The 144,179-nt window shown below is 38.9% G+C and overlaps 2 protein-coding genes, 1 non-coding gene and 2 pseudogenes across 4 annotated transcripts; 4 read left to right on the top strand and 1 right to left on the bottom strand.

The window, feature by feature from the left end:
• Positions 1-267: 267 nt before the first annotated feature.
• LOC147823710 (17-beta-hydroxysteroid dehydrogenase type 6-like) lies at positions 268-22,267 on the top strand (the record flags this gene model as incomplete). Its single annotated transcript, XM_087192300.1, has 6 exons — positions 268-579; positions 7,422-7,631; positions 7,800-7,995; positions 10,409-10,592; positions 20,275-20,351; positions 22,050-22,267. Coding segments are annotated over 6 exons (1,197 nt in total), but the record flags the coding sequence as incomplete, so codon positions are not given.
• Positions 22,268-35,686: 13,419 nt separating this feature from the next.
• Positions 35,687-36,352, top strand: LOC101718066 (chromobox protein homolog 1 pseudogene; annotated as a pseudogene).
• A 3,988-nt stretch (positions 36,353-40,340) lies between these two features.
• On the top strand, positions 40,341-77,926 carry LOC101699287 (17-beta-hydroxysteroid dehydrogenase type 6). Of its 2 annotated transcripts, none has more exons than XM_004861272.4 (5): positions 40,341-40,546; positions 41,083-41,415; positions 60,030-60,288; positions 70,774-70,937; positions 73,566-77,926. In XM_004861272.4, exons 2-5 carry the CDS (start codon positions 41,103-41,105, stop codon positions 73,781-73,783), a joined length of 954 nt encoding a protein of 317 aa, XP_004861329.1. In that variant the 5' UTR covers positions 40,341-40,546; positions 41,083-41,102; the 3' UTR covers positions 73,784-77,926. The 2 variants fall into 2 exon arrangements, with proteins under 2 accessions (XP_004861329.1, XP_087048292.1); XM_087192166.1 differs by lacking the exon at positions 40,341-40,546 and adding an exon at positions 40,635-40,652.
• Positions 77,927-99,874: 21,948 nt separating this feature from the next.
• On the bottom strand, positions 99,875-99,977 carry LOC147823711 (U6 spliceosomal RNA). Its single transcript, XR_015443428.1, has one exon. It is a non-coding gene; the product is annotated as a U6 spliceosomal RNA (small nuclear RNA).
• A 22,317-nt stretch (positions 99,978-122,294) lies between these two features.
• LOC101717723 (zinc finger MYM-type protein 1 pseudogene) lies at positions 122,295-127,096 on the top strand (annotated as a pseudogene).
• Positions 127,097-144,179: the final 17,083 nt, after the last annotated feature.

The following is a 144,179-nucleotide window of genomic DNA, read 5'->3' on the forward strand; positions in this document are numbered from 1 at the left end:
CACTGCTTCTATGAAGCATTTCCAACTTTGCCAGCCTATGGCTCATCATTCCTTTGCAGCCTCATTAGACTGTGTTTGTACTTCTGCTCTGGCCCTTGTCATACTGCATTGCATGTTTAGTTACCTCCCCGAGTCCTCCTCTAGACAGTGGTTCCTTCACTGTCAGACTAAGTATAAGTGAACAGAGTCCTCTTGAGAAAAAGAAAGGAGTAAAATGACAGCTGTTGTGTTTCTGTTGAAAGAGAAGGACACACCCTCACCATCTGACTCTACCCATTAGTCCTCTTGGGCCTAGACCACCTCGTGTGCTGGTACCAGGAGAGGCAGGTGGTGAGCCACCTCCAAGACAAGTATGTGTTCATCACGGGCTGTGACTCGGGCTTCGGGAACCTGCTGGCCAGACAGCTGGACATGCGAGGCTTGAGGGTGCTGGCTGCATGTCTGACAGAGAAGGGGGCTGAGCAGCTGAGGAAGCAGACGTCAGAATGGCTGGAGACAGTGATCCTGGATATCACCCAGACAGAGAGCATCGCTGCAGCCACTGAGTGGGTGAAGGAGCATGTGGGGCACAGAGGTATGGTAGATTATTTTTTATTTACTTAGATATGATGATGCAAAGGTTACATATAGTTTAAAAGGCAGCCTCTGTCACTTGAAGACTTCTTGTATATCATTTTTTATACAGTGTTTACTTTGGAAAATGAGTTCTGCAGGGAGCAATGGCACATGACTATAATCCCAGCATTTAGGAGGCTGCAGCAGGAAGATCACTGCAAGTACAAGGCCACCCTGGACTATGTAGTGAGTTCAAGACCAGTCTGGCATACCTAAAGAGACCCTGTCCCAAAACAAACAAACAAATGAAAAACAATCTATAGATTCAACACTGTTATGTCATCCTGCAGGTACAGTATTTACAGACCTAATTGTTTATGTTTGAAGAATTTTTTACTGGGTGTGGTAGCACACACCTATAACCTGAGCACTTCAGAGGCTGAAGCAGGAGGATCCCTGCAAGTTTGAGTCCAGCCTGTGCTACATAGTGAATTCAAGGCCAATCTGAAGTACATAATGACACCCTGTCTCAAACCCCACTCCCCCCAAAACAAAACAAAAAAGGATTTTCAAGATGTTTCTAAGAAACTGATTTTTCTTCCCATGGTGGCTACTTAAAATATAGGCATTCCTTGAGACAGCATCTTACTGTGTAGTCCAAGCCAGACTTGAACTTGTTATGTAGCCCAGGTTGCCTTCAAACTTATGATCTTCTTTCCTCCGCTTTCCTTATAGGTGTGTGCTACCATGCCCAGATAAAACTTTTTCATTTTATTTTTTATTTATGTTTTTACTTTTATTTGCATTTATTTTATGCCTAATTTATTCCCATGCCGTAAGTTTTTGTTTCTTCAGTTTCTTCTGGGATATCTTTTTCTTCTGTGCAACTTCTTCCTCTGGTTTAGGAACAATTTGTTCCTTTTCAGTAAGAATCATCTCAATGTGGCAGGGGGAGCTCATGTATGGGTTAATCCGGCCATGAGCTCTGTAAGTCCGGCAGCGCATCTTGGGTGCTTTGTTTACCTGGATATGTTCAATGACCAGAGAATCTACAGCTAAACCCTTAAGCTCAGCATTACTCTCTGGATTTTTAAGCATGTGCAGCAAAAATTCAGCACTCTTTTTGGGCCACTGGCCCTGTGTCCAGCCCCACTGTTTGGCCTGGGCACACCTACCAACTCCACCATTGTCATGCCTGAATGACACACATTGCTTCTTTAATGTGACATCCTTCAGATACTTGGTGGCCTTTCAGATATGTGTACCCTGGATGGCCTGGGCAGTTTCACGGGCGTTCTTAAAGTGAACACAAAGATTTGAGCCTCTTGATTTGCATGATTTTGTGGGGTTTTCTGGGTCAAGAGAGTATCGCACCATTTTCACAGGTCACCTCTGGCTGCTTACAGGAAGAGGAACATTTTATTTTTCTTTAATCAATGCACGTTATATTTCTTAGAGCAATTTTGGGTTTACACAAAATTGGATAGAATGTAAAGAGTTTCTATACACATTCTTTCTTCACTTTTCCTTACTATTAACATTTTACATTGATGCTGTACGTTTGTTACAGCTGATAAACCAATATCTGTATGTTATTGTTAACTAAGGTCCATATATACCTTAGCGTTCATTGTGTTGTACAGTTCTGTGGTTTTGAGGAATGTATAGGCATGTATATACTACGGTAGTGTCATATAGGAGAGTTTCAGTCATATAAAATCCCTGTGTCCCACATATCTATTACCACCCCTGACATCCCCTGGAAGCTGTTCTTGTGGCTGTCCCTATAGCTCTGCCTCTTGTAGAATGTTATAGAGTTGGAATTATATTATGTGTAATCTCAGACTGGCCTCTTTCACTCTATGAATTTAAGTTTCTTCCATGTCATTTTGTGGCTTGATAGCTTGTTTCATTTGCTTGCGACGTAATATTCCATTTACATTGTGTAGATACATACATTGTATTATCCATCACATATTGAAGGCTGCCTTGGTTGTTTCAGTTCTTTTTTTAATTAAAGGTATAAAATGCAATTACCAGATAGCCTCTTTAATAAATGGTGCTGGAAAAATTGGGTTTCAACTTGCCAAAGATTAAAACTAGACCTATATCTCTCACCATGCACTAAACTAAAATTGAAATGGATTAAAGATCTAAATATTAAAATAAAAATGCTGAACAGGCTGGAACAGAGGTTGGGTAGAACTCTTAAAGACATTGGTGTAGGAAAGGATTTTATGAACAAAACCTCAGTTGCCCGTGAACTAGCACAATCAACAAGTGGGATCTCTTTTTACTAAAAAGCTTCTGCACAGCAAGAGAAACCACCAACAGAGTGAAGAGACAACCCACAATGTGGGAAAAATTTTCACCTGCTGTTCCTCAGACAAAGGACGACTATCTAGAATCTGTAAAGAATTTAAAAAGATCAGACCTCCCAAATTTAAAGACCCAATCCAAAAATGGGCATCTGAAATGAACAGACATTTCTTAGACAAAGAAGTAGAAATAGCAAATAAACATATGAAAAAATGTTCTACATCACTGGTCATTTGAGAGATGCAAATGAGAACAACACTGAGATTCCACCTCACCCCAGAAAGAATGGCTGCTACCATGAAATCAACCAATAACAAATGCTGGTGGGGCTGTGGGGAAAGAGGAACCCTGCTCCACTGCTGGTGGGAGTGTAGACCGGTGCAACCACTGTGGAAATCAGTATGGAGATACCTCAAGGAATTAAGACTGGAAGTCCCATTTGACCCCGCTATTCTCCTGCTGGGTATCTTCCCCAAAGAATTAATAGAATCATACCACAGTGATATATGTGTGCCCATGTTCATAGCAGCACAGTTTGTCATAGCTAAGACTTGGAAACAGCCCAAATGCCCATCACCTGGAGATTGGATAAAGAAAATGTGGTTTATTTATAAAAAGGAGTACTATTCAGCCATAAAAAATGAGAAATTAGAGAGATTTATAGTTAAATGGATGCACACTGAAGTGATACTATTAAGTGAAATAAATAGAACACACATGTGTAAATACCAAATAGTTTCTCTAGTGTGAGAAACTGAAAGTGTAAATAAGGACTAAATGGTATAATAGGTAATGTGAAATAGGAAGAAAAGGGGCAAAGGGGAAGGGGAAGTGGGAGGGGTAGGGGAAAGGAAAGAAGGGAATGGAATTAATATGAGAAAATGAAAAACTGGAAACGAAGTCTTTGTAAATAGGAAGGGATGGAGGGGTTGAAGGGAGGGCAGGGGAAGGGGGAAAAGCTAAGAAACAAGAGAAATTATGTAAAGGTGCAAATTTCCAATGGTGAATGTCATTATATTGTATACTTAAAATGTACCAATAAAGTAAAATTTTAAAAAATCCCAATTACTTTATTGATTTTTATAATCAACTACTGGCAGCTAGCATTACTTCCACTCATGCATCATTAAAAACAAAGAATACTGCCGGGGATTTAGCTCAGTGGCACCACTGCCTGCCTTGTGAGTGCAAGGTCCTGAGTTTGATCCCCAGTACCACCCCCCCCCAAAACAAAAAAAACCCAAAGAATACTTCTTTGGTATTTTCAAATGATGAATATATAACAAACAGAACTTAAAATGCACTCTGATTAATTATGTAAACTGGTAATTTTACAAAAAAAGCATAACTAATAATTTTGTTCCTTTTGTCATAAAATGGAAATTTAAATATTTCTTCTGATAGTCTTGAGGTTATCATTATGTTATGGGTAGTGTGAAGTGTGGCACATATAGTTTCATCTAGAGAAGTGTGCATCTTACATACCTTATTTAAACAAAATGTGGATAACAAAATGCATTCAGTCAATGGATGATAGACAGGATGTTTCAAATACAAGACAGCCCCTTAGGCTACCATATTATTTAGGTTTTGTATTGTCATTTATGGCATTACAGATTAATTACATATAACATACTTTTATTATTTTTTTTTTGGTACTGGGTTTGAACTCGGGTCCTTGCGCTTGCGAGGCAGGCGGCAGAACCACTGAGCTAGATTCCCGGCCCCACATAACATACTTTTATACATTTAAACTCTGAAGATACAAAAAATAATTTTCTCAAAAATATTATTCTAGGTGGCCATTTAGTTTGTATCAGGAGAAAACCAACCTCCCAGTTGTGTCTGTCAAGTCAGAATCATTAGCTGTGCCAGTGAATCAGATCCCTGGTGGCTTCACAGTGACTGTTCCCATGTCCTGGCAGTGCCTGTCTCCCCACAGGAAGCCAAATGATGACAATTCTGGGATGGACCCCTTGTATATGGTTTTCCCTTTTTTTCTTCTCTGAATTAACTGTTACTGAATTATTTCCTCTTCTGACCTCTCTGGTAACTTTCCATTTTAATCACTCACAAATCCCTTCGGAATATCCTCAGAGAGCTCTATAGGTGGAAGTTTTAGAGATAAAAAATCCAAGGGAGGAAGATTGGGTATTGGAATATCCTGGCTTCCTGGTATTTGCTGTAAACTTCTGCCAGGTTGAAGAGGCTGTAGTATTTTCTGAATGTGGTGGTAAGCTCCATTAGTCTGATTTTTCTACAAAATCAGCATCCACATCCAGCTCCTTTTCTACTGAATCTTTTAGAAGACTGGCCTTTTTGGCCCTTTGCTGTTTATTTTCTTCCTTAATGATTCATTCTCAACCACAGTGAATTCCATGCATCTCTTCAAATCTGAAGTCTTTTGGTGATCTTCCTTGTGGATGCCACCATGCCCATCTGCATTTAATTTTTTAAAAAGAATTTACTAGAGCCACAGGAACCTAATAACCCCAATCAATGTAAACACTATAGGCCATAACATGAGCTAAGACAAATAATATAAACAAGTATGAAATAGGGGAACTGAAGGAGGAGGGATGAGGGGGAGGAATGGGGAAGATGATAAAAAAGAAACAACCTGTAATGTGTACATTTAACCACTCCCCAAGATGATTATAAGCTGCATGAATTGAAAACATGTAGTAATAAAATAAAAAAAAAATTAAAAAAAAGAATTTATGAAAACAAAGCATGGTGGGGCCCACCTGTAATCCCAGGACTGGGGAGGATGAGGCAGGAGAACCTCTGAGAGTTGAAGGCTAACGTGTGCTACATAGTGAGTTCAAGGCCAGCCTGAACTACGTAGCAGAACTCTGACTCAAAAAACAAAACAAACAGACCAAACCAAACCAAAATAAAACAAGAAAGAATTTGCTTTAAATTTGAAAGTTGACTTTAAATTTTACTTTAAAATATTATTTCCCACCTGAGGATGTTGCTGACTTCCATAGGCATAGCTAGAAGTTATGGGATTAGTGAGATTCTCTGCTGTCTCTGCTCTCACTTATTCAAATTGTATTATTCTTGTTTTCCTGCGTGTTGGTCTGGGAGCTCCTTGAGGGTATGGGCCTGTCTTACCCATCATTGTATTTCCAGTTTCTGGGACATTGCCTGATGGTGTGTTAAGGGCCCAATAAACACTGAATGGATCCAATCTATTGCTTCTTTTATTTATTACTTTTATGCCCTTGACTCTGTGAGACCAAGATGAACCTAAGAAACACCATCTTGGCCTGAAGATGAACTTCCCTCATACCCCTCCTCTTACAGAGTGCATTTTTTTAACTGCTTGTTCTGCTTCTGTAAACTTGCTTCATCGTTTCTCGAAAAGGGATGGTGCCCAGTGCCTCCCTTTCTCGTGAATTGCCCTAACCTGACAAGGCAGCAAGATAGCTGAGTGTTGAAAAATATTTTGCAACTAGTCAAAAGACATGTTAACCTCCCCTTGAACTTCTCTTCTTTAAATAACAACTATAAAAGCTATGCTGTTATAATACCCTAAAAAAACTGTGCTGTTCCTGGACTGAGGGCTTCACTTCACTTAGGGAGTGGAGTCCACACACATGAATAAATTCCTTTCAGTTTAACTTTGTCATTGGTCCCAGTGTTTGATGATTTATTGGCTCACTTGGCACAACAATTTTGGAGGCCCCAGCAAGATCACCATCACTCGGTGACTTCTGTTTGACAGATGGCCCCTGTCTCAGGCCGCTGTGGTCCAGGAGCCCCAGGGAGGCCACCCTGACCATTTGATCAGGGCCCTGGGGGCTTGGGTCTCCAGCGAATTCGTGTCAGTCCAGCTGAGGGGAGTTTATCTGGAAAATCTCCAGAGGTCAGGTAAGAATCTTATGATTCTCAGTCAGTGGATCCAAAAGAGGGCAAAAGGGAAGTTGGACTTGACAGTAATTCCCCTGCCCAGGGCTTCATCGTGATGATGGGAAGCCTTCTGGTCAGTTTACCCCGGGGTCTGGTTTGTCTAAATATTTGTGGGTATAGTTTGTCTAAATATTTGTGCGTCTGTTTTCTGTTGTTTGTCAGCTTGCTCTGTGTGCCTTTTTGCCTCCACTTGTCAACAGATCATGGGATCTGGACAATCTACCCCCTCAAACCCCCTTAAGTGTATTTTACAACATTTCTCTCAAATTTATACTTTGCAGAAAGCAGATGAATTTGGCATCAAGTTCTCAAAAGAAAAACTCCAGACCCTGTGCCAATCAGAGTGGCCAGCGTTAGGGGTGGGATGGCCAAGTGTGGGAAATTTTAACATTCAGACTACCCGACAGGTTTGGAATTGGGTTACAGGAAAGGGATGGCCCCATCACCCTGATCAGTTCCCTTATATTGATATGTAAATGGACCTGGTAAAAGACCCCCCTTTCCTCACCTGTCCAAGAATTAGGTCATCTAGGTTTAGTAAAGATAAGGTCCGTTGTCATTTCCTCCGATGGCAGACTTCCCGAGACTCGACAAATGTTTTTGACACTAAGCCCCTTTCAAAACGTAAGGTTTTCCAGGCTCTGCGGGATGAGGACGACTTCCGACCTCATCCACCCCCATATCGGGCCCAGGATGAAAAACCTGAAAAAGATCCTGACTCTCCTTCTGCTTCTGCCCCCACTAATCCCTCTGCCTCACCAGTACCATCTGACCCCCTGTCTCCCCCCTCCATACCCGATTGGGACAAACTTATGAGTCACAAGGGACAAACCAGTCAGGTAACGTCCACGGTCCTTCCTTTAAAACAGGTCGAGCCAGGTGGTGGATTCGTGTACGTTCCCTTTACTACTAGTGACCTTTATAATTAAAAAAATCAAGTTGCTCCTTTTTCAGAAAAACCCCAAGCTTTAATTCATCTTCTAGAGTCTGTTTTCCATACTCATCAGCCCACCTGGGACGACTGCCAACAGCTGCTCCACACCCTCTTCATTACGGAGAAGCTGGACCAGATTTTCCAAGAGGCTGTTAAAGCAGCCCTGGGACTAAACCCAGACCTCAGTCCTGGCACTCTGGCTTATCTGCAGAGAGCAGAGGCTGAGGTGCCAACCCACCAACCGGACTGGGACCCCAACACTGATGCAGGTAGGAGAGACCTGGCCAGTTACCACCAGCACCTTTTGGAGGGACTCTGCCAAGTGGCTAGGAAGCCGACTAATCTGACTAAGGTGAGTGAGGTAAAACAAAATAAGATGGAGACCCCCCACGGCTTTCCTGGAGTGCCTTCTAGAGGCATATCGGGTCTACACACCCATTAATCCTGATGCTCCAGAAAACGCAGCCGTGATAAATCTGGCTTTTGTGTCACAGTTGGCCCCAGGTATTAGAAAGAAACGTCAGAGATTGGAAGGATGTGAGGGAAAAAACAGGTCCGAGCTCCTGAGTATAGCTCAAAAGGTTTTTGATAACTGGGACTCCCTGGAAGAGGCAGTCCCCAAGTGGCTAGGAAAAGTAACTATTGCTGCTCTTAAAAACTATGAGACAAGCAAGCAGACCGGGAGATCTAAGTCAGAGAGACTCCCCACAGCCTAAGCTCAGAAGGGACCAATGTGCCTATTGCAAACAGACTGGACATTGGAAAAATATGTGCCCCCTCAAGAAGGAAAAAGAGGGACAGAACCAGAAAAAGGTGCAGGAGGTCCTGACCTTCAAAGAAATAGAATAGGGAAGTCAGGGCTCGTTCAAACTGAGGCCCTGCAAGCCCATGGTAAAATTAAAAGTCGGGGGCACTCCAACCAGTTTCGAGGTAGATACCAGGGCAGCCCATTTGGTACTAACAAAACCTTTAGGAAAACTGACAACATGAAAGACTTTGGTACAGGGGGCTACCGGCAAGGGTGCTCAAGTTTATAAATGGACAACTGCATGAACAGTAGACTTGGGTCACAGGCAAGTGACCCACTCCTTTTTGGTGATTCCAGAGTGTCCACACCCCTTGCTTGGTAGGGACCTGATAAGAAAATTGAGTGCAACAATTACCTTTACGGAGAAAAAGGCAGACCTAAAACTAGGCATCCCACAGGGGACTGTCAAAGTTATGGTGACTCGCCCATTGGCTTCTGAATACCCGATACTCCCGGAGCCAGAGGACAAGTCAGCTGGGCAGATTAGTGGTCTACAGACAGAGTTTCCCCTTGTGTGGGCTGAAACAAATTCCCCTGGATTAGCAAGTCATCAAGTTCCTATAGTGGTCAGTCTAAGTCCAATGCCCAGCCCATTTCTATTCGACAGTATCCCATCAAAAAGGAAGGAAGAGAAAGGATTTGGATACACATCAACCGACTCCTAGATGCTGGAATCCTAAAGCCGTGCCAATCGCCATGGAACACCCTGCTCCTGCCTGTCCAAAAGCCTGGTACTTCTGACTACAGGCCTGTCCAAGACCTCTGAGAGGTAAACAAAAGAACTGAGACCGTACACCCCACTGTGCCAAATCCCTACACCCTGCTGAGCCTCTTGCCCCTGCAATGACAAGTCTACACTGTGCTGGACCTCAAAGATGCCTTCTTCAGTCTGCCATTGGCCAAGGTGAGTCAGCCCTTTTTTGCCTTCGAATGGGTGGATCCAAAGGAGGGTACTCGGGACAGCTGACCTGGACAAGATTGCCACAAGGGTTCAAAAATGCTCCCACCCTGTTTGATGAGGCTCTAAATAAGGACTTGGCTCCATTCAGAGTGTCTCATCCTGAAGTGACCCTTCTCCAGTATGTAGATGACCTCCTAGTAGCAGCTGATGATCAGGACACCTGTATGGCAGGTACTAAGGACTTGTTGGGATTGTTACAAAAATTGAGTGTCAGCCAAAAAGGCCCAGATCTGTGCCTCCCAGGTCACTTACCTTGGGTATGAGATTGACAGGGGCACCTGACGACTGTCTCGGAGATGGAAACAAACTGTATTACAGATCCCAACACCCACCACAAAGAGACAGGTGCGAGAGTTTTTGGGAACTGCTGGTTACTGCTGACTCTGGATTATAGGGTTTGCAGAGATTGCAAAGCCCCTATATGCAGCCACAGCCAGAGGAAACACACCCTTCCTGTGGACAGATACCAAACAGAGGGCGTTTGAGACCCTGAAACAAGCCCTTGTTCAGGCACCAGCTTTGGCCCTCCCAGACATTGGAAAACCTTTCCCATTGTTCATGGCTGAGAAAGATGGAGTGGCAAAAGGGGTCCTTACTCAAACTTTAGGACCCTGGAAAAGACCCGTGGCTTATTTGTCCAAAAGGCTTGATCCTGTGGCTGCTGGCTGGCCACACTGCCTCAGAGCCATTGCAGCAACAGCCCTGCTCATTAAGGAGGCAGACAAGCCAAGCTTGGGACAGGGGCTCACAATCAGCATGCCGCATGCAGTCTCCTCCATGCTGCGAGGAGGCTCTGAGCAATAGATGTCAAATGCCAGACTGACTCAGTACCAGGCGCTCCTGATTGACAAGCCCTGGATCAAGTTCACAGAGGCCACTACCTTAAACCCCGCAACCCTGCTGTCTGCCTCAGACCTGATGACCCCACTACATGACTGCCAGGAGACCCTCCAGGACATAACCGTGACCAGACCTGATTTGTGGGATGTGCCCCTAAAAGACCCTGAGGAGACATTCTTCATGGATGAAAACAGCTTCATCAAGCAAGCAGTCAGGTATGCAGGAACGGCGGTGGTGGATGGCCAGGGAGTGACAAGGTAGGCTGCTGCTCTGGGATCTGGAACTTCAGCCCAACAAGCAGAGCTGATGGCTTTCACTCAGGCCTTAAACCTCGGTGAAGGGAAGGTTGTTAATATCTATACTGATAGTCGGTATGCCTTTGAAACTGTGCATATTCATGGAGAAATATATAAACAACGGGGCCCGCTCACATCAGGAGGTAAAGACATCAAAATTAACATGAGATCCTAGCTTTACTAGAAGCCATATGGAAGCCTAAATCAGTGGCTATAATGCACTGCAAGGGCCATCAGAGGTCTGACACACTGGAGGCCATAGGAAATCAAAAGTTTGATCTAGCTGCTAAACTGGCTGCCAGAAAACCAGTGGGGATGGCCCCCACCCTGCCTCTTAAGGCTTTTTCTGAGCTGCCAGCTAAGCCACATTATTCATCAGAGGAGAAAAAACAAAATGCCCGGGTGGGAGCTGTACAAGATAAAGTTGGATGGTGGAGCCATCCTGATGGCCGAGTTTGCTTGCCTCAGGCTCTTGGCAGACAGCTAATTCAACAGATACACCAGTTTACTCACCTATAAAAAAAGAAATTCAGACAATTGATAAGTTCCAGATTCTTAACCCCTAAGCTGGCTTCCATGGTCCAGGATGTTTGTGCTCAGTGCCAGACATGCACCCAGGTAAATGCCAAGAAAATGCTCGGAGGCAATGGAACCCAGTGCCAAGGTGAGCATCCCAGGGAATTTTGGGAATTGGATTTTACTGAAGTCAAGCCCAGCCATGGATATAGGTACCTGTTGGTTTGGGTAGATTCTTACTCTGGATGGGTAGAAGCCTACCCGACTAAAGGAGAGACAGCTACAATAGTTAGTAAAAAGTTGTTACAGGAGCTCATCTCCCGATTTGGCCTCCCTCATGCTCTGGGGTCTGACAATGGCCCAGCCTTCAAGGTCAAGGTGTCCCAATTGGTTGCCAAGGCCCTTAACATTGATTGGAAACTTCATTGTGCCTATAGGCCACAAAGTTCAGCGCAAGTGGAAAGGATGAATCATACCTTAAAAGAGACACTAACTAAGTTTGTTTTAGAAACTGGAGGAAGCCGGCCAGACCTCCTCCTGCTGGCCCTCTTGTGGGCTAGGTGCACTCCTTATATAGAAAAATTAACTCCTTATGAAATCGTGTTCAGGAGACCACTTCCCTTATTGCCCAGGGTAAATTTGGAAAATGTATCAGAATATGAAAATCATACTTTGTTAAACTCTTTAAAGACCCTCCAGGTAATCCAACAGGAGCTGCGGAATCAAGTTTGGGAGGCCAGACCGGCCCTTCAACCTGATGTTACCTGTCATAAATTTCAGCCTGGAGATCTGGTACTGGTAAAGAGACAGTCATCTAAGGCCTTGGAGCCACATTGGGAAGGGCCTTTCCAAGTGATCTTGACGACATCATCTGCCGTGAAGGTCGCGGGAAAGACACCATGGTTACATCACTGCCATATTAAAGCGGCTCCTGAAGACACCCGGGAGGTCAAATGAAAGATCATCAGTTGACCAGGTGACAAAAAGCTAAGACTAAAAAGGGACAAATGATGTTTGCTGTATTGACCCATAATTCAACATTTGTTATGATTATTATATTTAAGTCGTTATTTTTTAAAACATTGGCAATATTACCCCAAAGACAATTAGACTTTGTTGGTAATGTTTAGATTCAGCTGACACAATCACTTAATCTGTCTGAGTTTTGTTTAGTCATAATTGTGGTTGTGCATTTGTTATCGTGTTGCTGCATACTAAAGGTCATAACCAGGTATGTGTCTAAGCAGATAGACAATGTAAAGATCATGTAATTAAGCCAGATGTATAAACCAGTGCCTAAAAAAAAAGTATGACAGAGATGATGAATCAAAGGTTTGATTCTGTACAAAAACCAGTGGGGAATGTGAGACCAAGATGAACCTAAGAAACACCATCTTGGCCTGAAGATGAACTTCCCTCAGACCCCTCCTCTTACAGAGTGCATTTTTGTAACTGCTTGTTCTGCTTCTGTAAACTTGCTTCATCGCTTCTCGGAAAGGGATGGTGTCCGGTGCCTCCCTTTCCCATGAATTACCCTAACCTGACAAGGCAGCAAGATAGCTGAGTGTTGAAAAATATTTTGCAACTAGTCAAAAGACATGTTAACCTCCCCTTGAACTTCTCTTCTTTAAAATACACCTATAAAAGCTATGCTGTTATAATACCCTAAAAAAACTGTGCTGTTCCTGGACTGAGGGCTTCACTTCACTTAGGGAGTGGAGTCCACACACATGAATAAATTCCTTTCAGTTTAACTTTGTCATTGGTCCCAGTGTTTGGTGATTTATCAGCTCGCTTGGCACAACAGACTCTCTCACTGGGTGAGTAAGAGAGTTGAATTCTCTACTGCTTGGTGGATTTCTCCATCTGGATGCTTTGTTGGTTCCTCAAACTTACCATATCTGAAGGAGGTGCTTTACTTTCCTATGCCCTTGTGAGCAATTCTGCTTTTTCTGTCAGAGTATGGGGTTATTGCCTCTTCAGATACAAAGGCTCATTACTTTAGAGCTTTCCTGTGTTCTCATAGTTTCAACCTTTTTGTATCTCTGTTTTATATGAATCTCTTGTAAGAAGCATATAACTGATATACAAAAGAATTTGGCCTGACAATCACTGCTACTTTTTTTTAAATTTTAAAAAATTTTTTTATTTTTATTTTTTGGTAAATTACTGTTATTTTTTAAAAACAATGCTGGAGATAGTCCCAAGGGCTTTATGCCTGCCAAACAAATGCTCTACCATTGAGCTATGCCTCAGCCCAGCTGACAATTTTTTTTTTTTTGTCTTGAGGTGCTGGGGACAATTTTTGTGTTTTTAAAAGCTTGAAAATGCCATCAATTTGTACTTATTTAATTATTGATATGTATGCATTTATTTCTTAATTTTACTTATCTCATTTTTCTCCCTTCCTTTTCTCTTTTAAATTGACTGATTTGTGTGAGTGTGTGTATGTGCACATTCGTATTGAGGATTGAACCCAGGATCTTGCACATGCTAAGCACATGTACCAATGAGTTGCATCCTCCACCCTGGGCTGAATTTTTTTTTTCAGTACTGGAATTGAACCTAGGGGTTCTGTACTACTGAGTTACATCCCCAGCCCTTTAATTTTTTTTTTGTTTTGAGAAAGGGTCAAATTAGTTACCCAGGCATGACTCCAATTTATGACCCTCTTGTCTCAACCTGAGTGCTAGGATTATAGGTGCCTAGTCATATTGAATATTTTTATTCCACTTTTTCTATTACTATTTTGAAAATGCTATATGCTATTTTCATTTCTTTAGTAGCTCCTTTAGAATTTGTAATGTGAATCACTTATCGTGTGGAAAAAGTAGTATCTTTGTCCTTCTGAGTAATACATGACCTTCAGAACAATTGAATTTCTATCATCCTTTCTGAAATATATGCTATGGCTGTTGTGTATTTTATTTCCTTGTTTTGGACCTATAATATGTAATATTTCTATAGATTTATCTCCTATATTACTTTGTTCTGCTTATTATTCCTTCTTTTTTGTGGGGACAGAATGTATATTGGGATTGAACTCAGGTTCTCCTGCGTGGTAGGCAAGAATTCTACCTCTCAGCCACATCCCCAGCTCTTTTTCCCCCCTTATTTTGAGACAGAGTGTTGCTAAGTTGCCCAAGATGGCTTTGATCTTGTGATCCTCCTTGAATCTTCTATCTAAAATCACTTTCTTCCTGAATGAATTTAGAAGATATTGGGACAAAATTTCTTTGCCATTTTTTATTACTACCACTACTGCTACTATTATTATTTTGTAGTCCTGGGGCTTGAACACAGGGCCTTCATACTCAGCCTCTTTTTAAATTTTGAGATAGAGTCTTACTAAACTGCTCAGTTGCACAGGCTGGGCTAAGACTTCTGGTCTTCCTGCCTCAGTCTCCTAAATTGCTAGGAATACAGGTGTGATTGTGGATTGTTGATTTTCATCAGTTCTGGAAAATTCTCAGTCATTATTACTTCAAATAGTAATTTTTTTCTACTTTCTTTTTTCCCCTTCTGGATCTGATTAATTCATTTTAGATGTTTTTTCTTTGCTCTTGCTTCCTTTTTCTTTGATGTTTTTCATCTATTGTTTTTGAAATTTAAAGAAAAAAATGTATTGAAGATCTAAAAAACAATTCCTAAAAGATTGATTTTTCCAGAAAACTGTAGCTACACAATGCATTGCATCTATCATGTTAAAACGTGCCTTAGACACAAATACAAAAACCATTAAATAATTCACCATTCTTCAATCATTTGAGCAAAGATAAAATGCTTATGGAACAACATGGATAGCTTGCAAAGAATGGGCTCTTTAAGCACCATTAAAAAGAAGCACAAATGGATGAGTGTGTTTAGTTATATACACTGAGTTGGACCTAGGAATCAGGACATTTTGTCATATAGCATTAACACATATTATAAAAGTGTGTGGTGTCAAAGGAATAAAACCACCAGTATTCAAAAGCAGCTTTGTCAGCTGGGCAATAAAACACTTGACACCACATCTCTGTGTTGTCCGTCATTGAATACACTGCTAGCAACTTTGAAATGAAAAGAAAAAAAGAGTTATAACCCCTTTTATTTTCTCTGTTTAAAATCGGATAAAACAAACATCAACTCTGTTACACACTAACATCTTCAAAGTACATCATTTGTACAAGAGAAGGACTAGGAGCAAAAACAAAATCTCTGTTGACAGAGATTCAAACACATGTAAGAGCGCCTCACACTGCTTTCTGATGGTGCTCAGGAGGGGCCACTTCATAATCACTGGCACTAAATAAAGTTGCTGAATACTTCACCAGATACTTGAGGAAATCATGAAGATAATTCAGTAATAAAGCAAGGCTCTTCTCATCCAGAGGTGTATAGGCCAACATCGTTCCAATTTGTACAAATAATCTCAGTAGATGTGGTAGTAGCAGCTAGTGGTAGTAGTGTAGTAGTAGTAGCTCTGTACACCTGGGACATGGGCACATCAGGGTAATTGGCAAGGATCTCAGCATACTGTGATCTCTCAAATTTGTAGAGGAGCTGAATGTTCAGCTCCATATTGAAGTAATCTTTTATCCCTGCTACAACCTCATTAACAGAGTACTCCTTATTATTCATGTTTCCTAGAGATTTCTTATAATTTTCACAGTCCTCTAGAATGGAATCCAGATTCTTTTTGGCAGGAAGATAAAAGAGCTGTTTCTGTAAGTCCCAGTCATCAACAAGCCACAGTTTTAGCTCTTCAGGGATCTTTAACTTCAACTCTGTTCATAAATGTTTCTTTATTTCCAACAGTAGGATCCACCAGGCCCTCTTCTGAGAGGCTGAGATGTCTCACAGGTACTGCCACCATCTGCTGCAGACCAGATGTCTTCTTTCCTGGAGCAGCCCCTCTCATCTTTCCCTCTGCATATTGTTCCTGATTGACTTTTTGAAGTTCTCACTGTTTCTATAGATTGGTGTCCACATATGTGAGTACTGTGCTCTCTGGAACCCACTCATCCCAATTTTTATTCCAACCACTGTAATGTATAAAGTATTTTACTTGTTTGTCCTTTATGTTAACCTTTACATACTTTGCTTCATAAAGATGAGGCTCATGAAAGCACAGTACTCGTTCACCCTCATGGAACTTGGGCTTCGGGTTCTGCTTAGGTGCCATTTATAAGTGATTTGCCACCTCTTTCTCCCATCACCCCCGACTATCACCCGCTGCTCGGTGCCCTACCCAAGCTCACAGGAACAGCCACTCTACATCCTCCATCTCTATTTTTTAAACTTTGTGTGCGTTCTACAAATTTTCCATCTTCTGTCTTCAGTTTATTACATTTTGTTTTCTACTGTGTCTATATGCTCAAGATATAAGCTTATATGTTAAGCTTGTCCATCAAATTTTATAATTTCAGTTGTCCATACTTTTTTTCTAGAAGTTCTATGTGGTTCATTTCCAAATCTGCATGATCCAATTTATAGTATTTTGTCTTTAATGATATTTTCATTCCTGTCTTTTCCAATTATAGTTAATACACTTATCTCTTTTTTTCAGGAGGCATAAGGAGATTTAGTAGGCAGAATTTTATTTTATTTTTATTTTTTGCTCAAATTATTTTACTGGTACATTTTAGGTATACAATATGTTTACATTCATCATTGGGTGCTTGTACCTGTACATGATGTATCTTGGTTCTTATTTTTTCCCCATTCCCTGTGCTCCCTTCACCCCCTCCACCTTTCCCTATTTATAAAGACTTTGTTTCCATTTTTTCCTTTTCTCATACTTTTTCCTTTCCCTTCTTTCCTTTCCCCTGCCCCTCCCACTTCCCCTACCCCTTTGGACCTTTTCTTCCTATTTCAAATTATCAATTATTCATTTTAATCATTTTAATCCTTATTTAGACTTTCAGTTTCCCATACTAGAGAAACTATTTGGTATTTACACATGTGTTTCCTATTTATTTCACTTAAGAGAATGTCCTCAATATGCATCCATTTAGCTATAAATGTCTCTAGTCTCTCTTTATGGCTGAATAGTACTCCATTTTATAAAAAAACCACATCTTTATCCAGTTCCCAGTTTATGGGCACTTGGACTGTTTCCCAGCTTAGCTATTACAAACTGTGAGTAGGCAGAATTTTAAAAGAATACACTCAAAGAAAAAGAATATGGGCCCTCAAAATGGAAAGAGGAGCATTATAGTCTAGAGCTGGGAATATTTATGTGTTTTTGTCAGTTGAATTTGTGAATCTTTAGAAAGTTTGGGCTTGGTTTACAGGAGAAAATTGATGACCCACCCCCAGATAGAAAGATAGTGACTCATTTTTTTTTTCTCGAGAAGGTATTTTACTTCTACAAAAGGGTGCAAGCATGAGGTAGCAGGACTTGGGACAAAGGAAGGTTAGTCCTTTTATCCCTATTGCAGGAGAAGTAGCTGACCTTTTCCTCATTGGCTAGGTTGAAGGTTCACAGTCTATCCTGATTGGCTAGTTTAATCATGAGAGGAAAGGATCTGAAGAGTAGCTGAAGAGAAGGAGAGGCAGGAGAGAGGGTTTGGGGAACAGAGAGTCCTTAGCTATTGATATCTTTTGGTCTGCAGCTATGTTCCCAGAATTTATGTGTTTCCCGATAGTGACTCATTTTATGGGTGAATGTATGGCACATTTTACAGGAGAAAGACAAGGGTGCAGGCTATTGTATTTTTTTTTAAGATTCATGATCTAAGATGTTTTGCCTAAAAACATTCTTTGAAACCTTTGAATCTTTTTCTCTTAAGGTCTAGTTTTTGCCCTTTCCCTTATTGACTAAGAAAATTTATAGATCTATAGTGTTTTAAAGAGATTTTGGGGGTAATGGACCTGGAAGAAAAAAAAATAAGCATAGGGAGTACAGGCATGGATAACCTTGGGGAACTTTGATTGTGTCCTGAAGTTGCATTCTTCTTCTTTTTCTTCTTTTTTTTGGTACTGGGGATGGAACTTGGGACCTTGTGCTTGCGAGGCAGGCAGTGGGACCCCTGAGCTAAATCCCAGGCCCAGCTGCATTCTTCTTAAAAGTACAATTTATAAACTGGGGATAGTGGTGCACACCTATAATCTCAGCACTTGGGAAGCTGAGGCAGGAGGCTTCTCATGAGTTCAAGGCCAGCCTGAACTACATAGAGTTTAAGGCCAGCTTGAACTATGTAGGGAGACCCTGTCTCAAAAAAAGGTATAATTTATAAATTATGATTTCCCTTGTGTTCTTACTACTATCTTTATTTTTCCTATCCTACCACATATGCCCCCTTAAGATTTTTTTTTTGGTACCAGGGATCGAACTCAGGACCTTGTGCTTTGCCCCCTTAAGATTTTGATCCCTTAGTCTCTGCATCTTATGCAGAGAGGCTGAAGGTCCATCTTTTATTATTATTATTATTATTATTTTTAAATTTTACTTTATTGGTACATTTTAGGTACATAAGGTTCATCTTTTTATGGGTGCTCTGGGCTGGGAGATTCACAGATGTTGCTGGTATGTGTCTGTATCTCACTGGGGAATGGTATCCTTTTTCTTCACATCAGAGTCCACAATGTGCTGAAATTGAGGAGAGCAGCTTTCTGTTCCATTGCACACAAAAGCCCTATGGTGGACAACAGCAGCCCTGTCACTGGCTTTGGGTGATATTGCAGTCTAGAGAAAGGTGAAGGGGAATGTGTAAATAGAAGATTCCTGACCTAGACCCCGTCTTCTGGTTGTACTAGGCCTAAGGGGTCACCCTCAATAGAGGAGAAAGACGTTGGATCAGAGAAAGCTGACCAGACTGTCCCTGAGGCTCTTAGAACTCATAAAACATTGTTCCTAACATGTCAGGGACCTGGCCATTGTTATAAGCTCCCATTGTCTCTGGTTCCCTCATAGCCAGGGAACTTTTTTCCTGTGGATACTAGAATATTGACAATAGAAATCAGCAGGAAACTAGAATTGTCTGTGAAAAGACTCTACATAAACAGTGGGATATATGTATTTTGTAATTTGAAAGGAGCTTTGTCCATGGATCAGATTAATTTAAATCACTGCTATTCAATAGCACATGGAATCTTAAATTTTCTACTGGCAACATTAAAAGAAGGAAATGGAGGGATGGAATTGTAGCTAATAGTAGAGCACTCCCTAGAATTTAGGCCTTATTTTGATTTTTCAGCATGGGGACAAAAAGAGGGAGGGGAGGGGGAGATGAAGTGAAAGGGGAAGAGTAAGAGAAAAGCAAAACTTATTTTAACAATATATTTTATTTTATCCAACATATCCAAAATATTATTTATATAAACCTTAATTTTCAGTATAAATCTATGAGTTAGTTTACATTTTTTTTCTTAGTTTTTTTGTTTCTGTTTTTGTTTTTGAGTCAGGGTCTCACTATGTAGCCCAGGAGGGCCTCAAACTTATGGCAATCCTTCTGCCTCATGCCTCAGCCTCCCAAGGGCTGGGATTACAGGTGTGTGCCACCCTGCCTGGCCATTTCTCTTAGTTTTTGAAAAGTAGCATTTATTTTACACTTTCAGCACCTATGAACTTTGATGCTGAATTTTCCTAGGAGATACTACATTTTTATTAGTTAGATTTTATAAAATGTAAAGGTTACTGTGGTGACAAAAGGATTAAAATTTTTCAACATCCAAATCTCTCAGATATGAACCTGCCTAGCAAGTACCAGGCGGTCATGAAGCACTGTGCTAAATAAAGCTGACCAGAAAGAGCACAAGAAGTGAATACAAAACCCATTCTTTTCTTCCAATGAGCTAATATCCCATCTTTCCCCAAAAGGTTAACACATGAAGATGTCCTTATCTAAGTCTGAAGGGCCTTTTATGAGGCCTAAGTGAGAGGCCTTGAAGTTTATACCTTTATTGTACAGCTTTTAACACAGTAAAGACATTCCTAAAGGGTCATCAGAAACCAGGTACCACACAGAAACATTCCTGAGATATCTAGATTTGTTGAGACCCATTCCCATTTCTTTAATCCCTTACAAAAATCCCAATCTCTCATTCTGATTGTGGGATTCCTCTCTTGGAAACTTACCTGCTGTCCCTCTTATCAATATTCTCTGATATAAATAAACTCCTGTCTTTTTTATATTCCTAGACTGTTGGTAAATTCTTTTATTGCCTATGTCACTGGCCTTCCATACACTGGCTTGGCAGTCATTAACACCATTATCAGTAATAGCCCAGATATATCTGGGTGTGGTGGCACATGCCTGTAATCCCAACACTTGGGGAGGTTGAGGTAGAAAGATCAGAAGTTAAAGTTCCAACTGAGCAATTTAGTAAGATTCTACCTCAAAAGAAAAAAAAGACTAAGAATGTAGTTTAATGATAGGGCAATTCTGGATTCAATGCCTAGTACAGCAAAAGAAAAAATAAAGAAAACATAATAGCCCAAAGTGTTCCCAATCTAAGCATCCATCGATGAACAGGTAAACAAAATTCTGGTATAGTCATACAAGGGAATGTCATTTGGCAATGAAAATGAATGAAATACTGAAAATATGCTACAACATTGGTGAACCTTGAAAATATTTTGCTCAGAAAAAGATGCTGGTCATGAAATGTAGCAGATATCTCCACCCAGTATTAGCAGACTCAGGTTAATTGCAACCCAGACTCAGCACCCTTTGATCTCTCCTAGCAAGACAAGCAGTTGTTCTCCCTTCATATCTCTGTTTGCCTACCAGCTATTGCTGACTGCATATCAGATATTTCTGCTTTCGTTTCAGTCATCACCAGATGCTTCCAGCCAGATGCTTCTGGATGCTTCATACTGTGCTGCTAAATGTCTTCAAAGCATATCTTTCTTACCTTCCCATGCTTGTAGTCAATAAAATACTGGGTGCCCTTGGCACCACTTGTCTTTGGTGCCTGGAGCAGCACTGATCGGCCCCAACTCTCTCTCTCTTTCTTTTTTGTACCAGGATTGAACTCAGGACCTTGTGCTTGTGAGCCAGGCATGGTACCATTGAGCTAAATTCCCAGCCCTCTCTAAGTCTCACTTTTTGTTTTTATTCCAGCTTGTATTGTAGTGTCTCACAGGAGACTGTAGACTTACTGCAGGAGTCTATAGTAACATCCCCATTCCCATTCCCTAAAATGAAAGATCACAATATGATTCCATTTATAAGGAATGTCCAGAAAAGGCAAATCCATAGAGACAGAAATTAGATCAGTAGTCTCCTTAGTTTGGATACGATGATGGGAAAAGTGAGTGACTGCTAATGGGTACAGGTCCCCGCCCCCCCCCCCTTTTGTGTTGGGAATTGAACCTAGTGCTATGTGTATTAAGGCAAGCACTCTATTACTGAACTACATCTCCAACCTTCTGGGTTTCTTTTGGGATGATGAATGTTCTAAACTTGGATTATGGTGGTGGTTGCACAGCTCCGAATATATTAAAAATCATTGATTTATATATTGTAAATATAATGATATGTGAACTATAACTCAATAAAAATGTTAGACAATTTCTGTTGAAAAAGTAGAATCACATACTTACATTGGTCAAAATATACTCAAAAGTTTTTTAGGGCTGGTGATTTAGCCCAGTGGTTCTGTCGCCTGCCTTGCAAGCCCAAGGACTGGAGTTTGATCCCTGGTACCAAAAAAAAAGTATTTTAGTAACAGAATCAAGTTTTAAAATTAAAATTAAGTAAAATTGAAAATTCAGCTCAGGTGAGACTAGTTATATTTGAAGTGCTCAATAGCTACTTTTGTCTAGTAGCTACCATAGTGAGAAGCACAGGCCTAGATCATTCTAATCTTTGTGGATTAATGCGGTATAGTTCTGTCTGCATAGCAACAAGATCTTAAAACAGCAATATAAGGAAAAATATTGCTGACCCTCTTTACTCTTTTTGTATATAGATTATAGCATTGTGAAGCAAGGGCTGTCAAATTGTAGCACAAACCTGAACCTGGTCTCTGACTGCATGGAACATGCTCTGATCCCTGTGCAGCCACATCCTTTATATTCAGGTGGCTGGCATGATCAGTTTTTCTTCATCCCTCTATCTTATTTACCTACATCACTGGCAGACTACATATTGACCAGATCTCATCCCAAACCAGCCCAGGAAGCTTAAAGAAACTGGTTTAATGGTGGTTGGAATGAACAACACAAGTCTGAAATTGGTTGTTTTGTTTTTCTGGTACCGGGGATCGAACTCAGGACCTTGCAATTTCAAGGCAGGCGACAGAACCACTGAGCCAAATCCTTGGGCCTGAAATTGGTTGTTAATTGTTTTAGTAACCCTATTCAGAATGCAGGCTGTTTGTAACAATAAACTTTCTTGCCTAAATTAATGAGTTTGGGCTAATCTGACATCATCAGATACATAACATATGCATGTAACATATATTCGAAGTTTATTACTTTTGGTGATGAAACATTCCTTTTTTTTTTTCCGGTACTGGGGATCGAACGCAGGACCCTGTGCCTGCAAGCCAGGCATGGTGTCACAAAACATTCCTATTTTAACCATGCTTTGATGAGAATATTTCCAAAATGAATTAGTCTTTCTTGCCTTGTTAAACTTAGCCAAGTGAAACAATTTAACCTGTCCTGATGTCATTTTAAAATGTATATGAATTGTTCTTCTGTGCTTGATCAACTTTTGTTCAGACTACGGAGAATAATGTAGGTCTGTTTATCCTGTAGGTCTGCATTTTTCTTTCTCTTCCTTTTTTCACTAGCTGTCATTTTCTCTCTCTCTCTCTCTTTTTTTTTTGAGACAGAATCTTGCTATATAGTTCATCATGCCCTGGAACTCTCTATGTAGCCCCAGCTGGCCTTGAACTTGTGATCCTTCTTCCTAAGCCTCCTGAATGCTGGGATTACAGGCATGCACCACCCTGCCCAGCTCTTCCTTCTTTCTTACAGGGTCTTACTGTGTAGTCTAGGTTGGCCTCAAATGTGCTACGCAGCCCAGGCTGGGCTTGAACTTGTGGTCCTCCTACCTCAGCCTCCTGAGTACTGAATCTGATTTTCTATGTTCCTGTTTTAGTGGATGTTGTTTGGAATTTTCTGTGGTCAAATACTATTTTAAAGAATTTGTTCAAGTAAATCATTAAAAGATATGTCTATCATGTCAAATGGCTTAAGTAAAGCATAGAATGTGGAGAAAGCATTAGCATTATGAAGTAGTGTAGTCCTTGGGAAGGAGGTAAGTCAATAAATGTAATTTTTCATCTCCAAGATCTTGCACCTAACAGACTTTCAATAAATACTTGCATAATGAGACAAGTGCACGAACATAATACTAGGTGTAGCATCCTTTCAGAGGAAGGTGTTCTTGGTAAGTTAAAACTGTAGGAAAAGAATCAGAATTTAAATTTCTGGTCAGAGCTCAACAGAGTGTAAGACCGAGGGCCTTACCAAATGCTCCAAGGAGCTGACTATAGTGAAGCACACCCAGGAATCCCAGCGGTGCCTTCAGAATGTAAGACCAAGAGCCTTACCAAATGCTCCAAGGAGCTGACTACAGCGAAGAACACCCGGGAAGGAACACACCGGACAAGTTGGGAAACAGACCTTTATTAGTCTGGCCAGACGGCACTCCCGAAGCAAAATAGCTTAGAGAGGCAACTGGCTCAGAATCCGAGGCTGTTTTTATAGGGGGTTGAGGGGGAAGTTAACATATTAAAGAAAGGGGGACAAAGGTTAGTGGTCGACTGTCACATATTGATGGTTAGCAGACATCTGCAACTTGTTCTAACAATTGTGGTGCCTGGAATATCAGTTCCAGATAAACAAAGAGTTGAGTAGTTTACTCTGGGACTCTAGGTCTGTTACAGATCCCTATCTAGCGTCCCTAGACTAACAAGCATCTCCATCCATTAACTCACATTTTAATCACAATGGGGCTGGAGAAAAAGGAACAAAGGTTATGCAGTCCCACAAGAGGGAGCTACCTTTCTATGCACGTCTATGAAACTTTGACCTTTCTGTTGCTGAATTACAGCCATCAAAATTTCTAAGTCATTAACTTTTTATCTACAAGGAAAACTGTGTCTAAGATACATGACTAAATAAAAAAATATGAGGTAGCATATATAGTATGAAACTTCTGTAAAAACAGACATCTATATACAGATGCATGCATGCATGCACACACATGTGAGAGAAATCATCCCAATTAATGCTCAGATAGGGTTAGACCTATACTTGCTGTATTGTATTTTTGTCATTTTAAAAATTTCCTAAAGCTTGTATTATGTATAAGATGGGGTATATTTGTACTGAACACACTCCTGGCAGGTGGAAAATCATACTGCTAATCAGTGTGGTGGGGTTTTGTTCTTAGAGGGTAGAGGAAAGACCTTGATTATGAGGTGGGAATTGGGGTGGGCACTATGCAAAGCCTCCATAATCCCTTAAGGGCCAGGTGATGCTCTTCTTACCTGCAAAACTTATTATTCTAAGAGTAGCAAACAAGCAGCTCCTGACATTGTTATGTTTTTACTTCTAATTGAAGGAAGCCAAGCTCTGGAAGGGTTCTCTTTTCTTTAAGTCCGATGAGTTGTTTTTTCCTCTGGGCATAGCACACAGCATCAGGATGGATGGCTGCTATAGCATTTATAACATTGTAAGGAATGCATTAGCTGACTTAGTTATCTTTCAAACTAGCCTGTAAAATTTTGAAGAGATATCTTATATGTCCTCTGAGGTCTCCATATCCTTAGGAGGTTTTTTAGTGACTGAGAACACGTATTAGAAACACCAGTGGTTCAGTTATCTCCCTATGTCTATGTTAAATAAGGGTTCAGAGGTCGAGTGCATTTTTATGTAACCAAGTCCAAATTTTGTCCCTTGGTACGTGCTATCTCTACCCTCTGAACCTGCCCAGCTGAACTCTTCCCTTCTAGGGATTCCCATGGCCTTGCATCAGCACTATTGCTGAACAGCTCTCTGTTTTCTCTCCACAGGCTTCTCTCCCACTTGAGAGTATAACTTTCTGCAGAGCAGTTTGTCTTTCATGATACCTGGCTCTGAGTTGAGATAATTAAACATGGTAAATATTTGTGGAATGAGTGGATATATGTAATTTTCCAACACCAATATGTCAGATTGACAAAGGCAAACATATACATGGGAAAATGTACTAAGTTCCTATCTTGGAGTTTCAAGAGGAGTTGTTTATTTAATTTAATTAATTAATTAATTTTGGTACTGGGGATCAAACTCAGGACCTTGTGCTTGTGAGGCAGGTGGCAGAACCACTGAGCTAAATCCTCACCTGAGAAATTGTTTATTTTAAACTGTTGTCAAGGAAGGATCAGGACAAGTACAGAGAAGTGGATATGCGCATCCTAAATAGAAAACCAATGAGATGTTTTGGTGAGTTTTAAAAATGTGAGATAGTGTTAAAGATACAATGTTAATTTATTTTTTTTCATTTTTTTTTGTATTAAATTCTTTTATTGGTACATTGTAGGTATACAACTCAATTACATTTCTCATTGGGAATTGTACCTTTATATAATGCATCTTGGTTCTTATTTTTTCCCCATTCCTAGCCCTCCCTTCACGTCCTCCACCCTTCCCTATTTACAAAGACTTTATTTCCATTTTTTCCATTTCTCATTATTTTTTCCTTTCCCTTCTTTCCTTTCCCCTGCCCCTCCCACTGCCACTACCCCTTTGGACCTTTTCTTCCTATTTTACATTATCGATTATTCATTCTAATCATTGGTACATTTTAGGTATACAATATAATGACATTCATCATTGGAAATTTGCACCTTTACATAGTCTCTCTTGGTTCTTATTTTTCACCCTTGCCCAGCCCTCCCTTCAACCCCTCCAGTCCTCCCTATTTACAAAGATTTTGTTCCTATTTTTCCGTTCTCTCAAATTAATCCCATTCCCTTCTATCCTTTCCCTTAGCCCTCCCACTTCCTTCCCCTTTGCCCCGTTTCTTCCTATTTCACATGACCTATTATACATTTAGTCCTTATTAACACTTTCAGTTTCTTACACCAGAGAAACTATTCTGTATTTATACATGTGTGTCCTATTTATTTCACTTAAGAGTATCGCCTCAATGTGCAACCACTTAGCTATAAATGTCTCTAATTTCTCATTTTTTATGACTGAGTAGTACTCCATTTTATAAAAAAACGACATTTTCTTTATCCAGTCTCCAGTTGATGGGCATTTGGGCTGTTTCCAAGTTTTAGCTATTACAAACTGTGCTACTATAAACATGGGTGCACGTATATCACTGTGATATGATTCTTTTAATTCTTTGGGGAAGATCCCCAGCAGAGGAATAGTGAGGTCAAATGGGACTTCCAGTCCTAGGTTTTTGAGGTATCTCCATACTGATTTCCACAGTGCTTGCACCAGTCTACACTCCCACCAGCAGTGGAGCAGGGTTCCTCTTTCCCCATAGCCCCACTAGCATTTGTTATTGGTTGATTTCATGATAGCAGCCATTCTTTCTGGGGTGAAGTGAAATCTCAGCGTTGTTTTCATTTGCATCTCTCGAATGACTAATGATGTTGAACATTTTTTCATGTATTTATTTGCTATTTCTACTTCTTTGTCTGAGAAATGTCTGTTCATTTCAGATGCCCATTTTTGGATTGGGTCTTTAAATTTGGGAGGTCTGATCTTTTTAAGTTCTTTATAGATTCAAGATAGTAGACCTTTGTCTAAGGAAGAGCAGGTGAAGATTTTTTCCAACATTGTGAGTTGTCTCTTCACACTGCTGGTGGTTTCTCTTGCTGTGCAGAAGCCTTTTAATAAGAAGAGATCCCACTTGTTGATTGTTTGTGCTAGTTCACAAGCAACTGAGGTTTTGTTCATAAAATCTTTTCCTACACCGATGTCTTCAGGGTTCTACCTAACCTCTGTTCCAACTGGTTCAGAGTTTCTATTTTAATATTTAGATCTTTAATCCATTTTGATTTTAGTTTAGTGCATGGTGAGAGATATAGGTCTAGCTTTAATCTTTGGCAAGTTGAAGCCCAATTTTTCCAGCACCATTTATTAAAGAGACTATCTTTCCTCCAGTGAGGGTGTTTGGCTCCTTTGTTGAAGATGAGATGGCTGAGTGTGTCTGGCGTTGTTTCTGCATCTTCTAACCTGTTCCACTGGTCCTCAGGTCTGTTTCTTTGCCAGTACCATGCTGTTTTTATCACAGTAGCTTTGTAGTAGAGTTGCAGGTTGGGGATTGTGATACCCCCTGCCATGTCTCTGTTACTTAGAATTGCTTTTGCTATTCTGGGTCTCTTCTTGCTCCAAATGAGTTTTTGGATTGTTTTCTCGAGGTCTATGAAGTATGCTGCTGGGATCTCAATTGGAATTGCATCAAATCTATATAGCAGTTTTGGAAGTATGACCATTTTCACTATATTAATCCTTCCTACCCAGGAGCAGGGGATGTCTTTCCATTTTCTGATGTCATCTGCAATCTCTCTTTTCAGAGTGTCATAGTTTTCAGAGAAGAGGTCTTTGATTTCTTTTGTTAGGTTGATTCCTAGGTATTTTAGTTTTTTGGATGCTATTGTGAAAGGAATTATTTGCCGTATTTCTCTCTCAGTGAGTCTGTCATTGGTGTAGAGGAAAGCTATTGATTTTTGTGTGTTGACCTTGTAACCAGCTACTTGACTGAATTTGGTTATTAAGTCTAGAAGACTTTTGGTGGAGTTCTTGGGGTCTTCTATATAGAGTATCATGTCATCTGCAAATAATGACAATTTGACTTCTTCATTTCCTATCTTTATTCCTTTTATTTCTTTCTCTTGTCTAATTGCCGTGGCTAATGTTTCCAGAACTATATTGAACAAGAGTGGTGATAGTGGACATCCTTGTCTTGTTCCTGATTTTAGTGTGAAGGATTTCAGTTTTTGACCATTTAGTATGATATTGGCTGTTGAGTTTTCATAGATGGCTTCTATCAGTTTGAGGTAGAGACCATCTATTCCAATTTTTTGTAAGGTTTTTATCATAAATGCATGTTGGATTTTGTCAAATGCTTTTTCTGCATCTATGGAGATAATCATATGGTTTTTGTCCTTGGCTCTATTGATATAGTGTATTACACTGATTGATTTTCATATATTGAACCATCCCTGCATCCCTGGGATGAATCCCACTTGATCAGGGTGTATGATCTTCTTGATGATCTTCTGCATTCTATTTGCCAGTGTCTTATTCAGGATTTTTGCATCTATGTTCATTAGTGAGATTGGCCTATAGTTCTCTTTTTCAGTTGGGTCTTTCTCTGCTTTGGGGATCAAGGTGATGCTTGCTTCCTTTTAAATGTTAATTTAAAAAAACCTCCAAATGTAAAATGGCATATGATCTCAAATATAGGTGACTGTATTAGTTAGCTTTCTTATTACTGTGACCAAATATTTGACACACACCACTTAAAGGATGATAGGTTTATTTTGGCTTATGATTTCAGAGATTTCAGTCCAGGGTCCTTTGGCTCCGAGGTAGAAGCATCATGGTGGAATGGCATGACAGAGGAAAGCTGCTCAACTTATGGCTTCTGGAAAGTAGAGAGCTGGGAGAAACCAGAGAGGAAGGAGCCAGGAACCAGATACAGTCTCAGTGATCATGTCCATCTGACCTACTTCCTCCAACTAGGCCCCACCTCCTGATAGACCATTTAACTAGGGTCTTGACGATAGAGTTAGTGGCTTCAAGTTTCAATCAGCTCTCCTGGAGTCTCTTAACCCAGTCAAATTGACAATCAAGATTAATCATCACTTGTTGGTCTTGTTGGCCTATGCGTGTAATTCTAGCCACATGGGAGACTGAGGGAGGAGGATTACAAATTTGTGCCCAGCCTGGACAGTTTAGTAGTTTAGTGAGTCTCTGTCTCAAATAATAAATAAAAATGGTCTGGGCATGTAGCTCAGTGTGAAGGCCCTGGGTTTAATCTACAGTTCCAAAAAAAGAAAAAGATTTACTGTTAAGGTTAACAAGTAGTTTATTATTGAAATCAAGACATTTTTGAAAATGAAAGATGGCACCAAAATAAAGTTATGTTATTTTGAAAAACTTACTAACAGAGAAATTAGTTTTTAATTTATCAAAATACATGTACTAATTCTAATCTATTCTGAAAACACTCCTTTCTAAAAACAATATATCTAAATGTTGAAGCATGAAATCTTTATATTGATTATTTAAGTATTAAAATAGCTGCTTATAGTTTGGATCTGGAATATCTCTATGACCCACATGCTAAATAAAGGCCGAGTCCCCAGCTTTTTGCTATCGGGAGGTGGCAGAATCTAGTGGGCATAGGAGACCTAGAAGGAGGTTATTTAGTCATTGTGCATGAACCTTGAACAGAATTGTTCAACCTTCATCTCTTCATCCCCTCTTCTCACTGACCAGCTATGAGTTCAGCAGTTTTGCTCTGTCATGCTCTCTGGCTCTCTACCATGACATGCCATCACAGGTCCAAACCAATCATGCCAACTGATTGTAGGCTGTAACCTCTGTAACTGTAAACCAAAACAAGCCTTTTATGTTTATAAATTGATTATCTGAGATGTTTCCTATAGTGCCAGAAAGTTCATATTTTTGGTATTAATTCCTTTAATGGTACTATTAGCTGTATCCTTCTGTACTGACTCACTGGAAAATTTTCTGATAAATGTGTTTTTTCAATATGACCTTACATTTAATTTTTCACATAATTGATTAATAAATTTAAAATTGTTTATAAACATAAACTGATTTTTTTGGTAGTGTATAATTTTTTGAGAAACTACTTTCTCTACAGGTGCTGAGTATATAGTAACTTCAGAGGTAATTCTATTAAATAGGGGATATTTTCATTTTTTTGTATTGAAAGGTATTTATGGTTTTTTTAAATTAAATTCTTTTATTGGTACATTGTAGGTATACAACACAATTACATTTCTCATTGGGAATTGTACCTTTACATAATGCATCTTGGTTCTTATTTTTTCCCCATTCCTAGCCCTCCCTTCACTCCTTCCACCCTTCCCTATTTACAAAGACTTTATTTCCATTTTTTCCATTTCTCATCATTTTTCCTTTCCCTTCTTTTGAAAGGTACATATGTTTGCCTAGCTTGTGCAAGGTCCTGAGTCCAATCCTCAGCACCACACACACACACACACACACACACACACACACACACACAAAGAAAAGAAAGGGATACACATTTCAGTCCAAATATTTTCATAAGTACTTTCTCTTTTGGCTACAATCAAAGTACTTTACTTTAACATTTTGACAAAATGAACACTCAAACTGCCACAACATTTTCCTCCATGGTTTCAGTAAATCTTTTTGTGTTTTTTTTGTACCAGGGATTGAACTTGGGACCTTGTGCTTGTGAGGCAGGCGGCGGAACCAATGAGCTAAATCCCCAGCCCCATTTCACTAAATCTTACGAGCACAAAAATCATAAAAGTTCTTAATTTCATTTCATACAATGCATGTTTATCCATTAAAAATAGAGACTTCAAAAAAGTTTGTTTCCATAATTCCATATAACTAAATGGACGTAGATCCATATAATTAAAAATGGAATTATAGAATTTTAAAATTAAACCTTATATGTGATTTGAGTTCTTATTATAGATTTGTCCTGTTTCTCTCTTCTTGTTGTAGGGGTGAATTTAAATGCCTTGTTCTTTTCATGATTTGTTTTCAATAATGCAGCTTTCTTTTTTTTGCGGGGGGGTACCAGGGACTGAATTTGGGACCTTGCATTTTTGAGGCAGGCAGGGGAACCACTGAGTTAAATCCCCAGCCCCACTAATAATGCAGCTTTCTAAAATAATAAACAATGGTATTTAACTTTTTGAATATTGAATACAGATTTTCAATTGATTTTTGACAAAATGCAATAAAAATTTCAGAAACTCATTCACAAAAGCTAGAAAATGTGTGATACAGATTGAGAAGGCGGTTTGACAAAGGCTTACACATTTTTAACACCTAATCAATGACAGATAAGAGAGAGAGGAAGGGTGAATTGCTAGGTCAAAGTACATTAATACACTTGATCTTAGCCAAAAGGCCAAGAAGCGATCAAAGTACATTAATAAATCACTTTATTGAGGTATAATTTACATGCTATAAAATGTCTCTGTTAATACAGCATCTTAGTCTAGTCTCAGATCTGTGCAACCATTACCAGCATATAATTTTAGAACATTTTCATGATCCTAAAAGAAGCCTTGTGCCCATTTGAAGTATTTGTTTATTTCATTGTATTTTCAGTATTATTTTAACTGTGGAAAACAATGTGCATTCAAAGAAATGCATAAGTATATAGGTAGAGTTTGATAAATAATTTAAAATGAATACCATGTAACATCCACTCTGCTTACCCTATGGACATTGCCATTCCAGTGTACACCTACCATATTTGACCATTTAAAGGCAATCACTATCCACACTTCTATTAAAATCACTTCCTTTTTAGTTTGAGTATTATTGTCTCTCTAAACATAATGATCTTGTTTTGTTCATTTTGATTCTTATGTATCTTTTTTACTAGATTTGTCTATATTCATTTTCATTATTGTGTCTTCAAATATGTGAAGATTTTTCTAGCAATTGTTTAGCTGTTTTTGTATTTTGTAATTGTGTTTTGGTGAGAGAACTTTGTCAGTAGGGGACTTTGAAATTTATTGATACTTGCTTTATGGTCTCATATCTGGTGGATTTTTATACAAAGCACTTATTTGTTTATTTATTTATTTTTGGTACCAGGGGTCGAACTCGGGACCCTGCGCTTGCGATGCAGGTGGAGGAACCACTGAGCTAAATCCCTGGCCCCTAGCACTTATTTATTTTTAAAGAGGAAAAGATTTATTTTGGCTCATGCTATGGGAGGTTTCAGCTGTGGTTTGATGGCTCTATTACTTTGGGCCTGAGGGGAGGCACCACACTATAGCAGAGGGGCAGAGTGTTGTGTGAAGGAAAGCTGCTCACCTCATGGCAACCAGGAAGCAGAGAGAGCCGAAGCATTTCTTTTTGTCACATCAGCTTTGCTGCAAGAATATTAGAGTTCAGCTAGTCTGCATGTAAGTCAAAACAGTGATATATTTTGATGGATACAGCTTCCAACTTGATTCATAGAAGACTGCAGCTTGTTGCAGCAAACAACCAAGTCCATGTCTCCTCCATGGAGTTTTAATTTAATGAAAAGATTGTTCTCACTATGGAATTGTGCTCTACCAAACTTTGTACTTGAAATGATTACTGCCAGAACTAAAACACTTTATAGGTAATATTGAATTTTCATTTTTAGTATTTATTTAATTTTAATTTTTAAATCAATACATGTTTGCAATACATAATGAATTTATTAATCATGGAATACTGGCTCACACACATATTGCATCTTGATCTTTTTTGCTTCCCCTTTTTCCTCCCCTCCTTCACATCTCCCCCATTCCAGACCCCCTTCCCATCTGTGGGACTATATGAGATTGAACAAAGGTTATTCCATGTTGCCTCACTGGATACTCCCCCCTCCCCTTCTGAGTAAACCATGTGATGTCATTTCTGGGACAAAAAACAAAGGTTCATGGAATGCACAGTGTTCTGTGAAATTACCCAACTCCCCATAAACAGGAAATGTACTGAAACATGCTATCTACTATCTAAATGTACTGGAACATACTATCTAAATCCCCTAACCGTCAGCATCTCGCTTTTGTAATCTCTGCTTGCTAACTTCCCCTTGTAACCCCTATAAAAGAGCCTCGGACTCTGAGCCAGTTGCCTCTCTAAGCTTGTTTGATTGGAGGGTGCCATCTGGCCAGACTAATAAAGGTCTATTTTACTTTCCAACTTGTCCGGTGTGTTTCCTCCTGGGTGTTCTTCACTGCAGTCAGCTCCTTGGAGCATTTGGTAAGGCCCTCGGTCTTACATATCTCCACAGTTTATCTCCCAATGTTGAATTTTTAAAGCTGAATTTCCAGTAACATTTACAATGTCATATTTTTACCTCTGACAGAATTAACTTCCAGAATCTTTAATAGATTTAAAAATCAAAGAATAATTGAAATTAATTCACTTTCTACTTGAATCATATAGTAATACTGACATAAAACAGGATGATGCAAGCTGGGTGTGGTTTTGCAGACCTAATGTCTCAGCTAGTCAGGAAGGAGGCTGTGGCAGAAGGATCACATGTTTGAGCCAGGCTGGGCAACATAGTAAGACCTTGTCTCAAAAAAAACCTGTTACTAGGATTAGAGGCCCCATTTGACGCAGCTATTCCCCTGCTGAGTATCTTCCCAAAAGAATTAAAAGAATCATACCACAGTGATATATGTGCACCCATGTTCATAACAGCACAATTTGTAACAGCTAAAACTTGGAAACAGCCCAAATGCCCATCAACTGGAGAGTGGATAAAGAAAATGTGTTTTTTTAATAAAATGGAGTACTACTCAGCCATAAAGAATGAGAAATTAGAGGCATTTATAGCTAAATGGATGCATATTGAGGCCATACTTTTTTTTTTTAATGTGGTACTGGTGATCGAACTCAGGACCATTGCACTTGCAAGGCAGGTGGTAGAACCACTGAGCTAAATCCCAGGCCTGAGGCCATACTCTTATGTGAAATAAATAGGACACACATGTGTAAATATCGAATAGTTTCTTTGGTGTGAGAAACTGAAAGTCTAAATGAGGACCAAAATGTATAATAGATAATGTGAAATAGGAAGTAAAGGTCCAAAGGGGAAGGGGAAGGGGAAGGGGAAGTGGGAGGGTAGGGAAAGGGAAAAATGGAAACAAAGTATTTGTAAATGGGAGGGGCAGAGGGGTTGAAGGGAGGGCAAGGGAATGGGGAAAAATAAGAACCAAGATATATCACGTACAATTACAAATTCCCAATGATTAAGATCATCATATTGTATACCTAAAATGTACCAATAAACAATGAATTAAAAATTGTTGATGTAGCTCAGCAATAAAGAGCTTGTCTGTCATGCATAAGGTCTTAGGTTTAATCCTAAATAGTGCAAAAAAACCCATGATTTAGCTGTTTGCACCATTATTCTGCTAAAGGAGTTGATTTGATTTTTTTTTATATGTGCCCAAGCAACCTTGTAGGCAAAACTATTATTTATTCAAAATGATGAATACTCTTTCACATAATTATGTCAATATATTTTCTGCATCTACAGGTGTTAAGTATTTATTTTGGGTGCAGTCTTTTAAAAATAATGACTAACTTTTGAGGTAGATTTAGATGTTAAACCTTCATAGAGTTGGTCAGTAGGTCAGTGGTATGTTTGGACCAATAGAGAGAGAGAGATTGGTTGGTTTTGAGATGAGACGAGGTTTTGCTGTGTTGCATAAACTGCCTTTGAACTGTATTCAGCAACCTTCCTAAACTAGAAAAAAAAAGTATGAGGCCAGACCCTTCCATTTTCAATTTTTTCCTGACAGCCAGAAGGGCCAGGGATTTCATTGACAAGTGTCATACCCCTCTCCTCCCCTGGCTGGAGGATGCCCCTGAATGGCTTACTCCTGCCACTTCTGCAGCTGCTTTGAAAGCTCCCCTAGCTCTTGCAGTGCTAACAGGAGCTAAGGTTAGTTGGAGGCCATGAGCTCTCTTCCTCAATCCAGGAAGCTTTAGGTGCTGTTGCCACCTGTGTATGGGGAAGCTGGAAGGCCATTCATGATAGGGCAAAGATTGAGGACAGACTAGGGCCCATTGCTGATTTTCCCACATCCCAAAACTACAACAGGTAATTATGAACATGGATGTCCATCCAGGAGACTTCAAAAGTTGGAGGCAATAGCGATTTCAACCCACTATTTTCCAGGAAACAGAAGTTAGCAATCAAATAGTGACTTCTCTCTAGTTTGGAGTGAGCTTTCACCATGAGGCTGCCCTACACCTCCAAAGCCTCTGTTAGAGACACTTGCCTTGGTCACAGCAGGCTTCAAACATAGACCTCTACCAGATGAATCCACCCTGTAACCTGCAGATCAACCCCCCCCCTCCACCCCGTCACTACTTTGAAAGTCCATAGAGTTCTGAAGAATGCAGGAGATCGTATCCTTGATCTCCTGTATATAAGCAACATTCTCTTACTCATAGGATCAGTTCAGGAGGCCTTCCTCTGGTGTACGACCTTCCTGTCCTGCAGCACAGTCCCAAATAAAAACCTTGCTAGGGTGGTCTTATCGCCTACTCATGGCTTTTATCACAGGTAGAGTGGGAAGAGGGTGTTGCGCTAAAAAAAAAATGATAACACTAGGGGCTATTAGTGCTGAAGAGCTCCAGAGAGTGGTGGAGACCTGATGATTTCCTTGAAGACAGCAGAAGGAAGCTGCTGCAAAAGTTCCAGAAAGCTTCCAGGGGGCTGTGGACCCTGGCTGCTGAGGAGCTAAGAGAGTTGACTGGGAGCCACCAGGAACAGAGACACTAGGAGCTGTAATACATACTTTGGGTGGGAGCAGGGGTTACGGTTGGGCGGGCCTCATGGTATGCAGCTTCAGTTGTGTGACTGTGGCCACTGGGATTGTTGCTTTCCTGGGCACCACTCTGCTGGCCAGCAGGATACTGCTCTGAACAGTGTCACCCTTTACACCAGAAAGCTGGCAGGCACTATGAGGAAACAAAACAGAAGAAAATGGAGGAGGTACTAGAAAACAAAGAAGAGGAATATGTGGTGGAAAAAGTTCTTGACCATTGAGTTGTAAATGGCCAAGTGGCGTACTTGCTCAGGTAGAAGGCTTTCTCAGAGGAGGACAGCACATAGGAGCCAGAAGAGAACATGGACTGCCCTGACCTCATTGTTGAATTTTTACAGTCACAGAAGAAAAGCATAGGAGACAGGTAAATCAGAGGGAGGCAAGTCAAAGCTGATTCTGATTCTGAACATAAGGGAAAGGAGAGCAAACCTGGGAAGAAGAAAGAGGAGTCAGAAAAGCTTTGCCAGGGGTTTGGATTTTTGGAGCCACAGGTTGCATTTGTGAGTTTATGTTTCTCATTGAAATGGAAGAACTCTGATGAAGCTGACCTGGTCCCTGTCAAGAAAGCCAACATCAAGTGCCCACAGGTTGTTATATCCTTCTATGAGGAAAGGCTGACATGGTATTCCTCCGCCTCAGAGGATGATGACGAAAAAGATGAGACTCAAGACTCTCCTGAGTACCAGCTCCAGTCACTTGATTGTGGGTTTTAAGTAGGAGGTAAGAAGTTATTCTTGTTTTGATACCATAAAGATGACTTGAGAAGATGTCCTTTGAAGAGCCAGTATAGTTTCTAAGCCCTGAAATGGCCTAAATTTAAAGCCACTCTAAGCTGTTATAATTTACAGAGCCATCCCAGAGGAGGGGAATGGGATAAGTGTTTCAAGGCAACCTGTTCTGCACTTTGCTAAGAAAAGCAAAGGGCCTTCTTCTATGAAGGACAAAACTTGCAGAATTAGGTGGATGGGAGAGCAAAAACATATTGTCAATTTTCAAAGACTGTCTCCACAATCCACAGCCTTTTCCCCAACAGTATTAATTTTGAATTTTTATAGTGTAGCATTGTTATGGCTTATATCTTATGTCCCCACAAAGCCTCATGGGGTCATAGGTGGGGCTTTTCAGAGGTGGCTGGATCTAGAGTGTGTTGTGCTGGGATTAAGTGTGTGATGCTGGGACCAAGGATATATGATTACTAAATCAGCCCACTGATAGATTTGGCATAGTTCTGGGAGAAGATAATGGGAAGGCTCTTCCCAGGTGTGAGTGCTACCAGCCCTTAGCCCTGGACAGAATGTAAAGGACAGAAAGAGGGCTGCTGGGGTTTCTGCTTACTACTTCACTGCCTTCTACCTTCCATGAACTGTTTCTCCTCTCTGATGCCCCTCTGTCATGCTGCCCTGTCTTGGAACTAGCCAATTATGAACTAAAATCTCTACAAACTGTGAGCCAATTAAACCTTTCTTCCTTTAACTTAGACAAATATGTATGTAGCTTTTGGCTATTACTGGCGTATTATTTTGGGGTAGGAGGGATGGCTAGGGAGAAAGGGAGATGGGTAGGGTCATTTTGATTAAAATTTGGGGGGTGACTGGGGCAATGGTGAAACAATGGAAAGAACAACTAACAATTTGGTTCTTTGTCCAGAATATTTTACCTTTTAAAAAAGTGTCATTGGCATGATAAATGAAGACAGGGAGACTCTTTAAAAGCTGTGAATGCCTGAAACTTACATAAGTCAAAATTTTCAGTGCCTGAGCTTAATGTTATTGAATACAAAGGAATAAGCTAATTCATGAATTGCCAAAGCTATCATTTCAGAGATAGAAACTCAGGAGGGAAAGTCTTTTATTGGAAAGTATACAAAACCAGATCATTTTGCTTAGAGGAACTCACTATGTAGCCCAGACTGGCCTTGAACTCACAGTAATCCTCCTGCCTCAGCCTCCTGAGTGCTGGAATTACAGGTGTGTGCTACTATACCCAGCCTAGTTTTGAAATGAAACAAAAGACCCCTCTTTTCCCATTATAAAGTTATGAATATCACCTTGTTCATCCAAGCCACTTGATGAAGTATTAGGGGAGGGACTGAGAGAGATATAGGAGATGGAAGAGTAGGAAAATGTATGTGTCCATATTATTAGGGTGGAAATGTTGGAGCTTTGAATTCTGAAACTGTCGGTGGCAGAGTTCAGTCATCAACAGCACAAGTTTCACTGAGTCAGTTCAAAGGTTGAGTGACTTCAAAAGCCCTGGTCTCAGTAGCCTATAGCTACTAACAAAAAGGAAGCTGCACAGGTCCATTTTGTGATCTGAATTGAACAAAAGCACCCTCCCCATTGCCAGCGTAGCTGGGCTTACAGGTGTACACATTGTATGTCCTGGCCAACAAATATTTTGTGCAAGTTATATGCATTATAGACCTTCTAAAGAAATGAAGAGACACAAGCTTAAATATTGTCTATTTTTTCTTATATGAGAAACCCAAAATATAAATAAAGAGTAAAATAAAAGATAATAGGAAAAAAGAGTGATAGCTCTTTTGCAAAAGGGAAAGAGAAGGAGGGAGGAGGGAGGGAAGGGAGAGGAAGCATGTGGAAAAAAAAGACTTAAGATGTTTTATGTACATGTACCAATTCTCCACAAGGAATGTAATCATTATGCAGTACAAACATGTGCTAATACAAAAATCTGAAGAAAATAAAGATTTAATTTTGAAATTAAATATGCACTTTGATGTATGCTACACTAAAGGTTTATTATAAAATTTAAGAGTCAAACAATAAGATAACTAAATAGTTGGAGATTGTATCTATAAAACCACCAAAAGGAAGAGTATTCAGACTCCAGCAGTATTATTCAGCCTGTTTCCAGTCTATACTGCATGTATTTTTAAGCTAAAGTTTCTCGTAGGCCCTATGTTTAGCTCAGCATATCTCACAAACCACAGCATAAAACATACATAATTGACTGAGTTGTTCACCAAGGGATCAGTAGAGGTGGCAGTATGGAACGCTTTTTCCATGACAATTTGAGTCCAGAAGGAGTAGCTGTCCCATTAACAAGCCAGTTTTGCATTTTGTTTTATCATTAAACCCCCCGGAAGTGTTGAGAAAAGAGAGATATATTAATGCAGTTTTTCTTTTGGTTTTAACTATGAGAATTTAAATTAGGACTACTAGACAAGCATAATTTAGAGTAGAAGCAGACATCTTCCAAAGTCATCTTGGTTGATTTTAATAATTATGAATAAAACTCCATTACCTAAGGCAAAGCTCATAGGGATATGTTGTTTGGTTATGGACCTCTAATATTGGTGATAAAACCAAGTAACTAAAAGCCAGAGAAGGGAGAGTGTTTATTCACTCATTACTACTATGTGTATGGTGCTGAGTGTTTATGTCTCTTCAAAATTCCTATGTTGAAACCTAATCACTAATGTGATAATATCAGGAGGTGGAGCGCTTGGAAGGTGATTAGCTCAAGAAGTCTCTAACTTCATGAATGGGATAAAAGCCCTTATGAAGCCCCAGAGATCTGCCTTTCTCTTCTATCATAAAAGAACACAGCTGAAAGGCACCACCATCCACACTGAACCTGCTGGCAACGTGGTCTTAGACTCCTTGGTTCTAGAACTGTGAGAAACAAATTTTTGTTATTTATAGGCCACCTTATTCATGTTATTACTGTTATAGCAGCTTGAATGGGCTGAGATTTTGCTTGATTTATTCTACATTAGTTCTTTTATCAGGAAACAGGGAATAATAATAGTTAACATTTATAGAACACTTACCTGCTATTGAATACTGTTTAAATTGAAGTATTTGTTCCTCTATGTAGTAGGTACTAATATTATCCCTGTATTACAGATGGGGAAATAGCCAAGAGCAATTTTTTCAAGGACACTCATATAGTAGTACGTTGGAATGATAGTAAACAGAGAACTGGACAGCCTGGATCCATAGTTCAAGGGTTTAATCCCTAAAGTAAATGGTATATCTCTAAGAGGGGTTGGTGTGAAGATTAAATGAGATAAATTAGGGAGTGTTTCCCACACACAGTCCATAGTCCAGCACCTCCCAATATGAGAAAGTGCTCTGGCATAGAGTTTGCTATTCCAAAGGCCTCTGAGGAAGTACTGTCAATCTTTTACTTTTCCATTGTGATCTCGTTTACATAGGGGCCAAACCCTTTTCTCCTTCAAGCCTCACATTGTCTAGCTGTGACATCCAGCCTTTTGAGTATACCTATCAGCCCCAAGTCTGTTTCCCCAAATTCCTTGCAGACGTAAACACCTTATTGGATTGCCCTTGCACTTCTATTCCTATTGCTGTTCTTTTTGTTTTTGAGACAGAGCCTTGCTGTGTAGCCCAGGCTGGCCTCCTTGGTGTTCTAAATTTTTTTTTTTTAACTAAAAGAGTGATGTGTCCTGGATAGCTTTAGTTCCTCCAGTCCTTTAATTCATGTATTTATTCCACAAATAGTTGATGATATATGTATGATGGCCAAATTTAGTATCAATTTGATAGGTTAAAAAATATTTAAAGAAGAGATGAAACATTATTCCTGGGTGTATCTGTGCAGGTGTTTCCAGTGGACATTGGACTGAATGGGGAAGAACTGCCTTCTAGTGGGCAGGCACCATCCAACCAGGAGAGGCCCAGATAGAGCACAAAGGGTGGAGGTCAGGTGGTTTCCTCATATAGTTGACACATTCTTCTCTTTAGACATGAGAACAACAGGAACTTTGTATTCTAGGACTTGCATCTGTGGCTCCCCCCAAGTTCTTAGACCTTTGCTCTTAGAATGACACTTGCATCATTGGCCTGACTGCACCACACGGCTGGCACTGCAGATCTCCAGTTTGCAGTCTGCCTGTTGTGGGACTTCCCAGCCTCTATAATCACGTGAGCCAATTTCTCTAATTCCTCTTCATATATCTCTTTCTATCTATCCTTTTGGTTTTGTTTCCCTGGAGGACCCTGACTAATACAATTTGTGTTGGGGACATAGGTAGGCTGTGGGGAGAAAAAATTTAATGATATGGTTCCTGCTTCTAAGACAGTTATGATTATGGTTAGGATTAGGGTTTTCTGCTTCTCTTGACTGCATTCATGTGTACATTGTTACTACCTGGAATGTCCCTCCATCCCTGCCTCCTTTCTGGATTCTTACTGAACTGTAGGAAGTAGAACCCAAATCATTGCTTCTATGAAGCATTTCCAGCTTTGCCAGGATATGGCTCATCCTCCTTTGCAGCCTCATTAGACTGTGTTTGTACTTTCGCTCTGCCTCCCTGTCACACTGCATTACATGTTTAGTTATCTCCCTGAGTCCCCCTCTAGACAGTGGCTCCTTCACTGTCAGACTAAGTATAAGTGAACAAGAGTCCCTTTGAGAAAAAGGAAGGAGTAAAATGACAGCTGTTGTGTTTCTGTTGAAGGAGAAGGACACACCCTCACCATGTGGCTCTACCTGTTAGTCCTCTTGGGCCTGTACCACCTTGTGCGCTGGTACCAGGAGAGGCAGGTGGTGAGCCACCTCCAAGACAAGTATGTGTTCATCACGGGCTGTGACTCGGGCTTCGGGAACCTGCTGGCCAGACAGCTGGACATGCGAGGCTTGAGGGTGCTGGCTGCGTGTCTGACGGAGAAGGGGGCTGAGCAGCTGAGGAAGCAGACGTCAGAACGGCTGGAGACAGTGATCCTGGACGTCACCCAGACAGAGAGCATCGCTGCAGCCACCGAGTGGGTGAAGAAGCGTGTGGGGCAGAGAGGTATGAAAGAATTATCACGAAGATGCAAGGTCATATACTGTACAGATATCAAAAGCAGGGTATAAAAGGGAGACTTTTACATTTGAAGAATATCATGATCACTGTGGTATTTTATTTCATTAACAATGTTTACATTGAAAAAAGAGCTGAAAGGTATGAGACTATTATCTTATCTTGCAGCAGGAATATTTATAGACATATTGCTTATGTTTAAAGAATTTTCTTTCTTTTTAAAAAAAATTTTAAATTGCAGTACTGGGAATTGAACCTAGGGTCTTCCCACTGAGCTACATCCTCAGCCTTTGTAAAAATTTTGAGCCACTGTGTGTTCAAGTAACTTCATTGACCAGGTTGGGCTGGAACTTGTGATCCTCCCACTTCTCAGAGTGTTTGGATTACAGGCATGCACCAACATGCCCAGCTGAAGAATTTTCAAGCACTGATTTGAGCCTGTAATCCCAGCCCTCTGGGAACTTGATTCAAAATTTAAAAATTTAAACAAGGACTGGGGAGGTAGCTCAGTGAGAAGTCCCTGTAATCAATCCCCAGTACCACAAATAAAGAAACAAAAAAACTGCTTTGTCTTCCCTTTGTTGCTATTAGAATATAGCCATTGCATAAAGTCAGTCTTTGGTCACCTTGAAAATTTTTTTGTATATTTCATGTAAATATATTTATATATTTTCAACATTAATGTACCTCATTTCTTAGAGCAGTTTTAGGTTTATAGAAAGTGGCCAGAAAGGACAGACTTCCTATTTTCCCCTATTATTAACATCTTGCTTTGGAGCTGTACACTTGTTACAACTGATGAACCAATATTTATCTGTTATTGTTAACTAAAATCCAGAGTGTACTTTAGTGTTAACTTTGTGCTGTGCAGTTCTCTGGATTGGAGAAATGGATATTGACATGTGTATACCACTGTAGTGTCCTACAGAATTGTTTCATGCCTAACAAAAATTCTTGTTCTCCACATATTTATCACCACCCCCTTATCCTCTGGGAGCTACCGTTCTTGTGGCTGTTCCCATTTTTAATAAATTTTTTGAGACAGGGTCTAGCTATGTAATTCAGGCTGGGTTTGAATTCCCTATGTAGCCCAAGCTGGCCTCAAACTCATGGCGATCTGCCTGCCTCAGCCTCCCAAGTGCTGGGATAAGTGGTGTTCCCCAACATGCCTGGCTTTGCCTATTCCAGAATATCATGTAGTTGGAGTCATATTCTATGTAGTCTTAGGCTTTCAGTTAGCTATATACATTTCAGTTTCCTCTCTTTCTTTTTGGGGCTTGAGATCTCATCTTGCTCTCTGTATAATATTCTGTTGTATGGATGTACTATATTTGGTTTATCTATCACCTATTGAAAGTTGTTTTGGTTGTTCTCCATTCTTAACTTACGAATCAATTCTCTATTTTTTCCTTCCCTCCTTCCCTTACTACCTCCCTCCTTCCTCCTCCACCCTTCTTTTTCCTGTGGCAGTTTGTATTGAACCCAGGGCCTTGCATGTGCTAGGCAAGCACTCTATCCCTGCTCCACATCTCCAGTTCTGAATAAATTTTCATCTCTTTTTCACAAGTTGTTTGCTTTAGATATTATTCCAGTCTTCTGATCCTCTTCTCCCTCCTGGTGGGTTTATGATCCAGTATATCCTGATAATTGGGCATCCTAAATAGCTCTTTCTTTCTGGAATTGCAAACTAGAAATTAAAGTTTTGGCTTGGGTTCCATTATTTAAAAATATACTTTAAATTTGAAAACTGACATTAAAAATTTATTGTAAAATTGTATTTTCTGTCTGAGGATGTTGCTGACTCTCCTAGACACAGCCAGTCATTACAGGGTTACTGAGCCCCTCTCTTTTGTGTGCAGCCATTATTTGCACTCTGTTGCTCTTTTCCTGTGTATTGGTTGTGAGCTCCTTGAGGATAGGGCCTCTTTTTTTATTCATTAAGTTTATTGATACATTTTAGGTGTACAATATGATAGCATTCATCATTGGGAATTTCCTTTTGTTTTTGTACCAGGGATTAAACTCAGGACCTTGTGCTTGTGAGACAGGCATGGTGCCACTGAGCTAAATTCCCTGTCCAGGAATTTGTAATTATACGCTATATATCTCGGTTCTTATTTTTTTCCCCCATTCCCTTGCCTTCCCTTCAACCCCTCAGCCCTTCCTCATTTACAAAGACTTTGTTTCCATTTTTTTCCTTTTCTCATATTTTTTTCCTTTCCCTTCTTTCCTTTCCCCTACCCCTCCCACTTCCCCTACTCCTTCCTCTTTGGACCTTTTCTTCCTATTTCACATTATCTATTATACATTTTGCTCCTCGTTTACACTTTCAGTTTCTCACACCAGAGAACCTATTTGGTATTTATACATGTGTGTCTTATTTATTTCACCTAAGAGTATGGCCTCAATGTGCATCCATTTAGCTATAAATGTCTCTACTTTCTCATTCTTTTAAAAAAACTTCTTATTGAGTTTATTGGTACATTTAGGTATACCTTATGATCACATTTATCATTGAGAATTTGTACCTTTACATGATGTATCTTGGTTCTTATTTTTTCCCCATTCCCCTGACTTCCCTTCAACCCCTCCACCCCCCATATACATAAGATTTGTTTCCATTTTTTCCTTCATACTTTCAATTTTTTCTTTTCCTTCTTTCCTTTCCCCTGACCCCCTCCCTAGTTCCCCTTTCCCTTTAAACATTTTCTTCCTGTTTCACAATATCTATTCTACATTTTGGTCCTCATTTACATCTTCAGTTTCTTACACCAGAGGAATGATTCAGTATTTACACGTGTGTCCTATTTATTTCACTTATGAGTATAGCCTCAAGGTGCATCCACTTGGCTATAAATATCATTTTTTTTTCTTTTTTTGGTACCAGGGATCAAACTCAGGTCCTTGCTAGCTATAAATATCTTAAGTTTATTTTTCTTTTTTTTTTTTCTTTTGTACCGAGCATCGAACTTGGGTCCTTGCACTTGCACAGCAGGCAGCGAAACCACTGAGCTAAATCCCCGGCACAAGTTTATCTTTCTTTATGGCTGTTTTTTTATGTTTTGGTACTGGGGATCGAACTTGGGGCCTTGTGCTTGTGAGGCAGGTGGTGGAACCACTAAGCTAAATTCCTGGCCTTTTTTTTTTTGGGTACCAGGGATCAAACTTGGGACCTTGCACTTGCACGGCAGGCACCGGAACCACTGAGCTAAATCCCTGGCCCAAATCCCTGGCCCTTCTTTATGGCTGAGTAGTACTCCATTTTATAAGCCCCCCCCACATCTTCTTTATCCAGTCACCAGTTGATGGGCATTTGGGCTGTTTCCAAGATTTAGCTATTACAAGGGCCTCTCTTAACCTTTACTATATTTCAGCTTCTGGGACATTGCCTGTTGGTGTGTTGAGGGCTGAATAAATACTGAATGGAGTCCATCTACTCCTAGTTTTATCTATTACTCATATGGTCATAACAACAATAAAAACCTCAACATATCCAAAGAAATGGAAAACCCTCAAAGTGATCTTTCATACCATATTGGATTGAAACTAGAAACTGACAACAGAAACATACTTAAAATACAATAATTTTTTTTCCTCCTCATCTTGTTTCCTGTTAACTTTTTCACATGAGGGAAGCCATGTGGTGTTCAAGCTTGTGTATTGGATTTGTTTCACTTAATGTTATGGTCTCAAGATGCATCCATTTTCCTACAAATGTCTCAAGTTCACCTTTCTTTACAGCAGAATCGTACTCTACTGTATATAAATATCACATTTTCTTAATCCATTCATCTGTTGATGAGCATTTAGGCTGTTTCCAAGATTTAGTGATTCTGAATTGTGGTGCTATGAACATGGGTATACAGTAAGTCCCCAACTTAATGAACATTTGAGTTGTGAACTTTCACAGATACAAACAGACCTTGCATTTCAAACATTCGTCGATGTGACCAAATCATGGATGTAGCTCATGTGTCTGGCAGTTATTGTTACAGTTATGCTGCTGTGTGCTTACTGTACAGTGATACAGTGGTACAGTGATACAGTTCGATAGTACAGTTCTACAGTAGACTCAGGGACTTACTGTATTATTTGTGTGTATTTAGATTTTTTATGCTCTACATTGTATATCTGTGTCAAAGATGTGTAAGATTCACTTTGTTGGATTTACAAATGAATCTGACTTACAAACATTCTCCCAGAATGGAACTCATTTGTAAGTTGGGGACTTACTGAACATACATCACTGTGGTATGATGTTTTTAATTCTTTGGGAGAAGATATCTGAAGGGGAATAGCTGGGTCAAATGGAATTTCTTAATTTTAAAAAATTTTTAATTTAAAAAAAATTTTAAAAATTCTTTTATTGGTACATTTTAGGTATACAACACATTTACATTTCTCATTGAGAACTTGCACCTTTACATGATGCATCTTGGTTCTTATTTTTTCCCCATTCCTAGCCCTCCCTTCACCCGCTCCACCCTTCCCTATTTACAAAGACTTTGTTTCCATTTTTTTCTATTTCTCATAATTTTTCCTTTTCCTTCTTTCCTTTCCCCTGCCCCTCCCACTTCCCCTGCCCCTTTGGACCTTTTCTTCCTATTTCACATTATCAATTATTATTCTAATCATTGATATATTTTAGGTATGCAATATAATGACATTCGTCATTGGAAATTTGCACCTTTACATAATCTCTTGGTTCTTATTTTTCCACCTTCCCCTGCCCTCCCTTCAACCCCTCCATTCCTTCCTATTTACAAAGACTTTGTTTCCATTTTTCTATTTTCTCATATTAATTCCATTCCCTTCTTTCCTTTCCCCTACCCCTCCCACTTCCCCTTCCCCTTTGCCCCTTTTCTTCCTATTTCACATTACCTATTATACCTTTAGTCCTTATTTACACTTTCAGGTTCTCACACTAGAGAAACTATTTGGTATTTTCATATGTGTGTCCTATTTATTTCACTTAAGAGTATTGCCTCAGTGTACATCCATTTAGCTATAAATGTCTCTGATTTCTCATTTTTTATGGCTGAGTAGTACTCCATTTAATAAAAAAACCCCACATTTTCTTTATCCAGTGGAATTTCTGTTTTTAGTTTTTGAGGAACCTCCACATTGATTTCCATAGTGGTTGTATCAGTTCACATTCCCACCAACAGTGAAGAAGGATAAGAAGGATTCCTTTCTCTCCACAGCCTCAGCAGATTTGCTATTGGTTGATTTCTTTGTGGTAGGTATTCTTTCTGGGGTGAGAAGGAAATTTTTTTTTTTTGCTACCGGGGATCGAACTCAGGTCCTTGTGCTTGCGCAGCAGGTGGCGAAACCACTGAGCTAAATCCCTGCCTCCCCCTTTTTTTTGAGACAGGATCTCGCTATGTAGTTCAGACTGGTCATGAGCTGACTATGTACTCAGGCTGGCTTCAAACTTGTGGAGATCCTCCTGTCTCAGCCTCCCAAGTGCTGAGTTAACAGGAGTGTGCTATCATGCCTGATTTTGTTGTTGTTGTTGTTTTTTGAGATAGGTTCTAGCTATATAGTTCAGGGTGGCCTTAAACTGACTATCCCAGACTGGCCTGGAACTCACACCAATTCTCCTGCCTCAGCCTCCTGAGTGCTGGGATTATAGTCATAAGTCAGCACACCCAGTAAAGTGAAACTTTAATGTTTTAATTTGCATTTCTAGAATGACCAGTGATGTTGAACATTTTGTCATGTATCCATTGGTCATTTGTATTTCCTCACCTGAGAAGTGTCTATTTATTTCAGATGCCTATTTTTTGCTTCTTCAAATTTGGGAGGCCTAATTTTTCTGAGTTCTTTATGTATCCTAGATGTTAGTCTTCTGTGTGAGGAATAGCTGGCAACATTTTTTCCCATTCTATAGGCTGTGTCCTCACTTTGTTGGTGGTTTCCTTTGCTATGCAAAAGCTTTTTAATTTAATGTGATCCCATTTGGTATTATTTCTTATGGAATCAGGGATTTATTCAGAAAGTCTTGGCATACACCTATGTCTTTGAGAGTTTTATCTATTTTGTCTTCCAGCAGATTAAGTATTTCTGTTCTAAAGTTGAGGTCTTTGATCCACTTTGATTTTAGTTTAGTCTATGGTGAGAGATATAGGTCTAAATTCAATCTTTGGCATGTGGATAGCCAGTTTTCCCAGTGTCATTTATTAAAGAGGCTATCTTTCCTCCAGCAAAGGGATTTGGCTCCTTTGTCAAAGATTGTGTAACTGAGTGTGCCTGGGGTTGTTTCTTTAACTTCTATTTTGTTCCATTGATCCACAAATTTTTTTCTGTCAATACCATCCTGTTTTTATGAGTATATATAACTTGTGGTCTGGGATTGTGATGCCCAGAATTTCTTTTGCTAGTCTAGGTTTCTTCTGGTTCTATGTGAATTTTAGGATTGCTTTCTCCAGTTTTGTAAGAAGTGTTATTGGCATTTTGATTTGGATTGTATTTAATCTATATAACAAAAAAAATCTATATAACCATTTTGGAAGTATGGCCATTTAAACCATATTGGTTGTGCCTATCCAGGACCAGGGGATAGCTTTCCATTTCTGATATCTTCTTTGATCTTCTTTTTCATAGTATTATAATTTTCATTGTAGAAGTCTTTCATTTCCTTAGGTTAATTCCTAAGTATTTCATTTTTCTTGATTCGGTTGTAAAAGATATTATTTCTCTAATTTCCCTCTCAGTGAATTTGTTTTTGGTGTACAGGAATACTATTGATGTTTTAGTGTTGATTTTTATATCCTGCTACACTACTGATTTGGTTATTAATTCGGGAGTTTTTGGCAGAGTTTTTAGGGTCTTCTATGTAGAGGATCATATCATCTGCCAATAACGATAATTTAAGTTCTTTCCCTGTCCATATCCCTTTTATTTCTTTCTCTTGTGTAATTGCTCTAGCTAGTATTTTGAGAATTATGTTGAATAAAAGTAGTGATAATGAAATCCTTGTCTTGTTCCTGAATTTAGAGGCAAAGCTTTCAACTTTTCACCATTAAGTATGATGTTGGCATTTGGTTTGTTATAGATGGCATTTATTAAATTAAGGTAAAGAACCTCTATTCCTATTTTCTTGAGGACTTTTATCATGAATGGATGCTGAATTTTGTCAAATGCTTTTTCTGCATCTACTGAGATGATCCTGTGGTGTTTGTCCTTACTTTGATTTATATGGTGAATTACATTTATTGATTTGCAAGTTAAACCATCCTTGCATCCCTAAAATGAGTCCTAGTTGGTCATGATGTATGATCTTTTTGATGATTTGTTGCATTCTGTTTGCCAGTATCTTATTGTGGATTTTTTTTTTTTTTTGAGACAAGGTCTCCCTATGTAGTTTAGGCTGGTCTTGAACTTGCTATGTAGCCCATTGTGGCATTGAACTCCTAGCAATTCTCTTGCCTCAGTTTCTCTTGTGCTGGGATATAGGCATGTGCCACCACACATGGCCCCTTTTGAGGATTTTTGTGTCTATGGTCATTAAAGAGATTGGTCTGTAGTTCTCTTTTTTAGTTGGATCCTTTTTTGGTTTTGGAATCAAGGTAATGCTTGCTTCCAGGAATGACTTTGGGAGTACTACTTCCCTTTCAATTTTATTGAAGAACTTGAGGAGTATAGGTGTTATATCTTCTGTGAAATTCTTGTAGAATTTGGCAGTGAATCCGTTGGGACCCGGGCTGTTCTTAGCATTTCTTTTTATTGTTTCTTCAATTTCACTGACTAATATTGGCTTAAAAAAATTTTTTTTACCTTCTTGGTTCAACTTTAGTGGTTCATATGTATCTATGAATTTTTCCATTTCTGAGTTTTCCATTTTATTAGAGTACAGTTTATCAAAGTAGTTACTGATAATCTTCTGGATTTTAGCAGAATCTGTTGTGATTTTGACTTTTGCACTATTATTTTTTTTTACTGGGATTGGTTTTTTCTTTTTTTAATTTTTAATTTTATTAGTCGATGTTTGCAGTCCATGCAGTTTACAATCATCTTGGGGAGTGGTTACATGTACATACCACAGTTTATTTCTTTTTTTTTTTTTAAGCCCCATTCCACTTCTCTCCCTCTCCTTCCCTCCTGTTCCAATTCCCCTATCCAATTTTTCATTCTTGTTGCTGTTACTAATCTTAGCCATGTTATGGCATACAGCAATATTAACACTAATTGAGGTTATTAGGTTTCTGTACATGGCATATCTTTATTCTACTTATTTTCCCTTCCCCTCCTCCTCACCCCTCATGCTTGTCCCCTTGGACCACTTCCTTATTATCAGACCCATCCTTTTTTTCCTTCTATCCATCCTGTTATTCACTTTGTTTGTATTTTGCCTCACTTCCATGGGAGGTACCATACAATATTTAAGTTTGTGTGTATGGTTTATTTCACTCAACATTGTATTTTCCAGGTGCATTCATTTTCCTACAAATGCGTCAAATTTGTCATTCTTTATAGCAGAGTAGTATTCTAGTGTATATATGCTACATTTTTTTTTATTCAGTCATCTGTTGATGGGTATACAGGCTGTTCCCAGGATTTAGCTATCATGAGTTGTGCTGCTATAAACATTGGTATGCATATATCCCTTTAGCAAGATGTTGTAAGCTCTCTGGGGAAGATACCTAGCAGGGGGATTGCTGGGTCATAGGGAATATCTAGTTTCAGTTCTCTGAAAAATTTCCCCAATGGTTGTACTAGCTTACATTCCCACGAACAATGAAGCAGGGTTCCTTTTTCACCACAACTTCACCAGTATTTGTTAGTATTTTATTTATTTATTTATTTATTTATTTATTTATTTACTTATTTTTGGTACTGGGGATCAAACTTGGGACCTTGTGCTTGGGAGGCAGGCGCCGGAACCACTGAGCTAAATCCCCGGCCCTAGTATTTGATTTCTTAATGATTGCCATTCTTTGCAGAGTAAGATTCTCAAGTAGCTTCTTTGTGAGAGTCCGAGTGCTCACACAATAATCCCTCTGATCCTTCCACTGCAATACTGAAGCTAACTCAGACTCAGGACTTCTTTCTACCAGGTTTCAGACATTCTTGCAGAGTCTGATTCAGTTTGTTCTTGGGTTAGGGACTCTTGCTGTCCCTCTTCCTGGGCGTAATGGTAGATTTGGCAGACAGATTCACTAGGACAAAGTTTTCCATGGAGTCAGTTTTCCATGAAGTCCTATGGAATCAAATCAGCTACAGTAGTAATAGGGTAATCCATTCCAATAGTATCTCTCAGGGCTAGTTGAGAAATAACATACCACGAGACCCAGTTTTGGGTCTCCCTCTAGCTTAGAGAAGAATCCATAGTTATAGTGTAACCATCATGACAACCCAAGTATTTACCCACAGTTAATGTGCACTAAATGTGATGGCTATGTCTCCTCTAATGGAGATAAAAAGCATTCAAAGGTAATTTTATAGAATCAGTTATCTAAAACTCAGGGGTTTAGGGCTTGGGTAATGCCAGAGGGAGGAAGAGAAGAAAAAGAAAAAAAAAGGTTTTTGTTTTTTGAAAAAGTCTTCTGGGGCATGGCAAAGGATCGTAATGATGGTAAATGTATGTTATACATTTAGAAGGGGATAACAGGGAAAACTGGGTATAAAACTGGTAGTGAGAAATGGGGATGGGAAAAAATTCATGACTGGTATAAATGTTAGAGAAAAAGTTAAAAATGAAAATTGGGAGAAGAAAAGAAAAATTGAGGGAGAATAAGAAACAGGAGAAATAACTCAGGTAAAGAGATAGGGATAAGAGTAGGAGGGATATAGAGAGACAAAGAAGAATTCCTCTACCCTCTAGAAAGTATATTGTAAGGGCAGAGGATTTAGCTCAATGGCTCCGCACCTGCCTTGTAAGCACAAGGTCCTGAGTTTGATCCCTGGTACAAAAAAAAAAATCCTGAAGAAAGTATATTGGAAGAAAAAGGCTAGAGGAAAAGAAGCACACATATACAAGTATACATGCTCATAAAAAGAAGAAAGAAAAAATAATAGAATAAAAATGCACAAAAATGAACAGAAGGAGCAAAATGGCAAAAATACAATAAAATAAAGAATAATAAATGAAGGTTTTAAAAACATTAGTTTGGATGCATGGCTTTTTTCCTCAGCTTAGGATTAAGGAGCAGAGCTCAAGTCAGGACATGTCTCTGTTCATGGAGGAAGTCTAAGGTGGCAGTCCACACACAGAACAGCGCTGGATGCAGAGATCCACTTACAGTGAGAATAGGGCGCCAATGTGAGTTTCCAAGCAGAAGTTCGAGGTCCCAAGTTCAAACACTCAACCATACCCTACAATGGCGTCCCTGCTAGCTCTTTCTCTTGCTGTAATTAGACGTTAGAAAATGTTGAGTTTCTTCTTTAATTTCATCTTTAACTCATTAATTATTCAAGAGGGTAATATTTAATTTTCACGTGTTTGCATAGTTTCTGTGGTGTCTTTTGCCATTGACTTTCAGTCTCACACCAGTGTGGTCCAATAATATGCATAGGAGAATTTCAGTTCTTTGCATTTACTTAAGCATGCTCTATGGGCTAGTAAGTGGTTTATTTTGGAGAAAGTCCCATGTGCTGCTGAGAAAAATGTGTATTCTATTGTTGTTCAGTGGAACACTTGGTAAATATCTTTTAAGTCCGTTTGTTTGAAGGTTTGGTTCAGCTCTGATATTTTCTTGTTGGGTTTTTTTGCCTAGTTGATCTGTCCCTTTGTGACAGTGGGATATTGACATTCCCAATTACAATTGTATTGGTGTTCATCTAATTTTTCATGCCCATTAGTATTTGTTTTATGAAGTTGGGTAAGCCAATATCTGGTGTGTATATATTTATAATTGTTAACTCTTCTTCTTGAACTGTTTCCTTAACCAATACGTAGTGACCTTCTTTATTTCTTCTGATCAGTCTTGGCTTGAAATCCACTTTGTCTGAAATTTGGATAGCAACTTTTGCTTTTTTCTGGGTTCCTGTTGCTTGAAATATTATTTTCCATTCTTTGATCTTCAATCTGTATCTTTTTGAATTAAATGTATTTCTTGTAATACTGCATATCATTGGGTTATGTTTCTTGATCCATTCTGCCAGTCTGTGTCTTTTGATTGGGAAATTGAAGTCATTCATACTGAGAGTTACTACTGAGTGATATTAACTTGTTTTGTCACTGCATTATTTTCCTGTTGTTGATTTCTTCATTTTTTCCCCAACTTGCTTAGCTGCTTATCTCACCAGGTAAGTATCCATTCTTTGTGACATACTGGCATTTTTGGTGTCATTGTGTCTTTCTAGGATAGCCTTTAAATTTTTTTGTAGTGCTGGTGTGGTAAGAATTTCTTGAGTTGCTCCTTGTCATGGAAATACCTTATTTGTCCATCAACTTTAAAGGAAAGTTTTTCCAGATACATAAGCTGGGGTTGGAAGTTGTTATCTTTTAGGGCTTGGAAGACTTCACTCCAAGCCCTCCTGCCCTTTAGAGTTTGTGTAGAGAAGTCTGTCTTGATCCTTAATGGTTTACTTCTATATGTGATTTGTTGCCTTTCTCTAGCAGCACTTTTTTAATCCCTCACCCTTGTTTTGTTTTTAAAATTAATTTTATTGGTACATTTTAGATATACATAATGATAACATTCATTGTAGGTAATTTGTACCTGTACCTGATATATCTTTTTTTTTTTGAGACAGAATCTCACTATGTAGTTCAGGCTGGCCTTGAACTCACGGTGATCCTCCTGCTTCAGCCTCCCGAGTGCTAGGATTACAGGTGTGCATCACCATGCCTGGCTACATGATATACAGTGGATCCTTGAGTTATGACTGGCCTGACATACAAACAACTTGGGTTACAACTAGAATTTTAGTTTTAACTTAGAAACAAAATCTTGAGTTATTACCTGAATACTGGCTGCTTGTGCTTCCAGAAGGTCACAGATATAGATTTAACCCTTAAAGAATTCTAGAAAGAACATCATAGCATCCTTTCCAGTGTGGCGTTAATTGAGAAGTACTGGGCCAAGGTCTCTCTAGGGACACTGAGATCTGCCTGGAAGAAAGTGTGGCCTAAAATTATATAAGAGAGAGACTTTGAAGACAATTGATCAACTTTAGTTACAACTAGCCCTCAGGAACAAATTGAGTTCGTATGTCAAGGGTCCACTGTATCTTGATTCTTCTTGTTTCCTCAGGGGCTTCTAAAATTTTGTCCCACTGATGGACATCTGGAATTTTGAGTATAAAGTGGTACAGAGAGATTCTCTTTTGGTCAAAGCTATGTGGGGTTCTGCATGCTCACTTATCTGTATGTTTATTTCCCTGTATTTGGGAAGTTTTCTGCCATTTTTTCTGTAAATAAGTTTTTTTTAATGGTAATTTGTGTTGTCTTCTAATTTTTCATTTATTCCAGTTATTCTTAGATTGGTCTTTTTTTTTCATCATCTAGCAATGTTTTTTTATTTTTTTATTTTTTATTTTTTGGTACCAGGGATCAAACTTGGGTCCTTGTGCTTGTGAGGCAGGTGTGTTTTTGTTTATTTTTGAGACTGAGTCTCACTATGTAGTTCAGAGTGGCCTTGAACTCACTATGTAGCCCCGGCTGGCCTTGAACTCACAGCAATCCTCCTGCCTCTGCCTCTCGAGTGGTAGGATTACAGGTGTGTGCCACCAGGCCCAGCCATCTAGCAGTTTTTAGATACATTTTTATGCTCTCTTGTTTTTAAGGTGTCTTTCACTACTTGGTCTTTGGCAGTACTGGGGATTAAACCCAGGACCTTGCACATGCTAGGTAAGTGCTTTACCACTGAGCTACACTCCCAGCCCTATTACTTGGTCTTTGAAAGCATCATTGTCTTCTGGATCTGAGATTCTCTTCTTACTTTGGTTGGTTCTACTGCTCATATTTTCAATAAGATTTTTAATCTGTTAATATTTCTGATTATAACCTTTTCATGGACTCTAATTCTTTGGTAAACTGGTCACTCATGTTCTGTATTGTTTTATTTAGCTCATGTAGCATTTTGTTAGTGTCTTCTGAAAGTGCCTGCATCTTTTCAGTTATTACTTTCATTATCTTCTTAGTTACATCTTCTCTAATTCTGCTGAGTACTTTCACAAACTGCTTTCTAGCCTCCTCTGCTATCCTTTTGATTAATTCAGGTGTACATTTATGCTATTTTGCCCTTAAGTACCCCCTGGACTGGTTTTGGGGGAGTCGAAAGTTTTGGGAGGCATTTTGTTGCTTTTTCTTCTCATGTGTCTATTGTTTCTGTTTGTGCTTGTTTTGTTTCATGCTGAGGTTTGTGGATGCTTATAATGTAAGGACTTTGTTATCTGTATAAAGATCTCTTTAGTTGCTTTTTAGTGTTGTACTTTGGATGTGGCTAATTATAATCCTTTGCCAAAGCACCAGGATCCAACCATGTTGGTCAATTTGAGAGGTGAAGATCCAATATAGTTACACCAGCATACAGTTCTCTGGGAATGGACCCTAGTATTGTTAATATCATGAAGGTAATCTGAGTGTTGGTTTACAGAGAGATAACAAGTATATAACCCTGTTAATATCAAGTAAATCAGCTACAGTAGTATCCAAGGCAAATTAGATATTAACATACCATAAAAACCAATTTTGTACCACCCTTATTCCTAGAGAAAAAGTCAGCAATTATGAAGAAAACATTAAGACAACCTAAGTATTGACTTATAGCTATTATGTATTAAATACAACAACTATGTCTTTGCTAATGCTAGAAAATTCAACAATAATTTTACAGAGTTAAGTATCAAAAGATTAACAAAGATTTATGGTTATACTATTAAAAATATAGGTTTGGGAGTGGGGGAATGCAAGAGAAAAATTTTGAAACTTTAAACTCTATGATATAAGAAGAAGGAAAGAAAAATAGTTTAAGAGATCTTATTGTAGAGTAGAGAGCTATCTAATTCGATAAAGGAAGACAAAAAATTGGCAAGAAAGAGAGATAAAAGAGTGAGGAAAAAAGAAAGAAGTTATGTAGAGAGTTAAAATAAGAGAGAAATACCTAAAGGGAGAAAAAGTAAAAGAAAAAAGAAGAAAAAATAGTGAAGAAAAAGAGATTAGAAGCAAGGCAAGGGACAAAGGAAGGTTACCTAAGCCCCTGGAAACTGTTAAAGAAGAAAGGAAGGAAGAAAAGAAGAGAGAGAGAGGGAAAAAAAAAATCAAGAACCAAACCAACCAACAAATGAACAAAAAAGTAAAAACAATGCTTAGACTTAAAAAAAAACAAAAACCACAGAAGCAAAAAACCCCACCAAAAAACCAAAACCAAAACCAAAAAAAAAACCAAAAACCAAAAAAAAACCAATAACAAAAAAGAATTTCTCTGTGATATCAAATGCCTGTTTATCTTCTGGTATAAGGTTCTGGGGCCAATTCAAGACATATCCTTGTTCTCATTGGTAGACAAAGAAGTCAGTCACCGCCCATGTCTGTGCTGGGTATAGTCACCAGCAAGAAGGCAACAGGATTAGGGAGGAGGTGCCAATTCTGGGGCTTTTGAATTCCTGGAGATTCAGGCCATATCTGGCCTCTGGCCATGGAGGTAGGGCCTTAAAACACTCTTTGTGTCTTTGGTTGGCTTGATCATGGCTACCTGACCAAGAATGTCTCCCATTGCTGACTCTCACCCAATCCCTGTGGGAATATAAATCTGAAAGCCCTGAAATAAAGCCAACCCATGGCCACTCTGAGTCCTGGGCTCAGTTGGCCCCTTGCCTGGTATTTTGAGCCCTCACTTCAGGAGATATGGCAGGTGCTTGGGCTGGAGTCACTTACCAAGGGTTTCAGCTCACAGCATCCTCTGGTCCATTCCACTACTGCAATTTTCCTTGAAGGTTTTTGGAGACCCCCTACTTTCACTGTGTCTCTTGGAGAATTGGTCCTCTTCTCTCACAAGCTGTAAGTAAAGAGCCAAGGAGAAAGTGCAGATTGCCTCTTCCTTTTTCCACATCAAATTCTGTTTCTTCAACTTCTCTGCAGGCCACAGCTTTCCCATCAGATCTTCCCTGGGTCCTAGGACTTCATATCCTTCCATTTCTTCCCGGGAATTATATTTTCTTTTTCCAGTATCTGGGTTCCAAATCCTGGAGAGGCTGATTGGTTGTTGCTCACTGCTCTGCCATCTTCCCGAAAGACTCCTATCAATTATTACCTTTATGTCCTTGATTCCAAATTATTTTTTACTCTTCACCTTGAATTTCCAAATGCCTGCTGGATTTCACATCTGGAAGCTTTGTAAGTGCCTCAGTCTGAAGAAGATTCTTTAAATTCTTGTTTCTTTTTCAGAAATTCTGTGTTTTTTTCTTCTTCTTTCTTTCTGGTGTTTCAGTGTATGGTGTTATTTTTATGATCTGATACTGAGGACTTTATTTCAGAGCCTTTTTCAATTTTTAAACTTTTAACCTTTCTGTATCTCCATATTTTATATGAATCTTTTGATCTGTCAATCATTCTTTTTCTTTCTTACTCTCTCCTTTCTTTATTTTTTTCCTTCCTTCGTTTTTTATAGTGCTAGGAGTGGAATGCAGGGCCTTGTGCACACTTGGCAATGCTCTGCTCTCATCCTCAGTGTGACAGTTTTTATTTTCGTTGAGTCTCAGGGGACACTTTTTATTTTTTAACTAGAATATTCCATTCATCTCTGCTTAATTATTATGTTTGGATTCATTTTTTTGTCTTATTTTAACTTTCTGTCACATTTTTGGGCTGGGGATTTAGCTCAGTGGTTCTGCCACCTGCCTCACATTTTTTTCTGTTTCCCTTTTGTCTTTTGAATTACTTTTTTTTTTTTTTTTTTTGGTGCTGGAGTTTGAACCTATGGCCTTCCACTTACTAAGCATGCAATCTACCACTCAGCTATGCCCCCAGGTCATGGTTGAATTTTTTTATTCCACTTTTTCTACAATTATATTGAAAATAAATGTTATTTTTATTTCATTAGTGGTTCCTTTAGAAATTTTAGCTGCATGTACTTGGGAGGCTGATGTAGGAGATCTGGGATTTTTTTTTTTTTTGGTTTCGGGGATCAAACTCGGGACCTTGAACTTTCAAGGCAGGCGGCAGAATCACTGAGCTAAATCCCCAGCCCTAAAATGCCATAGGTGGCCTGTAGGCAGGAGAACTAGGCCTAATCAAATGATTTTTTTTTTGTTACCGGGGATCAAACTTGGGTCTTTGCGCTTGCGGGGCAGGCAGAGATTTTGGGAATTTGAGGCCAATGTGGGCTACATTGCAAGTTCCAGGTCAGTCTGAGATTCACTGCAAGACCCTGTCTCAAAAAAGAAAAATGAAATTTTAACTCCATATTCAACTTATGAAGTATAAAATTTGATTTGTATTTTTGTCCTTCTTGTGAGTAAATCAAGACCCCCCCAGAATAACTGGAATCCTTGTCTTTCCTGACACACATTGTATCAGCACTGTGTAATTATGTTTTTTTGCCCTACAATATATAATGTGTCTTTAGATTTATTTCTTACCTAATATTTTCTTTGCTCATTTTGCCTTTCTTTCCTCCTGGTGCTGTTGTTTAAATCCAGGGCTCATATGTTCTGGGCACATGGCCTACCACTATGCTATGTCCCTTCCCTTTTTATTTTTATCTGAGGCAGAGTCTTGCTAAGTTGTCCAAGCTGATCTTGATCTTGTGTTCCTTCAAAGCAGCTGGGATTACAGTAGTAAGCCACCACACCTAGCTCGAATCTTCCATCTAAAATTACTTTCTTCCTGACTGAATACTTTTTTCAGCCTTCAGAATTGAGAGGATATTGGATCAAATTGTTCCCTTTTTTTTTTTTAACATTTCTTAAAAAGTCTTTATTTAGCCCTCATTCTTTAAAGATATTTTTTGCTAGACATGCAGTTCTAAGTTTACAGTTATTTTCTCTCAACATGTTATTATTTCTGTGTATTGAAGGGTGTTCTCTTTCTTTGATATTTGATCTTTTTTTGGGGGGGGTACCGGGGATTGAACTTGGGTTCTTGCGGTTGCACAGCAGGCGGCGAAACCACTGAGCTAAATCCCTGACCCAATATTTGATCTTTATTTTGGTGTGTTTACCTGTGGATTAATCTATTCTTACTGCTTCTTTTGTTTGTTTTATTTTGAGTCTATGTTTATTGGCTTTTATCAGTTCTGCAAAATTCTTGGTGATTATTACTTCAAATATTGGGTGTATTTCACTTTCCCTCTCTTTTCTTTCTGGGTCTGACTAGACATATGGTGATATTTTTCCTTTTTTTTTCAAATTGGCATTTAAATCGGGACAAACTGCTATTGAGCTTATCTACATCCCCTTTTAAAAAAATTTTGATACAGGGTCTTACTAAGTTGCCCAGGAGGGCATTGAATTTATGATCCTTCTGCCTCAGCCTAAATGAATACCTTTCTTGTTTCTTTTTTTTTCCTTTTCCTTTTTATGTCTCTTTTTTCCTTGTGTTGTATTCTATATCTTTTTCTTTTTTTTTTTGAGTCAGGGTCTCCTTATTTAGTTCAGGCTGGCCTTGAACTCACTATGTAGACCGTGCTGGACTAGAACTTGAGGTGATCCTTCTACCTCAGCCTTTGGAGTGCTGGGATGCCTGGCTCTATGTTTTATAACTTTGGTCTTCAATTTATTACTCTTTCTTTTATCTTATGAATATATACTATTCAACTTATCCACTAAATTTTAAAATTTAGATTTTTATACTTTTATAAATTGTTTGGTTCATTTCCCAAATCTGCTTCAACCATTTTATAGTATCTTGTCTTTATTAACCTTTGTGATCTCTTTTTTTACAATTGTATTTACTGTATTTATTTTGTCATGTGTGTCTTGTGATTCTAGTATTTAAAGTCTTTGAGAGTCTTTTTCTACCGCCATTTGTTTCTGGTGGTTCTTTCATATGCTTTTTCTCCTTATATATTTAGTGATATGACAATGTGCTACTGCTTTTCTTAGTAACTTTCTGCTGTTTCCTTGAGGTGAGAGATAGATTTCTCCAAAGAATATCTGTTTGCTTGTCAGGTACCTGGGAGCACTGACAGCCCATGACCATTTTAAACATAATTCTTGGCTTGAGGTCTTTTAGACCCCTGGGATAGTGCTGATTTGGGCTGCAAACTCTTATGAGGGATGGTTTGTGATTGAGGTCCCATAGTGGTGATTCTTTCTTCATTTTCCCTACCCCAAAGCTCAAGACAGAGAAATTTACCTTCAAAGGACTTGCTGCTCACCCTTAAACTGATAGTATATCCATTTAATGAAGAAAGTGTCTTTGATTACATTCTGTAGCTTAGGTGAAGTTCAAATTCGTAATGGTTTGCAAATTCATTCAAATCAAAAGCCAGGAATCAGTGCTATACTTATCCCCTGGATTTTTGCCTTAGATTTTGCCCTAACATTAAATTATTTATTTATCTTACTTTCTTGTTAACTAATAGACACACTTAAAAATTAAAAAGATATTTTGTCTAGCATTTTTAGTTGTTCTTAGTAGGTAACTTAGTCAAAGTAACTAGTCATCATTTTTATCTGAAACTCATTTTCTGACTTGACTTTTATTGTTTTAGGACTCTGGGGCCTGGTTAACAATGCAGGTGTTGTCAGTGCAATGACCCTCAGTGAGTGGCAGAAGATGGAGGACTTTATGAATGTCCTCAAAGTGAACCTCATTGGTTTGATCGAAGTGACTCTGAGCGTGCTTCCCTTGGTGAGGAGAGCACGGGGAAGGATCGTCAATGTCTCCAGCTTTATGGGAAGACTTGCTTTCTTTTCTGGACCCTACAGTTGCTCCAAGTATGGAGTTGAAGCATTTTCAGATGTACTGAGGTAACTCTTTTTTTTTTTTTGATTAAATTCATTTATTGGTACATTTTAGGTATACAACACAATTACATTTCTCATTGGGAATTGTACCTTTACATAATGCATCTTGGTTCTTATTTTTTCCCCATTCCTAGCCCTCCCTCCACCCTTCCCTATTTACAAAGACTTTATTTCCATTTTTTCCATTTCTCATCATTTTTCCTTTCCCTTCTTTCCTTTCCCCTGCCCCTCCCACTGCCACTACCCCTTTGGACCTTTTCTTCCTATTTTGCATTATCGATTATTCATTCTAATCATTGGTACATTTTAGGTATACAATATAATGACATTCATCATTGGAAATTTGCACCTTTACATAGTCTCTCTTGGTTCTTATTTTTCACCCTTGCTCAGCCTTCCCTTCAACCCCTCCAGTCCTCCCTATTTACAAAGATTTTGTACCTATTTTTCCATTTTCTCATATTAATCCCATTCCCTTCTATCCTTTCCCCTAGCCCTCTCACTACCTTCCCCTTTGCCCCTTTTCTTCCTATTTCACATTACCTATTATACATTTAGTCCTTATTTACACTTTCAGTTTCTTACACCAGAGAAACTATTTGGTATTGATTCATGTGTGTCCTATTTATTTCACTTAAGAGTATCGCCTCAATGTGCATCCACTTAGCTATAAATGTCTCTAATTTCTCATTTTTTATGGCTGACTAGTACTCCATTTTATAAAAAAATCCCACATTTTCTTTATCCAGTCTCCAGTTGTTGGGCATTTGGGCTGTTTCCAAGTTTTAGCTATTACAAACTGTGCTGCTATAAACATGGGTGCACATATATCACTGTGGTATGATTCTTTTAATTCTTTGGAGAAGATCCCCAGCAGGAGAATAGCGGGGTCAAATGGGACTTCCAGTCCTAGTTCTTTGAGGTATCTCCATACTGATTTCCACAGTGCTTGCACCAGTCTACACTCCCACCAGCAGTGGAGCAGGGTTCCTCTTTCCCCACAGCCCCACCAGCATTTGTTATTGGTTGATTTCATGATAGCAGCCATTCTTTCTGGAGTGAAGTGGAATCTCAGCATTGTTTTCATTTGCATCTCTTGAATGAAAAGTGATGTTGAACATTTTTTCATGTATTTATTTGCTATTTCTGCTTCTTTGTCTGAGAAATGTCTGTTCATTTCAGATGCCCATTTTTGGATTGGGTCTTTAAATTTGGGAGGTCTGATCTTTTTAAGTTCTTTATAGATTTGAGATAGTAGACCTTTGTCTGAGGAACAGCAGGTGAAGATTTTTTCCCACATTGTGGGTTGTCTCTTCACACTGCTGGTGGTTTCTCTTGCTGTGCAGGAGGCTTTTAATAAGAAGAGATCCCACTTGGTGAGTGTTTGTGCTAGTTCACGGGCAACTGAGGTTTTGTTCATAAAATCTTTTCCTACACCGATGTCGTCAGGGTTCTACCTAACCTCTATTCCAACTGGTTCAGAGTTTCTAGTTTAATATTTAGATCTTTAATCCATTTTGATTTTAGTTTAGTGCATGGTGAGAGATATGGGTCTAGTTTTAATCTTTGGCAAGTTGAAGCCCAATTTTTCCAGCACCCTTTGTTAAAGAGGCTATCTTTCCTCCAGTGAGGATGTTTGGCTCCTTTATTGAAGATGAGATGGCTGAGTGTGTCTGGCGTTGTTTCTGCATCTTCTAATCTGTTTCACTGGTCCTCAAGTCTGTTTCTTTGTATGTGATTTGTTTCTTTTCTCTGACTGCTTGGAGAACTTTGTTCTTCTGTTGTGTTTCTGGAATCTTAACAATTATATGCCTATGTGTAGATTTTTTTGATCAAGGCTGTTTGGAGTCCTATATGCCTCACTTATCTGTATGCCAAGCTCTTTTCCCCTGCTTGGGAAGTTTTCTGCCATTATTTCTGTGAAGAGATTTTTTTATGTCATCTGCACTCTCTCCTGTTACTTCATTGAACCCAGTCAGTCTTATGTTATTCTTGTTTGCATCATCTAGCAGCTGCTGGATTGATTTCTCATGTTCCCTTATAATTTTGAAGCAATTTTTCTTTTCCTGGTCACTAATTGCAATCTTGTCTTCTGTATCTGAAATTCTGTCCTCACATTGGCTCATTCTGCTGTGTAGACTTTCAGTGGAGTTTTTCATGTCCTGGAAATCTATTTGCATCTGTTTTATGGATTCCATTTGTTTCTTATGTTGGGATTCCATCATGTTCCTGAGCTCCTCTCTAGATTTATTAATCATGTCTTGCACTAGGGGCACAATTTCTCCTGTTATCTGAGAAATTAGTTTTGATTTCATTTTTTCCAGATCCCCTTTCGTTGCCAGTTCAGTGGGTCCAGGTGGTTGAGTATCAGAGTGTTCCATCTCATTTCCCTTTGGGGTTGCTGTAGGTGATCTGGAAGTCTGGTTTTGAGACTTATTTATGTGTTTTCTCATTTCAACTGGGGCGGGGGGCTGTTAGCACCTGCAGGGATTACCTCCTCTGAGCTGGGTGAGGTGGGACAGGGGCCAGGAGCAGCAGTAGGGATGGTGACCCAAAAGCCCTTTCCTGTTGGCTGGGAGCAGTGGGAAGGATGGTGGCCTGGAAGCCCCTTCCTCTGGACCAGGAGCAGTAGGATGACGCTTCAGAAGCCCCTACCTCTGGGCCCAGAGTGGTGGGAGGGATGGTGGCCCTGAAGCCCCCTCCTCTGGGCCAGGAGCAGCGGGACAGAAGGTGGCCCAAAAGCCCTTTCCTTTGGGCTGGGAGCAGCGGGAGGTATGGTGACCGGGAAGCCCCTTCCTCTGGACCAGGAGCAGTGGGCCAGTGGCTCAGAAGCCCCTACCTCTGGGCCGGGAACAGCGGGACTCACTACCTTGGTCTGGTGGTCTGGTGTCCTCTGCGTCTTTGTAGTGTGGAACCAGGTGGCTGCCTGTCTGCAGTGGGGTGATTTGGCATCTTCTGCATGACTCGGAACCTCGGTACGGTGTGCATAGACCTGCCTGTAGGCAGTGGGCTGATTCGGTGTGTTCCATGCCACTCAGGACCTCAGTAGGGCATGGGCAGACCTGCCTGCCTGCAGCGGGGGTGATTCGGTGTCTTCTGTGGGACTCGGGACCTCGGTAGGGTGTGCACAGACCTGCCTGTCTGCAGCGGGCTGATTTGGCGTCTCCCGCGTGACTCGGGACCTCTGTAGGGCGTCTGAGGTAACTCTTAAAGTGAAACAAAAAGAAGTATTGAACACTTCTTGTGTTTTAGGCATGGTGCCAAGCACTTTCACCCACCATACCTTATTTTTATTATTCCCCAAATTTTAGTTTGTAGATATGATTTCTAGTCCATCTTATATAGGAATCTGTGGCTCAATTTTAAATATCTTTCCCAAAGCTCACCTACCACAGCCAAGATTTGACAGAACCATGTTCTTACCCAAGGTCTTTGCATTTTGCCCCCCACATAACACTGACATTCTTGGGACTTGTCTTTGATAAAGTATCACTTCTTGTACCAGGGATCAAACTCGGGTCCTTGTGCTTGTGCAGCTGGCGGCAGAACCACTGAGCTTAATCCCCAGCTCTATTATTTGATTTCTTGATGATAGTCAGTCTTTCTGGAGTAAGATAAAATAGAACCTCAGTTTTAAAAAAATTTGCATTTCTCTAATGGCCAGAGAGATGTTTAACAGCTTTTCATGTATTTATTGACCGTTTGTACTTATTCTTCTGAGAAGTGTCTGTTCATTTTAGTTGCCCATTTTCTGATTGGGTTTTTTATTTTGGGAGGTCTAATTCTTTTTAGTTCTTTATGTATTCTTTTGTTTTTCTTTTGGTACCTGGGATCAAACTTGGGTCCTTGTGCTTGCGCAGAAGACGGCGGAACCACTGAGCTAAATCCTCGGCCTGCTTTATGTATTCTTGATATTAGTCTTTTTTCTGAGGAATAGATGGCAATTTTTTTCCCCATTCTGTAGATTGTCTCTTCATTCTGTTGGTTGTTTCCTTTGCTAGACAGAAGGTGTTTTTTTGTTTTTGTTTTTTTTTTGCGTGGCAGGTTCTATAACTACTGAGCTAAATCCCCAGCCGCAAAGGAACCAGGGATTGAACTTGGGTCCTTTTTTTTTTTCCCCCATTAACTTTATTGGTACATTTTAGGTATAAAATACAGTTACATTCATCATTGGGATCTTGTACCATTAATGAGTCTCTTGGTTCTTATTTTTTTCCCCTTCCCTTGTCCTCCCTTCACTCCTTCCACCCTTCCCTATTTGCAAAGACCTTGTTTCCATTTTTTTCCTCTTCTCATATTTTTTCCTTTCCCTTTTTTCCCTTCCCCTACCCTTCCCAATTCCCCTGCTCTTTTAGACCTTTTCTTCCTGTTACACAATATCAGTTATACATTTTAAAAATTACAGTATTAAGATCTAGGGGACATTACCACAGATCTTACAGGATTTAAAAGGATATAGAAAGCATATTACAAAAATCTTTTTTGAAATAAATTTGACAACTTCTAAGAAGTAACTTGGAAGACAAATTAATGAAACTAACTCTGGAGGAAATATAAAATTTGAATAGCACCTATTAAAGAAAGTATATTCCTAGCTTGAAAACCTACCTATATGACAACAGCAGGCTCATATACATTTTAACTGATAAATTATATCAAACAATTAAAGCAGAAAAAAGAAGGAACACTTCTCCTCTCATTTTAGGAAATCAATATTGTGCTAATCCTAAAACTGGATAAAGATGATAGAAGAAAAAAGTATGAACATAGATAGAAATTTGTTTAACAAAACAAACTATTAGAAGTCAGATCTGGAAGTATGTAGAAAGTGGTTTTGTTATAGAGATGGCAGTGTTGGTTCAGCATTGGAAGATCCACCCCCAAAAGTCACCATTTTAACAGAGGAAAGGAAAAAGCCACATGATCCTGTCACTAGTTAGAGAAAAAGTATTGGACTAAATTCTACAGCTTTTCATGATAAAAGCTATCAGGAGGCTACAAGTAGAACAGAAACTTGTCAACAGATTAAAGACATGTACTCCATACTTCCAGCGAGAACGCCTTATATGAATGGAGAAGATACAATGTTTTCTCCTTAAGGTGGGGAACAAGGGCAGATATGCTTACTCTTTATCTGTCCATTAAACTTTGAAACCTAGACCTTACCAAAATAGTCTGGCAATAAAATGACACAACTAGGATAGGATTGGCAGGGCAGAAGCAAAATCTTTATACGTAAATGAAATGATCATCTACAGAGAAAATACAAAGAAATCTCTAGGAGCCCCTAGAATTTGTACTTGAATTTAGCAGGATTAGAAAACACAAGGTATATATAAAAATTTAGGTCTTTATATACTTGCTATAAATGAAGAATTGGGTATTGAAATTTAAAAGTTATGTGGGAGTACAAAGGACCTAGAAAAGTTAAAAACAAAAACAGTGTTGGAAGATATTTAGTACCTAATTTTAAGACTTCTTCTAAAACTATAGTAATCAAGGCAGTGTTGGTGTAAGGAAAGACATATAGATCATTTGAATAAAACAGAGAATCTAGAAATAGAACCACACATATATGGTCTACTGAGTTTTGAAAGATTATTTAACATTAGCACTTTATAGAATATAAACTCAATTCAAGAGCTGAGGAAGAGATAGTGTTTTCAGCAAATGGCACTAGAACACCTGGTATCCATATATAAAAAATTAATCTCAACCCTTTATTTCCATACATAAAAATAACTTGAAGGGATCTATGAACCTAAATAAGAAGGCTAAAAGTATAAAACTTTAAGAAGAAATTATAAGGGAAAATGTTTATGAATTCAGGGTAGGCAAGAACTACCTAGGATACAAAAACCATGATGTATAAAAGAAAAAAATTGATAAATGAGATTCCATCAAAATTTAGAACTTTAAATGACATCATTAAAATGAAAAGTAGTCCTTAAATAGACCACATTTACAATGCATATAACCTATGACCAGAATATATAAAGAATTCTTACAGCTCATTAATAGACAACCCAACTAAAATGTAGACATAAGAAGATGATAAATAGCCAGTATAGCACAAGGAAAGGTGTGCAACTCTAGAATCAGAAAAATACTAGTCAGTACAATAAGATTGAATTATACACTCATTAGGGAGATGAAGTCAAAAGTTTTAAAAGCCTTGTCATGACTTTTTCTTTTTGTTGGATTCTCCCCCTTTGCGTTTAATTTGTCATGCCCAATGGATTCATTCTGCTGGGTTTCCTGGGGTTGTGATCCTCATTGTCTTTTCCTAGGGTATTGTCTAAAAGTTTTTGGAGTGCTGGTTTGGTATTCATGAAGTTCCTGAGGTGCTCTTTATCATCAAAGTATCTTATTTCTCCATCAATTTTGAAAGATAGTTTTGCAGGGTACATCAATCTGGGTTGGAGGCTGTTTTCCTTTAGGGCTTGAAATACATCATTCCAAGCTCTTCTTGCCTTGAGGGTTTGCATTGAGAAGCCTGCTGTGATTCTGATGGGCTTTCCTTTGTATGTGATTTGTTTCTTTTCTCTCACTGCTTGTAGAATTTTGTTCTTCTGTTGGATTTCTGGAATCCTAACTATTATATGCCTATGTGTAGATTTTTTTTGATCAAGGCTATTTGGAGTCCTATATGCCTCACTTATCTGTGTGTCAAGTTCTTTTCCCCTCTTTTGGAAGTTTTCTGCCATCACTTCTGTGAACAGTTTTTTTATGTCATCTGCACTCTCTCCTGTTTCTTCATTGACTCCAATCAGTCTTATGTTACTCTTCTTTGCATCGTCTAGCAGCTGCTGGACTGATTTCTCATGTTCCTTTACAATTTTGAAGCAATTTTTCTTTTCCTGGTCACTAATTGCAATCTTTTCTTCTATATCTACAATTCTATCCTCACATTGGTTCATTGTGCTGTGCAGACTTTTGATGGAGTTTTTAATCTCCTGGAATTCTGTTTGTATCTGTTTTATGGATTCCATTTGTTTCCTATGTTGGGATTCCATCATGTTCCTCAGATCCTCTATTTTTTTATCTGTGTCCTCTCTAGATTTATTAATCATGTCTTGCACCATGAGCACAATCTTTGCTGTTATCTGAGTAATTATTTCTGATTTCATTTTTCCCAGATCCTCTTTTGTTGCCAGTTCAGAGAGTCCAGGTGGTTGAGTATCAGATTGTTCCATCTCGTTTCCCTTTGGGGTGGCCGTAGGTGATCTGGAAGTCTGTTTTTGAGGCTTGTTTATGTGTCTTCTCATTTCCACGGGGGGGGGTGCTTCTTGTGCCCATGCGGCTTACCTTCTCTGCCCTAGGAGCTTGGGATGGCAGTGGGGGAGCTTCCTTCTGCATGCTGGGACTGGCTCAACTTCTCTGCCCTAGGAGCTTGGGATGGTGGTAGGGGAGCTTCCTTCCAGGTTCCGTTTCTGTTTTAATATTTAGATCTTTGGTCTATTTTGATTTTAGTTTAGTACACAGTGAGAGATAAGGGTATAGATTCAATTTTCTGCATGTGTGTAACCAGTTTCTCAGCACCATTTATTAAAGAAGCTATCTATCTTCTAGCATATATTTTCCTAATTTCTTTCTCAGTGGACAGTACCCCACCCCTTCCTATTTCATTATTTTCTTATAAGGGTAGTTGTAGTTATATTTAGTGCCCACTCACCTAATTTAGGAATATTTTCCTTTCTCTCAGATCCTTAATCACATCTGGAAAGTTTTTGCTGCATAAGGTAACATTAGATGTTCCATGAGATAGGATGGTATATTGTTGGGGCCATTATTTAGTCTAACACACAACAAGACCGGTGTATATATTTTACAATGTGCATTAGATTATCTTTCCGGAAGGGCACAGGGAGATTACATAAATAGATCTTATGTGGCAGGCATCTTGGTTGGTTTCTTGCCTGTCCCATGTCTTATCTACCCATCCAGAGCTGCTGTCCACTGATTTACCAGCACCTAGGACTGGCCTCTTGGGCCCTTTGACTCATTCCCACACCAAGAACAAAGGTATATTCTTTCATTTGGGTCATTGTTTAGTCTTTTACAAAAATCCAATCCAAGTTGTCCTTAGTTGTGTTAATCATTATCCTTTTTTTTTTTTTTTTCAATACTGGGGATTGAACTCCGGACCTTATGCTTGCCAGGCAGGCACAGTGCCACTGAGCTATATCCTGGGCTCCCTTAGTTATGTTAAGCATGAGCAGGGAAAGAAAGTTTGGTTCTGCATTTGGATTATGCTTTAAAGTAGAATGAGGGTGTTGTGGCTTGGTGTGAATTAGAGTGGGAAAACTCCAAGAGACCGTGACATTTAGAGGAGAGTGGCTTGGAAGTGACTTATCTTTGCACACAAGAGCATTGGGGAACTCTTATCTTAGAATCTCTAAATGGCAGATTTTAGGTTTTGGTTTGAGAAGCAAGACTTTTCATTTAGAGAAGTGGTTTTTTTTTTGGTACCGGGGATCTAACTTGGGTCCTTGCGCTTGCGCAGCAGGCGGTGAAACCACTGAGCTAAATCCCTGGCCCCTCAGCATCTTGAGTGCTGCTGGGATTACAGCTGTGAACCACCACACCCAGCTAAGCTGTAGCGTGCCTCAAATTACTGACAGAGTTTGTTCAAATACATTGTTGGGTTTACAAATAGAGTTTCTGATTTGTTAAGTCTAGACTGGGGTCTGGTATAAGGTGAATTTCTTTTTATTTTAAATTAATTTTATTGGTACATTTTATGTATACAATATAATGACATGCATCATTGGAAATTTATATAATCTCTCTTGGTTCTTATTTTTCACCCTTCCCCTGCCTTCCCTTCAACCCCTTCATCCCTCCCTATTTACAAAGACTTTGTTTCCAGTTTTTCATTTTCTCATGTTAATTCCATTCGCTTCTTTCCTTTCCCCTACCCCTCCCACTTCCCCTTCCCTTTTGCCCCTTTTCTTCCTATTTCACATTATCTATTATACTTTTTAGTTCTTATTTACAGTTTCAGTTTCTCACACTAGAGAAACTATTTGGTATTTACACATGTGTGTCCTATTTATTTCACTTAAGAGTATGGCCTCAATGTGCATCCATTTAGCTATAAATGTAAGGTGAATTTCTGACAAGTTCCAAGATACTTTTGATGTGGTTGTTCCAGTGTCCAGACTGTGAGGACCACTGCTTAGAGGGACATAATGTGTTGTGTTCTATCTTCTTATGGACCATTTTCCCACACATTTTGCCTTGACAGGCAGGGTTCAGGTCAGGGTTCATCTTTGCCAATAAGGCTGCCTGTAGTTTGGTCAGCACTCCTCATTACCATCCCCAGAGCATTCATAGCCCCCTCTCTGAGGTGCACCCTGCTGTCTTGGTTCAGGCTGCACTCTGTAGGTTCCTTGCACAGAGCAAGCCCTTCAGAAGGACTTCTGTAACCATTTGTAGAACTAACAGGAATATTCTGGAATGTTCCATGACTTGTAATTTTTAAGATAAACACTAATATTTATTTTGACTGCTGAAATATAAACTTGTACCCGCAAAAATTAAAGAAGATTAATTTACAAGAAAAGAAGCAATGCATAATGATTGTAATTGTAATGCTCACAATTTTTTCCATGAGTGGTCTCTTACAGCCCTTGAACATAGTAATTTTTCCACAGGCCCATGCTTTTTCAGCCCATGCTGTGTGATGTGGCACTCTTCCTCTTGTTTCACCTGGAGATTTCCTCTATAATTCGAGGCTAAAGTGAAATGTCTTCTTTTCACTGAAAGTTTCCTCTCTATGTCAGAATATCTCTCTGCAACCTGTTTCTGCCTTGGTAGCTCCTTGAGTACTTCTCTTTCATTACTCCTTCTTTCTTTTTAGTGATGGTGATTGAATTCAGGACCTTTTTACATTCTAAGCATGTGCTGTATCCCTAAGCAACACTCCCAGGCCATGTCATTCTTTTGAGTTGTCTTGCACTTGTGAGTTTACTTATTGGACCTCCCCACTGTGAGCTTTGCAAGGGAAGAATTGAGTCTTAATAGGCTATGATTGTTCATGTAAGATGCTTAGCATAGTACCAGTAATAATCAATGTTGATTTCCTTCTTTTTTTTTTGGTACTGGGGATCGAACTTGGGGCCTTGCACTTGCAAGGCAGGCGCCAGAACCACTGAGGTAAATCCCCGGCCCTTGATTTCCTTTCTTATTATTTGTATTTATCACACCTCCAAGTGTATAGAATACGGTGGGTACTTAATTCTTTGGTAAAGAGTGAATTAGAATTTAATGGTTATGGTAGTTGGCATAATAACTCAATTGTTGGATCTAGGCATGTTTAAATTTTTGTATTTTCCTTCTTTGTTCCTTTATCTTTTAAAATATCCAGTTTAGGTTTTTAAATAATCTTAAAAATTTTTTTTGTGTGTTTTCCTCCTTCAGAACATTGAAATGGCCATGTGTTTTATTCAATTAAAGGAATTAACATGATGGATTTTGTTTCAGGCGTGAGATAAAAGGTTTTGGAGTGAAAGTCAGCATAGTTGAACCTGGTTGCTTCAGAACTGGAAAAACAGACCCTCAGCGGTGCTTAGAGAGAATGAAGCAAGCCTGGGATGAAGCACCCATGCATATTAAGGAATCCTATGGACAGTATTATTTTGATGCTTGTAAGTTTTTTAATTTTTAACATAGGGAAAATGGGCCTGGTTGTATAAGAAGAGGAAGAGGAGGCTAATGAAAAATGATTTGCAAATACAGTGAGAACAAAGGTCCTTAAAAAACTTTTCCAGGACAAGAGATAGTCTGTAAGGTCCCAGTGTACTAATGGTTTGGCTCTCACTGTTGCTGAAAAGCACACGGACAACCCAGTGCCAGTATCATCCCTAACCTAATGTGTCACATATTGGCCTGACCCTCTGGACACTAGGGGTGTTCCAGGCTTCGAGGTATGGAGTCTCTTGTCCGAAGAGTAAGGCCTCTAGAGTGTCCATCAGAGCTGACATGAGATGTCTGCTTGACTAAAGTGCAGTCTTCAATGTGTCTACTATCTGGGTTACAAATTATGACAGGAGGGAGGGTGTAGGTGGGGAGAGGTAAGTGAGTAAACCTCCAGTTTGCAGGGCCCAATAGGCCAATGCTGGGGACTATACTTCTCATGTATAAGGTCACAGGACCTTATGGGAGTGAGATAATTTAATTTCATGTAAGAACATCATTCTGATGACCTGTAGGAATGGACAGTGTGGGTTGGAGGCAAAACTGTCCTTTTAATGGAATTAAGTCATTCACATTGCTGTGGGCCTGCATTCCCCTGGGTGAAGGGATGCTTTTCCTTTACACCAGAGCAGCAAATGGCTGAGGTTGAGGGGAGCAGCTCTCTGTTTCATTGCACAGAAGGCCCCTGTGGTCATAGCAGCAGCCCTGGGTCTGACTTTGGGAGAAAGTGCATGCAGTCCAGAGAAAAGGAGAAGGGGGAAGGTACACATAGAAGACTCCTGACCTAGACGATGTCTTTTGGTTATACTGGCCTAAGAGATCACCAGCACCAGAGGAGAGAGAAGTTGGATCAAGAAAAGGCTGACCAGAAAGTGCTGGAGCCTCTCAGAACTCATGCTAGTTAGGGAAGTGTTTCCCAACCTGCCAGAGGCTGGCTATTGTTATAAGCTCTTCCTCACCTCAGGTTCCCTCACTGCTAGGGAACTTGCTTCCCTCTGGATACACAGAATATTGAAATAGAAATCAGGAAACTAGAAAAGATCATATTCATCAATGGTGGGGTATATATATAAATTTATATATATGAGTATATATAAATTTGATGAATATATATATATAGTCCAGCTTATTTAGGCCCCAGGTTTGATCTCCAACACTAGGGAAAAAAAGAAGACAGAAAAATGTGAAATATTTTAATACTGCATTTATTTTATCTACTATATCCAAAATGGTGTTATATAAATACTATCAATATGTTATTCATTATTTTATATTTTCACATTAGTTTTTATAATTACTGTTTATTTTATACTAACATCATCTATCAAGTTGGATGCTAAATTTTCCTAGCAAGTATTACATCTGTACTAGTGATTTTTAATAAAATGTATAGTTGTCAACAGCATTATTCATACTAGACCCAAAGTGGATACAATTCAAACATTCATCAGCTGGTGAATAGATAAATCAAATGTGGTATGGCCATACAATGGGGCATTATTTGGTGATGAAAAGGAGTGAAGTACTGATATATACTATTAAAGGGATAAGCCTTGCAAAAGACCGCTCAATTTATATGAAATGTCCAGAGAGGAAAAATCCATGGAGACAAAAACTAGATTAGTGGTTGCCTTGGGTTGGTGGTTGATGAGACAATAGAATGACTACTAATAGGTAAGGGTTTTTTTTTAATGCGTTTTTTTGTGATGGGGATTAAAGCCAGGGCTGTGTACACGGAAGGCAAGTGGTCTATAACTGAGGTACATCCTCAGTTTCTTTTGGGGTTTGATGAAAATGTTCTAAAATGGGGTTTTGGTTGTAGCTATAGAACATGGAATATACAAAACAATCATTCCTTTGTACACATTAAATGGCTGGGTATTATGATGTATGAATTATAACTCAAGGAAAAAAATTTTCAGGAAGTTTCCGTTTGAAAAGTAGATTCATATACCTATTTTGGTACAAACATAGTTAAAGGTTTTTAAGTAAAGGAACTGAGCTTTAAAAGTAAGATTTATTGGGCCAGGATTTAGCTCAGTGGTGCTGTGCCTGCCTCACAAGCTCAAGGTCCAGAATTCGACCCCCAGTACCAGGAAACATAAAAGTAAAATTTATTAAAATAAAACTGAAAATTTAATTTTGTTCACAGTAGTTATATTTTTAATGCTAAATAGCTACATGTGACTAGTAGTTATCACAGTGAGAAGTACAGGTCATGATCACCTTAATGCCTTTGGAATTTAATGGAGGGTAGACCTTTGACACCTCATGCAACAAGATCTTCAAACAATGTAAGGAGCTGGGCATCAGGGTGCATTTCTGTAATCTCAAGTCTTTAGATGGGTGAGGCAGGAGAGTGGCAAGTTCAAGCCCAGCCTTGGCAATTTAGGGACATAGCATATCTTGTCTCAAAAACAAAAACAAAAACAAAGCAAAAAGCCATAAATATGGCCAGGAATGTAGTTTGGTGCAAAGATCCTGAGGTTAATACCAACTACTGACCCAAAACAAAAACAAAACCCAAAGACTATATAAGGAATGTGATTTCTGACCTTATTTTCTCTTTTTGTGTACAGATTGCAACTCCAAAAAGGAAATGCTGCCGAATTATAGCACAAACCTATTCCTGGTCACTGACTGCATGGAACATGCTCTGACCTCTGTGCATCCACGTACTCGATATTCAGGTGGCTGGGATGCAAAATTTTTCTATATTCCTCTATCTTATTTACCCACATCACTGGCAGACTACATATTGACCAGATCTTGGCCCAAACCAGTCCAGGCAGCCTAAAGAAAACTCCTTTAGTGTCTCTTGGCATGAACAACATAAATATCTGAAATTGGTTGTTAGTGTCTCAGTAATCCTTACTCTGAACCCAGACTGTTTGTAACAATAAACATTCCTTTAAAACTCTTTTCTCTGGGGCCGGGGATTTAGCTCAGTGGTTCTGCCACCTGCTTCAAAAGCAGATGGTCTGGAGTTCAATCCCCAGTACCAAAAAAATAAACCCAAAAAACAAACCTCATTTATCTGGCATCATTAGAGAACCAACATATTCACATTGCAGATATCTAAAATTTACTACTTTTTGTGATGAATCTTTACTAATTTACAACATTTATTTTTGGAAAGAGTCTCACTGTGGTACACAGGCTGGCATTGAACTTATTATGTAGCCCAGGCTGCCTCGACTCACAGTGATCCTCCTGCCTCAGCCTCCTGAACGATGGCATTACAGGCATGGGCCACCACTCTCTTTCCATCATTTATGATGAAAATATGTCTAAAATATCTTTCTTATCCTGTTAAACTGAGCCTAGTAAAAACAATTTAGCCTGTTTTTATGTCAATTCTTTATCTATGTGAACAGTTCTTTTGTGTGTGATTAATTCTTGTTCAGGGATTATTGACAAATGTGTAGATCTATTTATTTTTATCTGAACAAGGTCTGTACTATGGCCCTTTAATAGAATTTTTATTTCTCTTTCCTTTTTGCCAGCTGTTATTCAATATATTTCTCCCTTATTTAAAACCGGTGACTTTTATTTTAAAATCCAAATAATTTACACATGCATAGCTAATACTCAATTAATAGTTAAAAGAATAAAAGAAATTCCTCATTTTCATTCTTACGGATCAGTGCTGCTAATTACTGGCAAATGCTTTAACATTTAGCCATTTTTTTTCTGGTGTTTAACCCTGAATTTTTGAATAAAACTCTCTATTCATGATTTACTAAGTTTAGATATTTTTACTGAATTTCTGTTATAGCAAATGAGAATTTATTAAGAGAATTTATTATTTATGCCACTTTCTTGCCCATTTCTTCTGTGCTCTTATTTTTAATATGATTTGACCATATTTCTAGCAAATTACTAGTGTTTCCATGGTTATGGAGGGAATATTGTTTACTGTTTAGTCATTTTTCTTTACAATATTTTTCTCCCCCTTGGGTAACTTACTGTGTTACTTTTGAGTTTGCAAAGGTTTTAAATTACCTTAATTTTTCCATCTGTTCTCTCAGATTGGCAAGAAAACTACCAGTACTATTTTCTTAGCAGCTAAATCAATCACAGAATTATTCATTGCATCTCAACTCCCTCTCTCCTGCCCAGGGAGACTCCTTCTCTGTTGTCCTTTTGCTGTCTGAGCTCTTTGCTCTCCAGTTCTGCTGCTCAGTTATTTCTCCCAAACTTCTCATCTCTCTTGCTGTTTGATCCTGTTTCCCAGAACGTGTGGCTCTTGGTTTTCTTTCCTTGCTTTTTATTTTTCTTTTTTAGACAAGTTCTCATATGTAACCCATGCTAGCGTTGAACTCACAGTGATTCTCCTGCCTCAGCCTCCCAAGTGCTGGGATTATTGGTGTGTGCCACCACACCCACCTTGGTTTTCTTTCTTACTTGGGCAGACCCCATTCTCGCTCTTTCCTAAATCTCTACAAGTCTGATAAGGGCTCTGTTCTCCTAATAGATTGGCTATATATGGAATTCTTGGGTGGAAAATCATTTTCAGAAACTTCCTCTTCTATTTTGTAAGATACATAAGTACCTTAACACCACTCTGATTCATGGTTCTTGTTGTTTGAGTTCTTTTTGCCCCCATTCTATGGAAACTTTACAATCTTCATTGCTTGTGTCCTAAATTTCTCCGGGATGGGGTAGAGGTAGATCTTTCATTCCCTTATGCTGAGTTCGCAGCACAAATCACAATGTAGGAGATCAGAGAACTGCTTCAATAGTGGCAAGCAGATGAGAGAGGATTTGGTGTAGTGTTCAAGTGGGAAGATTGGCTTTAGGGAGAAGCTTGACATAAATAAAAGTTTATTTTCTACAGTAATAAGATAGTACGTAGGTCATCCAGGTTGGTTTATAGCCTATGCACATCTTTTCCTCTAGTTTGTCACCTCAAGGTTTTGTTACGGTTGCTGCAGATTCAAACCTCACATCAATTCACTAGACATTTATAGGTAAGGAGAAGGGTGATAGTGCCTACATTTGTCCCCCCCCTTTTTTTGTGGTACTGGGGCCTGAACCAAGTAAGCACTGGGCTACTTTTCCAGTGCTTTTTATTTTCATCTTTTGAGACAGGGTTTTGCTAAGTTACCCTTGCTGGCCTCAAACTTTTGATCATCCTGCGTCAACTTGCAAATCAGAGGGGATTACAGACCTGAACCACTGGCTGCATTTGTCCTCTTGTGTGAGGAAAGCAAAAGGTTTTTCCAAATTCCCTATTGTATAGTTGTAGTTTTTCTATGTGCACTTGACTGTATATAGTCAATTATTGCTTCAATTGGTACACTTTTGACAGTGAAAAAGTGATTGCATTGGTGATTTACAAAGGGATAACAAGTATGAAGTAGTACTGTTCTAGGTAAATTAGTGCATCCAATTTTATTCAATTAGGCATGAAACATTTCTTTTACTATGTGTTTCATATTTTTAGAATGCCTATAGCAATACCATTGTGAAAAAGAAATCTACCAGTTGGAGTTCAGTATTTAGTTGTTGGTTTTAGATAAAATAAAAACTCAAAGTAGTTCTTTCAAAGAGCAGTTGTTTTCTTTACCTATTCTGTATACTTTTATTATTCATTTGAAATATAGTTTGGTTTCTTTTTTCCCTATTGTGAGTAATTTGACTTTTCCCCTGCATGATATTGATTTATTTTTTGAATATTTGAAACATTGTCACGATTCTACAGTCAAACCTAGATTTTTTTGTTTTTGTTTTTGTTCTGCTTTTTTGAGACATAGTCTTGCTGTGAAGTTCAGGTTGGCCTTGAACTCATGGCAATCCTCCTGCCTCACCCTCCCAAATGCTGGAATTACAGGCATGTGCCACCATGCCTGGAAAACCTAGATGATTTTGAAGCGAATATGGCATCATATTAGGAACTGTAGTTTTGCGAATGTTACCATTTGCAGCAACAAGAAGAAAAATATGTTATCTAGGAATAAACCTGTGCAATATTCATTTTGAAAACTGTAAAATTTCATTGGAAAACATTGAAGAAAGCATATATAAATATAAACAGATACAATATTCGTGAATAATGTTTCAATATAAAGTGATACATCATTTTCCCTCAAATAACTTATAAATTCAATGTGATTCCAGTCCATCAAAATTCCAACAGTTTTTTTGGAAATTGAGAAGCTGCTTTTTACATTTAATGGAAAAACAAGAGGAAAGAGGAATCAAGAAAATTTGGAAGTACAAGCTGAGGGAACCTGCATCTCCAGACATTAAGAGTTTATAGCCAGGTGCACTAGCAAATGCCTATAATCCCAGCTATTCCTGGAGCCGAGGCAGGAGGATGGCAAGTTTGAGACTAGTCTATGCACCTTTGTGAGACCCTGTCTCAGAGAGTAGGAGTGAAGAACTTACCGTACAATTTACTATTACTTTTTATTTTAAATGATATAATCAAATAGATGCAAAAGGATGACAAATAGATGTATAGAACAGAGTGAGGAGCTGAAATTTACATGAAAATTTGATGTAACAGGAAGCATAATGAGGTAGTGGGAAAATGATTCAATAAATAGGGCAGGGCAAAGTTTTTCTTATGCAGAATAATAACTTTGGATTCCTACCCTATACCATGCACAAAGGCAAATCCTAGTGGAACGAAAATCTAAATACGAAACACAAAAGTTAAAAAATCTTCAACATAATCCTTTGGAGATTGACCAGAGGTATATCGGAAATAGCATGTGAATTAATGTTTTTCTTAAGCTGAGTGTTAGGTTAATAAGTGTGAATGATACTTAATGTTGTGCATAAAATATTGTATGCCTCCAATGTTAATAAGAAAATGAAATGCAAAACATGTCATGGTCTGTGTAATCACAAACTATAGGAACTCAAAGAACACACCTACTAGTGCTCTGTGTAAACAATCAATAAACTTGTGGAATGTAAAACACCCATATATGCTGTATTTTTAGTGGTTATTGTTATTTATGTTCATATTTTAGTAGTTATTGTTGGGAATTTTCTTGTTCTCCAAAATTGTTATTTAAAAATTCATTTAAGAAAAGTCATTAAAAAGAAGAATTGTTTAGCCTGCCAGAAGACAAATGTGAAGTGTAAGATGTGGAGGGGTCACTAGCATTACCTAGTTGCTTAGTCCTTGGCAAAGACATAAAACAATAAAGATTGTAGTTAATTTTTCATCTCCAGGATTTTTTACCTAGTAGACATTTAATAAATATTGGCTGAATGAAGCAATTGCAGAAATTTAAAATTAGATGAAGTATAAAGGGTGCTTTTGGAAAGAGAGGTTCTTGATAAGTTGAAAATGTGGGAAAAATAATATAAATTACTGACCAGAGCTCAAAAGGATGAATTAGCTATCTATGCATGTCTATGAATTTATGCCTGTGACTGTACCATTTTGTAATACTGTTGGCCTCTGAATCATCATGTGTATCTGCAGGATCAAGTAAATAAAACCTTGATCTCTTTAATGAATTACAGGTAGCATTAACTTCTTATCTAAATTAAATGCTATATTTTAGATATAAAATTCAATAAAATATGGAGTAGCATACATAGTATAAAACAAACCCCTTTAAAAATAAACATGTCTATATAGATACTACTATATGTATGAGAGAAATAATCCCAATTGGTGAGTACTTCAGGGTTATAATTATGCTTTCCATGTGGTATTTTTGTAATGGTTGAATTTCCTACAACTTGTATTATGTTTATGATTGGGGGAAATTTTTATTGAGCACATTTCTGATAGCCAGAAAAGCCAGCTATTAATCAGTGTTATTCTTAGGGAGTAGAGAATGATAGGAAGATAACTGGGGAGAAAACTGCTCAAAGCCTCTGTAATCCTTCAAGGCCAGGTCAGAGCTTCTGCTACCTGTATAATTTATTATTTAAGAGAGACAGTGGATGGCTTTTGGGGAGTAGCTAACAAAAATCTGCTTTTTGACCTGGGTACTAATTATAAGAGGCTTTTCCTTATCATAAAACCATTTGTTTTGTGTGTTTTCTTTAATCTGTGTTTTATTGTACTATAAAAAAGATTTTAGATTTTTGGGGGGAGGGTACTGAGGATCAAACTCGGGTCCTTGCACTTGCGAGGCAGGCAATGAAATTTTAGATATTTTTAATGAAAGAACAACACTGTGCATACTGCCTTTCCCTAAACTTCTTATTTTGATAATTTTTAGTCAGAGAGAAAAATTGAAAGTGTTGTGTAGGGATTACCTATGTCCTCATCATATTGTTTTACAGCTTGTTTTTGGGTTCAGTAATATTTAGCAAAGATCTTTTCTGTGTGGTTACATATAGAAGATTCTGTTTTGAGTGATGCACAGCATTCCTTTGTATAGTTATAAAACTTTATTTAATCAGTTTCCTGTTGTTGGATATTTAACTTGCTTTTCATACCCCCGCACCCCCAGTATAAAGCATGGTGTGCTGTGAATGAACAGTTAGTAGTAGAGGCTAAAGATGCAGCCTGCATTGACCAAAACAGCCCTGTGTAGGGCCAAAGAGTTAGCTCAGTGGTGCTGCCGCCTGCCTTGCAAGTTCAAGGTCCTGAGTTTGATCCCTGGTGACCCCCCAAAAAACCAAAAACCAAAAAACCCCAAACAACCCTGTGTAACCTGTGGAGAACATAAATCTAAAAAAAAAAATGTTGACTTCCCATAGTAAGATCTTCACATAAATCATCTCCCTCCTGGCTCAACTCAGGTTTAATCCCAACAGCTCTTCTTCTTTTTTTTCCCCCATTAAGTTTATTGGTACATTTTAGGTATAAAATACAGTTACATTCATCATTGGGATCTTGTACCATTACTTGAGTATCATGGTTCTTATATTTTTTCCCCTTCCCCTGCCCTCCCTTCACCCCCTCCACCCTTCCCTATTTGCAAAGACTTTGTTTCCATTTTTTCCTTTTCTCATATTTTTTCTTTTCCCTTTTTTCCTTTCCCCTACCCCTCCCACTTCCCCTGCTCCTTTAGACCTTTTCTTCCTGTTTCACAATATCAATTATACATTTTAAAAATTACAATATCAAGATCTAGGAGACATTACCACAGATTTTACAGAATTTAAAAGGATATAGAAAGCATATTACAAAAATCTTTTTTGAAATAAATTTGACAACTTCTAAGAAGTAACTTGGAAGACAAATTAATGAAACTAACTATGGAGGAAATATAAATTTTGAATAGCACCTATTAAAGAAAGTATATTCCTAGCTTGAAAACCTACCTATATGACAACAGCAGGCTCATATACATTTTAACTGATAAATTATATCAAACAATTAAAGCAGAAAAAAGAAGGAACACTTCTCCTCTCATTTTAGGAAATCAACATTGTGCTAATCCTAAAACTGGATAAAGATGATAGAAGAAAAAAGTATGAACATAGATAGAAATTTGTTTAACAAAACAAACTATTAGAAGTCAGATCTGGCAGGATGTAGAAAGTGGTTTTGTTATAGGGATGGCAGTGTTGGTTCAGCATTGGAAGATCCACCCCCAAAAGTCACCATTTTAACAGAGGAAAGGAAAAAGCCACATGATCCTGTCACTAGTTAGAGAAAAAGTATTGGACTAAATTCTACAGCTTTTCATGATAAAAGCTATCAGGAGGCTACAAGTAGAACAGAAACTTGTCAACAGATTAAAGACATGTACTCCATGCTTCCAGCGAGAACGCCTTATATGAATGGAGAAGATACAATGCTTTCTCCTTAAGGTGGGGAACAGGGCAGATATGCTTACTCTTTATCTGTCCATTAAACTTTGAAACCTAGACCTTACCAAAATAGTCTGGCAATAAAATGACACAATTAGGATAGGATTGGCAGGGTAGAAGCAAAATCTTTATACGTAGATGAAATGATCATCTACAGAGAAAATACAAAGAAATCTCTAGGAGCCCCTAGAACTTGTATTTGAATTTAGCAGGATTAGAAAACACAGGGTATATATAAAAATTGAGGTCTGTGTATACTTGCTATAAATGAAGAATTGGGTATTGAAATTTAAAAGTTATGTGGGAGTACAAAGGACCTAGAAAAGTTTTTAAAAAACCCAAAAACAGTGTTGGAAGACGTTCAGCATCCAATTTTAAGACTTCTTCTAAAGTGACCAAGGCAGTGTTGGTGTAAGGAAAGACATATAGATCATTGGAATAAAACAGAGAATCTAGAAGTAGAACCACACATATATGGTCTACTGAGGGTTTTTTTGTTTTTTTGTTTTGGTACCGGGGATCGAACTCGGGACCTTGCGCTTGCGAGGCAGGCGCCGGAACCACTGAGCTAAATCCCCGGCAACTGAGTTTTGAAAGATTATTTAACATTAGCACTTTATAGAATATAAACTCAATTCAAGAGCTGAGGAAGAGATAGTGTTTTCAGCAAATGGCACTAGAACACCTGGTATCCATATATAAAAAATTAATCTCAACCCTTTATTTCCATACATAAAAATAACTTGAAGGGATCTATGAACCTAAATAAGAAGGCTAAAAGTATAAAACTTTAAGAAGAAATTATAAGGGAAAATGTTCATGAATTCAGGGTAGGCAAGAACTACCTAGGATACAAAAACCATGATGTATAAAAGAAAAAAATTGATAAATGAGATTCCATCAAAATTTAGAACTTTAAATGACATCATTAAAATGAAAAGTAGTCCTTAAATAGACCACATTTACAATGCATATAACCTATGACCAGAATATATAAAGAATTCTTACAGCTCATTAATAGACAACCCAACTAAAATGTAGACATAAGAAGATGATAAATAGCCAGTATAGCACAAGGAAAGGTGTGCAACTCTAGAATCAGAAAAATACTAGTCAGTACAATAAGATTGAATTATACACTCATTAGGGAGATGAAGTCAAAAGTTTTAAAAGCCTTGTCATGACTTTTTCTTTTTGTTGGATTCTCCCCCTTTGTGTTTAATTTGTCATGCCCAGTGGATTCATTCTGCTGGGTTTCCTGGGGTTGTGATCCTCATTGTCTTTTCTTAGGGTATTGTCTAAAAGTTTTTGGAGTGCTGGTTTGGTATTCATGAAGTTCCTGAGGTGCTCTTTGTCATCAAAGTATCTTATTTCTCCATCAATTTTGAAAGATAGTTTTGCAGGGTACATCAATCTGGGTTGGAGGCTGTTTTCCTTTAGGGCTTGAAATACATCATTCCAAGCTCTTCTTGCCTTGAGGGTTTGCATTGAGAAGTCTGCTGTGATTCTGATGGGCTTTCCTTTGTATATGATTTGTTTCTTTTCTCTCACTGCTTGTAGAATTTTGTTTTTCTGTTGGGTTTCTGGAATCTTAACAATTATATGCCTTTGTGTGGATTTTTTTTGACCAAGGCTATTTTTTGATTGGAGTCCTATATGCCTCACTCATCTGTATGTCAAGTTCTTTTCCCCTGCTTAGGAAGTTTTCTGCCATCACCTCTGAGAACAGTTTTTTTATGTCATCTGCACTCTCTCCTGTTTTTTCATTGACTCCAATCAGTCTTACGTTATTCTTCTTTGCATCATCTAGCAGCTGCTGGATTGATTTCTTGTGGTCCCCCACTATTTTGAAGCAATTTTTCTTTTCCTGGTCACTAATTGCAGTCTTATCTTCTATATCTGAAATTCTGTCCTCAATTGGCTCATTCTGCTGCGTAGACTTTCAGTGGAGTTTTTAATCTGGAAATCTGTTTGCATCTGTTTTATGGATTCCATTTGTTTCCTATATTGGGATTCCATCATGTTTCTCAGCTCCTGTATTTTTTTTTATGTGTGTCCTCTCTAGATTTATTAATCATGTCTTGCACTATGGGCACAATCTCTGCTGTTATCTGAGAAATTATTTGATTTCATTTTTTCCAGATCCTATTTTGTTGCCAGTTCAGGGAGTCCAGTTGGTTGAGTATCAGATTCTTCCATCTTGTTTCCCTTTAGGGTTGCTGTAGGTGATCTGGAAATCTGTTTTTTTTTAAATTCTTTTATTGGTACATTTTAGGTATACAATATGTTCACATTTATCATTGGGTGCTTGTCGCTGTACATGATGTATCTTTGTTCTTATTTTTTCCCCATTACCTGTGCGTCCTTTGCCCCCTCCACCCTTCCCTATTTACATAGATTTCATTTCCATTTTTTTTCTTTTCTCATAATTTTTCCTTTCCCTTCTTCCCCTTCCCCTTCCCCTCCCACCACCCCTATACCTTTGGACCTTTTCCTATTTCAAATTATCAATTATTCATTTTAATCATTTTAATCCTTATTTGGAAATCTGGTTTTGAGACTTGTTTATGTGTCTTCTCATTTCACATGGGTGTGGGGGGTGTTATATGTGCTGCTGGCACCTGTGCAGCTCACCTTTTCGGCACTGGGGGTGGTTCTGTTCCTTAGTGCAGGGGGCTCTAGCCTCCCTTCTAATCTCTTCCTATTGTTATATTTCTCTATTGTTTCCCCCTAATCTCTTTTAATTATTCTCCCCTAAGGGTAAAATCACCATACTGAGGTCATATTTACTGTATATAATTTTGCTTTGTTTTAAATTTTCTTATATAACCACAAATCTAGTTCATACAGTAAAAGGTGGCAAATTAATGGTTACCACAGTTTTTCACTTCTGATGGGGCACAGTGGTTTACAGACCTGACGGTAGAGCGGAGGAAGCTGGTCTTTGTCACACAGCAACATCTGCATCTATATGATGTCATGGTTGGTTATTGACTTTGTATCAATACTGAGTGTAGATTGCTGAGGCAACATGCTCTTCCCTTACTACTTGCAAGCACCCTACATGAGGGGCTGTCAAGAAACTCCATGGAGGTGATGTTCTCTGTGGCTGCCTGATTCACAGTGGGTTACCATGAGGCCCAGCTGCTTCCAATAATTGTCAGAACAAAAAGCGACAAGCATGTAAATGCTGGGGATGGGAGGTCAGTCAGTTCCTGTCTGTTTGCATTTTTTTAACCTTAGCTCCAAGGTGATGGCAAGGACAGAGTTCACAAATATGCACTTGACTCTTCTGGACAGAGAACTCCTTGTCAGTAGTGCCATCTGCAGGAAATTTGCCAGGAGTTTGATGGCAATGGGAGGGGAAATGGCATCACTGAAGAAAATGCTCTTCCTTGCTCCCTTGCTCAAGCTTCTTAGTCCAAGTGCGTCCCTACCCTCCACAACCTGAAGGACCTATGTTTCCTCTGATCTTGTGGCAGGCAATATTTAAGGCTCCTGGCCTTACCAGGCAGGGCCAGGCATATAGGGAAAAAAGGATATAACTTTGTAGGCAGGTAGGTGAAGCACACCTATAATCCCATCATTTGGGAGTTGAGGCAGGAGGATCGTCACATCCTGTGGTGTGAGGACTTTGGTATCATTGCTTTCCTGCCAATTAAATCTGTCACCTGTAAAAATGAGACACTGGACTTCTCTCATTTTAATAATAACCTCAAGAAGCCAAAAAATGCTGAGTTGTAAAGGCATTTTAGCATTCTGATGTTTAAAAAAAAAGGGTAAGTGTATGTAAATTGAAAGTCTTGACATGGTTAATTATCATTATCCTCCTTGTCATCAGTAAATAAATACTCCTTGGCCTTTTTCTTTTTCTTTTGTTTCTTTTCTGAATAAATGGTTGCTTTCTCCTTCTTCCTCTCCCGTTCTCCTTCATCTTCTCCTCCTTCTCCTTCTCTCCTCCTTCTCCTCCTCCCTCTCCTTCTTCTTGTTTTTTTTTTAGCAGTATCAGGGAGAAAACCTACGGGTGTATCACCACTGAGTTACATTCCTAGTCCTTTTGAGTTTTTGAGACATGATTTTACTAAGTTGCCCAGAATGGGCTTGAACTCATAATTGGTACATCTGCTTCAGCCTCCCAAGTAGGTGAGATTGCACATGTATGCCACTACACCCTGGTTCAGGTTTTCCCCTTTTCAAAGTAAAGTATCTTCTGGCAGTGCGGGTGCCAGCAGCACTGCCCCTGGCCTCCTGGCAGGGGCTTCTGGCTGCCAGCAACACCACCCCTGGGCTTCCAGCCAGCAGTATTGACCCCCCTGCCCCAAGCCTCCAGCTGCCAGGCAGCTCCAGTATGTGAATCCACACTGCAGAGGTGCAGGGGATCATAAAGGCCATTGTTCTGAGCTCCAGAAGATAGAGCAGAAGTGAACAACAGAGAGAGGGGCTCTCTGAGAGTCCTTGATGAAAATTGAAGCCCACTGGGAAAGTAAAAAGAATCCCTGCAATAAAGGCACACCAGACCACCATAGTTGGTAAGTTGAAGGGATCATCACCTCCCATCGGAACCTGGACTATCTTCAGGGGAAGGGCAGCTGGAACTTGCAGTAGAAACTTGCAGAGTTCAATCTAGCAGGAGGTCAGGAAGCTCAACTTGGGTCTTGAAGCCAGACATCAGCCTGACTTGCTGAGACTTATTTCACTTAGATCTGCATACTGGTGCCCAAATTGTCTATTGTGACAAGAGAGAAGGAGCCTCCCTGAAGGAGGCCCTTTATTTTTATTTTTTATTTTTTTCAGTTATTTTTTCTCTTATTTTAAATTTTTATTTTTTAAATTTTACTTTTTTCTCTTTTCTTCTCTCTCTCTCTCTCTCACACACACACACACACACACACACACACACACACACACACCTTGTTCTTCATTTCTCTCCCTTTTTGTTCCTGTTCCTGTCCTACTTTGGATTTCTTTTTTCTTTTTCTTTTCTTCTCTCTTTTTCCTTCTCTCAATTGTCATTAGTTTCATAGGAAAGTGAATACAGTTTCTAGCTTCGCTATTGCTGTTAGTTTGTTTTGTTCTTGTCTTTGTTCTTTTGTTCTGTCTTTTCCTCTTGTCCTCAATGGTTCCCCAAAGTTTGTGTGATCTTCCTGTGTTCTCTGGCCTCACTTCTAACCTTTCCCTATCCTTCTACCTATCCCCTATCTACCCAACTCCTTCTAAGTCCTCATCTCAGAGGGTAAAATTGTTATATTGAAGAGTGTATTCACTGCAAACATTTTGGGCTTGTCCTTGATTTTGATTTAATTCACTTTAATTCATGTGGTTAAAGATGATAGATTAATAGCTACCACAAATTGTCATTTTCTAAGCTGCGCTTGATGCTATTGTTTTTTCAGATTGCATCACTTGGGCTATGGTGTTGTGATTAATCTAATCAGTTATCCTTCCTGGTATACTGAAAATGAGACTGCCTAAGAGTCATAGAGACTCAAAACCTAAAGAACAGCTTTATCTGGAAGACACCTCTGAGAAGCAATCATTCTGTAAGGGTTCTAAATACAAGCAACAAAGAGACTTACAATAAGCAATTTTGAAGTATCAACCCAGGAATTAAACCAAAAACTGCAGCAATAACAAAAATAGAAATGAGAAAAAAAAAAAAAACAGAAATGAGAAGACACCTAAGGCACAAACCCAGACTTCCAGCTCACCAAAGGCAAATTCTGGGGGAAACGAGGTGGAAAAATCTGATAATCAACCACCTGGACACCCTGAACTGATAGCATGGGAAGTAATAAAACAGATGAATGAGTCTCTAGAAAAATTCAAAACAGAAATAATTTCCTAGATAACTACAGAGATCATGAGCAGAATGAAAGACAAGATTAGAGACTCTAGAACAGAAACAGATAAAAGAAATAGATGAGCTTAGGACCATGACAGAAGCCATGAATCCCCAGCATAGGAAAGAAATAGAAACCATGAACATCCAACATAGGAAAGAAATAGAATCCATGAAACAGATTCAAACAGATATCCAGGAGATTAAAAACTCCATTGAAAGTTTTCACAGCAGAATGAGCCAATGTGAAAATAGAATCTAGGATATAGAAGACAGATTGCAGTTAGTGACCATGAAAAGGGAGATCTCTTAAACATAGTAAGGGACTATGAGAAATCGATTCAGCAGCTCCTAGATGATGCAAAGAAGAATAAAATAAGACTGATAGGAGTCCATGAAAAAGCAGGAGAAAGTACAAATGACACAGAAAAAAAACCGTTCACAGAATTAATGACAAAACTTCCCAAATAGAGCAAAAGAATGACTACAAAGAAGTGAGGCATATAAGACCCCAGTTAGCCATGATCAAAAAAACCCTACACCTAGACATATAATAGTCAAGATTCCAGAAACCCAAAAGACAAAATATTTCAAGCATATAGGGAAAAAAGGATATAACTGTGTAGCTAGGGGTGGTGAAGCATGCCTGTAATCCCAGCACTTGGGAAGTTGAGGCAGGAGGATCACCACTATTTCAAGGCCAGCTGAGCTACCTAGTGAGTTCAAGGCCAGCCTGAGCTACAAAGCAAGACCCTGTCTCAATAAATATATATATGATATTGTTTTAAGCCATGTAAAAATTAGAGTTTTCTAAGCCATGGTGATACATGCCTATAATCAGTCCCAGCTACTTAACCTGTAGGAAGCTGCGGTAGTAGGATTTCAAAGTCAAGGACAGCCTGAGCCATTTAGAGAGACATGTCTCAAAATTAAAAATAAAAAAAAGAAAGAAAGAAAAAGAGAGGCCTAGGGATGCATAGCACAGTGCTTCCTGAGTTCAATTACCAGTACTGCAAAAAGCAAAAACTTCACCACCACCAAAAAAACACCTTAGGGTTTGTTTATTTGTTTTTGTGGGGCACAGACAATTTATTAGTTAGAAAGTAAGAAAATAGGGAAAAGAGGAGAAAGGGACACAGCTCTGATAGAGAGAATCAGACTGGTCTCACCTTAGTGTTTTTTGTATATAACTCCCAATGACTTTTACTTTTATTTATTTATTGAAGCAGGATCTTGCTAAGTTGCTCATGCTAAGCTCCAATTTATGGTCTTCCTGGCTCAGCCTCTCAGAGGCTGAGATCACAGGAATGGGCCACTATACCCGGCTTACCTATTTTTGTGCAGGTTCCTCCCATATTGAATAAGACTGATGGACATGTCTAATGAATAGGATACTGTAGTAATAACAGTGTGACTTTCAAGGTTTGGTCACAAGACCTTGCGGCTTCCAACTTGCCGCAGTGGATCACTCTGGAGAAACCCTGCTGACAAGTCTGGAGACTCTTGCACAGCCCTGTGCAGAGGTTTGTGTGGTAAAGAAACAAGGCTACCTACCAACAACAGCATTAACTTGCCAGGCATATGAATGAGAAATTTTTGACAGCAACCTCCTCTTGTCCTTCCTCTTCCTTATTATTAATTGTTTTGACAGCAGTGTTGTTTTGTTTTTGTTTTTGTTTTGTTTTTGAGTCTTGCTATGTAGTTCAGGCTGGCCTTGAACTCACTATGTACCCTTGGATAGCCTCAAATTCATCCTCCTGCCTAAGTCTCCTAAGAGGTGTCATTACAGGCATGTGCCACAACACCTGGTAAGATCTTTTCTTAAATGATACACACCTCTACCCCAATGTTTGGGGGTGTACTTCAGTGGTGGAGTTCTTGCCTAGCAATGTATGAGGCCCTAGGTTCTATGCCTAGGGATGCAAAACAAAACAAAGACAAACTCCCTCAAGTCAAGGAGAGCCTGGAATGACATATTTCAAGCCTTAAAAGAAAATAAATTCCAACCTAGACTGTTGTATCCTGCAAAATTATCTTTCAAAATTGATGGGGAAATTAGATACTTCCATGACAAAGAACACCTGAGAAATTACATGAACACCAAACCAGCACTACAAACAATTCTAAGCAATATCCTAGAAAAAGACAATGAAGGTCACAACTCCATGAGGCCCAACAGAGGGAAGCCACTAGGCAAGGTAAGACATTAAAGGGAAAGGGGGAAAATAAGAAATAAAAGAGCCAACAACAATAAAACATCATGACAAGGATGAATCAATATCTGTTGATTATAACCATCAATGTTAATGGCCTCAACTCACCAATCAAAAGAAATAAACTGACAGAATGGATTAAGAAGCAAAATCCAGCAATATGCTGTATACAAGAAACACACCTAACTCAAAAAGAAATTCATAGACTGAAAGTAAAAGGATGGAAAACAGTTCTCCACTCCACAGGAACCCAGAAAAAAACCAGGGGTAGCAATCTTATTTGCAGACAAAGTAGATTTCAAACCAAAACTAATTAAGAGAGATGAAGATGGTCACTACATCCTTATCAAGGGAACAATCCAAGGGGAAGAGATGACAATCCTAAATACATATGCACCAAATATGAATGCCCCCAACTATACAAAACAAATATTAATGGACATGAAAAACCAAATAAGCACTAACAATTGTAGTGAGGGAACTCAATACCCCACTATCACAAATGGATAGATCATCTAGACAAAAAATTAACAAAGAAATTCTGGAACTGAACCAAGCTATTGAACAAATGGACTTAATAGATGTTTACAGAGTGTTCCACTCCACAAAATCAGAATACACATTCTTTTCGGCTGCCTATGGGTCATTCTCCAAAATACACCACATGCTAGCTCATAGGGCATGTCTAAGTAAATGTAAAAGAATTGAAGTTGCCCCCTGTATATTATCAGACTATAGTGCAGTAAAATTGGAGATCAATAACATAAGAAACCACAAAACTCCCACAAACACATGGAAATTGCATAACACCCTCCTGAACAACCAATGGGTCACAGAGGAAATTGAAGAAATTAGACAGTTTCTACAAGTAAATGATAATGCCAGTACAACATACAGGAATCTATGGGACACAATAAAAGCAGCTCTACATAGGAAATTCACAGCAGTGAATGCCCATATTAGGAAAATAGAGAGAACTCAAATAAATAACCTAATGCAGAACCTCAAGCTCCTAGTAAAAGAAGAGCATAGCAAACCCAAAGCTCGTACAAGAGAGGAAATTATAAAGATTAGAGCACAAATCAATGCAATGGAGACTAGGAGAATGACACAAAAAAATCAATTTATCAAAGAGTAGGTTTTTTTAAAGAATAAATAAAATTGATAAACCTTTAGTCCACCTTATCAAAAATGGAAAAAGAGGCTCAAATCCATCCAATTAAGAATGAAAAAGGTAAAATCACAACAGACCCAGCAGAAATCCAGAGGATCACCAATACCTACTTTGAGAACCTGTACTGTAATAAAATGGAAAACACAGAAGAAATGGACAGATTCCTAGATACGTGTGAATTGCCAAAGTTAAATGAAGAAGATATAGAAATTCTAAACATCCTGATTACAATGAGTGAAATTGAAAATGTAATAAAAAATTTGCCAACAAAGAAAAGCCCAGGTCCTGATGGCTTCACTGCTGAATTCTACAAGACATTTAAAAAAGAACTATCACCATTACTCTCTAAACTCATCAAGGAAGTTGAAAGGAAAGCAAGGCTTCCAAATTCATTCCTGGAAGCAAGTGTTACTTTGATTCCAAAACCAGAGAAAGACCCAACCAAAAAAGAGAAGTACAGGCCAATCTCCCTAATGAACATAGATGCAAAAATTCTCAACAAGATACTGGCAAACAGAGTACAGAGGGTCATCAAGATCATACAACCTGACCACGTCTGATTTATCCCAAGGATGCAAAGATGGTTCAACATAAATAAATCAATAAATGTAATACACTATATTAACAGAGCCAAGGACAAAAACTATATAATCATCTCAATAGATGGAGAAAAAGTATTCGACAAAATCCAACACCCATTCATGATAAAAAAAACCCTACAGAAAATTGGAATAGAAGGTCTTTATCTCAACCTGATTAAGGCTATCTATGAAAAACCAACAGCCAACATCATACCAAATGGTCAAAAACTGAAAACTTTCACGTTAAAACCAGGAACAAGACAAGGATGCCCACTGTCACCACTCCTGTTCAATATAGTTCTGGAAACATTAGCCACAGCAATTAGAAAAGAAAAAGAAACAAAAGGAATAAAAATAGGAAAGGAAGAAATTAAACTGTCATTATTTGCTGCCGATATGATACTTTACATTGAAGATCCAAAAAACTCCTGCAAAAGGCTTCTAGACTTAATTGACAGATTCAGTACAGTATCTGGATACAAGGTCAACACTCAAAAAACAACAGCCTTCTTATACACAAATAACAGACTCACCGAGGGAGAAATTAGGGAAACAATTCCTTTTACAATAGCATCCAAAAAAATGAAATATCTAGGAATCAATCTAACAAAGGAAGCAAAAGACCTCTACACTGAAAAATACAGCACTCTGAGAAAAGAGATCAAAGAGGATATAAGAAAATGGAAAGACATCCCTTGCTCCTTGGTAGGAAGAACCAATATAGTGAAAATGGCCATACTTCCAAAACTACTATATAGATTTAATGCAATGCTGATTGAAATTCCAACAACTAGAGACAACAGAACTAGAGAAAACAATCCAAAAATTCATTTGGAACCAGAAGAGACCTAGAATAGCAAAAGCAATTGTAAGCAACAGAGACATGGCAGGGGATATCACAATCCCCAACTTGAAACTATACTACAAAGCTACTGTGATAAAAACAGCATGGTAACGGCAAAGAAACAGACCCGAGGATCAGTGGAATAGATTAGAAGATGCAGAAACAACTCCAGACATACTCAGCCACCTCATCTTTGACAAAGGAGCCAACCACCCTCATTGAAGGAAAGAGAGCCTATTTAATAAATGGTGTTGGAAAAACTGGATTTCAATCTGCCAAAGATCAAAACTAGACCCATACCTATCACCATGCACTAATCTAAGATCGAAGTGGGTTAAAGATCTAAATATTAAAACAGAAACACTACACTTGCTGGAAGATAAGTTAGGTAGAACTCTTGAAGACATTGGCATAGGAAAAGACTTCATGAACGAAACCTCAGTAGCACGGGAATTAGCACAAAGAATCAACAACTGGGATCTCATCTTATTAAAATGCTTCTGCCCTGCAAGAGAAACCACCAACAGAGCTAAGAGACACCCTACAATGTGAGAAAAAATTTTAGCAGCTGTACCTCAGAGAAAGGATTACTATCTAGAATATATAAAGAACTGAATAAAATCAGACACCCCCCCCCAATTCAAAGACCCAATTCAAAAATGGGCATCTGAAATGAACAGCCATTTCTCAGACAAAGAAGTAAAAGCAGCAAATAAATATATGAAAAAATGTTCAAGATCACTGGTCATTTGAGAGATGCAAATGAAAATAACAGAGATTCCATCTCACCCCAGAAAGAATGGCTGATATCAAGAAATCAACCAATAACAAATGCTGGTGGGGATGTGGGGAGAAAGGAACCCTTTCCATTGTTGGTGGGAGAGTAGACTGGTGCAACCACTGTGGAAATCAGTATGGAGATACCTCAAAGAACTAGGGCTTGAGTTGCCATTTGATCCAGGTATTCCCCTGCTGTGTATTTTCCCAAAAGAATTAAAAGAATCATATCACAGTGATATTTGTGCACCTGTGATTATAGCAGCACAGTTTGTAATAGCTAAAGCTTGGAAACAGCCCAAATGCCCATCAACTAGAAACTGGATAAAGAAGTTGTGGTTTTTTTCTATAAAATGGAGTACTACTCAGCCATAACGAATGAGAAATTAGAGACATTTATAGCTAATTGGATGCATATTGAGGCCATACTCTTAAGGGGAATAAATAGGACACACATGTGTAAATACCGAATAGTTTTTCTAGTGTGAGAAACTGAAAGTGTAAATAAGGATTAAAATGATTAAAATGAATAATTTTAATTTGAAATAGGAAAAAGTCCAAAGGTGTAGGGGTGGTGGGAGGGGAAGGGGAAGGAAAGAAGGGAAAGGAAAAAGTATGAGAAATGAAAAAAAAAGAGGAAACGAAATCTATGTAAATATGGAAGGGTGGAGGGGGTGAAGGTCACATTGGTAATGGGAAAAAAATAAAAACCAAGATACATCATGTAGAGGTACAAGCACCCAATGAGAAATGTAAATGTATTGTATACCTAAAGTGTACCAATAAAAGAATTTAAGGAAAAATAATAGTAATAATAATAGTTATAATAAAATTTCTTCTCTTAGATCTGTATATGAACGTAAATCCATGTAGTCTACAAAACAATTACAGAATTTCAAAATGAAATCTTACAAAATTTTAATTTATTAATTTGCCGTTCCTCTCGTTTTTGTAGGGATGAATTTAAATGTCTTGTTCTTTATAAGGTTTATTTTCAATAATGCAGTTTTGTAAAATCAGCAACAATGGTATACCATTTAGTGACTATTGCACACAGATTTACAACAAAATTTAACAAAATGCCAAGAACTCATGGACAAAATCTAAAAGTTGTAGGATACAAGTTGACTGACAAGACAATTTAACAAAGGCTCATCCATTTATAAACCCAATTCATGAAAATCAGGAAAGAAAGGAAGGGTGCCAGGGCAAAGTACTTTTAAGTAAACTTATTGAGTTATAACTTACACATATAAAATTCCCCCTTGATTTATTTTACTTATTTATTTATTTACTTACTTACTTATTTGCTTGTGTCTGGTAGTAGGAATTGAACCTAGGGCTTCACAATGAGCTATGTCTTTTATTTTTAATTTTTTAAATTTTTAAACATTGAGTCTGATGCCCAGGCTGGCCTTAACATTGCAGTCCTCCTGCCTCAGCTTTCCATATGCTGGGATTATAAGCAGATGGCAGCAGTGCTCTACAAAATCCCCCCCTTTTAATGTGTACAACTTAGTGCTACTTAGTCTTTTCACAGATCTATGCAACCATCATTACTACATAATTTCAGAACATTTTCATCACTCTGAAAAGAAACCTTGTACCCACTGAAAATATTTATTTCCTTTTATTTTTCATATTATTTTTACTATAGAATACAACATGCAAGAAATGCATAAACATATGGATAAAATACGATAGATAATTATGAAGTGAATAATCTTGGAACACCCACTCTGGTCAGCATAGGAACACTGCCACCTCAACACACATCTTCCTCATTTGACCATTTAGAGGCAATGACTATCCAGACTTTTTTTTTTATTAGTACAAGGTCTTCTGTTCTGCTTTCCTTCTCAGGGATTGTAGTCACTTCTCATTAGGTATAGGAGATACCAGAAAGAACAAAGTTTTCCTAAATTTTAATAGGCTTTTCAAAAAGCTCTTTCTAGATGGCTTGTATCATGCTGACAGCCCAAGTTATAAAAGTCTAAAAGGTACAGGGAAAGCTGGGACAGGATAAAATAATTTTGAAAGCATGAGTTGCAGAAGTAAAGCTGAAAGCACACCCCCCCATCATTATTCAGTGTCTGGGTGTACATTTATAATAGTGCCTTTATTTGTCCTTGCAGTGGGTCCCAAGGGGACTGCCAAAAGAGACTGTTCCTTGAACATAATAGCTGCTTAATAAATATTCATTGAATGAGAAAGCAAAAACAAGTACTTTAGATCTTGCCAATATCAAGAATTGCTCATTGAGATGTGCCACAAGTTTTTAGTGTGGGAGAAAGTGGTAATAAAATGGTGGCTTTATGTGGTACACCAAGGACACAAAGGCAAAAGAATGGAAAATGCTGTGAAAAACTGCTGGTGTGATTACATAACAAAGTCACCTAGAGCTGAGGTCTCTTCAGTCTGGATGCAAAGAAATATGACATCTACTAAATCTTTCTTAATTTCTTTTGCTTTTATTTTTTAAGTTGGCATCCATTTAACACAACTTTCTCATGAGCCAGGTGCTGGGGTCACTGAGGAAAAGAAACAAGATCCCTGATTTAGAGACCACTGAGTTTAGATTGCAGCAATGCAGTCCATGCCACTCCATGTAGTGCTGGGATGGTGGGCCTCAGAGGAAGGAGCCAAGCCACAGATAGGTGGGGTGTGGAGGAGAGAATTTGGGGTAAGGTTTCTCAGAGAATGTGACAAGTGAGCCAGAGGTTTACTGACAAGGAATTGTGTGTGTGTGTGTGTGTGTGTGTGTGTGTGTTGTGTGAAAGTGAAAAAGTATGAAGTTGCTGAAGATCCTTTCCAAGGATTTGAAATCAGATAAAAGTGATGCCTAATCACCTCGCCAGGGCAGAAATTTCTTCAGCCTTTTTTTCTTTCTCAGGAGTTGAGAGAAAAGACATAGGAACTCAGTGACCACATGGAAAGGAAAGTAAGGAAGAGAAATTTCTTATTTGAAAGAATTAAAAAAGACAAATTATAAATGACCTGAAAAGAATGGAAGAAGGTCAAGATGCAGGTCAACCTTGTTCAGGTTGCCCAGCACTTGCTGAATCCCCATATCCCCATCCCCCTATGCCTCTCTGAAGCCTCCTTTCCTTCTCATAGAGGCCTTACCAGACTGCCAGACCCCAGTGAACCCTATTCTCTAAGTCCTTGCTAGACTGATTCCTGGCTTCCCTCCTGTGCTCTGTGCTTGCATACATCTTGTCATGTGCATTTGATGTGCGTCTCCTCAGGGCCAGAACCTGTTTTCATTTCCAGTGTCACTTGTGGAGCCTCTCACAGGCACTGGAAGGATAACCTGGGGTCGGTCTGGGCACAGGCAATCACATTGGCTCTGAAAGAGCCTCCATCTCTAGCTTCTTCTGCAAAAACCTTCTTTTCAGAATACTGTATTTTTCATGGCACTATCCATTCTCTTGTCCCCCAAATTGAGGGGATCTATCATGTATAACAGAACAAAATATAGCCCTTAAAGGTCAAATATAGCCTTAAGGGTGAAACTGTAGAGGGATGATGTATAAGGAATGGGGAAATGGTCACTGAAATATTCACTATAAATGTGTGTCTGTTAATCTTGATTGTCAACTTGACTGGATTAAAAGATTCCTGGAGAATGGTTGGGTTGTGAGAGTACTAATTTCATCAATGAGCTGAACTACTGGAGTTCATAGCTGAATGAACTATTATGAGGGAAAGCCTAGTTGGAGGAAGTGGCTCATGGGAATGTGACCTTTGGGATTATATCTGGTCCCTGACCCCATCCTTTCTAGCTCTTTCCAACACACTGTGCTTCCCAGCCACCACAAGTTGACCAGCTTTTCTGTCATGCTTTTCTGCCATGATGTTTGCCTTGGAGCTAGCTGACTGTATGTAGACTGAAACCTCTGGAACTGTGAGCTAAATTAAACCTCTCCTCCTTTAAATTGCAAGTAGCGGGTATTTTGTCCCAACAATGAGAAAGCTGACTGATAATTTGTATCGAGAAGTGAGGTCATTACTGTGACTATACCTAGCCATGTGGTTCAGGAGCCTTTGGGACTGGTTTGTGGGAGGAATTTAGAATGGCTTGAAGATGCAGGCCATAAAACCTCTAGAATCTGTAAGCAGAGCTTGATAGTCAATTCTGGTGGGCACTCAGATGACCAGAATGCTGATAGGAATGCTGAGAATAGAGACTGTGCTTATGAAGTTCCAGATGGAAAGAAGGACTGTATTGGGAATTGGACTAGAGGCCACTCATGTTACATTCTGACAAAGAATCTGTCTTTTGCTCTGCTGTAAAATTTTGTGTGAGGCTGAGTTTAAGGGTGGCAAATTAAATGATATGGCAGAGGAAATATCAAGACACTCTAATGTTCAGGCTGTGGCATGGGTTACTGCTGGTTGTTTTTAACCAGATTTACAGTGAGAACTGGGAGCAAAAAGCAAAGCAGAATTACCTGAAAATTTTTCAGCTTAGTCACAAAAAAAGCACATGTAAAGTTGTGCCCAAGAAGGTGTGGTTGCTAAGACTAACACCATTAAAAAGAAACCAAGTACTTTGTACTGGCTCCATCTTGGAAGGTGTGGGGTACTCCCTTGCAGGAGATCTCCTGCCATGACTTTTGGGGTGACTCCAGCCTTGAGTTCAGTAGAGACACGACCTTGCAAGAGTGGTTTAAGGCATTTGCCTTTTGTTGTAGTCTCAATTATAAAGTTGTTTTATTTATTTATTTTTTGGTACCAGGGATTGAACTCGGGACCTTATGCTTGGGAGGCAGGTGGTGGAACCACTGAGATAAAGTTGTTTTATCAATAAATACATTAAGTCCCTGACTTACAAATGAGTTCTATTCCAGGAGAATGTTCATAAATTGGATTTGTTCGTAATTCAACAAAGTGAGGGGTTTTTTTGGTACCGGGAATTGAATTTAGGATCTTGCGGATGTGAGGCAAGCACGGTGCCACTAAGCTAAATCCCCGGCCCAAAGTGAGTCTTATAAGTACACTTATGAAAGTTTGCAACTTGAATATTCATAAATCTGGGACTTACTGTAAATTAATCAAAGGCATCCTTAAAGATCAGAGGGAGCAATTTTTGAGTGGGCAGAGTGCCCTCTGTGGGTAACCGGGGGCAAAATTGCTCTTCTTTTACAGAGGAATGTATGTGTGCATGTGAAAAGTCCCACTCTGTCCTCCCAAAGATGCTCAAGGCAAAGTGCTGTGGAAACCACATTGAAAAAGTAACCTCCAGGCAGCTGAGGAAGATAGCTCAGGCACAACTTAAAGATGCAAGACCAGAAATTAGCTTCCTTCCCAGATGTGGGAGAGGCTTCAGGCCAAGAGAGGTGCTGTGCTGCCTCTTCGAAGCCCAGTCCCACTCCTCCCAAGGGCTCACCTCTGCCGCAGCAGTGCTGACCACTGCTTGCCTCCCTGGACACTCAAGCTCTTTGAAACCCTCTTTTTATACCTTTGCACAAGCTGTTCCCTCTGCCCAGAACATCTTTCCCCTCCTTATCTACTTCTTAGTTTGCAGCTCATCAGCTTTGTGAGACCTTCTTGACTTGAGGCTTCAGGAAGTTTAAGTAACTTCCTCATTGGGCCTCTAAGGATCTGCTACACACACACACACACACACACACACACACACACACACACCCTTTATTTCTTCTACAGGCATTCATTATACGCTCTGGGGTAGGCCTTAGGACAGCTCCTAAAGAAAGTTACTGACAGTCACTGACACCACCTCACCATGGTTTTGGTGATTAATCAGTTTGCTATCACAGTATTCAGTTACAGCTGTTGTCTTCCTATTCTGAGAGCCCAAGTAAATTCAAATAATTAGTGTCAGGTAAAAGGGCCGAAAACCAAGACCAGACCAGGCCACAACAAGCCTTTATTAGGGGAATAGATCTGCCAGGCTGTCTCTGAACAAAGGAGAGACAAAAGCAATATGGCTGGGGCAGGGAGAGTCTTTTATAGAGACTGGGGTGGGGTTTGTAGGGGCTGAGGTGGGGTTGAGTGAGGTAGTGACTAGGGAATGGAGGAGCCGGTGATGTCACTAGGTGGTAGGAGGTGTGCGAGTATTAGGTTACTTTCTAGGTAGGAACAGGGGCATGCTGGGAAGAAGGGTTTATTCTTTGGTGGGAGCAACCATCTTGGCATGATGTCACACAGGGGAGGGGGCAAGGCACGATAGGAAGAGGGCAGCTACTATACATAATAGCTGCTGAGGTAGCGGGAGACCTATCACTAAGAGCTTGCAGCATTGTCACTAATCACTGACTGCTTGTCTTCTCTGAGAGCTGTGGACCCTTCAAGCACCTGAACATGATTCATTTTGCAAATGTCCAGCTAAATACCTGGCATTATGAGCAGCATGGGGCCTAGTTGCTGATGACCTTAGCTGAAAACAGACTGTGATGTCTAGAGCTCTTGTTTAGTGGAAACTTCTCCCAAGAAGTTTCATGGGAAGTGGGGTGGAAGAGCTGAGGCGTGGGGCTAGGGCGGGGGCGGGTGGGTCCAGAGTAGGGCCCACAATGTACTGTATAGAAGGAAGTGTGGAGTGAATGTGATTTCAGTGTAAACAACACATTGGGAAATAACCACCCTCCTCATAGTAATGCTGCCTATATAGCAAAGCTGTGATTGTGACAGAACTCAAAACTTTGGTAGGCATAGTTGCTCAGTAATTCAAGGAGGCAAACAAAATCCTGGCTGTCAGAACTTTGGCAAAGTGCTGGATTTTTTTCTTCTCCCTTTAGTGGTGCTGGAGATTGAACCCTAGGGTCTCATGCATGCTGAGCTAATGCTCTACCACTGAGCTAGCCCCTGGAAGATTTCTTATATAGACAGAAAAAAAGTGTTTGTTCACACCCAGGGGTGTGCAAAAGAAGGAAAAAAAAGGAAGGAAGGGAGGAAGGGAGGGGGAAAAAAAAGAAAAAAACAGAAACCATGGACTTTTGGGCTTCCCTCTTGCTTCTTGCTTACAACTGATAAGGTAGAAAAAAGCCCCACAAAGATCATGCCTTCGTGATCAGAATACAGGCATCATTTGATTGCCTTATACCAAGACTCATCTAGGAGTACTTTTTGAATTGTAAAACTTCTTATGACTATCCTTTGGCTCAAATATGGTTTTTCTGATGTTATGGTTAGGCAAGTTTAGGAAATACTGCTTTACACAGTTGATCTACCCTGAGGAAAATATAAACTAAAGCATAGTCACTGTAATTGTATCCTGTTTTAAGGGATTGTTTTAGTTTGTTTCCTACTGCTCTAACAGAATACTTCAGACTAAGTAAATTATAAAGAATAGAGGTTTAGCCAGGTATGATGGTGCATGCCTATAATCCTGGCACTGTGGGAGTCTGAATATTGAAAGTTCAAGCCCAATCTGATAAATTTAGTAACTTAGTGAGACTGTCTTGAAATTTAAAAAAAAGTTAAAGAGGCTGGGGATGCAGCTTATTGCAAAGGCTCTGGGTTCAATCCCTAGCACAGCAAAAAAAAAAAAAAAAAAAAAAAAAATAAGAAGAAAAAAAAGAAAAGAAGTTTATTTTTACAATACTACCATCTAATTGCCATTCAAATGTCATGTCAATTGTCCCAACAAAGTTATATATATCCAGCATCCAATCCAAGATCATGTGCTGCATATTGTAGTCATTTCTCTTTGGTTTATTTCAACCTATAACATATCTCTAACATAGTCTCAGTTTTTAAAATATGGAACATTTTACAAATTTGAGTGTCATTCTGGCACAAGGGCCATGTTAATCTTCTCTGTGTTGTTCTAATTTTTTTTTTTAGTATATGTGCTACCAAAGCAAGCATGATAGTGTCAATTTTTACCTTTCATAATTTTGACATTTATAAAGCACATAATCCCCCCCCATTTGTATTCATCTGATGTTTCCTTGTGATTAGGCTCAATTTAGGTAGTTTTGGCAGAAATGCCACAGAAATGATGCTATCTTCTTAGTGTATCATATCAGGAGACACACGATATCAGTTTATGCTGTTGTTGGGGATGTTATCTTTGATCACTTGGTATTTTGCCTGCCAGTTTTTGCAACTGTAAGATTGCTATTTTTCTTTTTGTAACTAATAGGTACTTTATGGGACACAACTTGAAATTATGAAAATACTCTTCTGAAAATGATTCATAATATAAGAATCTCTAAACAAACTATGCTACCAAAAGATAAACTATTACATAACCATTATTATGATGTTTTGAAGAAATTTAATAGCATAAAGGAAATGCTTTAAGTTTAAAATATAGGATCTCAAACTGCAAATTCAGTATAATTTTAATCATGTAGATAAAAATATTATTTTAAAACTAGAAGGAAGTATATCAACAATTTATAGTTATGCCAAAGTGGTAGAGTTATGGATTATTTTTTCATGCTTTTCTACATGTTTATATCAGATATATCAATTTATAATTAATAATCTAAATAAAATACACACATTTTATTTCTTTTTATTGTGCCAAAAAATACATAACAAAGTTTAACAGTTTTTAAGGATACAATACAATGGCATTACACACATATATTGTACAACCATCATCTTTATCCATATCCAGAACTCTTTCATCTTTCCCAACTGAAATTCTGTACCCATTAAATAATAACTTCCCATATCCTCCACCCACCCATCCAACCCTAGCACTATTTTTCTTTCCATCTCTATGAATTTGACTATTCTAGGCATCTCATATACAATATCTGTCTTTTGGTGTCTGGATGATTTCATACTCATGTTTTCAAGGTTCACCATATTGTAGCACAGTCAGAATTTCATCCTTTTTAAAGACTAGATAATAATCCCTTGTATGTACTTTATTTTGTTTATTAGACATTTGAGTTGCTTTCACCTTTTGGCTATTGTGAACAATGCTGCTATAAACAATCATTCAAGTCTCAGGTTTCAATTCTTTGGGCATGTATAATCTGTAAGTGGAATTGCTGAAATGTATGATAATTCTATTTAATTCTATGTTTAATTTTAATTCTATGTTTTCTACAGTGGGTTCCATTTTACCACACATTTTATGTTAAAATTAAAGCAATGTTATTTTTCTAAAGTACCTGGATGAAAGGCTGAATACTGTAAATATGTCAAAGTTAACATGAATTAAATATAAACCAATTGGGTTCTTCGGGTTTTGTTTGTTTTGTGTTTATGTTTGTTTGTTTCTTTCTTTATTTTGAGACACAGTCTCACTAAGTAGTTGGCTGGCTTTAAACTTGACATCCTCCTTCCTCAGCCTCCCCAGTGTTGAGATTACACTACACCCAGTTTACCAATTAGGTTTTTGACAAATAGGTACTGAAATACACCTGAAAGAATAATTCCTGGAAAATCACAAAAATATTTGAAAAACAATGAGAGAAAATTTGCCTTAGGGAAAAATCTTTACTTTGCTATAGTGATTAAAACTGTGATTCTAACAGCAATTTAAATACTTGCATAGAAGACATAATCCCCAAACAGAACTGTGAATTTGTGAAAATATAAAGATGACGCTTTAAATCACTTCAGAAAGAATGTAATTTTACATATTGGTGCCAGCACAGTTGACTACCTGTGCCCGTTACAAATTCAATGTCTCTGAACTCCAAAATCATCCTTCAAAATCGGCTCCGTGACAACGGACTGGACTGTTCGAGCACTTTAGTAGTTACGATGTTAGATTCTGCTTTGCCAGGAGAGGGTGCACGAGGGACGGTACAGAAGGGAGGGGCTCTGTCCCCTAGTAAGGGCGTGTTTGCATGCAGCTCGGCGTCCTCATAGCGCCCCCCCCCCGTGTGTATGACCTTCCGTGACCTCTACCTGTGTCCCAGGCCCCGAGCCTGTCGCCACAGCTATCCGCCTCCCTCTGCGCACCTGAAGCGCTCTTTGGTCTGTTTTCCACTGCCGCTCTGGAATGGACCCTGTGCGTTCCTGCTCTTGCCCCTGCTCTCCGTGGCCGCTCTGGCTCCTACAGGCCGATGGCTTCCTTGCCATCTGGTGGACCCAGCCAGACTTCTCCAGCCACATTGTCCCAGCCATGGGCAGAGAGCCGCCCTCCAGGTTTTTCCGTCTGCGGTGAGCTCTGCGCGAGAGTCAGAGTTAGCTCAACATGATCAAGACACATAGTCCTCCCATGACTGCTTGATGCCTTTTTCTGTTAAACTCCTTGACATACTAGTGTTTGTTTTCTATCTACTGATTGGATCCAGACTGACACACTGTAATGGGAAAGAACTCTTAAAATCTTTATATCTTACTACATACAAATTCCAGCTCAATTAAATATAACTACTCAATATTTTCAATTAAGTATTTTAAGCTATAAATATTAGGGAAAATATAGAAAACTATTTTTATTATTTTTGGGAGCCAAGAATTCTACCACTGAACCACCAAAGCCTCCTTATTTTTATTATTTTGGATTTAGGCAAAGCCTTTTTAAGCATTACAGAAATTCAAAAGTCATAAAAGAAATTAAGATATTTGACAAACTGGGCAACTTTAGCGAAATCCTGTGTCAAAATAAAAATTTTTTTCAAGTGGCTGGGGATGTAGCTCAGTGGTAGAGTGCTAACCACCAGAACACTGGGGTGTAGGAGGAGATTTGACAGCATATACTGTACATGAAAAATTTCTAAATTATAAAATGTAACTTAAAAGGAGGTAATAGCAGTAATTAAAAACAAACAATTCAATAGAAAAATAGGTAAATGATTTCAATAGAATTCACAGAAGAGGAAATATCAATTGCTAATAAGTATACATAAGAAAGTGTATATAAGAAAGCAAAGCATAACTAAATCAATGAGACTTTAAAAATAGAAAAATAAGCATAAATGTAAAATGTCAGTAATGCTAAGCACAGAGGGAAATGGCGTTACTGTATTCAGCTGGTAGAACAATTTGGCTGTAGTTAATACTAGCAATTATATATCTTGAAATTTATGGTATAAAAATATTGGCAAAAATATACAAATATATGTTTCCAGAGAGTCTACGGTATTCTTATTTGTAATAGTTAAACATAAAACAGTCTAAATAAACCCTAAAAAGGATTGGTTGCATTCTATCTGTTACTTTCAATGCTTTGTGTTATGGCTCGTGTCAAGATGTCCTCCAAAGTCTCGTGCAGTCATGGGGTGGAGGGTTCAGAGGTGGCTGGATCTAGAGTGTGTGATGCTGGAATTGATTCATGGTGCAATGCTGGGATCAAGGGTGTGTGATTAGTAAATCAGTTCACTGATTGATTTGACACAGTTCTGGCTAGGATTAAGAGTGTGAGTGCTACATCTGCCCTGGGGTGGGTAGCCTGCATAAAATATAAGAGACAGAAAGAAGACTAATAGCCTCTTTTTGCCCGCTTGTCCTGGACCATTTCTCCTCTGCGATGCCCCTCTGCCATGGAGCCAGGCCACTGTGGACTGGAACCTCTATAGACTGTGAGCAAAATAAACCTTTCCTCCCTTAATTTTGGCTGTTGGGTATTTTGTCTCGGCAACTAGAAAAGTAACTAAGACACCTTGTGATTTTATAACACTTTAAAAGAATTAACTCTATAATTAGTGTCACAGAAAGATGTTCGCTGTGTATTCTTTTGTAATATAAGCTTTTAAAAAATTTTTATTTGTGGCTTTTATTGTCTGCCTTTACTTCACTCATTCACTTTTTTTTTTTTTTGAGACAGGGTCTTGCTGTGTAGTTCAGACTGGCCTTGAACTCACTATGTGGCCCAGGTTGGCTTTGAATTTGCAGTGATCCTCCTGCCTCAGCCTCCCAGGTGCTGGGATTACAGGTGTGTGCCACCATGCCTGGCTTGTAAAATAAGCTTTATTGAATTATACAAAAGGAAACCACACTAGGGACAACATGACTGGAGTTGTGCCTTTGAAAGTTCAGTCTAACCTCTAGGGAGAGAAAAGGTGTTAAGATGTCAAACAGGATTCAGGGACCAGTGAAGAGATGATGAGGACTCTGGACAGAGCGATGACTGTAGGGGTGAGAAGTTGCTGGGTTCCAGGATTATTTTTGAAACAGAATCAACAGGATGCACACAGATTATATATGGGTTATAAGGGCAGGAGCAATGTTAAGGAAAGATACAATACCAGAGAGGTGGTGCTATTTATTAAAATGAGGAAGACTGAAGAGGAAAATGATTTGGGGTAGGAGGATAAATAAAGGTTCTCCTTGGAGATATTAACTTTGATATATTATTTCTATTTCACTGTTGCACTTCATATTTTATAGAAGACTGAACATTTTTATGTACCTATTCTACTGTGTAAAAGAGATGCCAAAAAGACCGTTGGGTACATGGATCTGAATTCCAAAAAAGAGATCTGAATTAAAGTTACACTTTGGGAGTCCTGGGCCTATGGAGGTTCGTTGTAACCTTAATTTCCCCATCTAGGTATAATCTTTCTGTCCTATAATCTTTACATCTTTCTGTTTAGTACTTCTCATGACTCTTACCTTACTCTCACTCTCTTTTCTTTTCTTTCCACTTTAGTTTTTAGAGTAATTTTAGGTTAATGGCTAAATTAAGCAGAAAGTACAGAGGGTTCTTATACATCTCCCAATTATGAATAGCCCCCACCCGAGAGGCACAGTTGTTACAGTTGATGAACCTACACTGACCCCTCATGGTCATCCAAAGTCCCAAGTTTACATTAGGATTTGCTGGTTTTTTACATTCTGTGGGTCTGGACCATTGTGTAGACATGTACGAGCATCATTACAGAGTCATATAGAAGACTTTCATGGCCCTAAAACCTCTGTGCTCAGCCTGTTCATCTTTCTCCACTAGGTTCTGACACACACTCTTTACTCTCTTTTTGTACTGTTTTGTATTTTTCTCATTTCCTGTCTTGATTTTAAATATGTGTAATTTCCCTATTTACATTTCTTCTCTACTATCTTTACATTATGGGGTTGCTAAAGTAAATTAAGATCTAGTGAAGTGAATGTTAACTATCAAGTAAAAATTAATTTTTTCAATTAATACATGATTTATTCCACTAAAAGTTTCAGGCAATAGAGGTCTTTTGAGTCCCTTTCCATAACAGTTCCTACCATTAAAAGTGTCAAACAGATTGCTAACTAAGGGCAAAAAATGAATGGTACAGATACAATTTTGAAAAGGAGGCAGACCTAATGACAACAAATATTCTAATGCACTGGCTACACTCTCACTAAAGAGTTGGGCAGCACAATTCATTTTCAGTACATGATTTTTCAAGTTTTCGAGTTTACTTGAGATTCCTTGGATACTTGATAATTCCTGTTCACCTAGTAGTACCAACTCTACAAGGTGCTGCCAATGTGCTGTGCCATTAATGAACTGAATGCTTTGAAAACTCTGAAATGCATTTCTTATTAACTTCAACAAGTTGCAAGAATCAAAGAAGTATGCAATCTGTTGCCTAGAAGATGAAGGATGCTGAAACATGCATTTGATGTTGTCTCCATCCATATGTATTCCCAAGGCTTTTGCCATTTGGACACTGTGAGCTGTAGCATCAGGCATAACAGCCAGGACAGTCACCCCTACGTCACTCAGTTTGCCAATAGTCAGATGAAGCAGCTGAGCTTGCAAGTGTCCAGATGCTCTGTTTACAAAAAGGGGGCATTCTCCAATGACCAAAAATACCCACTCCTGTTAATAAAACAGTTTCCGTGGCAAGTGGCGTTTCACTGGCATCAAGTTTCCCAAGACCAAAGTCCATAAACCCTTGCAGACTCTGGCTGCTGCGATCCCACTGGAGCTGCTGCTTGAGAGGTATGCCTTTTATTATCAGCGAGCAATACTGATATCACTGGTGTCCACTCTCTACTCTTTGTTGAAGAAAAGAAAAAATGTTGCTGTTGAAGCCTGGATTTGATTTGCATTTGGACAGCCAATTTCTGAGGATGGAAGAATGAGGCAGCTTAAGAATCTTTCTCACATAGTCATAGATTTTGCTGCTGCACAAGTACAGCATGCATGCAAACTGTTTCATTTCCATGGAGTACTCAGATGTTTCTTTCCAGTTATGCAAATCCCACTTAAAATCTGAAAACTACTCGCAGCAGACACTCTGTTTCTTCAGAAAGTAGTTTTCCTTCTACAAGCGCATCAATTAATTGCAAGTCTTTCCTCCTCTTGATCATCCATAGTTTTTTACAGTGACATTTCTTTTTGGGGACATTTGTAACATTTGTTGCACCTCAGCCAGTTTCTCTGCACCTAATGTCCAGGGGTTTCTTAAACGGTAGTTATGGTCTTCAGTAGCAACCTCTTCAGAATCATCTGGCAGTGGCTGTTTTTGGATGTTGTGGAATCTTGCATAGAGACAGTGAAGGTACAGCTCCTTTTTTCAGCTTTCTTCTTACACCATATGACTCAGTCACTTTTTTGAAAATGCCTAGAACACAGTATAGCACCTGGTCCTGAAATCCAAATCTTTTTGCTTCTGAGGTCCACGCGGTTGACAGCCCTGAACCATTTTGAGCGCTGTATTGTATCAGTTGGAAATTGGTGGAAGGAGAGGCCGAGTTTGAGGCTCAGCACAGTGTCATGGGTGCTGCAGCCCAGTGCAGAGCAGCTTCAGGTCATCTTGTTATGTGGAGTTCCACTTTTGAGGTTCCCTTGACAGTTTGAGCCACCGTAAGGTTAGTTCCGCCCCTAAATTTATTGCATATAATGGTAAGTATATATTTTTTTTTAAGAAGAGAGAAAGAAAAGAAAGGCAAAAACAATTTGCAGCCTGGAAGACTTGGACAGCCGTACTTTTATTTTTTATTTTATTTTTAATTTTTTGCTTAAATTCTTTTATTGGTACATTTTAGGTATACAATACATTTACATTTATCATTGGATGCTTGTACCTGTACATGACGTATCTTGGTTATTTTTTCCCCATTACCTGTGCGCCCTTCACCCCTCCACCCTTCCCTATTTACATACTTCGTTTCCATTTTTTTTCTCATAATTTTTCCTTTCCATTCTTCCTTTTCCCCATCTCCTCCCACCACCCCTACCCCTTTGGACCTTTTCCTATTTCAAATTATCAATTATTAGTTATTAATCCTTTTAATCCTTATTTACACTTTCACTTTCTCACACTAGAGAAACTATTCAGTATTTACACGTGTGTCCTATTTATTTCACTTAAGAGTATGGCCTCAATATGCATCCATTTAGCTATAAATGACTCTAGTTTCTTGTTCTTTATGGCTGAGTAGTACTCCATTTTATTAAAAAAACACATCTTCTTTATCCAGTTTCCAGTTGATGGGCACTTGGGCTGTTTCCAAGCTTTAGCTATTACAAACTGTGCCTCTGTAAACATGGGTACACATATATCTCTGTGGTATGATTCTTTTAATTCATTTGGGAAAATACCCAGCAGGGGAATAGCTGGGTCAAATGGGACCTCCAGTCCTAGTTCTTTGAGATATTTCCACACTGATTTCCATAGTGGTTGCACGAACAGCCGTACTTTTAATTTGGATGAATTCAGTTTTGAGAAGTTAAGAATTACTTGACTCAAGACTCAGTTTTGGCCAGGTGTGGTGTGGCACATGCCTGTAATCCCAGCACTCAGGAGGCTGAGCCAGGAGGGTTGCCATGAGTTCAAGGCCAGCCTGGGCTACATAGTGAGCTCAAGGATAGCCTGAACTACAGAGCAATACCCTATCTCAAAAAAAAAAAAAATCACTTTTGAAGATGTTAATTTTGAAGAATCAAGGTGTATCCACTTCTAGATACTTAATGCTGTCAACACTGGCTCAGTATTTCCTTTCTTTACCTAATAACCTAAGTTTTGCCAAACATTTCTTAAAATAGCAAGACCAAAGTAGGAACCTCTACAATTATCTGTAAACTAGATAACAATCACTCTGCTTTCCTGTTTTTCACTACATTTCTGAAAGGCTTCTGGCCCCTTCAATAACCTACCATTTGAATTACATTGAAAATTAATCTTTTACATGTCTCAATAATTAAATTGAGCACATCAAAAATAAAAGCAAACAAGAAGCAAAAAAGGTAGGTGAAATAACCTGATCCTGGGTAAGTCTGGACAGTTTTCCTCTTTCTCGAACTTATCTGAAAAGAGCAACAGGAAAAACCTTACAGGTGCCTGGAAGCTGCCTGGCACCGCAGCCCTCTGGGTCCTAATGTTCTCCTGTCTGAACAGAGGCCACTCTTGTCTCACCCAGCCTGTCTGTGCCAGCTGCATAGCTGTGTGGCTCTACCTGTTAGCCCTCATGGGCCTGTTCCACCTTGTGCGCTGGTACCAGGAGAGGCAGGTGGTGAGCCACCTCCAAGACAAGTATGTGTTCATCACGGGCTGTGACTCGGGCTTCGGGAACCTGCTGGCCAGACAGCTGGACATGCGAGGCTTGAGGGTGCTGGCTGCGTGTCTGACGGAGAAGGGGGCTGAGCAGCTGAGGAAGCAGACGTCAGAACGGCTGGAGACAGTGATCCTGGGCGTCACCCAGACAGAGAGCATCGCTGCAGCTGTCCAGTGGGTAAAGGAGCATGTGGGGTACAAAATATGGCCACAGGAGTCTGTCCATTAGGGTTAGAATTACCAGAATATGTGCTAGGTGAGAAGTCTTGGGGATCAGATTGAGGACATATAGGAGATATGATTTCATTACATAAGGACTCACAAATACATCAGTATTCATAGAGTAAGTGAATAAAATATTTATACTTGGCACTGCCGTGATAAAATCTGGCTGTATGCTCTCTCTTCTGCCACTGTCTCTATTTCTATCTCTATCTATCTATCTATATTATATATATATATATATATATATATAAATATATATATATCAGGGTGGCAGGAAGAAAGATGTATACTGGCCATTAGGAAATAGGATTTGTGTGTGTGTGTGTGTGTGTGTGTGTGTGTGTGTGTGTTAGATAGGAAAGCAATGAGGGAATAGAAAGAGGTGATTGTAGTGTAGAACATCTAATTTACAGGTATGGAAGCCTTTGAAAATCCATAGTAAAAATGTTATCTCTGATCTCTGATTCCTTTAACACAGACTGTCATTATGCTGCCCATATTTCATTGATATGACTTCTGAGAAAAGGATGAACCTGCTTTCTCAGACTTGCAAGATAATGAGAATCAGAAAGACCTGCATCAAGGAAGGTTTCTACCAGTACAGACAATGATTTTATGATGAGACAGTTGATAATTGAGCAATAGATAATGAAGCCACAAGTTCCAACACAGTATGCAAAATGCTGAGATAGGAGCAGTAAGGGGATGAGTCCTAGCTTGGGGGACTGTTGTTGTAACAAGAGGGAAGGAGAGAGAAAGGATGGTATGTAAATTGTTTTGTTTTGTTTTGTTTGATACTGGGGATCCAACTTGGGACCTTGCACTTTCGTGGCAGGCAGCAGAACCACTGAGCTAAATCCCCAGCCCTGCAAATAGTTTTTAACGTTTAATGATAAAAAAAATTTCTTTCTAATTCCACTGTGAAATGGAAAGCTAGCACATCTGTGGAGAGGGAGCACAGAAGAGGGAAGAAAAGAGTGAAGATTTAAGGTAGTGTTTGGCTTTTTGTTTGGGGTTTTTTTCCCCTCCTGGATACTGAAACCTAAACCCAGAGCCGTCCACATCCTAGTCAAGTGCTTTACCACTGAACTGCATCTCCAGCCATTTTTATTTTTTATTTGGAACAAGCTCTCACTAAGCTGCCCAGGCCTCAAACTTATGATCCTTTAGCCTCTGCCTCCCAAGTAGCTGGAATTACAGGCAAGTGCCACTGTGCCTTTTTAGTTTTTAGTATCCTGGGAGAGGAAGTTGGTTAAGAAAGAGTTTTGATGCAAGATATGTGAGCTTTCTCTGTTTGGTTCCCTGATGTACTCCAAGCACTTAAAAGACTGTGTGGCACATAAAGATCACTTAATAAATCTATATGGAAGAAATGAATTCCAGATGTTGTTGGAGCTCACCATTAATGAAGTCCATGAGTTTGTGGTGGCACCAATAGACTCAGTTGTGTGATGTTTATCTAAAATGGCTCAGCCACTTCCTGGAATATGTGTCTAAAAGAGGCAGAGTCAGGAGTTTGGTAGGTAGAAATGATGAAAGAATAAGCTGTGAGTGTTTAGGATGATGGTTACAGAGTGTCCTGTGAATTCTATCCTTCAGAGGAAGGGAATAAAGCCAAGAGGGAGACTGGAGGGAGAAAATGAAAGCATCAGAACTGAAACTCGACATTGGAAGGTAGATTGCCAGACTGCATTACAAGACATTAAAAAATAGGGCGTCAATGTCCAGGCTGGGTATGAGGGACTGAAGAGCCTGCCTTTTTTCCTCAGTCTTAGCAGCCTCTGAGAGCCATGGCCAGTATCAGAGAGGATGATCTTAGGACCCTCTGTCCTTGATCATCCTGACGTAAGAACATAAGAGAGGATTGTTCAGGGTGGGGACCAAATTTGCTGCTGTCACTCGGTCTTAGTAATCTTGGAGAATCTCCTCTGAGGAGCTTGACAAATGTGGCTATGGAGTCAGCCTCTGAAATTAGGAGTGGCTAAGGAGGAAAAGAAGGTTGGAGAAGGGGCCAGGACTGGGCCTCTTCCACCTGTACCAGTTGTTATGGGTTTGAGGACCTGGAAAGGTAAGCCCTCTAACTTCCACACCCAAGGTGGGCATCCAACACCTGCCAAGTACCCGCATCAAGGAAAAAAATCTCTATGTGTATCCAGGCCATGTTCCCAACCCAGTGAAGATATAAATTTCTGGTTGGGAATGAGTGTGGGGCTGCCTGGAGAGGCCAATCTGTAGCTGGCAGCAGGCCAGGAGTGGCACACACCTACAAGGGTCCTAATGAGGCAGGAGATTAGGGAGTGGCAAAGCTGGCTGGGGAAGTAGGTGTGACCTGTTAATTACAAAATCCCAAAAGACATGCACAGAATAGTGTGCCCTGCATGTGGACTTCTTGCAAGAACTCAAGCAGTTTCTCAATAGGATGTCCTAGACTTGATGTCAGCCCAAGGAGTGAGTGATACCAAAAGAAGAGTCCACACTGAGCTCTCACCTCTGTGTTCTTTCACAGTAGCCTACCCTCATGCTGTGCAGTGTATCTTACTTACTTTTTCTTGGCCCTTACCTGCTCTGTAGAGCCTGTTTCTTTTCCTACTTTTAATAAATGTAAAACCTTGCCACCTTTTGCACTTGTTTTGACCAATTCCTTGTTGGGACAGAAAGAACCTACAAACCACCTCTAGAAGGAGCCTCCAGCACCCAGAAACCTGATAACATATTTTTCAGAGCCATCCAGGAGCATACCTTTTGGGCATCATTTCTTTGTTTCTCTCTAAAATCTATGGCTGAGAAGGTGTTTCTCTCTCTCTCTCTCTCTCTCTCTCTCTCTCTCTCTCTCTCTCTCTCTCTCTCCCTCCCCTAGGAAAGCTCCATTCCCCTTTTCATCCCTTCTCCCCCAGGAGAAGTTCATCCTTCAGAGAGTTCAAATCCTTTTTGGTTATCAGGGAGCGGCAAGGAGCTAGAGAGTGGTAAAAATTAATGGAAGCTGGGGAACGTAGTATAGTAGAACTTTGACACTGAGGAGACCACTCCCCTGGACCCACTTGAGCCTGGGCAGCACCCTAGGGCCATTCCTCCTTAACCTCTCCACTTCACCCACTTGAGCTCTGGTGACACCCTAGGACCATTCCTATATAACCCCACACCAAAGCACATGTGGGTTTTTTTTCCTTCTTTACTCTTTTTGGATTCTGTTTTGTCTTTCTTGTCCCAGGACCATTTTTCTGCTCACGATTTTCAATAAATGTAGTTGCTTTTTTTTCACCACCAGATGTACTTTGCAATTCTTTGCTTGCCATACATAAGAATTTGGCTCAAGGACCCGAGTTTGATCCTCAGCACCAAAAAAAAACCAACCAAACAAACAAAAAACCCCATGTTGGATTCACCATATGGTTACAAACTCAGAACGTTTTCTCAGGAAGCCAGGAACAGCTTCCTAGTGTGTCCCACCATGTGGAATGGGCGACAAAGAACTTACTATGGCCTCTTTGTTTTTCCAATCCAGTAAGGGGCCTGTAAGTCTGCCTCACACTCATCTCCCCTTTCTTCTCTTTCCCATATTGTTACTCACTGCAGTACAAAGGAGTAACAGAGAGCCTATTATTAACCCAGTTGCATAACAGATCATTCAGGTTCCATGTGTGTGATCTAGAGTTTAGTATGCCTTTTTGGCCTCACATTTCTGTTCTCTGTGATACTTTGCTCAGCTTCCTTGCTTTTTTTGAAAGAAAAGAAATAGCTATTGGTAAATTAGTCACCTGTCTGATTAGCCACCCACCCCAATTTACCCTTCTTTGTGCTCAAAGTCTCGTATGTGCTTTTCCCCTAGATGGCCTTTTCTCTCTGGGTATCATTAGCAAGTTGCTTTCTCAAGTCCTTGTTTCAACCCAGTCTACCTTTCTGCCACTACTGGCAGCCATTTTGGTTCTTCCTATGGGTCAGCCACATGAATTTGGCCATGTTTGTTCACCATTTTACTTGATCACATGAGTTTGTCACATAGTTCCACCATGGTTGTTTCCCATTTTCTTTTTTTCTTCTCTTTTTTTTAACTGGCTTCATGATCACCAGGAAATCACACTCGTATAGCTAGGAACGAAGCTTCTGATTTTAAGGAACATATAGGCCTCCTCTGCTTTTCTCTTTTGAATTGGGTTAGATCCCTCCCCATTTATTCTAACAGAAATTCAGATAATTTAGAGACATATACCTGATATCCCAAGCAGAACAAAAGAGCAGCCAGTAAAGCTGAAGGAGAGAATTATGATTCAAGATCCATGGTCAATGACAATATTAGTAAGGCTCAAGTGTGGATTGTGTTTATTTACTAAGTGCTTTCAAATACTTTATCCCATGTGTTTCTCACAACTCTGTGAGATAAAAATCCTTATGAATTGGACAACTATGAGTTAACTGTGTTATTAAGCAACTATGGGTTAACTATGCTCTTTGTAAAATGTATGTGAGTAGCCATGACAAGTTCTGTAATCTGTCACCAAAGGAGCATGATGGACTCTGAAAGTTCTGCCAGAACTCTTTGCTCTGTCACCCTTCACTCCTCTGCTTGTGTAAATGCTGCTTGCTATATTCCCAGGGAAACTCCAATGGAATTAAGGCTCATAGATGTAAAAAATGTCAAATAACTAACCAACCAAAGACTGCCAAATACTCTGCTTCTGCCTCTGTACCTCCTGCTTGCAACCCTATAAAACTGCCAGCCTGCTGATATTCTGGGCCTAACTTCTTTGGGCAAAGATCCCAGTCAAGTCTACCAGTGTGAATAAAGCTGTTTACTGTCTCTAGACCTCTGGGTCTTGTCTGTTTCCCACTTCTGATATTCTGTCAGTGTAGTAGTCTGGAAGGCCTGCTGTTAACACAATACCATAGACAGCCTGGGTAGCTTTTAAACAATGGTTCTGGAGGCTGGAAAGTCCAAAATCAAGGTCCAGCATGGCTGTGCCATTGGACACAATTAACTTTACTGTGTACATATTATTTGGGCTAAGTTTCATAAACTTTTATGGTATTTAATATTGTATATATTATTTGAGCTAAGTTTCATAAATTTACACAGTATTTAATTTCCATAGCAGCTAAGGTATTATTTTTTTATTTCATCCCTGACTAGATAATAGTTAGGATAATATTTTAACTTTTTTTCCTTTGGTTGGGAATTTTCCTATTCTTCTATGTTCATTTTAAAATACTGTGGCAAGGGGCTGGGATTTAGTTCAGGGTGCTGCTGCCTGCCTCACAAGTGCAAGGTCTTGAGTTCAATCCCGAGTACAAAAAAACAAAAAACAAAAACAAAAATAAAATACCGTGGCAAATAAAGTACCCTACTTTTACTTTTTTTAGTGCATTTTTGTGTCCTAGTATATTACCAACATAAGACTTATTCATATATTCTTGAAAAGAAATGGATTTTCTTTATCTTATTTGTCAGTTGTTTATTATAGTATATAACTTAAGAACTTAAAATTAAAAAAAAAAATATAGTGTATAATAGATTGTTCATTAAAAATTCTGTTTACTGTTTGGCACAGTGGTCCACCCCTGTAATCTCTTCCAGTCTCCTAATTTCCCTATGGGCCCCCTATTAGAAGATCCTAAGAGAGAGAGCTGCCAAAGGAGAAATATGGCTTCAAAGTCCCAGGCACAGTGTTATAGAACAGAGCAAAGAAGAATGTATTTGTAGCTTAGAGAAAATAGCCTCACAACCCAGGCCATCCTTTGGCTATTTGGTGTCTACTCAGTCCTTCTCCATATATTGCACTTCATGTGTGCCTTTGATGACAAGATGCAACTTACCTTTGTACAAATAAAACCAGGCACATTCTCTTCCCATAGTGAAAAGATAAGAAGTCTTAACACTCATCATCACCTCTGGGTGACATCTGCAGGATCCTTTTTAGAAGGAACCTAAAGAGTTGGCAAAACGATCAAACTATCACCCTCTCCCAGGCCTCATTAGAGTACAAATCCAACTCATTTTCCATTACCCAAAGGGAGAAAAGGAATGCATTTTGAAGAGGTTTGTGTCTCTGAAAAACAGCCTTGTTAAGCTGCAGTGAGTATTCCACTTGTGCAATGCTGTTTACTAAATTTCTTTTTATTCAATCTAGAGACCCCCATCTAAGAAAGCATTCCCTCCTTCATTGGCACTTGTTCATTGGCGTCCCCATCAGCCACCTGACCCCTGTTGCTCTTTGAAGTAGCTACCCTCGCAGACTCAGGAATCAAAGGAAGTCAGGCATTCAGGGTCTTTGTACCACTCCCCTTAATTGCTCCTCAGATCTGATTCAACATTTCTGACAACCTTGGACTCTGCCTCCCTTGGTTAGCCTTTGCCTCACTTGCTTGCCTGATCCCTTATGTAGTTTTTTGGACTTAACAATTGGCACTAGTACTCACCTTAGCACTCTTTTTTTTTAAGTTTTATTTTATTGGTACATTTTAGGTATACAATATAATGACATTCATCTTTGGAAATTTGCACCTTTACATACTCTCTTGGTTCTTACTTTTCCCCCTTCCCCTGCCCTCCCTTCAGCCCCTCCATCCCTCCCTATTTACGAAGACTTTGTTTCCAGTTTTCCATTTTCTCTTATTAATTCCATTCCCTTCTTTCCTTTCCCCTACCCCTCCCACATCCCCTTCCCCTCTGCCACTTTTCTTCCTATTTCACATTATCTATTATACCTTTTAGTCCTTATTTACACTTTCAGTTTCTCACACTAGAGAAACTATTTGGTATTTACACATACGTGTCTTATTTATTTCACTTAGAAGTATGGCCTCAATGTGCATCCATTTTTGATCCCCAGTACCAAAAGAATAAATAAATAAAATGTGCATCCATTTAGCTATAAATGTCTCTAATTTCTCATTTTTTATGGCTGAGTAGTACTCCATTTTATTTAAAAAAACACACCACATTTTCTTTATCCAGTCTCCAGTTGATGGGCATTTGGGCTGTTTCCAAGTTTTAGCTAATATAAACTGTTCTGTTATGAACATGGGTGCACATATATCACTGTGGTATGATTCTTTTTAATTCTTTGGGGAAGACACCCAGCAGGGGAATAGCTGGGTCAAATGGGATTTCCAGTCCTAGTTCTTTGAGGTATCTTCATACTGATTTCCACAGTGGTTGCACCAGTCTACACTCCCACTGGCAGTGGAGCAGTGTTCCTCTTTCCCCTCAGCCCCACCAACATTTGTTATTGACTGATTTCATGATGGCAGCCATTCTTTCTGGAGGTGGAATCTCAGAGTTGTTTTCATTTGCATCTCTTGAATGACCAGTGATGTTGAACATTTTTTCATATGTTTATTTCTTAGCACTCTTCTACAAGTGATATAGTCCTGGTTTTGTAACTCTGCTATCTCAAGCACAAGCTTCTCTTGCTGGAGCCCAGCCAGGGCTTGTCCAGCTGAGCCTGCAGGATCACATGCTGACAACATCTCCATGTTTGTACAATGACACTCCTACCAGCACACTCTCCCTGCCTGTTTTCCATGATGACTCTACACAATGTTTACCTCTAACCTCTATTACAGTTGTGGTTTCCAGTAACTGACCCACAACCACTGGATCTCATGAATTCTTCCCCTGTGGCACTAGCTTGTTCTTCAAGCTTCATAGGCTCCCTTAAGCCCAGACAACTAGGTAATCTTATTGCCCATTGGAGCTAGGCTCGTCCATTTAGGGTCAATGCAATCAATTTGTAGCTATAATCCCTTAATTGTAAGAAATATAAAGGTAATAGGTACATCCTTATGGTTCTACAAGATTTTCTGGAACACCCTTCCATCCCTTACAATGATGACCAAATCCCAATCTATGGGTTTTTCTTTTGAGGGCCAATATTTTGAATCTAGAAGGGACCTGGATTTGACAGACTGTATAATCTTATTTCCAAGGTAGTAATTTTTTTTTTTTTTGAGACAGGGTCTTGCTCTATAGTTCAGGCTGGCCTTGAACTCACTATGTAGCTCAGGCTGGCCTCAAATTTACTATGAGCCTCCTGCCTCAGCCTCCTGAGTGCTGGGATCACAGGCATGAACCATCATGCCTAGCTAGATGCTCCTTTTTAATTCTTCAAGGTCAAAGTGCTGGCAAAGGCAGGTGTGAATAGATTGTTCAAATCTATTAATATCACTTATTTACCAGGCTCCTATTTACTTGGAAATAAAAATAATAGAAGGATTTTACTTAGGCATATGGAGATAAATGCCAACTTAATCAACTAAAAGAATCCAAAGTAGAATCTTATGTGGAATGGGAAACCGCAGAAGAGAAGGGGGAAGATCCAAGGGCTTTGTACTACATCCTTACAGAACTATAGAAACATGTCACTTAATAATGGGTACATGTTCAGAAAAAATGAACTGGTAGATTTCATTGTTGTGCAAAGATTATAGAGTGTACTTAAACAAACTAAGGTGGCTATACAGTTACTAGGTATACAATTTTATGGGACCACCATCATATACGTGGTCTGTCATTGGTAGAAACATTATGCCACAAATGACCATATTTGGCTACCTGTGTGCCCCTATGATGTTTGTAAAATTTTAAAAAATTATTTAGTAGTAATTTGGGATAAATATCAAAAGTACAAAGGAGAAAATTAAAACCACAAGCATCTCACTACCCAAAGATAATTGCTGGTTAAAATTTCAGCTAAGAATATTTCCTCCCAGTTGAATATTTATCAAAACACATTTCTATTGCATCTTAAGATTCACTTGACTGAAACAAACACACAATGGGCACCTGCTCTTGCCAGGTACTGTTTTAGGTGCCAAGAACATGGAGACAAGACACAGCCCCTGTCCTTTAATTCTGCTATGGGTTAAATTCATTCTCATAGAAGTAAAAGCAACGTGAGGTTTTGATTACCTCTGTAAATCTCCAACTTCATTTCTTTCTCATTAACAAACCAAAACTGTACTCATTGAATTTAATCCTTGCAGGCTCAAAAGTGCTGGAAAGAGAGGAGACTGCTAAATCCAGTAATATGCTTTCAAAATGAAGTCTTTCATTCTTATACACTATACACTTTATGAGCTTATAGGCCTTGATTTAGATTGACCTAATTATAAAAGTTGGGGCACTACAGTTGCATGGGGACCCCTAGTGGTTGAGTTCTTTCAGTTTTATAGTCCCAGTAAGAAAAATTGCATTCTGTACACTTTTTAAAAATTAAGTTTATTGGTACATTTTAGGTATACAATATGATGACATTCATCATTGGGAATTTGTACCTTTACATGATATATCTTGGTTCTTATTTTTTCCTCATTCCCCTGCCCTCCCTTCAACCCCTCCATCCCTCCCTATTTACAAAGACTTTGTTTCCAGTTTTTTCCTTTTCTTGTATTTTTTCTTTTCCCATCTTTTCTTTCCCCTACTCTTCCCATTTCTTCTTCCCCTTTAGACCTTTTCTTCCTGTTTCACGTTATCTATTATAAATTTTGATTTTTATTCACATTTTCAGTTTCTCATACCAGAGAAACCATTCAGTATTTACACGTGTGTCCTATTTATTTCACTTAAGAGTATGGCCTCAATGTGCATCCATTTAGCTATAAATGTCTCTAATTTCTCATTCTTTATGGCTGAGTAGTACTCCATTGTATTTAAGAAAAACAACAAAAAACTACATCCTCTTTTTCCAGTCTCCAATTGATGGGCATTTAGGATGTTTCCAAGGTTTAGCTATTACAAACTGTGCCACTATAAACATGGGTGCACATATATCTCTGTGGTATGATTCTTTTAATTCTTTGGGGAAGATACCCAGCAGGGGAATAGCTGGGTCAAATGGGACCTCTAATCCTAGTTTTTTGAGGTAGCTCCATATTGATTTCCACAGTGGGTGCACCAGTCTGTACTCCCACCAGCAATGGAAAAGAGTTCCTTTCTCCTCATACACCTCCCGCCCAGCATTTGTTATTGGTTGATTTCTTGATAGCAGCCATTCTTTCTAGGATGAGGTGGAATCTCAGCGTTGTTTTCATTTGCATCTCTCGAATGACCAGCAATGCTGAACATTTTTTCATATGTTTATTTGCTGCTTTTACTTTATCTGAGAAATGTCTTCATTTCAGATGTCCATTTTTGAATTGGGTCTTTAAATTTGGGAAGTCTGATTTTTTTTAGTTCTTTATATATTCTAGATAGTAGTCCTTTGTCTGAGGAACAGCTGGTAAAAAATTTTTTTCCACGTTGTAGGTTGCCTCTTAGCTCTGTTGGTTGTTTCTCTTGCAGTGCAGAAGCTTTTTAATACGATGAGATGCCAGTTGTTGATTCTCTGTGCTAGTTCCTGTGCTACTGAGGTTTTGTTCATAAAGTCTTTTCCTATGCCAATGTCTTCAAGAGTTCTACCTAACCTATCTTCCAGCAAATTTAGTGTTTGTTTTAGTATTTAGATCTTTGATCCACTTTGATTTTAGTTTAGTGCATGGTAAAAGATATGGGTCTAGTTTTAATTGGTGGCAGGTTGAAATCCAGTTTTTCCAGCACTATTTATTAAAAAGGCTCTCTTTCCTCCAGTGAGGATGGTTGGCTCTTTTGTCAAAGATGAGGTGGCTGAGTATGTCTGGAGTTGTCTCTGTGTCTTTTAATCTATTCCACTGATCCTCGGGTCTATTTCTTTGCCAGTACTGTGCTCTGTGTGTGTGTGTGTGTGTGTGTGTGTGTGTGTGTGTGTGTGTTTTTATCACAGTGGCTTTGTAGTATAGTTTCATGTTGGAGATTGTGATACCCCTTGTCATCTCTTTGTTGCCTAGAATTGCCTTTGCTATTCTAGGTCTCTTCTGGTTCCAAATGAATTTTTGGATTGTTTTCTCTAGTTCTGTGAAATATACTGTTGGGATTTCAATCGGGATTGCATTGAATCTATATAACAGTTTTGGAAATATGGCCATTTTTACTATATTGGTTCTTCCTACCCAGGAGCAAGGATGTTTTTCCATTTTCTGATATCTTCTTCAATTTCTTTGTTCAGAGTGCTCTAGTTTTCAAGGTAGAGGTCTTTTACTTGTTTCATTAGATTGATTCCTAGATATTTCATTTTTTTGGATGCTATTGCGAAAGGAATTGTTTCCCCAATTTCTCTCTAGTGAGTCTGTTATTTGTGTACAAGAAGGCTACTGATTTTTGAGTGTTGACCTTGTATCCAACTACTCTACTGAATCTGTCAATTAAGTCTAGAAGATTTTTAGCAGAGCTTTTTGGGTCTTCTATGTAGAGTATCACGTCATTAGCAAATAATGACAGTTTAACTTCTTCCTTTCCTATCTTTATTCCTTTTATTTCTTTTTCTTAATTGCTATGGCTAATGTTTCCAGAACTATTTTGAACAGGAGTGGTGATAGTGGACATTCTTGTCATGCTCCTGATTTAAGCATGAAAGCTTTCAGTTTTTGACCATTTAGTATGATGTTGGCTGTTCGTTTTTCATAGAAAGACTTTGTCAGTATTCTGTACACTTTAAGCCCTTTTTTTTTTTTTGTACTGGGGATCGAACTCAGGATCTTTCTCTTGCCAGGCAGGCACTGTGCCACTGAGCTAAATCCCCAGCCCTTTAAGCCCAATTTGGATCAAGAAGGCCACAATTTCTTTTCTTGTACCAATCTGATGAAGGAAAAAATTAAGCAAGGCAAACAGATGAGAAAAGTGCCTTGCACCAGAGCTGTTTGACAGGCTCCAGGCTCTGGAATCCACTTATCTCTGTGGTTGGAATCCTGTGTGACAGGGCAGCATAGCATAGTGGCTCAGCACGTCTCTGGAGCTGACTGCTCAGGTTGGAGCTGCAGGTCTTCTCTCACGTGGTTCCTCCTCTGTACATGGTGGTTTAGTTAGAACTAAAGGAATTGGTGTTTTAAAATAATATTTCCATCAAGTTTCCTCAGTGAACTACCTCTATCCACTGCAGGAATATGGGATCCTGAGGGCCAGCACCAGTGTAAATCCTGGGCAGGGCAGCAGACCACGTAGTGTAGCCCTTTTCCTTGGCCACCTTCTTGTAGGCTCCAGGAAGCCCATCACCTCCTGTCAGAGGCTACCTATTCACCCTTGCTGCAGTGTGTTGAGTACACATGTTTGGGATGTGCACATATTATACCCAGGCTTGCTTCTCAAAGACCTGCCTTGCCCAGTGAAAATCTGGAGAGTCTCATGATGCTTGATCATGACACTTACAAACCATCTCTTGAATAGAGTTACTTCTAAGATGAGTCACCCCACATTCAAATGGCATTATTTCTAACCTTATTCTCAAATTCTGAGCTCATCTCCTAACCTAGATCCAACAGCTACCTTCTGTATCAACTAGTGATATAACATTTGTACATGAAGTGATAATGTATGACTGTAATGGTTGGCAGAGAGGAAAGAAGGGAAGAGGTTATGGTTGAGGCAAACTAGTTAATTCTCAGTGATTGATTATTTATTCAAGTACTTTAAAACTTTGTACTTATCTTGCTTTACTTGTATTGGCCAAATAAATTTTTAAAAATCAACTGAGCAGAATGACCTTAGAATTGTGACCATAGATAGATAGACACAGACTTAATAGAATCCAAGTGGATGTCATCTCAGCATGAGAACTGTGGTGTTACAAAAAGACAGTATAAAACAGTATTAAGCTGGGCTGGGGACTTAGCTCAGTGGTTCCAGTGCCTGCCTCGCAAGCGCAAGGACCCGAGTTCGATCCCCAGTACTAAAAAAAAAGAAACAGTATTAAGTTAAAAATATAACTGGAAATCACCTGTTAGGTCAATCAGTTGGTGAAGTTACCTGGACTACCTGGACAGAATTGTGGGCTTAAATCAGAATGGGAATTAGAGGCCACATACTCCAATGTGTGCGCCCCTTTATCTGGCATAAGGACTTTAAAAGGGGCTTCTAATACTTTTCCTCCAACTGTAAGAAAGGTTATCCTAGATGTCTACAGTTATAAATATTCTTATCTCAAGCAAAATTTTAAGACCTACATGCAACCATGGTCATCCTAGAGGGCAATGTCAATTATTTAATACAAAATAATTTTCTCTCTAGTGAATCTGAGGAGAGATTTAGAACACTTTAAAGATGGCAAAGTATAGAGATGGTCAAGTAAACCAAACCCCAAATCATTATTTTGAGTTAAGTTTGAAAATAACCTATGGCTGTAAATTATGGGGTGTATATATTTAAAACACATAAGGGTGGGCCGGGGATTTAGCTCAGTGGTTTCGCTGCCTGCTGCGCAAGCACAAGGATCTGAGTTCAATCCCCAGTACCAAATAAATAAATAAATAAATAAATAAATAAATAATAAAAATAAAACACATGAGGGAATTTGGCATGTTAACCATTTTGAATCATGGACTAACAGAGACACTAATTCCAATTTGTAAATTATGAATATTTGATTAGATTTGTGATTTTAAGATAAAAGAAAATTATATTATAAAATATAAATGTAAATATAGAGTATACTTAAAGTATTACTTATATATAAAATTTATATACCATATTAGAAATTTATAAACCATACTAGAAAGTTTGATAACTTGACTTTGCAATATTTATGTGCTGTATCATTTGATTTAGAAGGCTTATTTAAGGTTCATTAGTCACACAAATGATGTGCCTTAGAGGAAAATTAAATGTTAGATTTATGCTAGTTTAAATTTTTCAAAGGAATTTAATTAACAGAATAAAATACTATTCAAAATAGTATTTTAAGAAAATGTGGGCATGGCAGCTATAATCACTGCCCGTGGGAGGCTGAGGCAAGGGGATCAAAAATTCAAGGCCAGTTCACTGAGCGTCCTCTGGGGAGAAAGTAGAATCTGGAAACTGTTCCCCAGGAAGAAACCCATTGGTTTGGAGCTGGAGGATTCCTTTGCATCAGATACTAAGATGAATGAACCACTGTTAGATGGTGAATGTGACAAAGTAATGTCACCACAACTGGGGCAGCTAAATGAAATTAAGACAGAACCGGACAATGCTCAAGATTATTGTCAAGCCCAACAACCCAGAAATCAGGAGAATGAACTGAAAATAAACACATTTTCAGACAGTGCTTCACAGTTGAATACAGGCATTCAGCTTTCTCTGGCGTCATCTGGCACGAATAAAATACTTCCTTCAGTTTCAACTACAGCTATTCAGGTTTCCTGTGCTGGTTGTAAAAAAATCCTCCAGAAAGGACAAACTGCTTATCAGAGGAAAGGGTCTACTCAGCTTTTCTGCTCCACACTGTGCATCACTGAGTACATTTCATCTGCCAATGTACCAGCTCCTACCAAGACAACTTGTTCAAACTGCTCAAAAGACATTATAAATCTGAAGGATGTGATCAATATCCAACTGGAAGATAAGACCTCTAGCAAAAATTTTTGTAGCCAATCTTGTCTTTCATCATATGAAGAAAAAGAAAACCATTTGTTACCATATGTACTAATAGCATTTTGACCAAGTGCAGCATATGTCAGAAGACAGCTACTATTCAGTACGAAGTAAAATACCAGAATGTGAAATACAGTCTTTGCAATCATGCCTGCTTTTCAAAGTTTCACTCTGCTAACAACTTCATCATGAGCTGTTGTGAGAATTGTGGAGCTTACTGTTATACCAGCTCTAGTCTGTTTCAAATACTTCAAAAGGATGGACAGTCTAATTACTTTAATAGTTCAAAGAGTATTACAGCACATGAGAAGAAACCAACCAAAACACGTCTTTTCCTTACAGATCATTGAAACCATCCGATGAAATGATTGCGATTACTAATGACTTGGGGAAGACAGAGATTTTCTGCTCTATAAATTATTTTTCTACATACAATAAAGCTAAGATGGACTCTTCTACAGCAAATGTTTCCACAATGCACAGTGCTTCAATGGAGCACCTTTCTCCAAAGAAAGATTTAATTCCAGTTATAAGTAATATAATGTCATTAGAAGATAATCATGCTGCCCTGCCCATTGTGAACACAGACATCTTACCAGATTTCAAAGAGTTCACCCAGGGAATCAAGTAGTAGTGTTGCTAATGGTATGGAACAGCCAACCCTTTTGCCATCATCATCAGTACTCAGTCAGCATACAGTTGGTTCCAGCATAGAAGCACAAAACGATGAAGCGTTAGACCAGAATCCTGCATACAGTATGAAATCTATGAAAGTAGGTAATGGACTCTGTCATCCTCCAAAATTTACTTCTAAAGTACAAAAAGTTAAAGATAAACCACAAAGTATTAGAAAATCTTGGCGTTCAAATCATCAGCGCTTAAATAACAGTATTAAAAAAGATGTAACATTTTGTTATTCATGCCAGTTGTTCTGCCAAAAAAGTTTTAGCTATGGAGGAGAGTCATTTGTAACCCAAGGAACTTCTAATTGGAAAAAAACGCTGGAAAAATTCAGAAAGCATGAAAAAAGTGAAATGCATTTGAAGTCCTTGCAGTTTTGGAGAAAATACCAGTTCTGTGGTGAAACTATCAGTGATGATTTATCTAATCATCCAAAACAGATTGAGGAGCAAAAAAAGTACCTAAAGCTTATAGTTGAAAATATTTTATTTCTTGGGAAGCAGTGTTTACCCTTAAGAGGAGATGCCCATTCTGTTTCTTCTGTGAATAAAGGCAATTTTTTAGAATTGTTAGAAATCAGAGCAAAAGATAAAGGAGAAGAAATGTATCAACTCATGAATTCACAAGTTGACTTCTATAATAGTACACAAATCCAAGCTGATATTTTTGAAATAATAAAGATGGAAATGTTGCAGGATATTGTGAATGACATCAATCTCTCCTCAGCTTTTTCAATTTTATGTGATGAGATAACTAATGCCACCAAAGAACAACTTCCAATTTGTGTAAGATACCCACAAAAAACATCAAAAGCTGTCATAATTAAGGAAAGATTCTTGGGTTCTGTTGATATTGAAGAGAAGACTGGGACCCACTTACACAGGAGTATCAAAACTTATCTGCAGCAAATTGGACTTGACTTTAATAATATTTGGGGCCAGGCTTATGATAGTACCACTAATCTGAGAGTAAAATTTAATGAAATTGCAGCAGAATTCAAGAAGGAAGAGCCAAGAACTCTATATGTACATTGTTATGCACATTTTTTTGATTTAGCAGTAATTAGGTTTTGTAAAGAAATAAAAGAACTCTGAGGTGCTCTACATACTCTCAGTTCTTTGTTCAACACTATTTATATGTCTGGGGGAATGCTAGCAAATTTTCGAGACATTTGTAAGCTAAGTCAAAACAAAACATGCAATAAACGTACATCACAGTCATGTTGGATAGACCATGACCGTACATTGTTATCTATGATTGAGAGGCTTCCAGGCATTATTGAAACATTGGAAGTTGTGTCAAGCCATTCCTCAAACACAAGTTTGGCTGATGAATTGAACGATTTGTTAACACTAGTTTCCAAATTTGAGTTTGTTTTTTGTTTGAAATTTCTTTATTGAGTGCTAAGTGTTACAGGAATTCTTTCCGAAGAGCTTCAAAGTGAAACCATGGACATTTTTTCTTTGTCTTCAAAAATAGAAGCAATTCTGGAATGTTTATCATCTGAAAGAAATGATGTATATTTCAAAACTCTCTGGGATGGAGCAGAGGAAATATGTAGAAAAATTATCAGTAAAGATTTTGAAGTTGAAAAGCCTTCTCTTCAAAAAAGAAAAATTCAGAAAACGATAGATCTTGGCAATTCAGAGAATGTGTTTTTTCCTACTTCAACAGAACAATATAACATTAATATTTATTACCAAAGATTAGATACTATATTACAAAATTTTTAAATTATATTTTTCAGAGTTTGATTATTGTAAAATGAAGCAAATTTCAGAGCTATTATTTAAATGGAATGAACCATTAAATGAAGCAACAACCAAACATATTCAAGAATTTTATAAGCTTGATGCAGATATTATCCCTGAACTTAGATTTTATCGGCATTATGCAAAGCTCAACTTTGTCATAGATTATGCTTCCATCAATTTCATTACACTTGGCTATTTGTTTATTCAACACGGTCTTCACAATAATATTCCTTGTATCTCAAAGCTGTTACATATTGCTTTGTCTTGGCCAGTTACTTCAGCAAGTAATGAAAACTCATTTTCTACACTGCCTCATCTTAAAACGTATTTATTTCATTCCATGGGACAAGAGAAGCTCAGTGGCCTGGCCCTAATGGCTGTTGAGCGGGAGTTGGTAAATAAATTGAAGAAGCCTGAACGACTCAATAGAATTATAGAAAAGTTTATCAGTCAAATGTAAGAAATACAATACCTGCTAATTGTATCTTAAAAGACTTGTGTCTGCTGGAATCCTGGTTTTCCTGTTGTGGTTTTGATTATTTTTTAATTTATCTATTTATTCTTTTGAGATGGGATATGTTGCCCATACCTGGTCTGGAACTTGTGAGCTCAATTGATTCTCCCGCCTCAACCTGCCGAGTAGCTAGGACTAAAGCATGACCGTGTGCTCAGCTTGGAATCCTAATTCTCATCTTAAAATAAACTCTCTTTAAAGAAAAAAAATTTTTTCCCAAAAGAATTTGTATTACATTCACATTCAAAAGACATTGAATAATATACAATGAAAAAGTTTCCTTCCCTTTTTCAGTTCCTCCTTCCTAAAGTTTTATCAGTTCCTTAAATATCTTCTTAGAGATATTTTCCATAAGAGATACAATACAGTGTACATTGGTCTTCAGCTTGTCCTTTCTACATGTGATATTTTTGAGATTGTCTCATATCAGTAAATAGTTGATTTTTTTTTACAACTACAGAATGTTATATTGTATAAATATACCTTAATACATTGTGCATAGATCATTTGTACATAATAAATTACTGTAAAATGTAAAATTAGAATTCCTAAGTCAGAAGGTTTGTACTTTTTTTAAATGAGATATGTTTCCTAGGCTGCCCTCAAACTCATGATCCATCTGCTTCAACCTCACAAGTAGCTAGGATTACAGATGTGTGTTACTGTGACTATTTTTTGCATTTTAATTTTTGACAGATGTTGGAAAATTGCTTTCTACGAGGATTATGCCAATTTATGGTCCTACCAGCAATGTACACGTGTACCCATTTCCCCCCATCTGCTTGTGCGTGTGTGCGTGCGTGTGTGTCTGTGTGTGTGTGTTACTGTTTTGTTTTTTTGAGACAGGGTCTCCCCATGTACTTCAGCAATCTTCCTGCTGCAGCCTTCTGAGTGCTGGGATTACACGTTTGCACCACCAGGCTGGCTCCTCAAATGTTTATAAACAAGGTTATCAAAAAAAAAAAAAATTCAAGGCCAGCCTGGCAGACATATTGAGACCCTGGGTTTTTTGGGGGTTTTTGGGGGGGGGGGTTTGGTACCGGGGATCGAACTCAGATCCTTCCGCTTGCAAGGTAGGCGGCGGAACCACTGAGCTAAATCCCCGGCCCCAAGACCCTTTCTTAAATGATCAAAGTAAGTTCCCCTTAAGAACTTGATAAAATCTACTAAGTATGATAAATAAAATAATATCTATAAAATTAACAAATTATTAAAGAAAATCTGTTTTAAATTATCAAAGTCACCCCAGAAAAACTTTTCGTAATACTTTGTTCAAGGACACACATGTGCATACCTACACACACACAAAACTTCATTCAAAACCTATCATTACAAAATGGCTTTCAGGCCTGGCATAGTACCACATACCTGTAATCTCAATATCCAGCCTCAGGAGACTGAGGCAGGAGGATTGCTTCGAGTTTGAGGCCAGCCTAGGCTGTATAGCGAGGTCAAGGCCAACCCAGAATACACAATGAGAACCCATGTCAAGAAAACTGAAAAAAAAAGGGTGTGTGTGTGTGAGAGGGTTTTCAGTTAGGGGAATCCCAGGCACCAATGGCGCTTCCATGGAAAACAAAACAGGACATTTAAATTACTAAATAGCTGATGTATTGTAAATAGTTGTTATACTGTATTGTTTAGCAAATAAAGACAGAAAAAAAAGGTCTGTAGATATTCAGCAATTTTTTCCCCAAATATTTTCAATCCATGGTTGGTTGAATCCATGGACTTGGAACCCATAGATACAGACTCTATTATCAAGTAATTAAAATAACTGATCAAACATGTACTTTCTACATAAATTTTGTGAGGCTATCAACATCAAATAAAATATTAATTTAGAGATGATTTAAAGTATGCAGGAAGAAGTGCAAAGGTTATATGCAAAAACTATGCCATTATGTTAAGTGACTTAGGCATCCATAGATTTGGGTACCTTAGGGGCCCTGGAACCAATCTCCCTTGGATATCAAATGATAACTGCTTAAAAAGGCTTTAAGCAGCTTCATTCTCATAGTCACTAGTCAGACCAGTTTTCACCAACTTTAAAGATACAGTGTTCTTGTCAATAACTACCTTATTTCTGGGTGGTGATTCTCATCAAGGCAACAGCTGAGGAGACAGTTCTAGGATCTCCAGGTTCCCTTTCTAGGCTTTGTGGATTTCTGCAGAGGCTCAAATCCCTGCATACTACCTGCTATTGTACCTGAAAAACAGGTGGTTGGAATCACCTACTTCCCTTAAATGCTGGAAAGCAATCAAATTGCCTCTTGCAGATAAAGGTTTCACCTTTCTGTGACCTACAGATTTTACTTAAAACTTAAAATTTACTCCTTAGTTTACTTTCAACCTTGTGAACAAAATAATGGTCCTATCCTAGAATAAGTAGTAATTAACAATATCCTATATTAAAGAAAATTGGGACTAGGCAGGCTGGTCTGCCCAGGACTGAAGACAAATACTCTATAACAACTGAATCCCTACTTGGGTGAAGGCTTAAATCTAGCAGAATCTTTCCCCCTGTTGAATTCTACTTTATAAATTCTATGCCTTTATCAAAGTTATAATTTGCTTTTGGTAAGTCAAACAGTATGAAACTTATATACCAACATCCAATTCTTTTCCAACCAAAGGCAATAAACACAATGTTTTGTGGTTTTTTTGTTTGTTTGTTTGTACCGGGGATCGAACTCAGGACCTTGCGCTTGTGAGGCAGCCGCTAGAACCACTGAGCTAAATCCCTGGCCTAACACAATGTTTTTTTATTCTCCTGCTGTTTGATACTTTCTGGTTATAAAATGGATTATATAGATTCTAGTTTTATGAATAGGAATATGTTTCACCTTTACCCCAGAGCCAGAAAAGCTTGAAATCTGGTATATGAGAATGCACAAAGTGTTAACGATGCAGAATTATAAGGTATAAATATTTGGTTGAAACCCACCTTTGGTCTTCTGAAAATGGATATTGTGCATGGTCTCTTGCACTAATAGGTTTTTAATAACACTGAATAATTTTTCAGGGTCCTACATAGAGAGAGTTGTCCAGCTTTATGGTTAAAAAACTCAATTTTGAAAGAATGCATCATATAGTAGTTTGGTTAAAAAGTAGTAATTGTGGGATGACATCTTGCTTTTCTGAGAGTAGAATTAATCTTTTATTAAAGCTTTGAAAAAAATTTAAAAAATTACTCAACAGGAAAATAAGCAAGACGGGAATATCCAGCTTGCAAAAGAAAAACAAAACACATGAAATTTAACCAGTGATTAAAGAGATGCCAAATAAAACAAGAATGATTTTGCAAGAACCAAGTATCTTGTTTGCTCTGCTCTGTTTTAAACATACATGTCCAGGGCTGGCAAGACCTCAAGGACCTGAATACTCACATGCTTCCGCTGGGGGCTTCCTTAGCTGCCTTCAAGAGTGGCTCTTCTCAGCACCTCTGGAGATACCTCCCATGTCCTTGGTTTAGCCATAAAAGACTTATTGGTTTTGGATCTGAGTGACTTGGTGTCTATCACTGGTTTGGAATAAAAGAAAAAAGAAGAAAAGAAAAGGAAAGAAAAATGGCCAGAAAATGATTTCATAGTTATTTGTAGTAGTAGGGATTAAACCCAGGACCTTGCACATACCAAGCAAGCACTGTACCAAAGAACTACATCTCAAGCCTTTTTAAACTTTTAATTTGAGCCAGGGCCTGGCTAAGTTGCCCAGGCTGGTCTTGAACTTGCCACCATCCTGCTGCAGCCTCTTAAGTAGCTGGGATGGCAGGTGTGTGGCCTTGCTGTTTTGTTTTTGGTACTAGGAATAGAACTTAGGGTCTTGCACTTGCCAGGCTGGAACAGCACCATTGAGCTACATCCCAGCCCAGCTTTTTTTGTGTTTTAATGAGCTCTGGAGTCAGCATTCTGTTTAATTGAAGCTGATATCCTTTATTTCTTTTAAGGACTATCTGTTCTCTGTGTTGTATACCTTTCACACCCCAGTGAAAACTCAGTTGACTGGGACCCTTTTTTCTCCTAACCTTGCAACTATATGCCTGGTCCCTCTGTTGGCTTGCCTTCTTGTTAACATAACTTTCCCAAAGATAATATGAAACTCCTTGGCCTCTTTGGAGAAAATTTTAAATCTCCTCCACATTCGCCCCTGTCAGACCTAATCTTTCTATTGGCTTCTGCCCCTCCTTTCTTTTGTAACCTGCAGACCCCTTAAAAAAATAGAAGATAGAAGCACCTGATTCCACCCCTTTCCGGGTCTTCTGTCTTCCTCTCCTCTAGGGTCTGAAGCTCTGCTGTCTTTTGTTTTGAACACTCTGATTTCATTGGCCTGGGAGTACCAAGAGTTACTTCTTGCTAATATCCATTTGACATTTGGGTTTGCAGAAACTCAGAGTCTTTGGCAAGAGCTTCAATTTTTTTTTTTTTTTTTTGTACCGGGGATCAAACTCGGGACTTTGCGCCTGCGTGGCAGGCACCGGAACCACTGAGCTAAATTCCTGGCAAGAGCTTCAATTTTCAAGATAAAATGAATAATTATACCAGAGAGTGACTTTTGGCTGTCAGAATTTGAATAGTCAATCCCATCTTCTCCCTTTCTTTGTGGACTCAGATTAGGAAATCCCAAAACTGGCAGTAAATGGCAACTTACTTAGGGGCAAACCATGGGTCCAGGAATCTCTGAGCCAAAGTTACAGCTTATTAGTGGGTATAATCAGAGCTCTTCTGATTCAGTGCTCTCCCCACAGCGCCCACATTCCATTCCCTGCCAGGGAATCAAATCCCACCTTGTTTTCCACTTTTATCTCAACCCTGAGATACCAGTTGGTTATTTTGAACAGGCTAATTTTTCCTAGGATAGCTACTCTGTAAAATCCTGTAGTGAGTTCCTACGATGGGGGAGGAAGGGTGCCATTTTAAATGTGCCTGTCTCGCCCATCACAGAAACTGGCCAGGGCTCTCCAGGAGGGCTGTCATCCTGATGCACCCGTCAAGGCAGAGCTACATTCTCCTGCCTGGCCATGGAGCTTCCATCACTCTCCAGACAGCAACCTCCAGGCCAAAGTAGAGGAAAAGGCAACAAATCCAGTTAGAGCAGAAATGGCATCTGTTCCTCCAGATGAGTCTTCAGAGACATTCAGATAGCTGCCAGCTCACCTGAAGTCAGTACACAGTCTCCGTCACTTAACCCCTGAAATAGGCAGTATGGATAAAAGTAAGTGAATTTTAAAAGTTGTGAAAAACTATCAAAGATAAATCGTGTAAAAGAAATGTTGGATGTGATCAAACTTGCTAAAATTAAAGGAAAATCATTTTTAAGCTTTTCTTAAAATAAGGCTTATGTCAAAGGTACACTAATGTAAAACCAGAATTTAGTTTTCTCTTTCAAGCAAGATTTTCTTATAATATTGTTAAAGATAATGAAGGGTTTTTCTGCACTTTTTTTTTTCGTGGTACCGGGGATCAAACTTGGGTGCTTGCGCTTGCGCAGCAGGCAGCGAAACCACTGACGCAAATCCCCGGCCCTTTCTGTCCTTTTTGCGTCAACGGCAAAAAAAAAAAGTGAGGAGAGAAACAGATTCTGTGTGCTGTCTTTATTACGTAGGAAAATGAGGCTTCACTCTATCAAAAAAGTAATAGATTTTTTTTTGCACCTTGTGTTGCTTTGGAAGTTAGGTTTTTTGGTGTTTATTTGTTTTTAATGGTACTAGGGGATTGAACCCAGGGCTTTCACACTGAACAACATCCCCAATCATTTTTTGATTTCGAGACAAGATCTCACTAAATCACTAAGTTGCCCAGGCTGAGCTCAAATTTGCCATCCTCCTGCCTCAGCCTTTCAGAGCGTTACCACACCCAGCTTAAAGTCTTTTAATTATCATTCTGGTTAAATGAATGACAATTATTTCCACAACGCTCTGAGATCCTTATTTGATCAATTATTTTCAACTTCTGCCAGTTGACAGCTTCTCAAAAATGAAAATTAAAGCTGGGTGTGATAGTAGACATCTGTAATCCCAGCAGTCCAGGAAGCTGACGCAGGAGGACTGCAAGTTCAATTCCAGCCTGGATAACCTAGTGACTTAGCGAGACCATGTCTCAAAATTTAAAAAAACTTATTTTAAAGAGCTGGAGATGTAGCTCAGTGTGAAAGCTGTGGATTTAACTCCCAGTACAAAAAATTGTCTTTTTTATGTTATTGTATAGTTAGCATTGTCATATAAGAAATTATGTTTAACCTCATTTGAGTTATATTTGGATGAATGTGTTCCTAATATGTATTCCAAAATTGTGTGAGATTACTAGAAATTAACATGTTTTCAATCATCAGGATTATTTTAAATTAATGTAATTCTCATCAGATCTTCTTGAATTATGACCATTTTGTCTCACTGCTTACAATGAATTGCTTTATTCTGATACTTTTTTCTGGAAGCTTTTTACAACCTCAATTATAATCCCAAAGTGTTGTGTCTTCAGGAAGTTCATGGAAAGGACAAAGAGAACTCACTAGTCTGGGTGAATACAGGTTTCTGATTAATGAAATCATAGAATTGGGCTGGGTAAGAATTCCCAGAACTCTAATACAAAAACAACTCATAAGATTGCTGATTCAACAATAGCCAAATGATAACCAATTGTATGAGGCTGAGTTGATGAAAGGACATATGGTTCTTAGGTCTTTTTTTTTTTTTTGAGACTTTGTTGGTTCTTTTTATGTTTTCCAGACTTAAGGAAACTTTCTTTTTTAAAACTAATTATAATCTGCCACAATTTTGTAAAGTAGATCTTTGTAAACTAAATTAAAGCATTTACTTTCTTCCGTATTCCATCTCTCAAATTCTAAAACTATTTGTGAATATACCTTTTATGGCAATATAATTATTTACATAACTTTATTATGAATCTGTTTTCTCTATGTCAGAAACAATTGGAAACACTGGTTATATTTCCTAGACTTTGACTGGAAAGTCCTATTTTCAGAGATGACTAGGCTATCATGAATTCTATGGTGCCAAAAAAGCCCTGCTTAGGAAAACTAGGCTGGTTCCTTGTCTACATAGCTGCCTCGTAGGGTTCCTGCCCTTGCAGTAAGTAAAGAATGTTATTTCCTGACAGGCCCAGAAACCTCAAGCAATTTGAGGACATTGAGAAGAGAGGAATTCATCCAATTCTACAAGTACTACAGGCATAATCTGATGGCTTGACTTCTGGCCTGGAGAGACTTTTTAAAAGTCTAATCTGAGATTTCATATAGAAAGTTTCAGCAATACAAATCTTTTTTTTCTTTTTAACTGATACACAAAAATATAAAAGTTGTGCATACTACTGGATTATCATGTAATTTCCTATATGTGTATATATTACATGATGCAAATCAAGTTAAAGATATTTATTTTCTAAAACATTTATCATTTCTTTGTAGTGATAACCTTAAACCCCGTTCTAGTGTTTTGAAGTGCATAGTACACTATTGTTATCTGTAGTCACCCTGCTGTGCAATAGCACATCAGAACTTCTTGCTCCTATCTGACCATAACTTAGCACCTATTGATCAACCTTTCCCTTACATAATGCAAGTTTAAAAAGAGCCAATATCATAGGAAAAAACTTTATGAACAAATCCTCAGTAGCATGGGAACTAGCACATAGAATCAACAATTGGGATCTCATCTTATTAAAAAGCTTCTGTACTCAAAGAGAAACGACCAACAGAACTAAGAGACAACCCACAATGTGAGAAAAAAATTTTACCAGCTGTTCCTCAGACAAAGGTCTACTATCAAGAATATATAAAGAACTAAAAAAAAATCAGACCCCCCCAAATATAAAAACTCGATTCAAAAATGGGCATCTGAAATGAACAGACATTTCTCAGAGAAAGAAGTAAAAGCAGCAAATAAACATATGGAAAAATGTTCAACATCACTGGTCATTCCAGAGATGCAGATGAAAATAACACTGAGATTCCACCTCACCCCAGAAAGAATGGCTACTATCATGAAATGAACCAATAACAAATGCTGGCAGGGGTGTGGGGAGGAAGGAACCCTTCTTCATTGTTGGTGGTCAGACAAACTTGTGAAACCACTGTGGAAATCAGTATGGAGATACCTCAAACAACTAGGATTAGAAGTCCCATTTGACCCAGCTATTCCTCTACTGGGTATCTTCCCAAAAGAATTAAATGAATCATACCACAGTGATATATGCTCACCCATATTTATAGTGGCACAGTTTGCAATAGCTAAAGCTTGGAAACAGCCCAATTACCCATCAACTGGAGACTGGATAAAGAAGATGTGGGTTTTTTTTAATAAAATGGAGTACTACTCAGCCATAAAGAACGAGAAACTAGAGACATTTATGGCTAAGTGGTGCACATTGGGGCCATACTCTTAAGTGAAATAAATAGCACACAAGTGTAAATACTGAATAGTTTCTCTGCTGTGAAAAACTAAAAGTGTAAATAAGGATCAAAATGTACAATGGATATTGTGAAACAGGAAGAAAAGGTCTAAAGGAGTAGGTGAAGTGGGAGGGGTAGAGGAAAGAAAAGAAGGGAAAAGAAAAAATACGAGAAAAGGAAAAAAATGGAAACAAAGTCTTTGTAAATAGGGAAGAATGGAGGGGGTGAAGGGAGGGCAGGGGGATGGGGAAAAAATAAGAACCAAGATACATCATGTAAGGGTACAAGATCCCAACGATGAATGTAACTGTATTTTATACCTAAAATGTACCAATAAACTTAATTTTAAAAAATAAAAAATAAAAAGAGCCTATATGATCAATCACTATTTTTGCTGAATTTATGTAAATGATCGCATTATGGATAAACTTATTTTGCAAATAAATTGGCCTTCTTGTGATTATCATTGTAAAAGAGAAGATGACTGTACAAAGAAAAATTATGTTTCAGAAGAAACTATTATGGCACCTATTATGAGACTCTACCTCATTGTTTTTGAGGTTTTATTACCTACTTGCAGCTTAGACTAGACCTTAATTCTTATAGTTTCTCCCTATATCTGGGATTTACAATCTTCTTTTACACTTCTGACTTGGAATCACAGATGTCAAAACAGTCCTTTCTGATGCCCCACAAGTTGAAGTTGGTCAACTTCAGAGAAATCACCACAACCCTTTGGGTCCTTCATGCCTACTGCTGTATGGACCTACTCAGAAAGTTCACTGAAACCCCTCGTTTAAACTGGAAGTTAGAAAAATCTGTCATATTGTCACTGAAGATACTTCAAGCCTAAATCTAGAAATAATTTTAACTGGCGGCCCTCCAGGCTCAAAACTGAGTTCACAGTTTACTCTAATCGTTACCTTTTATTTTTTTCTCTTTCCATAGAAATGCTTCTTATTAAATATCTGATTGCTTGAATCTTACTAATCTCAATGGGAGCCCATCTGGAAGCCACTGCCTAAAATGATCCACACTCTTCGCTGTGTATCTGTCCTGGCCTGTTCCCTGGGCTGAGAGACTGTTCAGTTGCATGTGAGACAATCCAGCTTCTGGACTGTGAAACTTCTTGGGAAAACTTCAGAGAAGGTTGAGGCTCAGAACACAGTACCCCAGTAGGAGGGCCCTGGAAGCAAAGTTTCTCTCCATTTCCTGCCCTCCTGTCTCTCGCCCCTCATTCTTCCCCAAAGCAAACCATAGAAACTAAAATCCATCCTCCTCAGGACAGCTCATAGAAACCAGAACTCCTGCCGAGCATAGTGGCAGCCTGCCTGTAATCCCAACACAGGCTGCCGAGGCAGGAGAATCGCTGCAAGTTGGAAGCCAATCTGGGCTGCAGAGTGAGTTCAAGGCCAGCTGGAACTACATAGCAAGATCCTGTCAAAACACAAAACAAAACAAAACAAAAACCCAACCCAACCCTTCCCCCAAGAAACCAGAACTCCTTTTCCCAAAGCCATCCATAAAACCTAAAAATACTATTCTAAATTTCTCCTTCCTTTCTATGGAAGGGTTGACCACAAAGAAACTAAGATCTTCATCCCAAAGCAGTCCTGGTCCATGTGGAAGAGTAAGAAATTCTACAACCAAGGGGCTGAAAGGAAATCTGAACCAACAGACAGCTGGGTCCTCCTCAGCCTCATTTGTCCAGCCATGTTTCCACATGGTTGTCCCTGCTTTACTGACTCTAAAAATAAATAGTTCACCCAGGTCTTTGTAGCTTCAATCTTAAGTCTCTTGGTTCATGTAAAATTGTCAAATAAATGTGTTGATTTTCTCTTGTTAACCTGCATTTTGTTATAAGGGTGTCAACTCTGACCCTCTACAACATGCAGAAAAAGGATCAGCCCTTTATAGGACTGAGAGTAATTTAGTAGCTCATAAAATTTTTCTTAAACTACATAAAATAAGCACACTCATTAGACCAATATTTTAATTTTCAAAAACTTATCCTAAGATAATAATGAAATAACCACTTAAATATTAAGACCTTAAAAACCTTGCAGTATTGTGGATAATTGTTAAAAATTGGAAACAATCCAGCCAGCCAAGAATAAATAAAATGTGGTACATTCATACAATAAAAACAGTGTGATTTAAATATGACTTAAAAGATAGTAAGTATATTTAGAGAAAAATATGCTATGAATTATATACTGTTAAGAGAAAAAAATGTATGAACATTATGATTCACTTTAGCATATGGATGCACAAAGAAAATCTTCGTGTATGATCACAAAAATATTAACAGCAGTTAACTCTGAGTAGGAGAATTCTGTTCATTATTATTTTGTCTTCTTTTGCTATTCACGGGTTTTAAGGTTCTAATGTCTCACAGTAAGCATATATTACTTATATAATAAGGAAAAACAATGAAAGGATCTGTGTGTGTGTGTGTGTGTGTGTGTGTGTGTGTGTGTGTGTGTGTTTGGCTGTTTGTCTGTTTTAAGGTAAATGGTAATGTGAGAAAAACAAAGGAGACACCAGGATCTATTACCTGAGCAAAATTTACTGAATTTATAATCAAACAATCCCTTTCCTCTGTCTGCTCAGGAAAAACACAAACAGCATTACTGTAAAGGGAAATGTGCCTGGCAGATGCACCTCTCCTCCAGGAAGCAAATAACTATGCAACACTCATTCATCCCACAAACACTGAGAAGAGTATTGTGCCTGGGCTCCACTCCTCAAGGAGTGCGGTCTACTGAGGATGACCGCAGGCAGGCTATGTCGGGTGAAAGATCAGTCACCTAATGTAGTACAGGGTTAGAGACGGGTTCCTGAGGAGATAACGCTTGAAGGAAACCTTAAGCACTAGTGGAGATTACTAGGTGGAGAAGATGGGGCAGAGGTTCCCAGACATGTTTTCGCCTTCTAGAAAGATCATTTAGGATAGGTTTCAGTCTTTAGAATAGAGGTAAAAAGGCTGAGACTAACCTGAGCTCCAAGTCCCTCATAGAAGCGGTCCTCTCTAATCCCAGGTTCCCATCCACACCCTTTCTTTAAACAAGCAAAGACTGCAGGAACAACAAAGTTCCTATCATGTTCATGGATTTCCAGATCATTTTGGTTTACCTGGGTAAAGAGGAGTACAGTGTTTTCACAATGTGCCTATGTAATAATCAAGTAGATAAAAGTTATTTAGACCTTTAAATCCTACTCCGGGGGTGCAATTTAAAAATATGAGGTCATAGTGATAATGGTGAATTGGCTTAGAGAAAAGAAGTAGGGAGAGAAATGTAAACAGTAGAGGACGACATGAGGAATCAGTAATGGGACTGGCAGTGTCTATCCCAAGCCTACCATTATTCCTGATTGAGGCAAACACTTTGCTGATATTATCTCACTGAATCCTCAAGGCAACTGTGGGAAGCAAGACATAATTGTCCGCATCTCACCACTACACCTTGTGAAATCTGGGAAATGACAATCTGAGAGGAGGTGGTATCATGGTCATCTATGAAACTGCACAAGTGGCTGCCTACTGTAGCATGAGCAATGGGATATCCCACTGTGGAAGGAGATCCCTCCTAGACTGAGAAGGCAGGGCGCCTAAGGACCTGCTCATGATGCAACTGCCGAATGTCATCCAGAGACAAAGGTCCAATGACTTTCTTAAGGCATTTGGACATCAGGGCTACTGGCTATGTGACCTTGAAAAAGTTACATAATCCCTGGGTCTATTTTCTCTTCTATAAAATAGGAGAAATTATATTTCATAAACTTAAAGGTGATAATGTACATAAACATATATATGTAAACACTTAGCCCAGGGCTTAGTACCTAGAAAAGGCTCAATAATGTTTGGCTAATGATATTATTTTCATTTTTCTTCTAACTTGTTGGAGGCTTTTACATCCAGGACAGTGGAAAACTCCCACTTTGAGAGAGCTACTGAGCTGCCACTTAGTTTATAGTATCCTACTCTTCTACTGTAGATCAAAAAGATTAGAATGGGTTCATGCATGTGCTGGTTAATCTTAATTGTCAACTTGACTGGAATAAGAGACTCCCGAAGAGGTAATTATACTCATTAGTGGCTTAATCCATTAATGTTCATAGCTGAATGTGCTGTTAGGAAGTGGGAGCCAGTTGGAAGTAGGTTGCTGGAAGGATATCTTTGGAGGGTATATGTCTTGCTAGCTCTGGTGTTCTTCCCCTATGCTCTGCTTCTTGGTCACTGTAATCTGAGCAGCTTTGCTCCACCATGAATTTCCACCATATTTCTGCATTGGAATCTGCTGACTATGGACTGAAACCTCTGAAACTTTGAGCCAAATTAAACCTCTCCTCCTTTAAGTTTCGTGTGTTGATTATTTTTTCCCAGCAACAGGAAAGCTAATCAATACAGTGCAATAAACATTCCCTAAACATGCCTGTGTCAGTAATAAATGACTCAATCATTCACATTTAATTTTCCCTGAACCGAATGAAAACCAATCTGACATCCTATGCCATCTCCCACCATGCACACACACAACATGCACACTATACTACACACCACACACACCACACACCACATACATGTACTCTTTCTATAGGCTGTATGGTTATGTCATACTCTTGGACTGCTTCTAGGATTGTACAAGAATCCTGGGCTCACTAACCAGGCATGGTAGTACACACCTATAATCCCACTACTTGGTAGGGTGAGACAGGAGGATCACTATGAGTTCGAGTACAGCCTGGGCTACATAGTGAGTTCAAAGCCAGCCTGAACTGTATACCAAGATCTTGTCTCAAAAGAGAAGGAGGGGGAGAAGGAGGGGGAGGAGGAGGAGGAGGAGGAGGAGGAGGAGGAGGAGGAGGAGGAGGAGGAGGAGCAACCACCACTACCACCACCACCACTACCACCACCACCACCACCCTGGGCTTGCACAGAATAAAAGGATTGTTGACTTCTTTTCACTCACAGCAGGGGTGTTAAAGATAGGTATTTATTCTAAAGCCAGAAATGGAATAGTGGAAGCCTTAGGTTGACTCTTCAAGCATACTCAAAACTTTTATATTCAGCCAAAACTTCTGAGTTGTATTGTTGAGAGATTTGTCAGGATAAGGGATGGCATTACATGGAAGTCAGGTGTGTTTGCAGTGCTAGTAACATCAGACACCCTGTGTGGGCCCTGGAGCAGACCTGTGTTCCTTACATGGGGTTTGGCCCAGCACCAGTGAGAAGCAGGGGCTTCTCCAGGAAAGCTAGTCTATAACAGAAGAATGGAACATGGTAGAGGAGCAGAAAAGAAGTAGGAATAGAAATATAAACGGTGGAGAACATGAGGACTCAGTAATGGGACTGGCCATGTTTATCTCCAGCTTATTACGATTCCTGATTGTGATAAACATTTTGTTGGTATTATCTCACTGAATCCTCAAAACAACTCTGAGGGGCAAGACACAATTGCCCCAATCTTGTCACCACACCCGGTGGCAACTAGAAAATGACAACCTGACAGGAGTGGAATCATAAACGCCATGAAATTGGATGGTATGAAACAGTCTGAGTGTCCTTTGCTGTCTTTCCCTAGAGACAGAACTGGTCGATTCCAATCAATAACATTTTAAGTAGTTGCAGTGGATACAGGCCCTGGACGCTTCTTCAACCACATATGGGAAAAAGACATAAGAGAAGGTAGAGTAAGCTTAGGAGCTGCTAGGGTTGCAAAACCTCAAGCTTTTGAGCTTGAGGTATGGGGGTGCACCCCTGTGAGGCTGAGGCAGGAGGATGACTGTGAGTTCAAGGCCAGCCTGAGCTAAATATTAAGACCCTGTCTCAAAGAAAAACAAAAAAGAAAACCTTAAGCTCTGTCTCTAAACTCTACTCATCACATTAGGTGGAATCTTTCTCATTTTAGTGAAACTTCAACTTGCTTTTTATGGTACCATCCATTCAAAAATAATTTCTACTTAGCTTTGAAGAAACAAACTCGATTCACTTTATACTAGAAGAGGAAGACAACTGGGGACTGACTTACCCCTGTCTTTTCACTACTATTAATACTACTAATACTGCTACTACTGTCAGTAATGTAATAACAAAAAACAGAGCCAGAGCCCAGAGTTAAGAAATATGCCCAACATCATGCAGTGACTCAACTGTCAACCCAAAACCAGAACTTCAGGGTTATCTAGTTCAAGCTCTATGAGATACATGAATCTCCTCTAGAGAAACCCAAACTAGCTTTAGATAGCATGCTCTGAATCACCAGGAAATTCAAGGTTTTGTTTCTCAATCACGAGGTCATGTGTTATTTTTATTGTTCCATACACACCTTTTAAATCTATCTGGCCCAAATAAATATGTAAATGAGCTGGCATGTCTAGAGGATCACCTACTAAATCATACAAGTTGGGGGAGGTAGGGAGGCAACACAGAGGAAGTATCCTAGAGGTCAGGTGAGCATGTGAGTGGCTGAGTTAAGCTTGCCTGGGTTTGAGCATCTGTGAGTGATACACAGAGGCGCTCGCCAGCTGCCTGCCTACTTCTGACTCATGCTTCAGTCTCAGTTCTGACATCACTTCTTCTAAGAAGCATCCTCTGATCCCCAAGTCTAGATTAACTTCCCTGCCAAATATGAGTTCCTATAACAGCTTGTTCCTCTGTCACCATTAAACTTACATACTTTATTTTAAGTGCTCATCTACTTGTGTCTACTCCTTAGTACTGACAGTTCCTGTACGGTAAGGTCTATGTCATATTCACTGCCATATTTCCAATGCCAGCACATTGTCAGATTATAGCAGAGGCTTCCACGTAAACCATTTGAATGAATGACTAAGGGATTGGAGGAAAATACCTTCCACAGCCCCATCCAGTATTCTCAGTGGGACATCTCATATATACATCACTGATCTCATTGAAGCCATGTTTGGATTGCTCAAAAAAGCAAATTGCTGGTCTCTCTGTGTATTCATGCAGATGTATATGATTCAGTCAGGCAGATGGGAGAATGGGCAAGCCTACCACACTCCAGGAAGCAGCTGCCCAAGCATACAACTTTCAGAAGGAGTCCTTGGGTGTAAAACCGGAAAATATTGAGGGACTTGTGTTGGGAGCAATGCTACATAATTCTAGGGAAAAATCATTTGGTTAGCCTAGTTCTCTTGCCAACAGCCAAGCTACAGATTAACTCCAGTTTGGCCTCCGGTCACAACTGAGACTTCAGTGATCCAGTGATGCTGTGATTCTCCAGGACAAGAAACATCCTGGGAGAACAAACATCTGCTCAGTTCCTCATTGTTCTTGGACTGATTAACCTGTTGTTTGCCGGAGATGTACTGAACTCTCTGCAAGCCTTCCGTTACACCTTGTTTATCCCAATGTGAACTATTGAACTCTCTGCAAGTCATTTGTTACATTTGTTTCTCCCGATGTACTGAATAAAAGGTGTGGTAAACTGGGGGCTTTGTCTTTGCTGCCCAGAGCAGCACTGATCAGACCCAAAGTTCAGCTTCTTCTCAGTCTCATTTTTCTACCTTTCCTGCAATTCACCCTGTGCTGCCGTGGCTCGCAGGAGACCAGGACTAACTGCAGAGGTTCTGGTAATGTCCCCTTCCCTTGTCCCCTACAGACTTGTCCCCAGGATCAGAGCCCTATTTGGGGATCAGAATTAGTTGTTCTGGGCAATCCAACATGGCTGAATAGAAGAGGAGTCACACTGGAGAGAATCAGAAAAGATTAACTAAAAACACAGGTAACTAGAAGGAGGGGAGGGGCACACACCCTCCCTGATACAGAAAATCAATTTAAAAGAAGATACTTGTAGATTGAACAAAACATACACACAGAAATTAAAAAGAGGGCAAGTAGCACACCAGGGCTGGTTCACAGGGCTCCCACCCCCACCCAACCCAGGAAAAGTCATCTTGAGAACTTCCCAAATAGCCAGAGACAACCAAGTCTAGCCTTCCAGAATAAACTCAAGTTATATAGGCCCCTTCATCCCATCATCCCCTTTCCAAACACTGAGGAGACTGTAGTCCTCCTCGTGGCACACACCAGGGGCAGGAGAGGCTTCCTTCCCTCCCACTCATGGCAAGCAGTGAGAGGACAAACAAGTGAATGCAACCGCTGAATCCACCCAGCTGCTCATGTCTGGAGTCATCAATTTTGGGCCCTGGGCATGTCCAAGTCACTGTCAGGCACCGCAGGTTTGTCCCATGCCAACTAGGAGCTTCATCTGGCATACAGAGATAACACTGGCTGGGTTTGAGTTTGTACCTGGAACCCTGAGATTCCTTGAATTCCCACCTAGTGCTCACTGCTCTGCACTACCCCTAGACTCTGTCTGACAACCAGCACCAATCGGGCAGCTTGGGTCTCCACAGGGAGCACCAGTCCCAAATGAGTCTCCTCCAGGTGCACCAGGCTGCCCCACTGAGCAGGAATCACTATTCTAATTGCAGACAAAGTGGATTTCAAGCCAGCACTGATCAGAAAAATCAAAGAAGGTCTCTGTGTACTAGTTAAGGGAACAATCCAACAGGAAAGGATAACAATCATAAATATATATGTACCAAATACTGCCACACCCAACTTCATAAAACAAACACTAGTGGACACTAATCAGATAAGAACAAATACAGTTGTAATGGGAAACCTTAATACCCCACTGTCACAAATAGATCAATTAGACCAAAAAAACCCCAAAGAAATATCAGACTTATATTAGAGAAATACCAAATCTTAATAGACTTAATAGATATCTACAGCGTGTTCCTCCCAACATGAACAGAATACATATTCTTCTCAGAAGCATGTGCGACTTTCTCCAAAACAGACCACATACTGGCCCATAGAGCATACTTAAGTAAATGTCAAGGAATCAAAATTATCACATACATATTTTCAAGTCATAGTGCAATGAAATTAGAAATCAACAGCAAAAGACACCACAGAAACTACACAAATATGGAACTTAAATAATACCCTTTTAAATAATCAATTGGCAGCCGGGAATTTAGCTGAGTGGTTCCTCCGCCTGCCTTGCAAGTGCAAGGTCCTGAGTTTGATCCCTGGTACACCCTAAAAAAGAAATATAAAATAATCAATTGGGGGACCGGGGATTTAGCTCAGTGGTTCCAGTGCCTGCCTTGCAAGCTCAAGGTCCTGAGTTCGAGCCTCGACACCAAAAAAAAAAATCAATTGGTATCAGATGAAATTAAGGAAGAAACTGGAAAGTTCCTTCAATCAAACAATAATGTCAGTATGACATACCAGAACCTCTGGGATGCAATGAAAGCATTCTTAAGAGGGATTTTATAATGGTGAATTCCTACATTGAAAAAATAGAAAGAGCTCAAATAACCTAATGATGAACCTTCAAGTTCTAAAAAACAAGAACAATCCAAATCCAAAGCTAGTACAAGGAAGGAAATTATAAACATCAGAGCAGAAATTAATGCAGTTGAGACTAAAAAAACAAAACAAAGAATCAATGAATCAAAGAGTTGGCTCTTAAAGATTAAACAAAATAGACAAACTTTTAGCTAGCCTTATCAAAACAAGGAAAGAAAAGCTCCAAATTCATGCAATTAGTAATGAAAAGGGCAAAATCACAGCAGATTCTGCAGAAATCCAGAGGATTATCAGTAACTACTTTGAGAAACTGTATTC

The sequence above is a fragment of the Heterocephalus glaber genome, unplaced genomic scaffold, assembly GCF_053883595.1.
Source record: "Heterocephalus glaber isolate CG9 unplaced genomic scaffold, H.glaber_assembly_v1.0 deba00001569, whole genome shotgun sequence".
Lineage (NCBI taxonomy): Eukaryota > Metazoa > Chordata > Mammalia > Rodentia > Bathyergidae > Heterocephalus > Heterocephalus glaber.

Excerpts from the sequence above, each read along its gene's own strand:
- LOC101699287 (XM_004861272.4), top strand. The coding sequence starts at position 41,103 with ATGTGGCTCTACCTGTTAGTCCTCTTGGGCCTGTACCACCTTGTGCGC. Across the intron at positions 60,289-70,773 it reads GCATTTTCAGATGTACTGAG|GCGTGAGATAAAAGGTTTTG; the intron begins GTAACTCTTTTT and ends ATTTTGTTTCAG. Across the intron at positions 70,938-73,565 it reads ACAGTATTATTTTGATGCTT|ATTGCAACTCCAAAAAGGAA; the intron begins GTAAGTTTTTTA and ends TTTTGTGTACAG.